Genomic DNA, 144,179 nt, shown 5'->3' on the forward strand with positions numbered 1-144,179 from the left:
TGAGTTAGATTCAAATTATATACCCTGTTTCTTCATTTGTTAAGTGGGATTACAGTACCTACCTTGTAGTACCACAGGTAATATAAGTAAAATGTCAAACACAGTGTCAAGATATGGTCAGTATTGAATAAATAGTAGTTTTCTTCAAAGTAAAAGTACTAGACAACTGATAATGAAGACTATTTTATCTTGTGAGTTCTAGAACTGTGGAATTTTTGATCTGGAAAGGCCCTGAATACGAACTTTTATTTTACAGATGAGGAAACTGAAGACCCGAGGAGGTGAAAAGACTTGTTTAAGGTGAAATATCTAGCTTTCTCATTAAGTAACTGCTGAATGAAGGAATAACATTACATCATCATCAGAAACCAATTTCCTGTGTGCCAAGTAATGATCTATCTCTTACAATCATGGCCTATGACCACGTGTGACAATGTGGAATGTAAAATATGAAAAAGATTGATAAGATTTGTATGTATCTTCTTCTTAAATATATTTTTCATTGAAATTATTGAAATCTATGTATTAATTGCACTTCACACTTAACTAATTTAACTTGTCTATTTAGGTTAAAAATGGCATTGATTTATTGTTCTAATCAATTACCTACTTTTATAATTATTATATATTACATATTTTAAAAAAAACTAAGTCACACGTGGCATATTATGACAAACAGTAGGCCATTTAATTGCTGGTTCATTGTCCAGTCACAAAAAAATAGAATTGTTGGAAATAAATTCATTAGTATAAAATACAGTTAATTTGGCATATTTCTGATGTTCAGAAGTTAGTAAATTTTATTTTCTACTCTATCAGTCTTATCAGATTTATATACAAAAAATACAAAATGGTAGATTTCCATATAAAAGAAGAAGGCATTATGATGTATGAATTTTAAAATAGTGGTTTCCTAGAAATTGCACTGAGGCAGTCCTGCCTTCCTGGGGTTATTCAGCAGCACTTCAGCTTATATAATTACCACACTAGCCTGTCTTACAGAGCCCACAAGGCACCCAGATTGGTCACCATGGCAACAGATTCTGAATCAGAGTAGCCCATCCTAATACAGTGCACAGAGCTTCTTCTCGGAAAAAGTTTTTGGTTTTTGTTTTTAATTTTAAACACATTCCCCCAAATTACAGGTATACAATTTCTGAATTTTTGTTCTAGTTTCATTATAAGTGTAATCTGACCATTAAATGTCTGGGCACACAGTTTCTTGAAAAGCGAAGAAAATATAATGCAGATATTTAAATACAGATCGCTTTTTCATTCTGGGCACCATTTTGAAAAGAAGAAGATAACATTTCAGAATAAAAAGCACCTGAAGAAATAGTTGTGGGAGGAAATTGACTCTCTTTGATCTTTATGTTGCAGTAAAAGCTCTTTTACGCTTATTTTTAAGACTCTTAAAATGCATAGATCTAAGCAAATAAAATACTGTTTTTCCATTAAAATTTAAAAAAATGAACAAACACATGTAGCAAGGGCCACATTTATAAACCTTGTGCAATAAAATTCTCTTTTTATCTATCAAGCAGAGAGTACACAGATTTGCTCAAGATTCCCTGTCTACCCCTGCACCGCCAGGAGGACAGTAAAGCCTTGCAGAGGCTGCATCAGCTGCTACTTTCTCATTTCTTGTTTGCTGTGTGGACAGACATTGCAGCTGTGGTGACTGACGGTAAGAAGAAAGGCTGATGATAATTTTCGCACTTCCCCATCCATTAATTCATTTGAAACTAAAGGTAGGGTTTTCTTCCCTCTCCACCGCCCCCCCCCCACCAATTAGGAAAGATATTTATGTTTTATTTAAAATTCCTTTCTAATCTATCACCAAACAAGAGAAAGAAATTCACACATAACTCATAGTATATGACCCTGTTTACAAAGTAAGCTCAACCTTTTGTTTGTTTTCTTCTAGAGCTTTAAATTCAACTCCTATTTTATGCCATATTTCCATTTTCAGCCATCATTGATACCAGAGTGACTTGGTTCTTGATGGCCTCTTTGAAATGTCTCCTTTTTTCCTTTCCCCTTTGGCTCCATTCTTACTGTGTTTTCTGAAGTATCTATCCTGCCCGAATGCCAGCAGCCCTGTGACTTAGGGAAGAAGGTACATTTAATCCATTCTACAGAGGAACAGATGCTCCCTTCAACGAACATGGCTGGCCTCACAGAAAACGGGGCTGGAGTCTGAGTCAGTTTTGATCCCCAGAGCTCCTGCTTCAGGGCCCATGTTATTTTCCCTTCTCTTTCCTGTGGGCTTCCTCCTTTGCAGAACAATGTGGATTCCAGTTCCTGCTTTTCTAACTACTGGAAAGAGGAGAAAGGTCAGGAGTGGCCGTGTCAAGGACCCTTGACACGCTGAGGAGGCCCCCTCTATTCCCACAGCCTCTGGTATACTTAAAAATGAAGACATGCCAAAGTAGGGTTGTACTGAACTTAAAATATTTACACTTAGCAATTACTTTTGTAGGAGGAACAGAGGCCCTCCAATGCTGTTAGTGTATCTCTGTAAACATATGTATCTAACCTCATTTGGAAATATAAACAAATGTCTGAATTTTTGGCCTGTAATGAATTTGAAGTCCTGGCCCAGTACCCTCTTGCCTCAGTGGAGGAATGCCCCAACCCCCAACATGAACTTCAGGGGTCCAGAGGACAGTGATGGTAGCAACAGAAGATTTCAATTGGGACAAAGGTGGCAGGTTAATAACAGCTAATACCGTAGAGCATTTACTGTGTACCCAGGACAATTCTAAGTATTTTATGTGTGCTAACATAGTTTGCTTTCTTAGACAGCTACTACTGTTATCCACATTTTTATACATGAAGAAACTGAGGCACAGAAAGATTAAATAACTTGCCCAAGGTTGCACAACTAGCCATGGTACAGAGTCTGTACTTTCAAGCATTGTGCTACTCGATCTCTTACTGAATGCAAAGCAGAAACCACAAGGACCAGAGGGGGAGTGTGAGTGTCCTCAGACTCACAGCAAAGGGTGGTGTGTGGTGTGTGGTGGTAGGAGCATGACACAATATCACTAGTAAAACTAGGCGGGGCTCAGCAATGCGGTCCGTTTTGATTCTACCCCCGTCAATCAAATGATGGGGTGGTTGTCCCCAGGGCTGCAGGAGGTGGGGAAACAAGGTTGACCCCTGCACTCATATTCTCTCCCCATAGGCCATATGATGTGTTTAAACCGTAAGTGCCACTTTTCAGTGACACCTGGAATCAGATCTAGCTTCATAGGCGTGTGACTTGGGCAGTTGCCCAGAGCCCTGTGCTCTGAAAGATCTAGCACTTGTGTTAATCCTCTGTTGTCACCATCTTGAAAGTCGTAGTAATTTCTAAACAGGAGATCCCATATTTTCACTTTGCACTGGGCCTTGCAAATTACGTAGCCATTCCTGCGTGGAGTCCTGAGCAATCTGGAGAAGTCTGTACCTCCGATTTGCCAGGAGAGACAAGGTTCTATTTCCTGTGATTCCTCTGGAACTGCAGTGCTGTAAATCTGCAGTTGCCTGTTAGTGGATTTGCATTTTACTGCAATGTAATGCTTGTCTTCACAGGGGAAAGCAGTCAGCTCTCACTAATAGGGGCTTTAAGGATGTTCTGCCTAGGTCCACGTGCATAGCCTTGAGCAAAAAGGCTCAGGACAGACTCCAGATTCAACAGCGGGGCTAACTACAAGAGAGCCTCTTTGCAGAATGATAAAACATTAACACCTCAGCTAGATTTGCAGCCGGCCCCAAGCAGTGCTCCTGCAGACTCACACGGGTCCAACTGTACAATTTCAGCTCACGTCCTCCTGGAAATTTCTATTTCCCTCCTCACAGTGTTTGTAGAATTTAGCCATGCTATAGTTAAGTCAAGATTTGCCAGAACTTGTAGAGAAAATTCAAACTGCCTCAGTACAAGGAAGCTAATCTGATAAATCCTCCATTTCCTCTCTCAACCCTCCAGCAGTCTGGCACTAGAATAAATGATGGCTCACCAGTGGCGAGTTTCCATGGAATCAGTCGCTCCTGAGGCCTTTTCTGAAGTGAAGGGCAGTGAGCTGATTCTCTGTACCAGGGCAGTAATGATACCAGTGAGCAGAAACTATGTGGGGGGGGCGGGGGAAGGCAACTTCTCACAGAAGACAAAAAGGGAATTTTGTGCCTGTATCTTTCAGAGGAGCCAGAACCCTCATATTCAAGGAGATATTGGGGAGGGGCTGAATTAATAGTGATGGCCAACATCTTCTAGCATTTACTATGCCCCAGATACCCTTGTAAGAGCTTTACATATGTCAACCCAGTTAATCCTCCCAACAAGCGAACGAGGTAGGTATTATGATGATGTCCATTTTAAAGGTGAAGGACCCGAGGCACAGAGAGGGTAAGCAGTTAAGTCAGGGGAGCAGCTGCGCGGCCTCGGCCGTAGGAGCTACAGGTTCATCCAGGACAATAACAGGCAGTGAGGAGTTCCTGGTGGGGCCGGCTGTGTGTGCAGCTGCTGAGTCTGCGTCCTGTTTGTCCTCACAATAAACCCCCATTAATGAGGGAAGCACGATTGGTCTCCATTGCTCTTGCAACCTGAAAGAGCCTATAGAATACAGATCCTATTGTGAATGCTTTTGTAATTTGGAGGTTTCTTCTTTTTTTTTTTGTAATAAATGGAATAATCAGCGCCTTTATGTATCCATAGGGAATTCAGGAGAGGGATGAAGAAGCGGCTCCTGTTTTTGAGGCATTTGCAATCATTGTTGGAGAGACAGAGCCAACAGATGGGGAACAATAGTGAGAGACTCAAGGGCTGGTGGAAGCGAAGGGTGTGGGAAATCAGAGAAGGGAAGGTGTTTACTCACTGACTATCAGGTTAGATGGGATGGGGGATGGAAAGAAGAAACTGGGTGGCTTTGGACACATTTCCTCTTTATACTTCACCTTCAGCAACTGTAAAATAAAGCCATAAATTATCTCAAAGACTCTTCTAGGATTTTTCAATGAATCCTGACCTTTTCTGTAAAGCTGGCTTTTTATGTGTGGTATTTGCTAAAAGCAGAGGCACGCCTATAACAGATAGGGCCCAGACTGTACATCACATGATCAGGTTGATACAGTTTCCTGACCTCACGTTAGCTCCCAAGAGCATACGTGTCCTGAACTGTAGCCCATTAGCTTTTCTTGGCTATTCAATTGAATGATTACCCCAGCCGTTTATATATATAAATGGCCATTTGTATTTTTCTCTGTTTTTTTGGCCAAAATATAAAAATAGGATATACATAGACTATAGCACTTAATAATATCTTATATGTTTTGATATTTTAAAGAAATAAAATTTATCACATGGGGTAGTCAGTCATCTCACTCATTATCATTTAAATTTCTTTTCTTGGGTCTTTGGTTTTGTATATTTCTTTCAACATTCTAAGTTACTGTAGCCCCCAATAGCTGGTTATGATCACTTAACATACAGTTTCAAATCAATGAGGTCTGTGATGGAAATAAAACAGATTCTAAAAACTCATTTTTATATTATATGCATACCATGTTTTCAACAGCAAATTTTTTTTTTTTAAATTCAGAACAGGCATGTGGTTAAGATAAAAATTATCTGATGTTCCCAATCATTGAAATATAGAAACCATAATCAGGGAAGGGCTTAGGAGGTATTTTTGTGGTGTGATCCTTAGGACGAGGTAGCTTTCTCTAACCTGACAAATATTCTGTAGAGCCCATAAACTAATTGTTCTTTAAGTGTGGTCCCCAGACCAGCAGCATTGGCACTGAACAAATTCTCAGGTCTCACCCAAACTTAATCAGAACTTTGAGAGTTGGGGCCCAGCAGTCTGCAATGTAACAAGCTTTCCAGATGATTCTGAAGTACCTTAAAGTTTGAGAACCCTTATCATAATTCAGGCTGCCAATAGAATAGAATAAGTCATCAGTTATATTTAATGACTATCTTTACTTACATAGTTCTCCCTGTGCCCAGCTGGATACAGAATTTGGACATAAAATTACAACCCAGAGTATTGGCATTCCTCAGTGATTCCCATCATTGGTGGGGTTTAACATGAACTGCTCTATTTGCATTCAAGGCCTCCTATAGTTATAGACCCAAATCAGGTGTCCAGTGTTATCTTCTATTTGTCCGGTTGAGATTCTTTTTTTATAAATTTATCTATTTATTTATTTATTTTTGGCTGTGTTGGGTCTTCGTTTCTGTGCAAGAGCTTTCTCTAGTTGCAGCAAGCGGGGGCTACTCTTCATCGTGGTGCGCGGGCCTCTCACCATCTTGGTCTCTCTTGTTGTGGAGCGCAGGCTCAGTAGTTGTGGCTCACGGGCCTAGTTGCTCTGCGGCATGTGGCATCTTCCCAGACCAGGGCTCAAACCCGTGTCCCTTGCATTGGCAGGCAGATTCTCAACCATTGCACCACCAGGGAAGCCCCGAGATTCTTTTTATTTTAGTAAAATTGGATTACCATTCTCTCCCTATGCCCTCACTCCCTGCCATGAGGGATAGTTGACATAGGTTAAGACTGGGAAGGGCCTTCAGTGAGTGGAGATATAGGGGAGAGCGCATTCCTAGGTGGTGACACAGTGTAACCAAACACCTAATGTTTTTCGGTTTCTATCAAAATCCTATGTCAAATATCATTTCCTCTATGAAATCTTTCTTGAGCCTTCAATCAGAAGGTGTGAGCTCTTCCTTCCATAATACTCTCACAGTATATTCTGTTCTGCCCTGTTGTGTAGTCTGTATTTCTCATTTCTTTGATTCTACTGTAAGTTCTTGAGATCAGGGGCTGCATCCTGCTACTCATCCTGCTGCCACTCCTACCACTGTCAGACACATAAATAATAACTCTGTCAATAGTTGTTGAATTGTGGTATGCGGTGGCAGGACTGCCAGGCAAGCCCAGAGAGTCCTCTGACAGCTTCCGGCCAAGTCTGTTCACTGTATGAGTTGGGTGTACGTTGCATGCCTGTCCCCAGATATTCCCTTGCAGGTAACTGACATTCATTCTTCTAAGATTTATAGAAAGTTCACAACCCGTGTTTCAAATACAAAATCCACCTAGGAAGGATCAAGAAATAAAGATCTAGAGGACAAGCCTAGCTCTTTTACCCCCTGGCGCTGTCAAGGGGCAGCCTAAGAGACACTAGAAAGGGCCGGGACTGGGAAACGGGAACAAATCTTTGATTTCACAGTCTTGCCTGCAGCCTTGACTGACAGTAGCTGCTGCTTTCACCTCCATCTGTGGCTTCACGCCTTTTTAGAAGAGACTCAGGAAATCTCCTTCTCGTCTTAGAGGGAATATTTTCAGCCTAAGAGGAAAATTCTGAGCATGAGAAGCAAGCTTGCCTTGCTTTCCCACACCCAAAGACAGAGACTCATAAGACAATAACGGTCTGGAAAGAATCTAAAGACACACGGTACAAAACATATTTAGTTTATTATTTTAAGTGCTCTTCTTAATACCATCGCAGTGAAAACAAACAGTAGACCGACAACCACCCTCCCCCTCCAAACAACGTTTAACTTATATTTATGTATTTGCTAACCACTCACATCTTGAAATTCATTCTATAACATCATAGACCCATGGCAAATTCTGAACAGAGAAATTCATTGTAGGAAAATATGATCATAAAAGATATGGTTTAAGTGGATAAAACCCAAAAAATTTTAACCCACATTTATGATTTAATCTGGATCAAGTTTTATCTGCATTGGTGTAGGTTTTTTTTTTCCAGGGGATACTGCAGTTGTTTTTCCAGGTTCATTTACCGAGGAACACTGCCATCATGTGGCCTGGTGTGTTAAAGACAGCACATAAATGACAACTAACAGCATGGCTTTAATTCTCTCCAGAAAGATGTTCACAGCTTTTAAATGTGCTTTGTTGTTAGAAGCTGTATTTGTGGATTTCTTTCTAAGAGAGCATTCTTAAATATCTGCCGAAGGATGAACTCTGTGTGAGCTTTTGAATCCCCTGAATACATAGTAACCACAACAGAATATCACATATATAAAATAATAATTGAACACTGCTTGTTTTACGAATTTGTAAAGTTTTCATAAATTTATCCACTTTAAAGAGAGTAGGATGACTTTCTCGTGTGCACTAAAGTGGCTGCCTATTTTTTCTTCACACTGCTAAGTCCACTGGGGAGAGGAGGTATAAAATGAGAACTGTAGGGAGGCAGCATCAAAAACTAAAGTATGAAGCTTGACCCTAAGTCTGAGCCCCCACTTTGCCACTGATTAACTGTGGAATCTTGAGTAAGTCACACAAGCTATCTGGTCTCAGTACTTTTTTTCCTTAAATAAGTAGGTTTGATACACTTAAGTCAAAACTGTTTTCTAGTTTAAAATTCTGTGATTCTACTTGACAAGTAAGTAAGTTCTTGAAAAAGCAAGAATGCTGTTTTTCTTTAGGTAGATTATTTTCCTATGGTTTTCCTGTAACTGAAGCTTTGTCTGCATGACTCATCATGCAAAATTTTCTCTGTAAGAACCCAGAGATTATGTGTTATGTTCAGCAGTGCTCCAGAACAAACAGCTTTCACGCATTTTGTGGGCATTCACAGCTTAGTATCTCCACAAACATAAAGTAAAGTTGAGGAATCTTTCTAATTGGTAAAAAGCTTACTGGCTTCTGAGAGCTGTAGGGTTTTTTTTTTAATTTTTTTTATTTTTTTGCAGTAGGCGGGCCTCTCACTATTGTGGCCTCTCCCGTTGCGGAGCACAGGCTCCGGACGCACAGGCTCAGCGGCCATGGCCCACGGGCCCAGCCGCTCCGCGCCATGTGGGATCTTCCCGGACCGGGGCATGAACCCGTGTCCCCTATATCGGCAGACGGACTCTCAACCACTGCGCCACCAGGGAAGCCCAGAGCTGTAGGTCTTAACAGACGTTCCAGAATGTTAGAAAAGACAACTCAGAACAGTCTGATATCTTTAACACCTGAAAGGGAAGGGCAGTTTTCTTCCCTCTTGCTTTGTAAATTTGTCAAAATTAAAAAGCGGATGCAAATGCTGTGTATGTTCTGATGAGACAAAATTGTGGTAAATGATTCCCTCGAGTTGATTTTGTGATGTGTGTAACGGGGTGAGAGATGGAAATACAAGCTCTGCTGGGCGTTTGAACCATGCTGGAAGGGCATGTAAATGCAGGCCAGTTGCTAGGAGACCTGGAGCACAGAGTCAGTGCCCCCCTGTGTGCGTAGGGATGTTTTATCTCAAGAAACCTTGTCTTTCACAGTCAACGATGACATTAAATGTAGTCTGTCAAAATTCAGGTGGACCAGAGCTTGGTTATTGCTTGTGTCAATCCAGCCATTCTGTCATCCACCACTCATTAAGGGAGCAAATGAAAGAGAACAATGTAACATGGTGCCAGCGACCAAGAAGCCCTAGAAAAGCTCCGAGTGATGCACTACAAATTCAGTCTAAATACTCTCACATGGAAGACAGCTGGTTTGTTCGCCGATATTAATTCCAAGTGTGTAGTAGTGGCTAAAGAATGGCTTCAGCATTCCAAAGAGAAGGATGCCAGGCCACAAATAGAGTTCTAAGTGAAGATGTGCTTGAGAAGGATTTTGAGCCCTATTGCTTACAAAGCAATCATTTCAGTCATTTGTGGGATTTTTAAAAACAGATTTTATGCTAAACACACGCTTCCAGTTTGTAATTCCACCAAGAACTTTAGAATTGAGACGGTATTAAGAGTTCTTCCAGCGCCCCCAACTGGTTGAAGACAGAAACTGACCCTCTCTGCGGGCAAGGGCAATGGGCAGCCCATTCAGAGAATGGGGCACGGACGTCTGCCCTTGTAAAACACTGTCAAGCTTTGCCAATATCCAGGAGACCCCGAATTCAATGAGAGAAAAAAAGAAAAACTAAAGGCTGAGGAGTGGGTCTAGTAGGTCTCATTTTGATTTAGAGGAAACTGAGTCATTGAGAGGTATTTTGAATTATTTGAAACACACACAGCTAATTATCACCAGAGCTGGCAACACAACCAGGTTTCCCAGTCCAGTGCTCTTTTACAGTAACACCAGGAGCTACTCAGGAGAGTTTTCTTTCTCAGGAGAGTTGTGATGTTCTGTTAGCTCTCACTGATATGAACGGCAGCAACAGTAATCCTGTAATGCTTCTGGAATGCTTTACAACGTACAAGTCACAATTATATACATTGTTTGGTTTGATTCTTTCAACCATGGAAATTGTTCTTATGAAATAGTGTGCTTAGCACACAGACTTGATCTGCATTGTTACAAAAGTATAGCTATGATGGTACTAGTTTGCGAGGTCTCTGTTATAAATCGTCTGCCATGCCCCGACAGGAAGGGTGATATAGGGACCTTGGAGAACAGGGAATTGAAACCCTAATATAGTTTGAGAAATTTTTGTGTTTGCTCCGCTTCAATACTGAATATCCACAAATAAAATGAAGTGTGTACTTTTCTGCTTATTTATGGAACATATAAAACTATCATCAATGCTAAGCCATTTTTGAGAACTTAACTACCAGGCCAGACACACAGCAAATACAAAAATGCTGTTCTAAGTTTAACTTAGAGAATTGGACTTGGGTTCAAGAAGTATAAGAAATGAAATAAATGACATACATCAGTTCCACTGTTAAGCTTTATTGAGCTTCAAAAGTACCTGAAAAGAGGTAGAGGTATCTGAATCAGGATGGCCTTTTAGGGTCACCTCCTTTTCCTTATCTCAGGGCACTAGCATCTCCTGCTTCCGTGACCTAGAAAGCTCTTCCCCTAGATATCAGCATGCCTTGCTCTCACACTTCTTTCAGGTTTTTGCTCAGGGAAAGTGAGGACTTCTCTGATTATATATTTGAAATTGCCGTGCTTTCCAAGGCCATAACACCTTCCCAGGGCTAGCCTGGAAGTGGAGGGTGCTTTTTTTCACTTATTGGCCCAAAGGAGCATACATTTTTCTGATCTATACATGGGTGACTTATGAGCTGGCTGGGATCCTAGACTTTCCCTAGTTTATTATTCTCTATGGCATGTATTACCACCTGACAAACTATGTTTTTTTACTGTTTTTTTAGTTGTCTGATTCCCCTATGATCCCTTCACTAGTACACAAGCTCCATAAAGGTAGGGATTTTCTTCATGTGTTTACAGTGCTTAAGAAGAGCCCCAGCAGTGGCTAAGATGAACCCCCAATGACTCTCATTTCCTGGTATTCATGCCTTTCTTTTTCTTTCTCTTTTCCTTTTTTTGGCCACACTGTGTGGCTTGTGGGATCTTCCCTGACCAGGGATATAACCCGGGCCCCTGAAGTGAAAGCCCGAATCCTAACCAGTAGGCCACCAGGGAAGTCCCCCATGCCTTTCTTTTATCTTCATCTCACATCAAATCAGGGCAGCTCAGTGTGGCCAAAAGAATATGGTGGAAGTGGTGGTGTATGACTTCCTAAGTCAGGTAAGAAAAGGCATTGCAGCTTCCAACTTTCTCTCACGGGTTCTTCATTCAGGGGGAAGCCAGCTGCCATGTCATGAGGACATTGAAGCAGCCCCGTGGAGTACATGGACAGGAACCAAACTGCGTGCACCAACTTGTTAGCTAAGTGACCAAACTGTTCTGAAAGGGGATCTTTTAACACCTAGCCTTTGAGTCTTCCAGCAGAGGACTCAAATATCATGTAGCAGAGACAAGCCTTTCCCTTTCCCATAGTGTCCTGTCTGAATTCTTGACCCACAGAAACCATGAGAGATAATAAGTGATTATTATTGCTTTAAGGTCATGCATTTTGGGGTTACTTATTATGTAGCAAAAGATGACTAATATAGTGCCTGGCCCATAGTAAGTTCCTAATCAATGTTTATTGAATGAAGAGGTAAATTAAGCAGATTTTTTCCTAGGTTACTTAGTGATCATAATACAATGCCTCACAAAACTCTGTAAGAAGCCTTTGCTCCAATAGCAACATTGGTTTGGAGTCTCAAGGAGTAGGCTTGAATCTTGGATCCGTCATTTATTTGTCGTTTAACCTTGTATAATTCACTTACAGTCTTTGCGTTCTTAGTTTTCCTAATCTGTAAACTAGAAATAATGATGACAATTGTAAATACACCACTGACAGTCCCAGCAACCTGAAAGTGCCCTGATGACTTTATAGATCCCTGGATTAGAGCTCTCCTGAAACCCATGCTTTAACTGGAATTGTCCATTCTGTAAACCGATAAATCTTTTTTATTATTTGTCAGTTTCAGTTGTTGGTGTTACCTATAACCAAAAGCAGTCTTTCTACAAAACATTAACACTCACATATATGACACAATAACAAACAAAACAAGATGGCATGTAATCAGTAAGATGCTGCATGGTAGACTTAAGTATAGCAGCTAAGAAGAAAAAGATATCAGACCACCTTATCAACAATTTCTGTGGGCTGATGGCAAGGACGTCCTAATTCATCTGCCTAGGAAAGTCAGGGAGGCCCAAGGGGTTCTGTTTTCACAGAAGTTTTGGTTTCTGTAGGTATATCTTAGAAGCCTTGGCTTCTGATTTCTTCTCTGTGGTTGCCTTTGATAGGTAGTTGCTGGCTTAGTAGCATCAAATTCATGTTTAAATGCCTTCAGGGACCAAGGAGCTATTTGTGCTTCAGAGAAGATACTCCAAGTGGTCAGATTATGTTGTACACAGACATCCAGAAAACAAGCAGCCGGGCTTCTGTGCCTGCTGCCTCCCCTATAGGTCCTCAGAGAGTACAAGAGGGTCTTCCAGGCCCCTTGCACAATATCATCACCTTATTAGAAGGTTCTTCACTTTGCTCCGAGAGGAGAGGACACTGTCCTGAGCATGTTGTGAAACACTAATAAAAACTCTTCTTACAGGATGGTGAGTTTTTATTTTTAAGATCAGAGGAGACAGGAATTTCTGACGGGCCTGAACAGACAGAGTGAAATATAGTCTCTGTGTAATTTTGCCTCTAGAGAGACGGTGGCTTGAAGCAGTGGTCTGGATAATGTGGAAAGCTCTCAAATGTGTTTTATTAGCATTGGTCACTTTACTTCCTATATATTAGAATGACCTTGAGGGGCATTTTAATTAAGCTGCTATTTGTTTTCTAAGTGCAAATAATAATCTCTTAGTTTTATCCTCTGCCGCTCAGATAAATTGGTCAATAATTGATTTTTTAGCACAATAATCCAGGTGACTTTCTCAATTTTCTGCATTTCTTCATGGAAATTTGCTTTGTTTTCTCAAAATATTCTGCAGGATTTGCATTTATTTATTTTTATAGTTATGAGATGGGACCAAAATAGCTTTGGTGGGAAAACTTAAAGTCCTTTCTTTAGGTCAAAATTATAAATTTGTTTCCAAACATTAAATCAATGCTTTTAATTTTCATTCTTAAATCGTGTACTTTGTAGCCCTCAGCCTTCAGCGTCAAGTCTTGATGTTTATCAACCCAAGGAAAGAAAGTATGAGAATACCCTAGGATATATTGGCCTTTGATAAGGTTTAAATCTCAATGCTGACTTTTAGAAATGCAATAGTTGTGAAAATCAGGCTTTAAGAAAATGAGGATTTTTTTCTAAATAATTGTATCTCCTTCTTTAGTATATCAAGAACCATGCTCAAAGGATTCAGGATCCAAAATTTCTTCCACAATGCAATGACAGCTCTCCCACCTATGGAGGGAGGTCAACAAGCTTGCCGACCTAGGGAGACAAAGAAAAAGTTAAAGAGGAAGTAAGAAGTCTAAAGCTGGACCCTTTTAGTCAGGAAGCCTGGAAGTCTTGAGGGATTATGAGAAGAGATGTAGGTTGATTGAGGGGTTAGATGCCACGTTCTCATCCCTAGTCACACACTTGTTTCAGAGTTGAACGTTGGTAGAGCCATGGAGAGGGGAGGGGACTTGGTAACAAGATATGCCTGAGGAGGTCTGAAGATGCTGAGAGCAGTGACTCAGCATCAGGGAGAATGTAGACCCCCTGGAGAACCCCAGCCCTCAGCTTAGGTCCATGTCCATTCTGGCCCCAAAAAGATGGCAAGAAGGTGGCTATAGAAAGCTGCTGGTTCTTCATGGTCTCTGTATGAAGTGTGAGAGAGTGACAGTGTGCCTGGAGAGAGGACACAGCGTTTCAGAGCATAGATTGGACTAACATAGCCAGGCTGTGGTATTTGAGGACATCAAGATTGGAGGCAAATGACTAGGATCACGTTCTCCAGTGGTGGATGCCAGAAACCTGAATACACCCAGACAAGACCAATTTAGAGGAGCCACTCTGCTATGAAGATCAGGGAGGGTCTAGAGGACAATGAGTTCATCTTAGGACTGCCTCTCCTCTCATGAGGTCATATAAGCTGCATTCCTACCCCTGACTGATCTTCACCTGGTGTACACTGGTCTAGTCATACTGGTTATTTATGGCTAAATTCTCTTCTAATTGATTCTGGATGCTAAGTATTAGTATTTTGAATTAGTATTGCTCCTATACATATCCCATATTTTCAGAGGGAAATCCATATTGGAAATGACCATATTAGAGGGAAATTCAAAATTCTCAAAGATAGAGACTTTTATCCAAAGAGACTGAGGATTCACCTAAAGAGACTGCTAAATATTTGGATCAGACTAAGCATATCCAGTTGGACTAAAATTAAGTTGTCCTTCCCTTTGCCACTAAGTTATGTAGAAAACCCATAAGGGGGACCAGATCAATTAATTGCATATAAACAAGCTATATTATTTCTGTATGAAATTCAGTGAATTACAACTTTGTGACAGTTTCTAGTGTACAGGAGATTGGAAAGATCTGGGGACTTCATTACTACTTAAATCCATTAGCTTAATTCCACATGGGCAGGGATTTTTGTTGTTGTTGTCCACTGCAGTGCTCTGAATAAGTGTCTGGCATATTGAAGGTCTGAGTAGGTATTTGTTGAAGGAATTACAACTGTAACACGAGGCAAGCTTGCAAAGTGCCCTCTAAGAATCCCAATACAATTTCAACAAAAGCAGAGTGTCCCTGGTGTCATCCATCAGAATCCTTTGTTTTCAGCTCCCTCTAGGAATATTATGTTCCATGTTAGGCACCAAAATTTAAGAGGGGCATTTATCAATCAACTAAAGAGGATCCGGAAGAGAACAGGCAGGACAAGAGAATTCTGAAACTCACCCCAAAAAGAAACAGTTGACACTACCTGAGGAAAAAAGTGATTAATGAGAGAGAATGCTATTTTCAAATGTTAGAAAGAGTATAATTGTAAATGTATAATTGCATGTTCATAATTAGACTTAATGGGAAGAAATTATGAATAGGCAGATTTTGACTCAATATAACAAAGAAGCTCTGACTTTAACTTTCCAATAATGGAATGAATTGCTTTGTGAACCACAATGTGAGATTTAATTATGTATTATCTGATATTTCCTTTTCAATATTCATTGGTATTTGCCTCCCTCCCTCTCAACTTATTGTTTATCCTTGAAAGCAGAAAATGTAAAATTTGGAATGGTAAGGTTAGATTAGAAACTTTATTACTGTTAAGAATTATGGAGCCTATTAACTGATCACCCATTATCTTAGTCCCTCGGGTCACAAGGTGGCAAACTCAAATATGAGAACATACCCTTGACTGTTGGGTCTATATCTCACTTGGGTTTTCTGATGTCCATCACAAAGTGAAATTGCAAATTTTGTAAATCAGCTAAGATTTCATGAGGTTGATGAAAACGTTGGAGAACTGCCCAAATCACATACAAAACCATTTACTAATGGCAATTTGTCAGTGTTATTTCTGTTAATAATTGCATAAGAAAAGTTTGAGAGCGTGAGGATTTGACTGGTGTTTTAGAGGGAACTCCAGCCATTGAGTTTGTATGTCATTGGAATATCAAAGGATGAAGAAAGGCCCTTGGCAAATCTGTTGAAGCTCTTGAGTACGTTTGTAAATATGATTCTTTTTATATATTAGTTTGACAAAAACCATTCAAAAGGTAAAGTATATTGCTTCATGTCATTATGAAATTGAATCAGAAGAATTAAATATCTTTCTCCGAAAATAGTAAACATTGTATTTTGTGGTTCTATGAATTATACAAGTAACTGTCAGCCTACAAGTTAAATATTAGATGAAAATATGTTCCCTATAATTTTTGCTTTTCTTTTTCAAGATGAATTAAGAGAACCCCACCCCCACCCCCCAACTGTGAAATTCAGTCTTAATTTTAGGTAGTGTGAATTTTTGTTATCTTTTCCAGGACTAATTATCCTCCAATAAAGTAAAACTCTATGTCTCTGTTTCCTCTACCGGGAATGCTTTTCTTTCTCTTAGGTTTGTCAAAAAGGGCCAAAACATATCCATCAATAATTGCTATACTTGAGTCACGCATGTGGACATAAAAGGAACAGTATCTTATTCTCAACCAAGCATAGTGCTAAGGACGTTGTAAATAATCAATGAATAATTCTTTATTCATTCATTATTCATTTATTCGTTCATACTGAACACTGAGGGCAGGAGAATGATTTAGTTCCTTACTTTATGGAATCTACAATTCTGTGCTTATGCTGCGTTGCCAAGTTATCGTTATTAATACGTTCAGTGCAGAAATACATTTTTATCACAAATGTAATTTGTGCTCATTGTAGATGACTTCAGAAAATAAGAAAGAGATAAAGAAGAAATCAGATGTAATCTTAGCATTAGGAGATAAAAGCTGATGATATTTGGGAATTGATGCATGCGTACAGAGTTTTCTTCCTACGTGTGCATTTAGTACACATATTTATACATTATATAGATAGAGACAAATTATGTAAATATATACATATATTTGTACATTATATAAGTATAGATTTTTGTTTGTTTGTTTAATTTATTTATTTATGGCTGTGTTGGGTCTTCGCTTCTGTGCGAGGGCTTTCTCTAGTTGCGGCGAGCGGGGGCCACTCTTCATCGCGTTGCGCGGGCCTCTCACTATCGCGGCCTCTCTTGTTGCGGAGCACAGGCTCCAGACGGGCAGGCTCAGTAGTTGTGGCACACGGGCCTAGTTGCTCCGCGGCATGTGGGATCTTCCCGGACCAGGGCTCGAACCCGTGTCCCCTGCATTGGCAGGCAGATTCTCAACCACTGCGCCACCAGGGAAGCCCAGTATAGATATTTTTAAAGAATATTTATACTACATATACTATTTTATACATTACTTATCTCATAGATATTTTAAAATCAGTATATATCTACCTAGTCATAATGACTGAAGGGTGTTTCATTACATGGATATGACATAATTTGTTTATCAAATTTTTTGCTGTCAGTCACTTAGATTGCTTCCATGTTTTTTACTATTGTTAACAATATAATCATCTATATATACATTTTATTCATTTATCCATCCATTATTTCAGGACAAATACTTTACACTATGTTAAGCTTGAAATTTTATCTTCTTGAAGATTTAAAATTAAGAATATTAACAAAAATCTTAAACATTAAAAAAAGTTAATCTACCATATTAGAAGTCAAGATAGTCGTTGTCATTGGGGGTCAGGTGAGTGTTTGGATTGAAAAGTGACATAAAGGGAGTTTCAAGTGTACCTGAACGACTCTGTGGTTCGACCTGGGGGTTGGTTACAGGGGTGTGTTCATTTTGTAAAAATTGGACAAGCCGTATACTTATGACTTGTCACTTTCTACTTTCTTGTATTTGTGTTACACATCAATGAAATAAGTTAAAATACTATGTTACAATTTGCATCAATGTCTATATGCTTATATAAATTCTAAGAATTGAATACTATTATCATTTTTAGTTTTTTTAAATTCATGTTGCTAATTATTCTGCAGAAAGTTTGCACCAGTTTTGACTCCCACAGAAAATATATAAAGTGTAATTTCTTTATGTTCAAATTAACATTTACTATCACAATTTTTCTAATTTGTAATGATTTGTACATTTAAAAATTGAGTATTTTTCTCTCTTGGAAAATTTCAAACTTACAGAAAAGCTGAAAAAATAATATCATGGTCATCCGTAAATCCCTCATTAGATTTGCCAATTTTATTTTTTTGCCACATTTGCTTTCTCTCTCTGTCTCTATTTACATACACACACACACTCACATATCTATACACGTATATATGTATACATATATATACACATTTATTTTTGTATTTCTGAATTATTTGAAAAGAAGCTTTAGGCATCATGACAGTTTACCCCTTAAGAATAAGAATATTATTCTATATAACCACAATACTTTTACCACACCTTAAAAAATTAACAATAACTCTATATTATCAAGTAATATCTAGTCCATATTCATATTTCCACAACTGTACCAATATAGTCTTTTCTAACTGATTTTTTAAAATACAAGATTAAATAAAGTTTACTCAGTCATTGCATTTAGCTGTTTTGTCTCTTTAGGCTCTTTTTACCTAAAATAATCCCCTACCACCATCACCCTACCCTGCTTTCTTTCATGATGTTGAAATTTTTCAAGTCTAAGTCACTTGATAACCTTCTGTTTGTTTTCAAATGTGCATGACCATGCTTGATTTTGCAGGCTCTTATTACAGAATTTTATAGATTTTCAGAAGCACATGTATCAGCCACTGTAACAAATTTTCATTTGTGGCTATTGGTTAATCAGAGCAAGACATTGGATCTCCAGTTGAGCACCAGATGTTTTTACTGAGGGGAAAAAAAAGAAAAGTTAAGAGCTTTTAAATCTTACATTATTACTTTGATTGTATAAGAAATAATAGTGACATTTCATTCTCTGAAATGTATTGTGAGGGTTTTCCTTCGTATTGATACACTATGTTATTCAATGAATTAGTTAGTATAGAACCAGTTTAAAAGACCTGAGAGTGCAGTGACAGCCAAGAAGGATATTTTGAAGTTTAAAATGGTCCCTATATAAATAGAACGGATCAGCATAACTTTGGGATAAAATTAGCTGCCAGTTTGTGGGCTCTCTAGCATGTGCCTGTTAGCTTGGTGCCGCTCTTCCGATAAATCACAATACAGCTTTCAGAGGGAGAGGAAGGATGGACAGCACGGCTGCCCCTATCACTAAATCTGCAGCTGCCAAGTTAGTTAAGAGAAATTTCCTTGAGGCTGTAAAGTCAAATGACTTCGGAAAATTGAAGGCCATTTTAATCCAAAGGCAAATAGATGTGGACACAGTTTTTGAAGTTGAAGATGAGAATATGGTTTTGGCATCTTATAAACAAGGTAAAAATTATAGGTGTAATTGTAAAATCGATAGAAAATGGATTTGTTTTTTTAATGCACAGCCTTAGTCACCCAATCTAAACCGGTAGCTCTTACTATTTCTTTAAATATATACTTAAAAAATATTTCTAATGTAATCATTTCTTTCTTTTTAAACTAGACAAAATCATGAGCTGGTATATATATAAATATATTTTTTCTTCTCTTTACTTTCCTTCTCTTTTCTTTCTGTATCCCTGTGCCTAGAATTTGAAATCCTGGATAATCATATTTAGTAATGCAATTTTCCTCTATTTCTAACTTTATTTCTTCTTATAAGTACATAGAATAAAGAAACCGTCTCTAGATTATGGCTAAACAGATTGCTGAGATCTAATCCAGACAGTATGACTGGCTTGGGAACAGGCTGCCAGCCCTCTGTTAACAGGGCTACTTAAAGATATATCATCTCTACATCCACCTGGAGGAAGAAGAGGATTTTTGCCCCTATTTGAAGGGTTAATAAATGGGAAAGGCTGTACCGTGATACACCTTTATGATCCTTGTCATTTTAATGAGTTTTCAGTTCAGGCAGAAAAGCTGAAACCAGAAAAGCCAAAAAGTTAACTTTTTTCAATGACTACAGTGATAGATCAAAATTGTAGATCTACCTAACATGGAGTATCTGCCTTATGAAGAACTAAGGATAGCAAAAATTAGAACTGAATTTTTTTTTTAGTCACGGGATTTTCTGGAACCCATGCTTAATAAGTCAGAAATAAATTAGAAGTGAGCAGATTCTGATTTCCCAAATCAGCTAGTTAATGGGAAATTTGAGTAGCGAGGCCATCTGGTAAGCGGACTGCAAACAAACACCATGTTCAACATCACTTCTGTTTAAACAAAATAGGTGATAAGGTCTTGTGTACAGCATTGAGAAAGAGAGATCTTTTTTTATGTTTAAAATACTTTCCATTTGTATATAAATCATCAGCACCATCAATCTTCAGAAATGAACACTTAATGGTATATATTTCTACATTAATTTACTATCAGTTCTGAAGGAAGGATGGAATAGTTGAGGCCAGTTACTGTGTTTATGATTTTTACTTGAGGGTTTTATTATAAATTGGCATTGCTATCTTGATTGGAAAATAAAGAAGAGGTCTGTTTTTTAAAAAGTGGTTGATGGAGATTCTGTTAAGGAAAAAGAATGTATACTATATGATCAGATTACTTTCATCTTATGGATTTGTTCAGTGAAAGACTGCCTGAATGCTTAATACATTTTTAAGGTATTTTTTAAAACTTATATTCGTGCCTAGCTTAAAATACTTATGTCCAAGTCAGCAGGTAATTTATTTGACCCTGAGCTGTGAAGACTGCCTTTTCTCATCTGAGCATGCCAAATTGCATAGATCATGCGAAGGTTCAGAGGTTGTGAGAAAGGAAGTCTTAGTGGCAGTTTCTGGAGAAGGATGCTGTTTCTCTTGCTTCCAGTGGTGTTATCATCCCTGAACGAGAAAAAAATGCATTTTAAAATCTTTCTGTCAATATGAGCCGACTCCCTATGGTCTTCATAGAGCTAAATTTTCATTCATGCAAATGGGTGTTTTCACAGGACTGTGGGATGGGACTTTCAATTAGGGAGAAAGCAAATTACACTCTCTGGATTTGGGGGGGAAAAAAGAGAACAGTAACATTCTTATGCATGCCAGGTGGATGAATGGAAGAAATGTTAGGATTTGTGGCCATATCTTCAGGGTTTATGCAGGAAATCGTGTGTGTGTGTGTGTGTGTGCGTGTGTGTGTGTGCACGTACACGTGTGCGTATAGAAAGAAATACACTTACTCTCTGTTTAATATGAATATGGGTATAATAATCTGTCTCTTCAATCTTAATCCCAGGTTGAAGCCTCATTTTCTTCAGTTTCTTCAGATATTTTCACATGGCTTCCAGCCTCATTATCAGACTTTTAATTTTAGTCAGGAATGGAAGTGATGCATAGAATCCTAGTTGCTAGCCAAGCAGAGTAGACCTAAGTGGTTACATCAGTTTCTAAGTCACAGAGGAATTCCCAGGGACTAGTGTAGAGCTGAGCAGGCTACACTGGTCATTTGTTAGTTAGAATTAGTTCCTTTCTGAATAATTCTAAGGAATGAGACGCTTTGTGGCCTCGAAGGGTATGTGACTAGATTAAACTTTGTGAGACTTTTTTAAATCACAGCAGACTTTTTGGATGTTGAACGCTGTTGAATTGCTATGCATTCGTTTTTGATTTTTTTAAGCACTTTTCAAAATCTCTACCACAGAAAAGTGCACAATTCATAAGTGTGAAGCTTGGTTAATTTTCACAAAATAAACAAACATATGCAACCAGCATCCAGAAGAAGAAATAGAACATTACCTATTTACTTTTTATTTTTAAAATTTTTATTTATTTATTTATTTATGGCTGTGATGGGTCTTCGTTTCTGTGCAAGGGCTTTCTCTAGTTGTGGCAAGCGGGGGCCACTCTTCATCACACATGCAGGCTCAGCAATTGTGGCTCACGGGCCCAGTTGCTCCGCGGCATGTGGGATCTTCCCAGACCAGGGCTCGAACCCATGTCCCCTGCATTGAGCAGGCAGATTCTCAACCACTGCGCCACCAGGGAAGCCCTACCTATTTACTTTTAAAGTGTGGGAATCTTCAGGTTTTAGTAATTTGGGGCCTACTAAGCAAGACAATGTGTAAAATCTAGAACATACTATGCTACCTTTAAATTTGCTTGTGTAATTAGTAATGTAATCTGTATTCATCATTTGATTGTCCTGTGGAAGATCAACAGTGGTACGTTTAATCCCAAATAATTTTTGTTTCTTTTAGGACATAGGATTTTTAAAAGTGACCACATTTTCTCCCCTAATTATGGTATGTTTAAGTCAGTATGAATGCAAGTTTATACTTTTTGTAAAGGCAACTCAGAAGTCTGTTGGTGAAGAAATCAGCTTGGAATCTAAACATTGCAGCCCCCAATCCACAATCTAAATGGTACACTAATAATCAAAAGTTGACCTCCTAAGCAAATATAAAATATGGACTTTGTGAGGAAGGTAGAACAAAGTGTCTGGAAATTCACTTCTGCTTCCCCGTCTCATTGAGTAACTTCTCTCACCTGTGAGACAGAGAACAGATTTAGAAGCCAGCATCCAGGTTCAGATGGCGAGCCCTGCCTAGCCCCAGCACCTAATAATGATTCTTAAAGTTTGAGACATCTCATTCTATTTTTTCAAGTTATTTTAAACTTCATAATCAAATCTTCAGATAAAATTATGTTTTATCAATTAAAAGTATTTCTCTCACACTTTGTAAAGCAAACGTTAAAAACATTCTGGTTGGGACTTCCCTGGTGGTCCAGTGGTTAAGAATCCACCTTCCAATGCAGGGGACGCAGGTATGGTCCCTGGTGGGGGAACTAAGATCCCCCATGCCGTGGGGAACGAAACCAGCGCACTATAGAGCCCTCGAGCCACAACTAGAGAGAAGCCCACGTGCTGCAACTAAGACCCGACGCAGCCAAATAATAATAAAATAAAATTTTTAAGAAAAGCCATTCTTTAAAAAAAAGAAGCATTCTGGTTGGCATTTGCATTATCTCCTAGAGAATGGCAGATACATGGGTCGGAAAAGTAAAAAGTAAGCAAAATTACATCTACCAGCTGACCACTTTAAAATGGGAATGAAGTGAAGAAAAGTTAAATACACGAACAACTTTTAACTGCCAAATGCAATTAGCAGTTGAATAGTCAAGGGATGTCAATGATATAAAGTTTGTTATGAGCCAAGCGCACAGTATTTATAGTGAAAGTGGGTCTCTAAGAAAACGCAAAGCTATTCATATTGGTTCTCACTAGGCCATCTCCATACGGGAAACGTGAATATCCATAAAGCTGTTTCCAAAGGTTTTTCAACCACACATTTGATTCTCCTTCAGATGCATGAGCCTTGGCTCATTAATGTTACAGGCAGAATATCATACTTGTCTCTTTGGTATGGAATTCCCTAGTCAGCAAGGTTAATCAGTGTAATGCACCTTAAGTACTTCGTTTATGGCCCAAAGCCTCAGGTTCTTTGGTTGATAGTCATATTTTTAATTAAAATAACCAATGAATGATTTCACTGGAAAACTTTCTGGCAGGTACTCTATCTACTTTACTAAGTAGCAACTGCCTTCCAAATATCTTGAAAGCTCTTATTTTCACTCTCTTAATGAGTCATCTTCTTATCACCTAATTTTCCTCTTTACCAGAAATTCACTCTCCTACTTTCCTATTGCCATCCCAGGGTTCTTTTCCTTTCCTAGATGTTCAGATTTTTTTCTTTTAAATTTTACATTTCAAGCTTATTTTTTTTTTCTCTCCTGGGGAAACTCTGAGATTTATCCTGAAAATATTAGCTATTAAAAAATAGGTAAGAATTGTGCTCCAGCCTGTAATCCTTCAGGACTGTGTAAATACGTGGACACAGCAGAGCAAATGTCTGCTTATCCAGCCACGAGCAGTGTGTGTAAACTTTGGCTGTAATAACAGAGGCTTCTTGTGTGTGGGGTTCTTTGGACTCAGATAACATTACAGCTGATAACTGTGGCAGAGCCGAGCTTAGCTGAAGATTTACCAGAGATGTGTATATCCCCCCAAACACTGGAGCAGAATCAACCCTTCTTCCAAAAGGTGGCCCAAACACTTCGCTCCTTACTGTATTTCCTGAGCCGGGGGTTTTCTACTCAGTGACTCAGGCATATCTCTGGATTCAGATTTAAATTAAACACACACACACACACACACAAAGGATTGGTGTGTGTATTTTTGTAGGGGCATAACTCCTAAATTCCTTTAGAACTTTGCCGAGAATTGATATTGGTTTGGAGGTGGACTGCGTGTAGCTTTCAGATTTGGGGGAGACTAGGTATACAAACATGGGCACTTCCTGCTACTTAATCTCTACAAGATATTTATCCTCATTTGTAAAGTGGAGGCTTTGTCAAGACCCCCTCTAGATCTCCTGCATGCTGATAATCTTCAATGTTTAGAAGGGGAAATTATATAAACAGATTAAGTGTCATGGTCTGGGGAAGGTAAAAAGTAATGGTAGATGCTATAAACCCACATGGGTGTGGCCTATATTTGAGAGTTCTCTCTGGGATGTTTTCCTAGGAGAAAGAATCTGTATTTTCTTCTCAGTTAAGCTCATTGCTCAAGCAGAGCTCAAGCAGAAGGCATCACTGCCCACGGACTGCAGACCCAGGGTGAGAACCAAGTAGTTTACATTAGGGGAAGCAGTGCCTTCCTCACCTCTGGCCCCATCAAGGGCTTTGTTCCTGGGTTTTACTCCCTCCTTACAGTCCTTTGGGCAATCTGAGCACACAGTCAAAGGGCATCCTGGACTCTGCAGAAGTGAGCAGAGGGGGGCCCTTTGAAAGACAAATGCGAAGAATAAATCACATTTTGAGTTCTGAAGCCCTGGGACAATATTGCTGTGGAAAGAAGGGAGAGTATACAAAATGAATCTGCCTGATTAGTTAACTGTATTTCTGTCATGCCGTGACCATTGGGGGTTACATTTTGTAGGACAAGTTTTGATCTCTTGACATACCAGCGTCGACACAAATGTGTTAATGGGTGCTGCATCACTGTGGTTTTTTGGCAATGGCATTACCTCAGGTTTGGTCCTCAGTGAGGGTAGGTGTGGTGGAAAGGACACTCCTGCTTGTTTCCACACTTGGTACACAGTGACCTGTGACCGTATCATCATTTAAAGGTTGTGACTGGGGCTTTCCTGGTGGCGCAGTGGTTGAGAGTCTGCCTGCCGATGCAGCGGACTCAGGTTCGTGCCCTGGTCCGGGAAGATCCCACGTGCCGCGGAGCGGCTAGGTCCGTGAGCCATGGCCGCTGAGCCTGCATGTCCGGAGCCTGTGCTCCGCAACAGGAGAGGCCACAATAGTGAGAGACCCGCGTACAGCAAAAAAAAAAAAAAGGTGGTGACTGTATGTGTGTGGCCTGTTTGCTGTGGACTGCTTCTGTCTCTTCAGTGGGCTTTCCTGCTTTGCAAGGGCTTGAATTATCCAGAAACTCCTCCCCACTACCCCCCACCAAAGTTCTGCAATGTAGCTTCAAGATACATTGCGACAGACCCTGATCTGTATCCGACTATCTATTCTCTTCCTATCTCTCCACTCAGCTCCCTAGGGGCACCAGCTAAGGGGTCTTGCTGCCACCCACCCATCTACGTTCCTACCACCCACATTCCTTTCTAGGAGAGGTGAGTTGTAGGCACAATTTCATTTATGAGGTTAGCTGAATTCCAACACCTGGCCATCTCTGAGCCCAGTTTACTGGTTAATGATTATGATTATAGGACACGGAGATGAAACTGATTGAGAGGTCAAGGATGACCGATTCATGTAATAAACAGGCAGGATAGATTCTCTAAGTGCTACTGGGAATTTAGGAGGAAGAAAAAAAAATCAACAAATGTATCTCCATGTCAGAGATGTGACATATAGATGAATTCGGAATCTTCTTTCTTTCCTTATGATTTGTGAAGCAGGCTTGGCGCTAAACCTATTCTACTTCCACAAAGACAAAGACAGATGGAAACCCTGTATTGCAGATATTCTGAGTCCATTAGCTTGGACTGAGGCAGACGACTTATGGCTCCAGCAGGCTGAAAAAATGGCAGTTTTCTCATCTGGAAAATGAAAGGCTTGGACTGGATAATCTTCCCTCCAGCGCTAACATTCTGTGTTTCTTTGATTTTACATCAAAATGGTGTTTTCTTAATCAGCTCTCTGCTGCTTCCTTTCTGAGATCATTTTTCTTACCACTACAGAAGCAGACTTGAGTTTCCAATCAGTTGCTGCATAGAGCTGCCTAATCTTTGCCGTTAATTGGCAAGCAAAACACACTCCAGTTTTCAGATCTGGAACCAGCTTCTTTGCAAGAGAGTTAGAAGAGGCTGCCTTTGCAAATTGCTTGTAGAGGAAACTTGAGTATTAAGATGACTAAGTATTGGTGTTAAGTGATTCCTTCCTTATCAAAAGCAGGTTGCATACCATATAGCTTAAAAACTATGCTTGGAACACAGATTCAATGTGCACAGCTAAATAGAAATGTATATATGGATATATACAAATGTATTGTGTGTGCATATCTATTTACACACACACACACACACAGGCACAGGGTTGATCCTCCCCAGTCCAGACTGTCTGTGAAACTATTTGTCTCTACCAGGGAAAATCCATATCACCAAATACCTTTCAGTGTCTGAAATCTGGAATTAGTATCTTAGAACTTAATTCTATTGTATGAATACAGATTCCTACATAAATTCAGATAATCCTAAGAGGGTCACACTTTAAACAATCCTCAGTCTATTAGACCTTAGTGTAAATTAACTTTGGATTTCTTTTTAAAGAACAACTTTGGATAAGGGGAGAGTTGGGAGGACGAGAAAGCAAAATAGCCCTAGAATTCTGAGTGAGATGAAAAGAGACTAAAGTGTGTGTGTGTGTGTGTGTGTGTGTGTGTCTGTCTGTCTGTCTGTCTTTCTGTCTGTCTAGGTTGGAGGGTGGGCCATAGAAAAACAAAATTCTGGTTGGGAGCATTCATTCCCTCAGGATTAATCAGCATTGTGCATAACCCTATAAATAACCTCTTTTAAAAAATATAAATTTATTTATTTTTCGCTGCGTTTGGTCTTCATTGCTGTGCATGGGCTTTCTCTAATTGTGGCAAGCAGGGGCTACTTTTCGTTGGCAGTGCACGGGTTTCTCATTGCGGTGGTTTCCCTTGTTGCGGAGCACAGGCTCTAGACACGTGGGCTTCAGTAGTTGCGGCTTATGGGCTCTAGAGTGCAGGTTCAGTAGTTGTGGCTCATGGGCTTAGTTGCTCCACAGCATGTGGCATCTTCCTGGACCAGGGCTTGAACCCGTGTCCCCTGCACTGGCAGACACATTCTCAACCACTGCACCACCAGGGTAGCCCTAAATGGCCTTTTTAAACTAAATTATTTTTCCTCCTGGCCAGAAGCACAACAGTTTATTTTATTTATTTTTATAAATAGTAATACACGCACAAGGTACTAAATTTAAAAGCTCAAGGGGAGCATTGAAGGATAAGTAAATCTATGTTCTTGTCCCCCAGTCCCCACCAGTGCAACCAGTTTCTTGTGTTAGGTGTTTATAAATATTTTCTTACCTGTTAGCCTTTATGCACACTCTTCGGCTCCCTGCTTCTCTCATTCAATAATATATCTTGAGATTTTTTCTATACCAGTATACACAGAACCGCCCCCTTCTTTGTAATGACTGTATAGTGTTCCACTGTACAGATGTACATACTTTATTTAAACAGTCTCCTATTGATGAAGATTGAGGTTGTTTCCAATCACTAACCATTAAGAACAATGCTGTAGTGTAGTGCATGTTGTTGTCCTGGGCCAGGTTGCCAGGATTTATAACTCCCAGGAACTTCATACTCTTCATAAAGAGTTCAATGCAAGTAGTGTTCCTGGGAGTTGTATAATACAGTGGCCCTTATATGGCATTTCACACATGAGTGAACGTACTTGTAGGATAAATACCCAGGAGTGGTGCGTAGGTAGTTCTTTTCACTTAAATGAGAGACTTTTAATACCTAATCACCAGGCCCACCTTTAACGTGGTCATCATCCTCTGAGTGCCCTCCAGGTGCTCATTTTTGTTGCCCAGAAGTATTTACAATATTTTAGATTTTTCTGACCTCATCTAATCAGTGAAGAATACAACTTGTACTTCTCTTGTTCTGGGTGCTATACCCTATTAATGTAGCTAAAGATTGTATCTGCATTTGGGCAACTTCATCTTACTGTTGGCTCATTTCTAGATTATTGTCAACTCAAATACTTAAGTTTTTCCTCAAATAAATTACCATTAAATCCTAATCTGCTGGGACTTCCCCGGTGGTTCAGTGGTTAAGACTCCGCACTTCCAATGCAGGGGACGTGTGTTCAATCCCTGGTTGGGGAATGAAGATCCCATATCCCACGTGGTGCAGCCAAAATATTAAATAAATAAGTAAAGACTATCTTTCCAAAAAAAATCTAAGAAAAATAAAGAAACTCATAATCTGCTTACTTTGTACTCGCATAGTGGAATTTTTACAACCTATTGTAAAAACAAACCTCTGATTTATCCATGTTAAAATTTATATTGTTGTTTCCACCCTAGAGTCTCTTCTAAGCTGTTGAACTGTATCTACATCTTCATCTTGCCATTAAATATTTCATCTTTCTGTACCTATTTTCCATTCTCCACTCATAGTGAGCTTAATGCCGTGGCTCTGGGTATTGACATTGAAAAAAGGATTTATAAAGTTATCTTTGTTATAGCTTGTCAAAATGGCAATCATTGGACACTTGGGAAAAAGGGACTAGTTCAGTGTTCAGAAGTCAGAGGTAAGAGGGAAAAAGGAAAGAGAGAGAGGGTAAGAGGGAGGGAGGGTGGGAGAAGAGAGAGAGAGAGAGATTTTCAACAGCTAATGGGAAAATTTTATTTAAGATCTCAGTTCTAGGAACAACTATGCTTCTCCTGACCAATTAATCTGTGTATAGCTTGTGGGCATAGTTAATTGTGCAACACATCATGTTTTCCTGTTTATTTTGGCTGCTGGGAAGTGTAAAGGCAAATTTACAGTGTGGTTCTAGCATATATACAACACAGTTTATATTTTGGGTACCTATCTGACCCTGGACCTCTTTTTATTTTCCTTCCTTATTTTGCCTTCCTTATTTTTTCCTTTGCCCTTATTTTCTAGATCATTAAAAAAAAATCTTGTGTAAAATTTGTAAGCTGCTATAAATTCTTCTTAATTCTTCTTCGGAAAGAGGTGTTGTATAAACTGATAGACAGGCAAATAAAATCTTGGTGTGACAAATTTTGTAAAGACAGCAAATACATTCATACCTTAGCTTGACAATAGCAACAACTAGAGGGAAAAAGAACTGTGATGGAATGAAAATTATAAGCTTGTAAGTAACAGCTTTGGAATCATTCAAGGCAATGATTGGGAGTTTAAAAAAAATCTTTAATAAGAATGTCCTGTAAATCATCACGTAAAATAAAATGCAGTCACATAAATGAAGGTCTCAAACACAAATGCCTTGGACAGCCAGGAAGGTAAAGTAAATGAAGGACCAAGATAATAGGGGATAGTAGAAAGCCCCTGTCCCATTTAAGTAATCCAAATACACTACTAAGCTAAACATTTGCAGATTCATCAGCCACTAGTTTACAACTTCCAAATCATCCCCCAATCTTATAAATGTGACGAAAGTAAAATACTTTGTAAAAATCCTCACTAATTCTCACAGGGAGAAATCCTAGGCCAAGAAGTTAAACTTTCTCTCCCTTTCTTTTTTCAGGTTATTGGTTGCCTAGTTACAAATTAAAGTCTTCCTGGGCCACGGGCCTGCATCTCTCTGTCTTGTTTGGTCACGTGGAATGTCTTCTGGTGCTACTGGACCACAATGCTACAATCAACTGTAGACCTAATGGGAAAACCCCTCTTCATGTGGCTTGTGAAATGGCCAACTTGGATTGTGTTAAGATTCTCTGTGACCGTGGAGCAAAGCTCAATTGCTACTCCTTAAGTGGACACACAGCTTTACACTTCTGTACAACTCCAAGCTCCATCCTGTGTGCCAAGCAACTGGTTTGGAGAGGTAAGCCTTTCTGGGTGGCTGACATTGTCATCTACTTGCCCAGTCATGGTTTTGAAAATTGGTGACCCTTACTTACCTCCGGCAATGTAGTACATATCTCTATTCATTAAGCCTAATTCAGGGGGCCCTAAAAATATGTAGAGAGATAGTTATGTTGCCCCCAGTCATTCAGTGATGATCACATTGAATTCTTATTACTGTTTTAATTGTAGGAGTCTCGTTAATTAACACATTTATTTAACAAATATTTATTAGCTTCTATGATGTCAGGTAATGTGCTAAGAAAGTAAAAAGAGAAAATAGTTTCTGACTTCTAGGAGCTTATATTCTAGTAGGGGAGATGAATATTGATGAAATAAATTATAAATACATAACTGTAAATTGGGAAAGGAGCAAAATAAGGTGCTATGAAAGAGAACGTCAGGAATAAACTATTATAAAATGTGTAAAACTTCTCTAAAGATACAATATTTAAGCTGAAACTTTATAATGAGAAGGAGCTGGCCATTAAAAACAAGAGCAAAGAAGAAAAGTCTAGGGATAGGGAATAGCATGTGCAAAGTTGCTACGGGAGCAAAAAACTTGGAATATCCAACACATGGAAGAAGGCCAGTATGGCCAGAGTATCATGGCGGGGTGGGTGGGAGGGATAAGAGGGTAGAGGGTAGTGCCGCCAGATGACATTGGATGTGTCAGATCATATATGGCCTGATGGGTGCCGAGTGTGGGGTTTAGAAATGGAGCCACTGAAAAGTTTAAAGCAAGGCAATGACACGGTTTAATTTTCACTTAAGATCATCAATATGGGGTCATTCATAAGCTGGGTTGGAGAAGGCCAAGAATGGAAGCAGGGAGACCAGCAGGGAAACTCTTGCAATAGTGTAGGTGGGGGGGATGATGATTTTCACTAAGGGGAAAGCTTGGATAGGAAAATTAGAAAATGGGTTTGCAATGTTTTAGAAGCAGAATTGGTGGGACTTGGAGATGGATTTGATATAGGTGGGGGTGGGGCTGGGTGACAGAAAAGGAAGTTTCAAGAATCATTGCCAGGTTTCTGGCTTTAGAAAATGGCTGGATAGTGATGCCATTTTTTAAGATGGGAAAACTTGGGGAAGAAGCATGTATGTGGGGAAGATCGTTATACCATTTTTTTTAAGTTGGGTTTACAGAGGTATAATTTATATACCGTAAGTTCACTGTTTTTGAGTAATAGAGAGTCGTGAAACCATTCACCAGAATTATCTCAAAAAATCCCCCGATGCCCTTGGTAGTTAATTCCCTCACTCTCCCCCGACCCCTGGCAACTGTTGATCTGTTTTCTGTCCCTTTAGTTTCATCTTTTCAGAATGTCATATTAATTAAATTATACAATATGTAACCTTTTGAGGCTGGTTTCTCCAGTGTAGCATAATGCATTTGAGATTCATCAATGTGACTGCACTCACCAGTAAATCAGACCTTTTTATTGCTGAATAGTATTCCGTGTATAGATGTAACACAGTTTATTGACTCCCTAGTAGAGGTGCGTTTGGATTGCTTCTAGTTTTTGACAATTTTGAAAAAAGCTGCTCTAAACATTTGCATACACGTTCTTGTATGGACATGTTTCATTTCTCTTGGGTAAACACCTAGGAATGGGAAGCTGGGTTGTATGGTAAGTTTATAAGAAACTGCCAAACTGTTTTCCAAAGTGCTTGTACCCTTTTGCATTTCCTCCAGCAGTGTGTAAGAGTTCCTGTTATCCTCCATCCTTGTCAGAACTTCGTAATGTCAGATTTTTAAAGATTGTTTTAGCCATTATAATAAGTATTAATAGCATCTCATTATGCTTTTAATTTGAATTCCTCTAATGACCAAAGACATTGAGTATGTTTTCATGTATTTGTCTGCCAGCTGTGTGTTCACTTTGGTGAAATATCTGTTCATTTCTTTTGCTGCTTTTTTTTTTTTTTTTTTTTTTTGCGGTATGCAGGCCTCTCACTGTTGTGGCCTCTCCCGTTGCGGAGCACAGGCTCCGGACGCGCAGGCTCAGCAGCCATGGCTCACGGGCCCAGCCGCTCTGCGGCATGTGGGATCTTCCCAGACCGGGGCACAAACCCGTGTCCCCTGCCTCAGCAGGCGGACTCTCAACCACTGCGCCACCAGGGAAGCCCGCTTTTTTTTTTTTTTTTTAATGGTTGTTTTCTTGTTATTGATCTGTGAGAGTTCTTAATATACTTTGGATACTAGCCCTTTGTCAAATATGTATTTTGCAAATATTTTAATTCATTCTTTGGATTTTCATTTTTCTAATGGTGTTTTTAAAAGAGCAGAAGTATTTAATTTTGATAAATTCAGTTTATCAATTTTTACCTCTTAATGATTTGTGCTTTCTGTGTTCTAGCTAAGAAATGTTTGATTAACCCAAGTAACAAAGGTTTTCTCCTACGTTTTTCTTCTAGAAGTTTTATAATTTCAGGTTTTACTTTTATGTCTTTGATTGATTTTGAGTTATTTTTTGCATATGGTGTGAGGTATGGGTTGAAGTTCATCTTTTTCATGTATGGATGGCCAATTGTTTCAGCATCATTTGTTGAAAAGATTATTCTTTCACCATTGAATTGTTTTGATATTTTTCTCAAAAGTCAATTGGCCAGGACTTCCCTGGTGGTCCAGTGGTTGAGACTTCACCTTCTAAGGGTGCAGGTTCGATCCCTGGTTGGGGAGCTAAGATCCCACATGCCTCACAGCCAAATATCCAAAACATAAAACAGAAGCAGTATTGTAACAAATTCAATAAATACTTTAAAAATGGTCCACATAAAAAAAATCTTAAAAAAAAGTCAATTGGCCAAATATGTATGGGTCCATTGATCTATATATCTATTTTTTGCTAATCCTCCACTGACTTGGTTGCTTTATATCAAGTCTCAAAAGCACATAGAGTGAGTCCTTCTAGGTTAGTTTTAAACATGAGAGGTTTCAGACCTCTTTGAGACATCAAAGTGAATAAGTCAAGGATGCACTTGATATAAAAGTGTATATTTCAGAAAAGAGCTCTGAACTAAAGCAGTAAGTTTAGGAGCCATTGGCCTATAGATTGTATTTGAAGCCAAGGAAATCAATGAACTCACCTGGATAAACAGTGTAGAGAGATAAAAGAGAACTTAGGACCAAGCTCTGACAAATTCTTATGTTTCGAGGTTAGCAGGATGGAGAGGAGGCAATAAAAGAGAGTGAAATTATTCTAGGGTTTTGATTTCTCTTCCTTGTGATAACCACTTTCCTCTATAATCCTTTATTTCTAAGAATGTGTTAAAATATTCCACACTAAAAAAAAAAAAAAAAAGAGTGAAATGGATTGATAAATGAAGTTGGAGAAAATCCAAGAGCATTTTTGGCATCAGAGAAACTAAGAAAAAGGCAGGTTCAAGAATGGGGGAGTGGTCAGCTGTATTGATAGCTACTGAGAGGTTTAATCAGATGTTCATTAGATTAAGTGACAGAGTTATCACTGACAAAAATAGTTTTGATGAAATGGTAGGTGCAGAAGCCAGATCAGAAGATGTGAATGGGAGGTTAGAAACTAGAGATGGCATATGCTGACAACTGGTAAAAGAAATTTGGCTGCAAATGTGAGCATAAGAGTAGCATGATTGCTGAAGGGGGTTTGGGGGGGGGCGTTTGTCACAGGAGACTATTATCTACAGTTGAAGATAAAAGGAAATGTTTGGGGACTTCCCTGGTGGCGCAGTGGTTAAGAATCCACCTGCCAATGCAGGGAACATGGGTTCGAGCCCTGGTCCAGGAAGATCCCACATGCTGCGAAGCAACTAAGCCCATGCGCCACAACTACTGAGCCTGCGCTCTAGAGCCCGTGAGCCACAACTACTGAGCCCGTGTGCCACAACTACTGAAGCCCGCGCACCTAGAGCCTGTGCTCTGCAACAAGAGAAGCCACCGCAATGAGAAGCCTGCGCACCGCGACGAAGAGTAGCCCCCACCTGCCGCAACTAGAGAAGTCCCCTGCGCAGCAACGAAGACCCAGTGCAACCAAAAAAAAAAAAAGGAAATGTTTGTACGCTGAAGGAAATGATTTATAGAAAGCAAACAGTTGAAGATGCATGAAACAGGATAACTGAAAGGTCCAAATCTTAGAGAAGTTGAGATGGGATGAAATCCAGAGACCTTGAGACACATCCTCCTTTTCAGCTGGTGAGCCAAAGTAAAAGATGGTTTTAATGCCAGAGCACTTCTAGATTTGGTTGTGGTAAGATGAGGGAGTCCCTATCTGGTACAAAGTCATCAGCCAAAATGAGAGCAGAAAGACTGGAAATTGGATGAGAGGGGAGGATATGGAAAGGTCATGGGGAAAGAATGGGAGGACATGCTTGAAGATGCTATGGTCTTCTCAACCTGTGAGAACTAAAGGGAAAAAAAAATCAACCCAGCTTATTCTCCTTCTTGCCTGCCCTGGGAGGAAGGGCCCAGTGCAGAGCTGCTTGGAGAAGGACAGGCATTGATTGGAGCTTATCCACTTTACCTTCCCACATGGGGCCATCACCACCTTTCACATTTACTTATACATTTATTTTTAGATTTAGTTTTTTAAATCTACATTTTAACTAATTAATTTAAACTTTTAAGCTGTTTATCTTCAAAATTTTTGGAAAGTTAAGAAATTATATATTTGTTTAGTTATTGATCTTTTATATCACTACCTTTTCATCAACCACGGAGTAACAGTGAGCTCCCGACCTCGTCTTTCCTCAGAGGTGTTACCACACAGCTTTCCCAGAGGACACAGTTATTCCCCATGTGCTTTATCCCTAACAACAGAGGGAGGCCTACCTAGAGAGGGAGGAGTAAAGAGGCAGGAGGAGACTGAGCAACACCCCCTGTAGGCTGACACAAGGAATTGGACTGATAACCCAAGAGGAAGAGTAGAAGGAAGTCTGTTAAAGATAACTGACCCTTTAGCACCACGTCATCAAAGGTTGAAGCCATAACAAGAAAGATAAATTAGAGAACACAAAAATGTTTGTTTCAACATCTGTGTGGCAAACAGATTATAAAATTAAAAAGCAGTCATAAAACTGGGAAAAATATTTGGGACTATATGACAAAGGGCTCATATCCTTACTATGTAAAGAAACTTTAAAAATTAAAGTTAGGAGGGTAACAACTAAGAGAAAAAAAAAAAAGCACAAAGGGACGAAGAACAGGAATAGGTATTTCAGAAAAAAAACAGGCAAGCATATAAACGACAAATAAAGGTAACATAATGATCACTTGTATTGTAATCAGTAAAATGTCAATTAAAAATAAGAATTAGATGTTTTGTTGTGTTTATTACATTAACGAAGATATCAAAGATGATAGTACATATGTTGACAAACACGTGGGACAGTGCTCTCACACAGGCTTAATGGAGTGAAAATGCATATGATTGAGGGGAATATCAAAAGCTTAAAACCTTTTTAAACTCAGAAATTCTGCCTCTAGGATTAGGGACTAATTCAGCACCTTTTGACTCAGGGTTCTCATTGATGTAGGGCCTCAAATTCAGACTTTGGATATATCTCTAAACAAGGTTATACACTGAGTCAGAGATAACTGATGAGAAAGAAAGACATTTATCGTGTAACAGAATTTTGCTTGGTCACGTGATCTGTAGTGCACTAGAAATTGAGACTTCTCCTAATTCTATGAGAATCTTCAAAAAAGTGGAGTTATAGTGTGTTTTGTTTTATATTTTTGCAATAAAAGCTTTGATTGGTTAAGAAATACATTTAAAATGTACCACAATTTTAAAAGATATATATTGGCATTTTTTAATTTTTAATGTACTTAGAGTCTCAAAAAAGTTGCTTGATTTCTTTTTGCACTCAGAGAGTCATTTGTATTACTGAAATACTTAAAAAATATTTTTATATATAATAGAAAAATTTAAGCTGTTACCTCCATACCATACAGACGTTAAAAATGATATTGTAAAAGAATGTTTATTGACATAGAAAGATTTAAAAATAAGTTCATAGGAGTGTATGAACTGCATAAACTTATTTTTCTAAAAATTATATATGATTGTGCATATCAGAAAATAATATATGAATTATGAGTCAAACTTGATAGCATAAGTAATATTTAGCTATAGCTAAGTAACTTCAAAAAAGCAAATTTCTTATGTCAGATCCTTACTCTTAGAATAAATTTTTTTTTAAGTGTGGTACCTGGAAAATTTTTCAAAACAAAATAAAACTGTAAATCAGGTAATTGGGTAAAATTTCACCCATTTTATGAATGGAGGAAAGGAGAAGAGAAGTGCTTGGAGGTAATCTTCTAGTCTGGAAATTCTAGAAGACTGTCAGCATCTTGCAGCCTTTCTTTTGCATTTTTATGTCTTCAGTTTCTTGGACAGTGCTTGGCACATAGGAAGTACTCAATAAATGATCTCTGACTGATCTGGGAATGGCTCCAGGAGCCCTGAGTGCATGGAAGGGAACTACTGCCATCTAGTAAATGGAAACTGTTATGTTCACAGTTAATTAAATGCTGCTGTTGGTCAGTTTTACTCCCTCAGTCTCTAGGGAGATAGCTGAGGGATGAATTTTCTCTCTCCAGGATTATGTGGTAGGCACTTTGAGAAGTCACATACATCACTTTGTAGCTGGACAGAGGGAATTGAGACAGCACACAGACAAGGAAAATAAGTCAGGCTAAACATTAAACTCAGGACCAGAGAAGTCCATTAGAGGAAAACCAATGCCATGGCAACTGAAAACCGATGTAATTTCATTTGCTATTTAATGGGCTTTTTGTGGAAAAGTGCTCTTTGTGGAAAAGGCTAATTGAGGCCAAAAAATTGCATGCAATTTTCTCTTAAAGGATTTTCCCCTATTTTTTCAATGTTGCATAGCCTGCTTTGTCCTCAGGCTGGATTTTGTCTGCTATTTTTTTGTTTGTCTTTCTACTTAATGCCCCCCATCTTCTGGCCTTTGTTTCCTTTGGTATTAGTATAATAGTGTTCATCAGTTGAGAAGGCTTATTTACCTCAGTGAAAATGTCCTTTCTGTGAATCCTGCATTTCCCTACAAATAAAGAGAGTCAGGTCAGGTTTAGCTGGCTGAAAAGCAGCATATTATTTCTACCTATTCCCTTTCGTAAGAGGAAAATGAAAGCTGCTTGCTTTTCTCTGCATGAAGCAAATCCTGACAGTTGGAGGAAAATTTGTTACTGCGGGAAAGCCATAAAAATTCAAATGTTTCCTAGCAGAATGTAGCATGAGAGCAATGTAAAGGAGACCATGCCTTTTAAAAGACTGTCCCCTGCTACTTAGTGTGACAGTGGCACGAGTTACCTGCACGTTAGGAAATTCCCTATTCAATGATGTGAACACAGTAAGGCAAGATGTCATTGGACTTCACTTTGGCCAAGAAATAGATATGCCTGCTTGACAGACACCTCTCTCACCAGTCCATCACCTTCTGTCTTTCCATCTCTTAGGTTATATATTGTAATAGCACAAATCTGACCCTCCTAGTCACTTGCAAATAACCTTGGGGATTTTTGTCCCATATGCTGTATGGGACATACACCTGTACAATAAGAATTTAATATTTTCTTTAAATTGACATTACTTATTTAATTTTAAAGGAACTTTTATATCACTATAAAAATTAATTTGTCACTATAAAAAATATGCCAAAATCCCTTGCTGTACATAGAAGGTAATAGTAACAGTAAATAATGGGCAATCAAATTCTTGACCTCTGTCAACCCAGAGACTTTCTTTTCTCAAATGGCAGAGAATGACTTTAAAAATCCTCGTCTTTTGGTTGCTATTTTTTCTAGAAGCATTATCTTCAATTCCTCTGCTCTGAATGAATGAACTTGAAATTTGTTTGCAGGTCATTTCTCACATCCAGGCAAGCAGCAGGTGTTCCAGCCCAGTAAAGAATGTACCATGTAAAATCATAGCACACTTGGGAAGGCATTGCCTTAAGCAGGGCTTTGTAAAGTTGATGGTCTATTTAGTAGTGAATTTTAGAAGCCTGCCCTTGAGAATCAGGAGTGGAATAAGTTTGCTGCTCTCACATCTCACACCTTTGTCCTGGAGGTCCTAGCTGACACAAAGAGAAAAGAAAAATAAATAAGATGTAAGAAGATTAGAAAGCAGGAAGCAAAACAGCCATTATTTCACACTATATGTTTGTCTAGATTAAAAAAAAAACAAGAAAATTTAAGGTCAAATGGTTAGAATTCATAACTGAATTCAGAAGAGGTACTGCATTTGAGATCAATATACAAAAATCAATTGTATTTTTATATACCAGAAAGAAGCAGTGAGAAATTATAATAAGAAAAGATGTATTTACCAAACCACAAGAAATTTAAGGGACTTAGAAAATGTATTCAGCAAAGGGTGGAAGAAATATAAAAATTGATTAAAAGACATTAAGAGGATACCACATTCAAGGTTTATTACAAAAAATGTGTTTCTTGATTACTTGCTCCTCAGAGGCAACCACTTTCATTTCTTTTAGCTGATTAGTTTGATATTTATCTCCATATTGCTAAATAAATACCATTTATTTATGCATAAAATTGAAAAGAATAAGTAGCAACATAAACAGTTTTCTGATAATCTATTGATTTATCATAATGGAAGATGAGGATCTGGCTCCTTTTCCTCCCTGCCCTCCCCATACTAGTATCTTTCCTATCCTCCATCCTCACAATATAAAGACATTATAACTGTGAGGCTTGTTCTAAACTAGGATAACCGTTCCTTCTTTGTACAACATTTTGTGTTCCCTGGAGCTAATTGTCTTATTTTATTCATTTACTTATTTTTTTTAATGAATCACCACTCTCTTAACCCCAGAACTTTTGCCAATAGTTTTAATCTTTTCTGAAAATATTTCAACAGGTATCTAATCAGTTTTATTTTCTTGAAAAAAGTCCCTTCTGGAGACTTCAGATCTATTCCAACCACTGTCATCCTGAAATCTCCATTCTCTCATCATCCTGGAGTCCCTTTGCCTCTCCCTATGTTAGATTTCCTGTTCCTGGATCCTGGGTCTTTCTAGATCTCGGTTTGTTGCCTGTTTGGGCCTCCGTTAGTTGATTTCTGAGAAAGGGTGCAAGAAACTGCTCATGCACTTATTTTACCCTGACTTGGCACAGAATTCTAGATTGATCATCATTTTCCTTTAGAATGATGAAGGCATTTCTCCATGGCCGTTTTATTTCCTCATGGTTTCTTTGTGACTTATTATCTTCCTCTCTGAGAGGTTTAGGATTTTCTTTTTGTTTTTTGACATTCTGAAATTCCATGATGATGTGCCTTGATGGGTTGATTTTCACCTGTAGTACTGGGTTCTTTCAACCCCCAAACGTGCATGTCTCTCAGTTTTGAGAAATCTTCCATAATTATTTCTTACCTGAATTCTTTTCTTTTGTTTCCTGTATGCTCTCTTCCTTGAGTTGCTATTATTTGGATATTGTACCATCTGGACTGTTCTTCTAATTGTCTTATATTATCTCTCCTGTTTTACATTGCTTTATCTTAATGCTCTACTTTCTAGGAGATTTACTCCCGATTATTTTTCTTAGTTTCTTGTTGTCTCTACCATCTTAAAGGTTTTCCTTAGATGTTTTATAATCTTTGGCTGTCTGCTGATATTTAAAATTGAGTGACTAAACACTGATTTGGAATCTACGTGTATGAGTGGGGTTAGTTGACTGTTGACTTCACTCTAGGGGATCTAATGGGACCTGTAATTTGAGGACTTGGTGACATATTATCTTTAGATATTTTTTCTTAGGCTGGTCAGATTCTCCAAAGAAATCTCTACCTGGCTTCTTTCTGGAGGGCCAAGGCCTGGTTGCCAGTATTCTAGGCTCCCAGGTGGGGAAGAGGACTTGGAATGCAAATGTGGTATACATGCATTCTAGAATGCTCTGCCTGGCTGAGCTAACTTCTACTCCTACTTAAGGCTTTAGTTCAGACATCAGTTCCAAAGATCATTCTTCCTGAATTCCCTTAAACTAAGTTAGGTCCCAATGTTATTCTGTATTCTCATAGCACATTGTAATTTTCCTTTGTGGCACCTATATTTTATTTGCTTAATCCTTTTAGTAGTGCTACACCCCTCACTAAACTCTGTTTCATAAGAACAGAGTTTTGCTCAGCATAGCCCATGCATAATACAGATTGGTTGTTGATTGTTTATTGAATGTTCAATAAAGAACAAGTACTAGAACTAGGGAGGACAAGTGTGTTTGAACCAGGGCAATTCCATGAGTGTTACTGTCAAAATAACTCTGCGTTATTCTTTGCCCATATGAAGAGAGCAAGCTGGGATGGAGGGAGAAGTCAGAAGTGTCAAATAGTACTGAGAAATCTAGTACATTGAGAGTTAAAAATTTTCCATTGGATTCAGTGACGTGGAAGGAGACTGTAGCAATCAATTGAGTGAAGATGCAGAAATCAGAACAGAGGGGACTGATAATGAAAAAGAGATAGTCTGAGTGTGAACAAGACTTTTAAAGAGTTTGTGAAGAGGAGGCAAGAAGGCAGATGAAGAGGGAAAGGTGCTGAGAAATGTTTTCTTCTTGATAACAGAAACCTGAGCATTTAAGAAACTGATGACAGAATTCACTAGTGAGGCAGATATTGAGGACAGAGTGTAGAGCAGAGATAGTTTATGGTATGAGGATTCTGAGAAGTTTGGGAAATGAGATCTAGAACGAGGCAGAGGGATTGACTCTAGAGAGAAGAACACCTGTTCTATTGTAGCTGAAGGCAAAAAATGAGAGAGGATGGGAGTTGACACTGGGTAGTCAGACTTTAAGGAAGTTTCCCTCTGAAAGGTATTTTCTATGTAAAGTAGAGGTGAGGAGATCTGAGAGTGAAAAGAGAGGGAAAAGGGTTAAAAGATTGAGGAAGTTAAAAAGGTTTTAAGTTATTATGGTGGAGAGTGGGGAAAAAAGTTGAGTAGAGAAACATTGGCTTGCTGAGCAGTCTCAAGGACCCAGTGGAGTTTTTATGTTTGACTTTATGGTGGTACCGATCTTGTACAGGTGGCACTGCATCTGTAGTGATTTTTGCCATATAGCTCGCAGCTGCTTGGGTGCAGGTGCTGAGACAGTAGAGAATTGGGTTCACTCAGGATTAAGTTCATTCATAGCACTAGGCAGGTGCTATGAAGAGTTGGAGGTAGTTTAAAGTTTTGGCAAAAGAGTGATTGAAATGATGGAGAATGGAACTCAGCTGGATAGGAAGGGGAGGGAAGGAGTATAAGGACCGTCTAATGGACAAAGAGATCACAGAGAGGGGTTCTAATGAAACCAAGGTACAAAGATAGGCAGTTTTGGTCAGAGAATTGGATTTGGGAATTCGTGATTTCTGGAGACTGATCAGTTTCAGGGTAATGACTCAGTCCAGGTATGTCTATAGGTGGGAGCGACCAGATCAGAAAGGAGGAGAAAGTCACAGGAGAGAATGAGATCGAGAAACTGAGAGACAGGGCAGTAAGTGGTCATCCGAGTGATTGTTAAAGCCACCCAGAATTTGTGTGGAGAGGGATCATGTGAGTCAGGTGCCAAAGTCTTCAGAAACTGATGGGGAGATAAATGTATTCAGGAAGGAAGGTAGGTGGTATCGATGAAAAAACAGAGCCCCAAAGAAGCAGTGATATTCTTTTTCTTTTTTTCAAGAGAATTAGGGAAAAATTGGAAGCATCAATGGGGAGTCAGAGATATAAAAAAGGACACCCAGCTATATACTGCAGGCCAGAGTTAAGCATCCCGCATCACTTCTTTCGGCTAGGAATAGGGCAAAGCTAGTTTGGTTGCCATGGTGACCAGCGCCCTGTCTCTGGGCTCATTAATCCTGTGTTTCAAACTAAGCACTTAGCAATAGCTTCTGAATAAACGCAACAAAGCTCTGCATACTGAAAAGGGCACATTCATGTTAAGCAGGGGAGAAAGGTTTTAAATTTCATTCATTAAACTTGAGTAAATAATTTAATATCTTTGTGCATCAGTCCTCCTAGCTAATGAATAAGGATAAATGCTTAATGGAAAATCTAGCCTAATAAAGTTAACAGCATTGGCTTTACATATAAAGGAAATTGATGTTGCTGGTATATATGCATATGAAGGGGAAAATGGAAAGGAAAGAAACATATAAGTGTCTGTGATGTGGAATGTCAGGTACTTCAAAATAAAATGTCTCATTTAATCCTCACAACCACCATGTGAGATTGTTCTTATTATTCATATTATTCTCTTCATTTTATAGATGAGGAATTGGAAGCTCAGAGTAGTTAAATAAGGCCCCAGCTAACACAATTGGTAGAATTTAACCAGGCTCCATTCTAACCAATTGGGCTCCAGGGTGGTCCTACAATGTCTTGCTGAAAATTGCATACTGCTTATTCTTCTGGGACTTTTGGCTAATTGAAAAATTAGGAGAAAAACTTGTGCTAAGGTGATACTACCTATATAAAAGAGCAGTTTAAATGCTGTATTAGAATTCCATTAGCTTAAAAAAATTTCACCATCATAAGATGATTTTAAAGGTTCTTCTTGGAAAAAAAAAAAACCCGAGAAGATAGCTGGGCATATTAAACGTGTGTTTAATTGAAAGACGTGAAGAGGGCTTCCCTGGTGGCGCAGTGGTTGAGAGTCCACCTGCCGATGCAGGGGACACAGGTTCGTGCCCCGGTCCGGGAAGATCCCACATGCCGTGGAACGGCTGGGCCTGTGAGCCATGGCCGCTGAGCCTGCGCGTGCGGAGCCTGTGCTCCACAACGGGAGAGGCCACAACAGTGAGAGGCCTGCGTACCAAAAAAAAAAAAAAAAAAAAAAAAGACGTGAAGAAGAAAACTCGCTATTTGCAAGTATAGGTACATGTACATATACATGTTTCCATATATGCTAAAAAATAAATAAAGGTCTAGAGTTGCAAAGCAGATCCTTAACACAGAAGCTGATGTTTTTCTTCTAAGTATAATGCCTTTATTTGGGTTTTCTGGCTTTGCTCCAACAAAGGTGTAGATAAGTGATAGAAAAAGATATATTAAAAATCCATTAATTCATTTTCCTTAAAATTAAATTCTTTCATTAAAAAGATAAATTTCTAATTCCTGCTTCTAATACAGCAATTTGATCAATTTCTAATTTGATCAATTTCTAATTCCTGCTTCTAATATAGCAAGGTTTAAAATATATGGAAACAACTGGGTACAAGTTAAATATCCCTGTCACGAAACTTAGCTGTTAGCCATTTCTTTTAATTCAAATACTAATTGTTTTGGTCTCAACTATATGAATATCCTAAGTCTATTTTCTTAAATTTGGGCTGCTTACTGCTGCCCCAGACAATTCCCAAGTGTTTCTTCAGCAGGAAAGTGTTAATTCCAGCCCTCTCTCCCATTAGTATTATAGGTTTCCTTCTCCGACTGGCTCTCTCTACTTTAAATTCTCCTATCAAAGGCCATATGTGACCTGAGTTGTAAGTTTTCCGTCTGGATATTTTATCTTTGTTTTATAACTAGCAGCATCTGAAACCAGAAATTGAAGGATGAAATTTCCTTGGGCTTGCACTGCTTTATTTTTTTTCTATCATCACTTCTCTAATTTGTTCTTACTTAGAGGAGGCTGGATCTTATTATCTTCTGAACAGTTTAAACACCATTTAGCAAAAGATATCAGCTTTATAAACAGAAACGTAAGTGTTTTCTTTGTAATCTCCATAAGTAATAATTTATGGAAGATAATCTAAACAATTTTAATAGGAGACTCCCAAGGCCGATTTGGAGGTAAAATGGTTAAATCAAACAAGAGCCTGGGGCTTCCATCTCAGTTTTCTATTAAATTAACGAAGAAAACACCCAAATACAGGAAGTGGCAAAAGCATCAGAACTGGAGGCTAAGATTCTAGCATACGCCAGCTTCCTGAAAAAGTTTCTACTAATTAGAAAGCTAATGGGAAGAGAATAAAGTGGATCCCCTCTTTTCTGAGATAAAACATCTCCCTGGCAGTCAGAAGAGGTATTAGCCAACCCCCACTGAGAGCCACTGAGGGCTGAATACTTGTGGGGAGGCCCCTAGAGCATCCTTTGCCTTGGTTCCTTGTGCCTTAGAAGTACCGGCAGCCCTCTGAAACTCTCTTCAGTTAAGAGGGCCATGCCAAGCAAAGAACCAAGTGGTAAAGGCAGGAAGTAAATCCACTTCTTGCAAGCAGAGTTGAATTAACCTGGGTTGGGGCGGGAGGAAAAGACTGAATAAGAGCCCTGGGGAAAGGTCCGCTTGAGCTTAATAATAATAGTAACAACAACTGGATATGGCATTTCTGTTGCATGCCTGGCATTTTATCATATTCTCATTTAATCCTCACAACTGTCCTATGAGAGCAATACTGTTATTTCCATTTTCAGGTTAAAGCACTGAGCTTTAGGCGAGTTGCTTAACAGTAAGACCAGGTTTTGAATGCAGGTTGACCTCAATGCAGAGCACCTGCTTTTTCCACTAGGTGGGGCTGCCTCTCCTTTGCTACTCAGAATCCTGCCAGTATGTAACTTAATCTTGAGACTGCCCAGTTGCCCTGTTCTGTGAATCTGTCTCCGCTGTAGGCTGGACATGTCAGTCAATGAACCAGCTGCTTCCTCAGCTCCTTCTAGAACTGCCTTGTTCACAGCCCCTGATGAAGGGAAGGCTTAAGCTGTTAAGTTCTGTAGCACTGGATCCTTCCCCACCACAGCCCATTAGACCAGAGGTGGTATTCAAGCCAAGGAGCTCAAATATGACTTGATATGAAAATATGAACTCAAGTATAGTCTTCAGAGTGTAGGTTCTTGCGTAAGATCACCTGGGTTCAAATTCTGACCCCCTTCCCCATTCACTACCTACGCGAGGGAGGGCAAGATTTAACCTCTTTGAATCTCAGCCCTCATTTACCAAATGGGGATATTGATAATAATCCAAGCTGATTCTAGGTCAAATAAGTTTGGGAAAATGCATGTTAAATTAGACAGATTTCCTCACCATAGGACTTTTCAGAATCCTTCATATGCTAATGTGAATTGTGACTACACCAAGGGACACAAATTTTACAAATTTATTTAACTACAGTGCTTTTATTTTTAATGAATATTACAGTACTAATATGCCACAGCACAGGCTTTGGCAAATAATGGCTTAGAAGAATGAGATTGGGGTCTGTAGCTAGAAGGGGAACTCACATTTGGTGCATCAGGCATTGCACTTAACCTTGTGTACATCAGTCTTCCCTCTAGTTTCCCATCTGAGGGCAAATCCTATTTCACTACAGTAGGCAGAATAATGACCCTCCAAAGAGGTCCACATGCTAATCCCTGGAATCTATAAATATGTTACCTTATATGGCAAAAGGGATTTTGAAGATGTGATTAAATTAAAAACCTTGAGGTGGGGAGATGGTATTGGACTGTCTGAGTCAGCCCATCTCCTTAAAACTGGAGAATCTTCTTTGGCTGTGGTCTGAGGAAATGTGACTATGGTAGGAAGGTCAGAAAGATTTCATGTGAAAAAGATTATACCCACCATTGCTGGAATGTGGGTGGGCTCTAGAAGCTGGAAAACCCAAGAAAACAGATTCTCCTACAGAGTACCACAATGACTCCTGATCTTTGCACACTTTTATTGGTTTTCCAAAAAACTGAACCAACAGAGAGAGAGAGGGGGAGGAGAGATTTGTTTTAAGGAATTGGCTCATGAGATTGCAGAGGTACAGGAAAGTTGCAGTTTGGGACAAAGACAGTCTGGAGCAGAATTCCTTCTTCCTTAGGGATTGCAGTCCTTTCTCTTAAGCCTTCTGCTGATTGGATGAGGCCCACCTACATTGTGGAGAGTAACCTGCTTTACTCAAAGTCTACTGATCTACATGTTAATCTCACCCAAAAAACACCTTCACAGAAACATCCAGAATAATGTTTGATCAAATATCTGAGCACTGTGGCCCAACCAAGTTGTCACATAAAATTAACCATCATACCCACTAAGACCTACGTTAGATTTCTGACATACAGAGCCATAGATAATAAATTTGTGTTGTTTTAGGCCACTAAATTTGTGATAATTTGTTACTGTAGCAATCAGGAACTAATACATTCACCTTCTACCCATTATAAGGATTGCCATCAACTGTAATGCTAGTCATTTCCTATTGAGGACTTGGTCATCTGTCCCGCAGTTTTGGTGCATTTCCCTAGTTCCATCATCAGGGGTGGATTCCAATTCTGACATAGATTACCAACCCAAACTCAGCCACAGCTCCTGGACCTCCTCAACGCTAACAACCTTCATCCCATTCCGATTCAGCCATCCACTCACATTATCGCATCCTGGCTCTTGACATTGCTCCATTATTTTCACTTCCTATCTTTTCAGCCGTCACCCCCTCACTTACACCTTACCAGATCTTCATTGACATAGTGACTCCAGGTCCTTACACCTCTCTCAATCCAGATGTCCCAACCCCATCTCACTTCATTTTTTCCCCTCCTCACCCTGGGCATCCTGGTTGATGACTGGTACTACTGTATCACCAATGTTATTACTTGTTTGACACAGCAGGGTTCTTATGAGCTAACACACACCTGAGCTAATACACCTAATCCCTGCTTACTGGTGACTATCTACAAAAATATAAAGTTAAAAAAAAAAACAGAGAGTGGCATGGACATATATACACTACCAAATGTAAAATAGATAGCTAGTGGGAAGCAGCTGCATAGCACAGGGAAATCAGCTCGGTGCTTTGTGACCACCTAGAGGGGTGGGATAGAGAGGGTGGGAGGGAGACACAAGAGGGAGGAGATATGGGGATATATGTATATGTATAGCTGATTCACTTTGTTATAAAGAAGAAACTAACACCATTTTAAAGCAATTATACTCCAATAAAGATGTTAAAAAAAAAAGTTCACCAATTACATCATTTTTTTTAAAGATTTCTTTTTGATGTGGACCGTTTTTAAAGTCTCTACTGAATTTGTTACAATATTGCTTCCGTGTTTTTTTTTTTTTTTTTTTTTTGCGGTATGCGGGCCTCTGACTGCTGTGGCCTCTCCCGTTGCGGAGCACAGGCTCCGGACGCGCAGGCTCAGCAGCCATGGCTCACGGGCCCAGCTGCTCCGCAGCATGTGGGATCTTCCCGGACCGGGGCACGAACCCGTGTCCCCTGCATCGGCAGGCGGACTCCCAACCACTGCGCCACCAGGGAAGCCCTGTTTTTTTTTTTTTTAAATGTCTTGATTTTTTGGCAGTGAGCCATGTGGGAATCTTAGCTCCCCGACCAGGGATTGAACCCATACCTCCTGCATTGGAAGGTGAAGTCTTAACCACTGGACCACCAGAGAAGTCCCCACCAGTTACATCTTGATTTTTAACTACAATAGTTTATTGTTATATTATCCTTAATTTTGAGACAATGCTGCTTGCTTTACTTGTTTGCTTTGAGAAATTTTATTTCCTCATTGTTTGTTACAGGAAGTTCAATTTGAATTAACTCATCAAACTATAACTGATCTTATTGTAATTAATTCAACAAGTATAAAGGACTCTTCAGATTCTCTTGGAGTTAGGAAAAATACATCTATTGTCTTCCTTTCATGGGCTATGATTGTAAAATAAATCGAGATTTTTATCAGAAAAACAAACAACAAAAAACCATTTAGCCACAGCTATGTAAATTAAATATATCAGCAAACTATAAACCAAAGAATGAATGAAATTTCTACTAATTACATCATCAGAGGGACTGGATTGGGATATACATTTTTGTGGAGATGCTACATAGTATACCTTCTTAAACAAAATAGGATAGGTGGCCCCCCAAGAGTTAGGGAAAGAAGTTGACTCTAAAGTTCACTATCTGGCTTCACAAATTCCTCCTCCCCTTAACTTCTTCATCAGTCTATATCCATTGAGAATACAACTCACAGCATGTAACATGTCAGGAATTAGAGAAGAGCTTGTATTCTCAGATGATTAGTCACTACCTGTCTTACAGAGCTCTCAAGTGTGAAGATGGTAACAAGAAGTCCAACTGGGGGTCTTTGAAAAATACACTGCCCCACAGGGAAGGAACGTTACCCTGACAACTCAGGAAGAGATAATTCTGCAACTGCTTTCCTGCAAGAAACAGAAAGATTGAAGCCCTCTGCTTAATTCCATCCAAAGTTTGAAGGGGACATGGCCTCTAAGAAACCTAAGCAGAGATAAAGGCAGAAATGCAAAGCGAGCTCGGGGCAATAATTTCCCCCATCCATCAACCCCAGGGGCTGTTCCAAACCTTTATGTAGTCATACCTCTAGTTTCACCAGCTTGGATACAGACAATATCACACATATGTACTCCAGGGTAAAACAACTCTAATCCATTACAGACTGTATTAGCAGGAAGTCTCTCCCTTGAATACCCTCTCCTGGTACGACTCCCCAGCAGTGACTTACCTCTGTTCAAGCAATTGTTCTTTCTGTAAGCCACTGGATGTGGAAAGGTGTTCCCTCTGGACTAAGGGAATCCTCACTCATGGTCCAGTATGCTGGCTGCTCCAGAGAGGGCTTCATCACCAGTGCTTTGTTGCCCTGCAGCCACCGCAAAGGGAAGGCCCATTGTTCTTGACTAATTCTTTCTCATGCAGTTGGTTTCTGCTAACCTAACCCACCACTTGCTGCCCCCGCCCCCCCACCTTATTCTGCCTCGGGAGTGGGAGTACCACTCCCATCAATACATCACCATCTCCCTTTCTCATTCCAGTCCTGCCTCCATGTAGCCAGGGCCATTCACTTCCACCCCTGAGGCTGATCCAGGCCTCCCCTTGTTCTGAGGCCAGAGCAAACAGAATTTTGTCCTTGGACAGAGGAAGAAGTCATCGTTCACTTTCTCCTTTTAAAAAAAAAAAAGAAACCCGCAAAAGCTCAACAGTCTTCCCCAAGATTAACCTCTTTGTCAGTTGAATGACAATAGCAGCATTCATTTCCTTCGGTGAAAACACTATCCCAGTCACAAGATATGGTCTGATTTCATGAGCACAACAAGATGAGAGCAAAATAATATGATAATAGTATGTTTTCCAAATTCTGAGTTATTCAGTCTTATCTATGGTTACTTTGCTAAATTTTAATCAATGTTTTTCTTGGAATCAACAAGGTAAAAAACAAAATAAAAATAAGGTGACTGAGCTCAGTGCCTGCATGTGGATTGTTCACGTCTAGAAAGGTGTCTTTTCCTTAAGGCTGAGTAAATTAAAAATAAACAGAAGAATAAATAAACATGGGCTCTATGAAAAGAAGTCTGCATCCCAAGGGATGAGAAGCAATAATCGGAGGAGTTGGCTGATAAGCTTTGATATGAAAAAGATTCGCTTCAGGAGATAGAGGGAAATAGTTTGTGATATTTGCTTCCTGTTTTCAGTATGTTTTAAAAAATATACAGGTAGCTGTTAAAGAAGAAGAAACTGGTTATGAGAACAGACTCTGTGATAAATAGCTTGGTTTAATGGCCATTTATAAAGTCAGGCTGTTTTTCTACTCCTTCATTGCCCTTTCTTCAGTCTTGTTTCCTGGATTTGTTTCTCCTTTCCACGTTTAAAAAGCTGGGGGGGGCCCAGGGCTCAGTCAGACACGCTTTTCCCATCAAAACTCGCCCTGGTGATCTTATCTAGTCTCACAACTTCAAATATCCTCAAACGGTGCTCACTCCCAAGTTTGTATCTCCTAGCCTGACCCGCTCCTCTGAACGTCAGCTCACCTATCTGACTATATATAATCCATCTCCACTGGATATTGAATAAGCATCTCAAGCTGACCATGTCCAGACTGTAACTGTGTTTCCAGTCCACCTTAATGCTCTCTGTCTTAATAAATGGCAACTCTGTTCTGCCAGTTACTCAAGCCAAAAGCCTAGAAGGGATCTGTGTTGCCTCACTTTCCCTCACACCTCACATCCCGGAAGACCTGTTGATGCTATCAAAATGTATCTCTGGTCTGACCACTGGAAGTGGTATCTCCACTTCAAACCACCCACGATGGGACCACCTTAACCCAAGGCACCTTATTTCTTCTTGGCTACAATAACAGACTTCCAGTAATTTTCCTGCTTTTACATTTTCCTTTTTTATAGTCTACCCTCTGCACAGCCTGCTTGAGTAAGTAATCTTTACAAAAGGTGAATCAGATCATTTCACCCCCCCCAGTGCTTCCTCCCACATTTAGAATGTAAGTTAAAGTCTTTCCTGTGACCTTCTGTGCCTGCTTGCCTCACCAATGCTAGTTCCTACCACTCCCTCTGTTACTCACCTCTTTTGATGCTGGTCTTTGCATTTTCTGAACAAATCAAGGTTGTTCTTACCTACCTCAGAGCCTTTTCCCTTGCTGTTTTCCCTTTGCCAGGAAAGCTTTTCTTCATGATCTTCAGGTGGCTTACTTCTTTGCTGCACGAAAGTCAGAGCCTTTCCGTGAAAAGCTTCACCTTCTTCCCTCATCATTCTCCATCACTTTACCCAGCTTTATTTTTCTTCACAACATATCACTACCTATGATTTTATCATATATATATATATACACATAAATATATAAGTTAATTTTTTGTCTATCTTCTTCGCTAGCATGTAAAGTACATGAAGTCAGGGACACTGTCTTATTTACTATGGTCTTCCCAGAGCCTCTAACAGAAGCTGGTACATAGTAGTGTCTCAACAAATATTTGCTGAATGAATGAACGTACCAAGCTCTAGGAACACAAAGACAAATAAAAATTGCATCAGTTCTCAAGGATCTTAAATCGAGGAACAAGACACCCAAACCTGTTCTTCCTTAGCACTCTAGATAAAATTTTTTACAGAGGAGGGACAAGTAGCACGGCCGGGGGGTAAGGGAAGGTTTTCTAGAAGACATGGCACAGGACCTTGAAGGAGGAGTAAAGTTAATTAGTCAAAGAAGAAATTCAAGTCATTTCAGGTCAAGGAAACAACATAAGCAAAGGCACGTAGGCGTTTGCACAGAACTACAGGATGCTCAGTAATTAAAGCAAAGTGTGAGACAAAGGACAGCAGGATAGAAGGCTGGAGAGGTAGGAGCTGGATTTTGAATGGCTTTATCTCTCATGGCAAAAAGCTTAGACTGTATCATATAGAAAATGGAAAGCCATTACAGGATTTTAAGAGATAGAGCAATATGGTCAGGTATGCATTTTAAATACATTACTGTCAAAATAAATAAATAAATAAATTACTTTCAGAATTATGGAAGATGAATCTGAGCACATGGTAGCCTATGGGGGAAATGCAAATGTACAAACTAGGCAGTAGTAATAGGATAGGAATTTATAGTGTCAACACTTGGTGACTGATGAAAAGGGGCAGGGGAGTGAGAAAGGAGGAGGACTGGAAGGTGAATTTCTGACTTTCAGTTTGATTTGCTGGAGCCATAGCATTGCTATTTATTGAAATATAGCTTACACGAGTAACAGGAATAAGAAGGGAAAGAGTTTAGTTTAAGACATGGTAAGTTTTAGCGCTCAATGGACTTCCAACTGAATTTGTTCAGAATGCAGTTGTAGATATAGATCTGAAACTCTGGGGTCAGCCCAAGACTGGTCATATATTTCTTAGCAGCTTTATTGTGGTATAATTCGCTTACGTAAAATTTATCCATTTTAAAGTGTGCAATTCAGTGGCTTTTAGTATTTTCACAGAATTATGCAACCACCACCACAGTTTTAGAACATTTCATCACCCAACAAGAAAACTGTACCTTAGCAATCACCCTCCATTTTCCTTCAACTCGCATTCCCCGCCACCTCGGTCCTAGGCAACCACTAATTTACTTTCTGTTTCTATGAACTTGCCTATTCTAGACTTTTCATATAAATGGAATCATGCAATATGTGGTCTTCTATATCTGGCTTCTTTCACTTAGCATAGTGTTTTCAATGATTTTTGAAGTGATGAAATGAAACAATGCATTAGTACTTTGTTCCTTTTTATTGCTGAATGATATTACATTGTATTTATATACCACATTTTGTTCATCCATTTACCAGTTGCTGGACATGTGGATTGTTTCCATGTTTTGGTTATTATGAATAATGCTGCTATGAACAGTTACATACAAATGTTTGTGTGGACATTTGTTTTCATTTCCTTTGAGTAAATACCCAGGAATGCAATTGCAGTGTCATGTGGTAACTCTGTGTTTAACTTTTTGAGGAACTGCCATACTGTTTTCCAAAGTGGCTGTACCATTTTACATTCCTACCATCAGTGTATGAGAATTCCCATTTCTCCACATCCTGGCGAACACTTGGTACTATCTTTTTTGCTTGTTTCATTGACGTATAGTTGATATATAATATTATATGTTACAGGTGTATAATACAGTGATTCACAGTTTATTAAAGTTATACTTCTTTTATAGTTATTATAAAATATTGGCTATATTCCCTATACTGTACAATATATCCTTGTAGCTTATTTTATACCTAATAGTTTGTACCTCTTACTCTCCTACTCTTATATTGCCCCTCCCCCTTATACTATCTGTTTTTTTGATCATAGCCATCCTGGTGGGCATAAGGTGGTATCAAACTATGTTTTTTTGTTTGTTTGTTTAAACAGAGAACAGGAGTATTTATTTATTTATTTATTTTTAAATTTATTTATTTATTTTGGGCTGTGTTGGGTCTTCGTTTCTGTGCGAGGGCTTTCTCTAGTTGTGGCAAGCGGGGGCCACTCTTCATCGCGGTGCGCGGGCCTCTCACTATCGCGGCCTCTCTTATTGAGGAGCACAGGCTCCAGACGTGCAGGCTCAGTAGTTGTGGCTCATGGGCCTAGTTGCTCCGCGGCATGTGGGATCCTCCCAGACCAGAGCTCGAACCCGTGTCCCCTGCATTAGCAGGTAGATTCTCAACCACTGCGCCACCAGGGAAGCCCCCAAGCTATGGTTATGATTTGCATTTCCCTGATGGCTAATGACACTGAGCATGTTTTCATGTGGTTATTGACCATTTATATATCTTCTGTGTACAGATGACTGTGTATATACTTTGCCCATTTTTAAATTGGGTTACTTCTCTTTTTACTATTGAGATGTAAGTTATATATTCCAGATACAAGTCCGTTATATATATGATTGTTCGTATAATTTTGAGAGCCATCTGTTCATAAATAAAGTGAAAAGAGTAGTTATGACTGCTCAAGGAAGTTACATACAGTAAGAAGTGCAGAAACTGAATGATACCCAAGTGAAACAACACAATTTAGGAATTGAGGAGAAGAGAAATCATAGAAATATAGTGAAGGAATAGCCAGAGAGGGAGGAGAAAGCATCCCAGGGAAGTTGAAAAAATAGAATTTAAGAAGTGAGTTGTCAACACCATTGGATGCAGCAAAGGAGTGTAGTAAGATGAAGATTGAAAACTGTAGATAGGAATAATCAATTGGAAGCCACTGGTGACCTTTGTCAGAGCAGTGTAGTGGTGAGGACAGAAGGCAGGTTGTGTTGGACCAAGGGGATCATAGGTAGTAAGGAAGTGGGTGCAGGAAGCAGAGACCACACTTTCAAGAAGTCTGGCTAAAAAGAGATCAAAAGAAATTGGAAGGTAGTTAAACAGGAGAAAAGGATTGGGAGAAACTTAAGTATGCTTATAAGAGGAGGACAAAAAGTTGATGGAGAGAGAGCTGTTTGATATGGAGTAAAGAGATATTATTTGTGGAGCAACATTTGACTGTTGGGAAGATGGTCAGTCGCAAAGATGGAGTTATTTGTCTTGAACTGGAGGAGAGACCCCTCTTCCCTAACGTGAAAGGGAGAAGGTAAACGTCGCTGTTGACTCAGTCAGAACTGTTGTTTGTTTGTCTTACTGTTACTCACGGAAACTCAAGTCAGCTGCGGTAGAAATAAGTAGTGCTCATCAATATCTAGTTTTCTTCCCCTCCAGGCTCATGGAAGACTTTCTAGTCTAGTCCCCTTGCAGTTCAGCAGGATCATATATCCTTTCTGCCTAATGTAGTGTGAACAGAAGAAATGAGCCACTTCCAGGTTTAGGCAATGTAAAGCCCCCATAGGATATTTAAAACCTGTTTCTCCCCATGATGTTGTGATACTGGAGGAAACCTCAGGTAGAGATGGTGAAGCCAGAAGATCAAGGTAGCTTGGATTCTGAGAGGTCAAATAGAGGACATTGGTTCTGGAACGACAGTAGACAGTGTGAGAGTGAGAGATAAACTTTTATTGCATTCAGCCACTGAGATCTGAGTGTTGTTACAACACCATAATTTAGTCTATCCTGATTAAATCCTAGCCTAAGGAAAATTTAGAATATATTGGCAATCAAGAAAGAGTTGAAAAACTTCACTAAGGGAAGGATAGAGATGAAACTGGGCAACAAGAACCCATATTTCAAACTGAGTTCAACAGGGTAGAGGTGTATGAACCTTCAACAGGGAAGCCACTGCAAGAAGGACCAATGAGATATTTGGTAACGGTAATGCAATCTGCCCCAGAAGATTTAGGAATTGTGAGTGCAAATGTGTTGAAGGCATCATCTGCAACGGTATTGCAGGGTGATGTCAGGACAGAGATAAAATAAAGACTGAGGCAGATACCTATGTCTTTGTTGAAAATGGAAGAGTGACTGGGAATTTGTGAGATCGCAGATGAAAAGGGATAAAGAGTAACTTCATTGGATGACATAAACCTTAACTGATGAGGAGTTGTACACAAGGCTGAGAGAGTAATGGTTCAGAAGCACCGCTGTTGATCTAGAAGAAGGTAGTCCTCAACTCCAGACCTTGGAGAATGTGATTATATAGGGATGGGGCCTTAGGGGAAATGGTGTTTCCTTTAAGATTTCATTTAAGATAAGACTGTGAAAGATACAGGAAAATATATTTGCCAAAGATTGTAGATTGAAAGGGCAAAATTGAAACTAGGACAAAGCAGGCTACTTTGGTGACAGTTAATAACAAACTTGACACTGCACAAAATTGCATCCTTGACAAAGAAGCAGAAGAGAAACAATCGCAGAACTTGCAGGAAAAAAAGTCCTGAATATGAAAAAAGAAGTATAATCTTTGAATAACAGATGTTTCTAAAGAATGCTTACTGTTAATCATAAGTGAGACGTATGTAAAACTCCTAGTGAGTGCTTGAAAAATAGCAGGCATTATTAATATTTTCATAAAAGAACGCTGAACAACTGTGATTTTACTGCACAAAAGCCTGTGCAAACATGATTTTGAACTGAGGCAGGTGAAGTTCAAGCTGATGGAGATGACGGAATTTCAGACAAAACAAGTAGCTACTGAGGATTCTAAATTTCTACCTGAAGTTAATAAACTGAAGAAAATTCCTTCTCAAATCCTTACTATTATAACCCATGATAATGTTTTCTCCAAGTTTCCTTCTGTTCTCATGCATATTGCAGGCCACTATAATCAGTGAGACTAACTACTGTTCGCCCTGTTTTAGCACGTTTTCTAAGAAAAGTGTAATTTTTTTTTTTTTTTTTTTTTTGCGGTACGCGGGCCTCTCACTGTTGTGGCCTCTCCCGTTGCGGAGCACAGGCTCCGGATGCGCAGGTTCAGCGGCCATGGCTCACGGGCCAAGCCGCTCCGCGGCATGTGGGATCTTCCCGGACCAGGGCACGAACCCGTGTCCCCCTGCGTCGGCAGGCGGACTCCCAACCACAGCGCCACCAGGGAAGCCTGAGAAGTGTAATTTTTAAAGGCAATGTTAAAAAGAATGCCATGAGTAATTTACCACTTTTTCACTCATGCATTTGAGGATTGGGGTTTAAAAAATTGTGAGGGGGGGACTTTCTTATCAATGACTGTAACTTGATAGTTAGTGGGTGATGAAAATTTTAAGCAAAAAAATATTTTATAGCTTTCAATACATAAAGAAATGTTTCCTTTTTGAATATGACCAAAACTTAAAAACAGGATAAAGAAAAAAATTCCTGTATGAAAACAGATAATTATGTGGAGATGAAATGGGTAGGTGTGGTTCCTGGTAAAATCAATAAAAAAAAACTGAGCCTAGATATATCTTTGATAAGACATCAACTTTCAACAATAAAAATAGTAAAAGTATACAAATAGGTGAATAAATATAAAGTAGATTGCTTGTTTTACTAAGCATAATACCTTCCAGGTCCATTCATGTTTTCACAAATGGCAAGATTTCATTATTTTTTATGGCAGACTAGTATTCTATTGTGTGTGTGTTTGTGTGTGTGTGTGTGTATGTGAGAGAGAGAGAGAGAGAGAGAGAGATGCTTAGTGAAATAAGTCAGACAGAGAAGGACAAATACTGTATGCTTTCACTTACATGTGGAATCTAAAAAACAAAACAAACAAATATAACAAAATAGAAACAGACTCACAGATACAGAGAACCTCCCCTGGTTACCACAGGGGAGGGAGGGGAGAAGGGGTGAAATAGGTGAAGGGAATTAAGAGGTGCAAGCTAGCGGTTATAAAATAAATAAGTCACAGAGATGTAATGTTTACCAAAGGGAATATAGTCAATATTTTATAATAACTTTGTATGGTGTGTAATGTATGGAAATATCAAATCACTGTTGTATACCTGAAACTAATATAGTAAATCAATTATACCTCAATAAATAAAGGAAGGAAGGAAACTTAACACTATCACTTAACACTATCACTTAACACTATAACAAAAACAAACAAAAAGTAGATTGCTTATAAAGGAACAAAAAACTTGGTGGGCTCCCATTTCTCCATGATGTTCAGTATTAGAAAAAGAGTAGAATGGACTTATGGAATATTTTGGAGAAAATTACCCAAGAATATTATTTTTAATGTGTGATGACAATTAAAAATAGTATCCAATATTTGAGTTCTTAGAAAATACGCTAAAAGGTGCCCTGTCTAAAAAATTTACTAGACACATGACTATTAACTGGATCATGGGATGTATTCATAAAACAATGTTATTTTTGTTTTCCAGTGTCTTTTTAAATTATTCAGAGGGTCTAGTTTCTCCCCTACTGTGGGAGGAAAACTCAGGTGGGTCTGTGTCTTCTCTGGTAACTCTTAGGTACAAAAAAGTTACATAGTCACTTTAAGTCTCACAAGTCAGTCTCAATTCAAAAGTTGAACATTCAGGGATAATAATTCAAACTTTTTTTTTATTGGAGTATAATTGCTTTAAAATGTTGTGTTAGTTTCTGCTGTACAGTGAAGTCAATCAGCTGTCTGTATACCTGTATCCCCTCCCTCTTGGACCTCCCTCCCCCACCCCATCCCACCCATCTAGGTCGTCACAGAGCACCAACCTAAGCTTCCTGTGCTTTATAGCAGGTTCCCACTAGCTATCTATTTTACACATGGTAGTGTATATATGTCAATCCTAATCTCCCAATTCATCCCACCCTCCCTTTCCCCCTCCCTGTGTCCACATGTCCATTCTCTACGTCTACGTCTCTATTCCTGCCCTGCAAATAGGTTCATCTGTACCATTTTTCTAGATTCCACATATATGCATTAATATACGATATTTGTTTTTCTCTTTCTGGCTTACTTCACTCTGTATGACAGATGCTGGGTCTATCCACATCTCTACAAATGACCCAATTTTGTTCCTTTTTTTGGCTGAGTAATATTCCATTGTATATATGTACCATGTCGTCTTTATCCATTCATCTGTTGTTGGACATTTAGGTTGTTTCCATGTCTTGGCTATTGTAAATAGTGCTGCTATGAATATTGGAGCACATTATCTTTTCAAATTAGTGTTTTCATTTTCATTAGTTTCTTCATTTTCATATATACCCAGGAGTGGAATTACTGGATCATATGGTAGTTCTATTTTTACTTTTTTGAGGAAACTCCATACTGTTTTCCATAAAGTCTGAACCAATTTACATTCCCGCCAATGGTGTTAATTATAGTTTGCTTGGATATCGGGTAAGATAAGTACACCTTCTTCATCATTCTTCTTTCCTTCTCATTCTTTTACTTTTTTTTTTACAAAATTGATTTGTTCTTTACTCTTTGAAAATTATGTAAAAAATGTTTGAATTACATTGAATTTATAGGTTAATTCAGGAAGAATTTCCATCCTTATACTATTGAATCTTTCTATCCACAAACATAGCAGAACTTTCCATTTAAGTTCTTTGCCTTCAGTAAAGGCATTTTCTCCACAAAGATCTTGTTTATATCCTAAAAAATAAATATGGAAAACACAAACAATTCAATGAAAAATGGGCAGAGGCTATGAATAGGCAATTCATACAAGTGGAAATCTTGTTGACCCCATAGACATATGAGAAAACACTACTGATAACCAGGGGAATGCAGATTAAATCAAAATATCACTTCGTACCATCTAATTGGCAAACATTAAACATTGTGACAATACAAAGTGTTGGAAATGATGCTGAACCTTTAAACTGTACCGATTGACATTTGAATTGACACAACCACTGATGAGTATAATTTAATGTAATTGGAAATGTTTGTATACTACTACCCACTAATTCGGTTTCTCTCTCTAAAGAAACTCCTGCATGATTTGAAAGGTATTTGTTATTATGAAAAAGCTAAAACAACTTAACTGTCTTTAGTAGATGAATGGCTAAACTGTAGTTTAATTATGCAATGTAATACTGTTCAGCAGTTGAAATGAAAAAATCATCTCTCTGTTCAAAAACATAATGTGGCTGGTAAAAACAGGTGAGTGAGTACCTGTGAGTACAACTTACATGGTTTTTAAGAACACAAAATAATGGTATATAAGTTACTTATGGATGCATATGTGAGTAATAAAAGAACAAAAATTTAAAGGGAATGACAAAGTCAACTTTAGAATAATAATTATCTCTGAGGAGAAAGAAAGGGGGGGAATAAAAGAGAAATGGGCTGGTTTTTTCCTGTAAAATTTTATCTTGGAAAACCAAAGAGAATATGTCAAAGATTAATATCTGTCAAATATGGGTATATAGATGTCTGTTATATTTTCTGTATTTTTTTAATTCTTTCATAATTTGTAAAAAATCTTAGATTTAGTGCTGATGTAATAACAGATATTTAGATTTAGTAACACAGTAGATTTCTAACCTAACTGCATTTTACATATAAACGCAAAATACTTTTGAATTGTAAATAAATACGGAAATTTCCAGAAATGCAACTATGCTGCAAATCAAGGCAAAACCAGACCAAAATTTATTTCCTCATTTTGGAATACCATTCATTACCGCAATGACATCTGTGGTATTTGAATTACAATACAAAACACCTGTGTCAGTTCAGTGACGTAGCTGCTAGGAGTCTACATATGGATTCAAGCAAATAAGCATTTCATTGTGTCATCTAGTGTAGTCAATAACACATTAAAATTTACACTATATCATTGCAATTTATATTATTTGTGGCAATCATAACTATGTAGCTAAAATTATTAGAAACTACTTTCATTCTGCCTTTACATGTTAGCTAGGCATTGGGTTTATTTTTAAAAGATTATGTATGAAGGTAGATGATATTATTTCTCGATTTCATCGCAGAATAGGAAAGGCATGCCTGAAAGGGTTGAGAGCACTGGTCTGGGCTCATCCTCCATCTCCCACTGACCTCCCCACTTATACACAGGCTCTGTGAGAAATCAAGTTCATTAGGACAAGGAGGGAGACAGGGCGGGCTTAGGGATGAAGTAAAGATGTGGATTCTCTGAGTCTGGGAAGATGGAGAGGTGACAGTTTCTACAGAGACCTGCCTCCACTCTCACGTAGCTTTTGACGTGACAGAACTGTGAGGGAATGTGGATACTTTGAAGAGGATGCCTCTGAGGGCCAACTCTTAGGATGTAGGGAGTAGCAAAGCCCAGCAGAGTGAGCCACATGATGACTGATCTCGGAAGATCAGCCAAGCCAACAAATGGGCACTTGGAAGCAGTTTCATTTTATTGGGGAAGAGAAGTAAGGAAATGTGAGGTCTCATAACTAGGATTCATGAAATTGATTCTCTCTGTTGGAGGGTAATGAATGGATACTATCATACAGTACAGAAGAACAGAAAAAATTGAATGTTGACTGGCACTGTGTCCCTATATTCCTGGCTTCAGGAGTATCACAGTACCATTTCTGTGGCCAGCATCCACTCTTTCTGTGCAATTCTTATCCTATGTCCCCTTTTCATCATATTCTCAGTGCAACCAAATCTCTGTCTCCTTTGCCCACAGATTAAATCTGAAAAGTTCTTGTTCTTTATCAGGCAATGAAAATGAAAATTTTTCTCCATCTAATTTGCAACCATTTCAGACTAGTTCTGGAGTCCATCTTGCATAAATTAGAAGGTTCATGAAGGGCCTTCTCTCACTAAAATTTACTTTACCCCAGAAATAATTTACCTATCTTCCCTAAAATGAAAATTGCTACAAATTTTGTGGGGGCATAATTTACAGAAATGTAAAGAATACTTTTTAGAGAAACAGACCATGTTCCTACATGAAAAGACTCTATGCTATAGGAATATCAATTCTTCCTAAATTGGTAAGTACACCACAATAAGTTCCACATGAATTAAATGTTAAACATTTTTAAAAATCTATTAAAAATCCAATTATAATTAATCTGGATAAGTTATGAAACCTCTGAGAGGAGTAGGACATTCTAATACCAAAAACAAAAGCAAAAACAAAAAAACAAAGGGAGAATTTGACCATATAAAGTTTACATTATTGTATTAAAGAAAAATCAAAATAAACTGGATAAAAAATGTATACCAATTATGAGAGCATAGGCTTAAATATTATTTTAATGAATGACACATATAAATGTAAACAAAGCAGAAAGGCTTCAGAGTATAAAAGGACAAAAATTTGGACAATAACTAAAGAAGAAATGCTACTAGTTAATAATTACAAAGTGTTCAAACTCTAATAAACAAATCAATTCAAATGAAAAGAAAAAGAGAGACCTTTTTTTACTTCCAAATAGCAAACATATTTTTTAAATTGTGTAACTACATACTGGTGAGTAAAATAGCACTCATGCATCAATGAGAGATGTATATAAATATAGAGAGATATAGATAAACATAACTTTCCTCAATTATTCATAAAGACCCTTAAAATAACTCAGATATTTCAGCTTAATGACTCTATTTTGGGGGAATTTATGCTAAGGAAATAATCCAAAGATTTACACAAAAACGTATCAATTGTAGCATTAGTCATAAGATCAAAACTTTGGAAAAAAGTCTTCACATTCATCAGGAGGGTAAACTCACTATGGAATATTATGTCATTATTTTAAAATGATATTTTAAATGATAATATAAAAATATGGAAATGCTTTATAATAGTAAATAAAAAGCAATATTTGTTTAATAAAAATATTAAAATATGTCTAACCTAATTGTTAATTAGGGAAATAAATATTCAAACAATGAGATATCACTATGCACCCATCTGACTGACTAAAATTAAATAGAATGAAAATACCAAATGTTGATAAGAACCCTCACACATGGCTTATGGGAGTGTAGAGTGGTACAACACCTATTTGATACCATCTAATGACGCTGAAGATAAGCACACCCGATGACCCAGCAATTCCACTCATAGGTATAGCACCCCGTGAACCCTGCCCATGAGCACCAGGGTACAAGAATGTACAAAAATACTCATGGCAGCAGTGTTTGGAATAGTCTGAAACTGTAAATGTCTGTCAGTAGTAGTATTACTTGTACTGTGAGATAGAACACAATAAAATGAACAAACAAGAGCTAGACATCGCAACATAGATCATTTTCACATAGTGTTGAGTGAAAGAAGCAAGTCATGAAAGAATATGTGTTGATTATTACATTTATATAAAGTTGGAAAATAAGTGAAACTAAACTATCTTGTTTAGAGGTATATACAAGGGTGGTTAAACTATAAAGAAATTCAAGGACATGATTATCATAAAAGTCAGAATAATATTACCTCCAGCAGGATGGTGGAGTTGTGAGGTGGAAGGATAGAGGGCTTTTCCGGGTCAGGGAGTGTTTGATTTCTGGACCTGGGATGTGATTACATCAGTGATAGCTTTACAATATTTTTTAAACTGCACATATATATTTTTATATATTATGTAATGCATGTTATATATTATGGGTTGAATTGTATCACCTCCCTTCCCCCCAAAAGAAGATATGTTGAAGGCCTAATCCCCTGCAACTCAGCATGTGACCTTGTTTGGTTATAGGGTTGTTGCAGCTGTAATTAGTTAAGATGAGTAGAGCAGGATGGGTCCCTAATGCAGTATGATTGGTGTCATAAGAAGGCAGCCATGTGAAGACACAGAGACACAGAGAGAACCATGTGAAGACAGAGGCAGTCCTTGGACTGATGCATCTACAAGCCAAGGAACACCAAGGATTGATGGACATCACCAGAAGCTAGGAGGCAGGCATGAGCCAGATTCTCCTTTAAAACGCTCGGAAGTAGCCACTCTCATCAACACTGTAATTTCACTACCAATCTCTAGAACCGTGAACAAATTTCTGTTGTTTGCGGTACTACTTTGCGGTACTTTGTTACGGCAGCTCTAGGAAACTAATACATTGCATTTTCACATTAAAAAAAATATTTTTTTAAGTTCCCAAGCATTTATGTTTATGGTCTCTAATTTCTTGAATGAATCACAAAATCTAAAATAGAAAAGTAGTCAAATCATCCTACTTTATGTAGTCCCTGGAAAAGTTACACTCAAAGCCACAATTCAAATATAAAAATAAGGCTCTCCTATTCAGAAAAGGAAACTACGCAGTATATCTAGTTGTAGCAAGAGGTCAGGGATCCATTGTAAATGTCCAAGTACATTAAAAAATAAAGGACATGGTTACTTCCAAGTTGGCCTATAAAATTTTCATCCTGACCCTTTGATTCCCTTTCTTACTGGAAATTCTCCAGCATCTGAAGTGACCCTGCATTAGCTTCTGGGAAGACATTCTTATTCACCGCATTTCACTCCAGAGCAAAGAAGTGCTGACCTGAAGGGAGATGTGACCCAGAACTTCTCCAGGGCGGAATACTGATGAACACAGAGGGCAGATTGTTGTGAGGGATGAGTTTTACTTATAATTCTGCTTCCTGAAAGTTAGGAGCAGAGATAAGCTCTGAGTTTACAGAGCAATGTGCTTTCAGAAACCTCACTGAGGGGTGGCTTTTTTCTGACACCGAGTAAGCTTGTAGGAGCATTGCCTTTCTTAAATGTGTTCCATATGATCACAGGGTGCCATAAAAAAGGGCATAAAGGAGCAACACACAGAGAACAGATTTTTTAAATTAACAAAATGCAACATTATTTCTCTGTTACTTTCAAGTTTTCAAATATCCAAAGAGAGCAAAGTACAGAAAAAAATTTTTTAGGAAAATAATGACGTAGAATAGCACAGTGGTGAGAGATTTTGAAGCCAGGCTGTCTGCTTTCAAACCTCTGTTCTATTGCTTCTTAGCTTGGTATGGTTATTAGTCTAAAAACAAATTTCTTCATCTGTAAAATCAGGGAAAAAATGCACCTCCTGCAAAGGGTTGCTAGGAAGATTCCATGAGGCAATATGTGAAAAGCATGTAGCTCAGAATGTTGTACATGGCAAGTGCTTAATAAATATTAGTTGCTGGCATAATAATAATAATGATACTAATAAAAGTATTTCCAGATTTATACTTGAAGTAACTATAAAAATTTCCAGTAGATTTGATCACAAAATAGGCCCCCTGGGGTCATTTACCTCACCCCAATTAAACTAGGCTGAGAAGGAAAATTTCAGCTTCTCAAGTTGACCATTCTAGTACTTCCTATCAAACTTCCCTAACTTCCCTATCAAAAAATAAAATTCACTAAGTTTCCTGGTCTGTTAGATAAGTGGGTTGGATTAAATAATTTCTAAGGAGATTTCCAAGCACTAATAATCTGTATTTCTAAACAGCATTTGTCAACCATAAATTGGACGTGTTACATACAGTCTTTAATTGTCTTTCTTTTAATGAGTATTTTATTTTACTAGCTTCTATCCCTTTCCTTTCAAAATATGACCCTTAGTCTAGTTTGGTGTTCAAAGTGTTTTGTGTTTTGTGTTTTTGCCCCAGTTGTATTCCAAAGGAGCCTCACAGACTTCGGCAGCTTAATATTGTCAGTTTTCAGTCAGAGGGCTGAGCAATTTCCATACCACTGAAGTTCCCTTGGGCCAAACATTTAGGTTTAGTTCCCTTGAAAGAAAAGAAAAAGATGATTTTGAAGAAATCTCATCAAGAGACTGAAGACTTTTAAAGCTGCATGTATGAACCTCCAAGATTGTGATATAACCTTCATTTTTAATGATATTTGCTTGGTTATCGGAATCACTTTGTATTTCCAAATCCACCTAGGGGTAGGAACTATAACTCTAGACAGTGCTCCAGCCTCCCAGCCGAAATCGTTTGCTCTCAGGTCCACTCTCCCATCATCTCAGTACATTTGCTGGTTGTCCAGGAGGTGGCGCTGTTGTTTCAAAGCAGTGGCTTCCATGGGGTCTAGAAATGGAACTTGGAAAAATGGGTGGTATACCGCGGGAGGTTCAAAGAGAAGCAGCGAGAAAAGGCCTGTTTAATGAACCTTGTGGAAAATGACAAAATATGTTTAAATAATTGTCTTCCTCATTCTCCCTTTCTAGGGGCGAACGTGAACATGAAGACCAACAACCAGGATGAGGAGACGCCTTTGCACACGGCTGCCCACTTCGGCCTCCCGGAGCTGGTGGCCTTCTACGTGGAGCACGGGGCCATAGTGGACAGTGTGAACGCCCACATGGAGACCCCACTGGCTATCGCAACCTACTGGGCCCTCCGCTTTAAAGAGCAGGAGTTCAGCAGGGAGCATCACCTCATCTGCCGCATGCTGTTGGACTACAAGGCCGAGGTCAACGCCCGGGATGACGACTTTAAAACTCCGCTCCACAAGGCAGCCTGGAACTGTGACCACGTGCTCATGCACATGATGCTGGAAGCTGGCGCAGAAGCCAATCTCATGGATATCAATGGCTGTGCTGCCATCCAGTATGTGCTGAAGGTCACCTCCGTGCGACCTGCCGCCCAGCCTGAGATCTGCTACCAGCTGCTGTTGAACCATGGGGCGGCTCGAATATACCCTCCACAATTCCACAAGGTGAGGCTGTGTCCTAGGGCACCAAGTGAAGAACTGGGTCGTCAGCAGGGTAATGGGGACGCAAAGGGTGGCTTGGTCTGAAATCTCCAAGTAACTCAAGCTTGTCTGAGGCTTGAGTCTTTGGGCTGCCTCTGATCCACAATCTGACATTCCATTTACACATATAACCCTAGCTATCTCGTCCTAGTCCAAGTTTGTTTGAAATCTGGGGCTAAGAGCAAAGAAGGAGAGCAAGGTAGTAGATAATTTTCCATGTCTTGTGTGAACACCAGTGAACTGGTAGTGGCTTCCTGGGGGACTGAGTGAAAAAGATCAGAAGGCCACTTTAGATCTGCAGGAGAGGTGAATGGTGTGGACACAGGCACCCTCTTGCTGTCTCTTAAGCAGAATGTCTGCTCTAAAGATGATTGAGCCTGCTCTGGAATTAGTTTGTAGACATGAAAGGGCCACTCGGTTTTCTAGTTTAATGAAAGCTAACATTTATTAAGAACTAATAGTCATATTTATTATAATGAAATCTATTTTTTAAGCACACTGTTATAAGCATTTTACACTTCTTAATTTAATTTATTTAATTCTGTAACAATCTGATAAGGTAAATAATATCATCACCCCTATTCTATAGAGGAGGAAACTGAGGCACAGAGTAGTTAAGTAATTTGTCTGACCTCAAACAGAGGCAGTGCCAGTATTCAACCTTCGTTCATTTGGTGCTAGTGTTTAGCTTTATACTATAACACTGCACAGCCTTTATTTTAAACAGTATTTAATGATAATCTCTAATGGGCTAGCAGGGACCAGGTATTACCAATACTGGCGTGACTAAGACATGGTAACTATCCTCAATTAGCTTAGGAGCTAGTGAGAGAGACAAACATACAAAGAGATAACTTTAATATTCCGTGGTGAATGACAAGGTAGAGGAATAAAGGGTTCTCTAGGCACATGGAAGAGAGAGAGTCTTGCCTTAGGTTGATGACGGTCATTAATTTGGAAACCAAAATGCATTTCACCTTAAAGAAATCAAATGATAATTTACCTAGGATCTCACTCATTTAAAAAAAATTAATTAACACGCAGTAGAGGAGTTTTATGTATAAACCAGCTAACTAATGTAGGGTCACAGAAAGCTAGTTGATAGAAGTTTTACTAAATTCACAGCCAAGTTCTACCTCCTACCTTGGTAAAATGTCAGAGACTTGTCTGAAGTCCTGCAGTGTGAAGTTTAGTTGAAAGAAAAGTTCCACTAAAGAATTTAAGGGGAGAACACTCAGAAAATTCCAGATAGACAACCCACAGAAAGTTCCAATGTAGACATGATGAGTTCAATGATTTATGTGATCTCAGTAAGGAATTTTCTCTTGGTTGTCAGTGTTTTAATGAAAGATTAAGTAATTTTTTTCCTTAAAATTGTATGTAATACTCATAATATCCTGGAACTTCAATTTTATAGAAAATTTCAAAAGATTATATTGATTAGGAATAGGATAACAAATAATAGTGTTACAATAATGTCCTTTGTTGAGCTCTAAATAGGCTGATACATATTATTTAATTTTATTTTATAATAATCTCTGAGGCAGGGGCTGGCATTATCCTCATTTAAAAGGTGATAGAATTCAGATATTTTCCTAAAGTCACACAGAGTAAGTGGTCAAGTTCATTTATTCATTTATTTAACAAGTATTCACTGAGCACTACTTTGTGCCAGGAACTGTTCTAGGAGTTGGAGATAGAGCAATGAACCAAACAAAGGCCTTCATGGAAGACACTTTCTAGTGGGAGACAGTGGGAAAAACAAAACAACAAACTAATAAATATACTCTGATATGTTAAGTGCTCTGGAGACAAGTAAAGCAAGGTAAAGATAATAATAGAATGTGGGCTTTCTTTGGTGTTTATATATGTGCTGTTTTACAAAGGCTAATTAGAGAAAACGAGCATATGAAGGAGCAAGTCATGTGAATAGCTGGGGGTGGGCAGGGGTGGTGGTGGGGGGAGCATTCTAGATATAAGGAAAACCAGGTGCAGAGGTCCTGAGGTAGGAGAGGACTAAACATGTCTGAGGAAGCCAGAGTGCCTGAAGTGGGGTGAGAAAGGAGGAGGAGAAGTCAGAGAAGCATGAGGGTGATTTGCAGACCATATATATGACCCTGTAGACTGTGCTGATATCCTTGGTTTTTTATTCTGAATGAGAGAGTAAGTCACTGAAGGATTTTGAGTGAGGGAAAAAAAAGTCTGATTTATGTTCCAAAAAGTTCCTTTTGACTGCCTTTTGGAGAATAACTCTACGAGGGAGAGGGGCAAAGGCAGTACAGTTATCTAGATAAGAGATAAGGGTGGCTTAGACCCACAGTGGAAGTGGGGTAGAGAGAGAGGAGAAGTGACCAGAGGACTGGGCTATGGGGCACTCCAACTAGAGTTTGGGTAGATGAAAAGGAATCAGTGAAGGAAACTGTAGAAAGTCCTTGAGCTAGGAGGAGAATCAAGATGGAATGTTTTCCTGGAATCCAAGATAGAACATGAGGAAGGAAGATATGGAATCAGCTGGGTTGAATATAGGTGGCATTTCAAATAAGATGAGGGCTAAGAAGTTGCCATTGGACTAGACAACATGGATTTTATTGGGAACCTCAGCAAGAGTGATTTTGGTGGATCACTGGTGAGAAAAGGTTAATTAAAGTGGATTCAAAGGAAAAAGGGATAAAAGGAAGTGAAAACAGTGAGCGGTTTGAGGCATTTTCTTGTAATGCAAGAGTAGCTAGAAGGGAATGATGGCTGATATGTTTGTTGGCTGATGGGAGTGTTCTAGGAAGGGGAGAAAATTTGCTGCAGGTAATTATTGGAGCGCCATCTTGAAGATGGGATCTAGTGCACAAATGGAGGTGTTGGTCTTAGTAACAGACAGTTCATGCATCATAGCAGGAGGGAAGGCAGCGCCTGTGTGCCCAGATGCAGGGCTGTTGGTAGATATGTTAATGAGAGTTTATACAAGTACTCTTATGATTGCTTCTATTTTCTCAGTAAAGAATGAGAAGTGGTTGGAGAAGAAGTTTGAAGACTTAAGGGCAAAGGTGAAGGTGTGAGATGTTTACCTTGGGGAGCAAATGGACTTGGGAAGTGTAATAGGATTGCTGGGTGGCTCAAGCCCATTAAAAGTTAATAGTCATATGTTTGATTCAGAATGTGGTCTGTCTGACTCCTGAACCTAAGCCCTTAGATTTAGCAGCTTTTGCTGTGTTTTATGACATTGCCCAGGAAATGTATTTAAACCTAAAGGATCACAACACAAGAAGAGACCTAAAGAGGTCATTTTGTTTAATTCTCAAGGCTCTAGGCAGAAATAGTGCTCTTGTTGTATTTGCAAATCTCCATGAAGGCAGATTCTACAGCACTCCCTTCCTTGGGTGTCTCTTTGATTTTGGAACACCGCCCCCTCCCACCCCTGAGTCCCTCCTGAGTCCCTCCCACTTTTTTTTCTTTTTGGTAAATATTCGAAACTAATCCTCTGCTGCTTATTCCTGACCTGGAATAACTCATATGCATCCTATTAAATCCTTAAATCTCCGTATCAGTTTGTACCTAAGGCTTCTCTTTTTTCCCAAACCAAATTTTATATTTCTCCCAAGTTTTTAGCTGTTACTTGTTTTTGCCTCTGGATCTTGGTCAAGGTATGTCTGAAAAGGTCGAGAATTAGGACAACGCTTAACCCTTATATTTTCTCTATAAATTTTGAGGAAAGACTGCTACCTAAATGGCTTGAAAATATATTCATGAAATCTACTGTTGAAGGTAGTTGTTTGACCTCAGTTGTTAATTCTCACCTTCCTTGCAATTTTCTCATTGATCAGTAGGCTTTGGAATTTTAAAATACTTTTTCATGCTAAGGTTGGATCGAAGGAATATTTTCTTACTTGAACTGTTATACATATTTCAGCCTTAGAAATAAAATCAAATGGTTATATTCTATGAAAAATTCAGCAACTTTTATTTAAAGTACAGTGATCCATAGCTTTTAGCTATGAATATCTACTGCTTAGTTTGCATCCATTTTCTGGATCATACACACTGGTATCTAGATTTGGCTGAAACAATAGATATTAACAATCTCTAGAGTGAGTATACAACCCAGCATTTTAAATTACACGTGAAGGGCTTCCCTGGTGGCGCAGTGGTTGGCAGTCCGCCTGCCGATGCTAGGGGACGCGGGTTCGTGCCCCAGTCTGGGGGGATCCCACATGCCGCGGAGCGGCTGGGCCCATGAGCCATGGCCACTGGGCCTGCGCATCCGGAGCCTGTGCTCCGCAACGGGAGAGGCCACGGCAGTGAGAGGCCTGCGTACCGCGAAAAAAATAAAATAATAAAAAATAAAAATAAATTACATATGAAATGGTTCCTATTTAAAAATTTTACCTCTGCTTTATCACTCATAACTCATTCATTCTAGACTTGCCATGCTATGCATGTCAAGAATAAAGAAGCATGGAATTTGGAGGGGGATGTCAAACAAATTTGGGTCCTGCCACTCACCTAAGAGTGTGATTTTGAATAAATTACTTGCTTCTTGAGCCTAAATTTCCTTCCCTGTGAAATGGATATACTCTTATGCCTTGGCAATAGTATGCAGACCAGGTCCTTCACTAGAAAGAAATTAATGTTACTCATAGCACACCACAGATATACTCAGAGCCCAGAGGATGGTGCCAAACATTTTCTTACTCTTTCTGGAGTCACTGTCAGTCCTCACAAAGTCTCCCCCCCAATTCCTCACCTCAGCCTTCATCCTGCATCTATAAATATCTCTTCTTTGGACTACCTCCCCTTTTTTCTCTACCCACATCTCTCTAGAGTGGTCATTCTTCATAGTGGGACTTCTAGAAGACAAACAATCGATCTCTTTCTAATACAGCTCACTTCATAATGCATAATTTTGTGTATATTTATGCTGTAAGGCTACCTTCCTTCCAGGGAAGAGGGTAGAGAAGGACAGAGGGCATGGATAATAATATCCTTCTCCTAAGGTTGTTCTGAGAATGAAACAAGATAATATTTAAGAAGTGTTTACCATGACTTCCCTGGCTGTCCAGTTGTTAAGACTTCACCTTTCAATACAGGGGGTGCAGATTCAATCCCTGGTTGGGGAGCTAAGATCCCACATGCCTCACGGCCAAAAAAGCAAAACATAAAACAGAAGCAATATTGTAACAAATTCAATGAAGACTTTAAAAATGGTCCACATCAAAAAAATCTTTCTTAAAAAAAAGGAAGTGTTTATCATTTCTGGTCATGGCAACCTTTAAACAAAAGATGACTATAACTGTTATCATTACATATCTGTTGAGCAGTAGAATCCGTGCTCCTGGGCCTGGTTTACCCACAGGGCCCTTTCCAATCAGGAGAGACAATGTGTGAGAATGCCCAGAGATTAAATGTTGAGTTTTACTCTGAAGCCCCCTGGTGGTTGACTATGGATGAAACAGGTCTCTGCAAAAGTAAGTAAAATACCCTCTCCCCATTCCCCTGTAAGAGCCACTTAAGGGTTTGGGCTGCTGCTGTCCTCCCCAGGAGCGTGGTGCTGGTGGGGTGGAGCCACAGGTGACTCTGGACTGTGGAGGGTGAGGCTGGTCCTGGAGGCTTGCTTCCTCCTGGCTCACAGGTGAAGGGAAGCGGCTCCTGCAAGGCTCCGCATGGGGCTGCTGATCTGGAGAGCAGCAGTGGTCAAGCTAGGAGCGCACCTGCCTCCCCTTCCGAAGACGTTCCCAAGGGTGTTCATCGTTTCTCCCTCATCAGTTTTAGAGTCAACATGGTCTTCACCAATCAGGAAGGATCTTTAAAGTTCCCAACCTCAAACAATTGCTTCTTCAAAGACATGCCCTCTGCCTGATTCCTAAAGATTTCTTTCACTTCCTTGCCAAACTTACTTGGCTAGACCTCTGGTATAATAGAATGAAAGCACTTCCTTCTGGGATTGGAGAGCACAAGCATTTGGAAACTTTACTTTTAGAAAGAAATCCTATCACAATGTTATCTGTGGAGCTGGGGAGTGTAACTATATTAAAAGCACTGAACTAGAGACATTGCCTTCGTGAACCCCTGCAGCTTATTGTGCACAAAGGATTGGTAGCTATTCTGGCCTCCCTGTGGCTCTGGGCAGCAGAACACCCCTCCCCTGGAGATGCAAGTTCTTGAGGTTTGTGGGACAATTATGATGAAAAACTGCATTGAAAGTGAAGTTAGTGCTTTTTAAAGACGTGCCAGACTAGGGGCAATAGGCCTTTAAATGGATTTTCTGTTCCTGCAAGAAGTCTTGCAAATGTGAGGAAGGCCCCGGGTCCTGTTCACAAAGGCAGTTCTCTGAGAGATAACGGCGAGGAGGGGTAGGAACAGGGGCTTAGTAACCATGGATATGAATTCTAGCTTGGCCATTTACTTGCTGTGTGATTTTGAAGTCCCTTAATCTCTCAGATCCAAGAGAAAATGAAGAGAAAAATATCAACTTTTCAGGATTGTCTGAGGAGTGAGTAAGACATGTAAATCACTGAGACTAGTAGGTGCTCAACAAAATCATTTCCTTTCCTCCTCCTCCCAAAATGTACTCTTGGTCCATTGTAGGAGTCTTTCCTACCAGCCTTACTTTGGTGGCTCTACTCTCCTGTAGAATAGTATACAATTATGTGTTCCAGGGAACACTCTATCCACAGTTACCATCTTCTCATTCAGTTCTGTTTTGCTCCTCTGAGCTCCTCTAGGTTGGCTGTATGCTAAAGAGATTTAAGATTCAGTTGGCTACTGGTGGATGGTTGGTACTTTAAACATTTTTGTTGCTACCCAATAGACTATATAACAGAACTGGCCCCCTTCCAAAGGAAAACTAAAGAAAAACTATTCAATTTACTATGCAGATGCTATAAAGTGATTTAGAACAACTACTTCACAACCCAACTTTCCAATGAGAAAGTCATCTTTACGCAAGTAAATGACTGACTCATTTATCCAGAAGATAAAGTGATTTGTTCTCTTGTGGATGGGGAATTCAGTTTCCTTATTTACAAGGAACAAGGTCAGAGCTGAAGATGATGTCTTCCACATACAAAGCAAATTTGTAGAGGGTGTATTTCACTGAAAGCTGATGTATAAATTACATAAGGGAAAAAAAAGAATTATAGGGTCTGCAATTGCTTTTCAAGGTACAAAAGGACATTTGATTTTTTTTTCTCTCAGCATAATTCAGAAGGAAGTGACACCCCAGGAACCAAGATTGGGTTTTCTTGTAGAGCAAGAAAGACGTTTTTCTAGGGGAGGGAAAGGTATGTGAAAATTTCGGGGAGGTAAAGATGATTTCTGCCGTTGAACAGTTCTGTATATGAAGCCCAGGGTATAAGCAGTCTCTTTGATCATAAAGTACCTTTCTGCACACAAATATATCAATATAAAAGGGCAGAGGTAGCTTTAGATTTTCTCTGGTGAAGTGGCTTACAGGTGGCACTTGCACTGGAAGGGTGGCAGGGAGATTTATCTTGAATCTGTTTTCTAATTTATGCTTTTAGGGGTCAGATGATGAGGGGAAGGGTCTTAAGGTCTCTCCAGTTGCCACCACTACCTTTTGTCCAATTGTTCTTCTAGGAGGGGAGAATAGAGACCCCAGAGATGCACAGAAGGCGAAGGTCATTGAGCCTTTTCTGTTTCCCAGGTTTACAAAGAAGCAGCAGAAGCTTCTGCCTTCTGAGTCCACCAGTCCTTCCTCATTTGATAGTCAATGTTCCTGGGAGTCATCATAGAGTGATTATTTAGAGTTTGCTGTCTCTTAAGGGTCTCTTTTTGTTGTTGCCTGGTGAAATAATTGCTGAGGCCTGAAGAAGGCATGATCAGCTGTCTTCGTTCTGGAAGCTAGGCATGTCGGTTAAGAGAGCTGGGAGTGTCAGGCTAAAAGGAGCCTTTCCTGCTGTGAGAACCGTCTTCTGTCAGCAGAAAATTTGCTAGTCAGTGTCAGCAAAACCTAATGTGGCAGTGGGAGCTTTGGACTTTGTGCATCTGAAGACTGAAGGTTAAGAACTACTCAATTTTTTTTATCCTAATGAAAGGTTATCTCCAGGTGATATATGGGAGTGTGCCAGGTGCAAATTGAAGCACCATATGTGTGAAGTTGGGCTCCTGAACTATGAATGAATTATATTCCTGTGTACATAACTTGGTTTGAACTGTTTCTGAATAGGGGCTGGGAATAGGGTTGCCAAACAAAATACAGGATGCTCTATTAAATTTGAAATTCATCACTAATAAGTAATTTTTAGTATAAATATGTCCCATGCAATATTGGGGCCATATTTATACTAAAAATTATTTGTTGTCTGTCTGAAATTCGAATTTACCTGGTAACCTACATTATTATTTGCTAAACCTGGAAACCCTAGTTGGGAAGTAAATAATGTGTTACAGGAGGAGAGTAACTTTTAGCCACACCTCCTCTGTGTACAAGGTTTTGGCAGGAAGGGGGAGGTAAGGAATACCTAGGGACAGATTACCTGTATTGGGTAGGTGGGCAATGTGTCTTTAAACATAACCAGTGTGGTTTCCATGAAGAGTGAGTGTAGCCCGGGAATTAATGCAGAGCACAGGTCAGTTTTCTGAGTGGACACTTAAACCATGTGCAGAGCCTCATTACAAGCTTCTGACTTTCCCATGCTCTCTGTTTTCAAAATTCCAGTACAAGTATATTCTTGATTCAGGCCTTGGATTAATTTCAGCTGTCATCTCTGTCCTGGTAACTCTTAAATTTAAATCTTCATTTTGGATTACTCATCTGATTTCCAGCATACTTTTCAACATGGCTCATCCTTCTAGAAAGAATATATCTGGAGGTCTTTAGAGAAGGATGTGTATAGAGGTCTGATGGATGCTATTTTCATATAATTAGCAACATCTTTGCATTAGAAAGGGAATTATTTCGAACTTTCAACAAAATCCAGCCTATAATTACTATAATGATAATAGTAAAGAGTGGGATTTTTTTAACATCTTTATTGGAGTATAATTGCTTTACAATGGTGTGTTAGTTTCTGCTTTATAACAAAGTGAATCAGTTATACATATACATATGTTCCCATATCTCTTCCCTCTTGTGTCTCCCTCCCTACCACCCTCCCTATCCCACCCCTCTAGGTGGTCACAAACCACTTAGCTGATCTCCTTGTGCTATGCGGCTACTTCCCACTAGCTATCTATTTTACGTTTGGTAGTGTATATATGTCCATGCTACTCTCTCACTTTGTCACAGCTTACCCTTCCCCCTCCCCATATCCTCAAGTCCATGCTCTAGTAGATCTGAGTCTTTATTCCTGTCTTACCCCTAGGTTCTTCATGACCTTTTTTTTTTTCTTCTTAGATTCCATATATATGTGTTAGCATACGGTATTTGTCTTTCTCTTTCTGACTTACTTCACTCTGTATGACAGACTCTAGGTCCATCCATCTCACTACAAATAACTCAATTTCGTTTCTTTTTATGGCTGAGTAATATTCCATTGTATATATGTACCACATCTTCTTTATCCATTCATCTGTTGATGGACAGTTAGGTTGCTTCCATGTCCTGGCTATTGTAAATAGAGCTGCAATGAACATTTTGGTACATGACTCTTTTTGAATTATGGTTTTCTCAGGGTATATGCCCAGTAGTGGGATTGCTGGGTCATATGGTAGTTCTATTTGTAGTTTTTTAAGGAACCTCCATACTGTTCTCCACAGTGGCTGTATCAATTTATATTCCCACCAACAGTGCAAGAGTGTTCCCTTTTCTCCACACCCTCTCCAGCATTTATTGTTTCTAGATTTTTTTTTTTTTTTTTTTTTTTTTTTTTTTTGGTACAAGGGCCTCTCACTGTTGTGGCCTCTCCCGTTGCGGAGCACAGGCTCCGGACGCGCAGGCTCAGCAGCCATGGCTCACGGGCCCAGCTGCTCTGCGGCACGTGGGATCTTCCCGGACCGGGGCACGAACCCGCGTCCCCTGCATCAGCAGGTGGACTCTCAACCACTGTGCCACCAGGGAAGCCCCTGTTTCTAGATTTTTTGATGATGGCCATTCTGACCAGTGTGAGATGATATCTCATTGTAGTTTTGATTTGCATTTCTCTAATGATTAATGATGTTGAACATTCTTTCATGTGTTTGTTGGCAATCTGTATATCTTTGTAAAGAGTGTTTCTTGTTCTAAATACCTGTACAATAGGATCTGTGTCTTTAAACCATTCATTTCACTGGTCCTTACTTAAGGATTAAAATAAGATCATCAGAATATATTTGAAAGAGCACTAAACTCAGATGAAGACCTAAAACCATGCTTTCTCTTACTGTGTGCCTCTCTGGGTTTCAATTTCCTCATCTCCAAGTTAGGGGGATTAGATAATTCCTAGGCTCCTTTGCAACTCTAACAGTCTATGATGCTCTTATGGTAGTTTATAAACTAGTGTTCAGAGCAATTAGTCAGCCTCAGGTTTTGTCTGTCTCTTTTGCATAGAGCTACATATCTGCCATCCTCATCCCAACTGCAGAGAAAAGAGCAGCCCCATTTGCCTCAATTTCCCAAGACCAAGGTTCTGGAAAAATTACCTGCCCACCTTGACCATCTTGTACCCATGGAGAAATCCTTCTAGTTATACTTTCCATATACTCAGAAATGCTGACTCTAACTCTTCAGAGGTCCCACAGCAATGGATGTCTAACTCCAGCCCACCTGCTTATCCCCTTAGGGATTACTCTTTATTTAAGTAGACCTGGCTGAAAAAGCCATTGTCAGCAGGTCAGCTTTGCGCACTGTACCCAGACCATGTATGTGAATGGATCGTCTCATTAAACAAGTATTTATGTTGTGCCCATTTGGACCTAGCCACTGGGCAGGATGGTTCTGATGCCTTCACTGGTTTGGAGCTTCAATATACACATTTAGTCTGCAATGGCTTATGACTGCACTTTTTAAATTCGGGGACAATTAAAAGGAGTTGTGTGCTAGAGTTTGGCTCACAGTAGCTCACGAGAGCTGATTGTTAAATTATCAGGAATTTTGTAAGCTGATTGTTAAATGCAACGATTTTTAAAAATTAAGTCATATAAACCTACAACATGAGGCTTCCCTGATGGCGCAGTGGTTGAGAGTCCGCCTGCCGATGCAGGGGACACGGGTTGGTGCCCCGGTCTGGGAAGATCCCACATGCCGCGGAGCCGCTGGGCCCGTGAGCCATGGCCGCTGAGCCTGCGCGTCCGGAACCTGTGCTCCGCAACGGGAGAGGCCACAACAGTGAGAGGCCCGAGTACCACAAAAAAAAAAAAAAAGACCTGCAACAAAGTATACTAAAAACAAAGGTAATAAATATTCAAAACACACTACCTGCCAATTATTTTACTCTACATATCTATGCTCCTGATATTATTTGCATATATTGGATCTATATGGTGGAAACACTATATAATGATGTTACTATACATATCTTCCCCACCATACATTCAGGGACCTCAAATAGGCCATGATGCAACTGTTTACACCACGGAAATCAGCAAATGCTACCAATCAGACCTTAACTTATTGCTTTGTTGATGTCTAGACTTCAGAAATTGATGGAGAGAATGTTACTAATGTAGATTAAACTTCAAAATTTGTAGTGTGTGGTGTCTGTAGCTATTACATTGTGAATAGTACAAAAAATTGAGAAATATCCTTCCAATATTCAAAAAACTATTAAGCGCTTCCACATAGAAGTTACTTATGTCATTGATGAGTGAGTGAGTTTCCAATATATGTCTTCATTGTTTCACATTTGTGAAACAGTTACTCCTTAATGTAATAAAAATGTCAACCAATGTAAACATAGGAACTACATGCACGCTTCAGTTGTAGACACAGGTTGGCTATGAATACAACTCATATCGATACAAAATTGATAAAAAAATCAGTGATAGCATTCTTAGAGTACCAACTGGCTATATGGAATAGGAAATAAATTATATTGGGTATTTTATTATTTGTAAATTGAGGGCTTCACATTCTTTATATTAGCAAAACTTATACTTATAAACATATATACATACAGTCTTTTTTTTTTTTTTTTTTTTTTTAACAAAATGCCTGTTGTTGAACATTTTCTAGTACACCATTGACTCAAACCTCTATTCGGTAGAGCCCCTTCTGGTTGCTCTATTAGTTGGGGCTGACACAGTCCTCAGGTGAGGCCATGCCTCCTGAGGCCAGGCCATATGATCATCTCAATAGATGCAGGAAAAGCCTTTGATAAAATTCAACATCCATTTATGGTAAAAACTCTCCAGAAAGAGGGCATAGCGGGAACATACCACAACATAATAAAGGCCATATACAGCAAACCCACAGCTAATATCATACTCAACAATGAAAAGCTGAAAGCATTTCCTATAAGATCAGGAACAAGAGAAGGATGCCCACTCTCACCATTTTATTTTATTTTATTTTATTTTATTTATTTATTTTTGGCTGTGTTGGGTCTTCATTGCTGTGAGCGGGCTTTCTCTAGCTGTGGCGAGCGGGGGCTACTCTTTGTTGCGGTGCGTGGGCTTCTCATTGTGGTGGCTTCTCTTGTTGCGGAGCATGGGCGCTAGGCACACGGGCTTCAGTAGTTGTGGCTGGTGGGCTCTAGAGCACAGGCTCAGTAGTTGTAGCGCATGGGCTTAGTTGCTCCACAGCATGTGGGATCTTCCCGGACCAGGGCTCGAACCCATGTCCCCTGCATTGGCAGGTGGCTTCTTAACCACTGCGCCACCAGGAAAGCCCTTCACCATTTTTATTCAACATGTTTTTGACTTTTGGAGTCACACAGACCTGAGTTTGAATCCTATCTCTGTCATTTACTAGCTAAATACCCTTGTTTAAATTCTCTCACCCTTTGATTTTAAATCTGTAAAGTGGAGATAATTATACGACTAACCTCATAGGTTGTCTGAAGATTTAGCAAGCTAAACATGCAAAGATTTAACGCAGGCCCTGGCACATGATAAGTCCTCAAAAAATGGTAGCTGTAATTTTTTTCCTTCATCCTCTCTCCTGCCTATTAGGATGCATCAAGCTTCAGACCATGGTTCTCTACCTTTTCCGTTTATATCCATTTAGCGTATGATTGACCTAACCAGCACATTCCTTGATGATGCACAGATCTCCCTCTCCATCTTGACCTTCTCATTAGAGCATCCATCAGGCACATTTTTAACTGGCATTAGGACATAACATAGGAAATATCCTCCTGCTCATTATCTGACCGTCCTCAAATTAGTATGCCCTTCCTATTTCCTCATTTCCATCGGTGGTACCCCTATTTGTACTTGATCTTAGGCTTCAGAGTTGCAGTCTTTACTCCCTATATCTGATTAGTCATTAAACCCTACTTATTCTTTCTCACAGCTTCGGTTCTCGTGACTAATGGTGAAGCTAGCTGAGAAGCCGTTTGGTGCACTCCCATTCAGCCTCCTCAGGGCTCCCTGCCCTTGATATCCTTGTTTTTCCCTTTGTGCTTTTGCTCATGGTACTCAATGGACACTGATGATCTTTAAGTTAGCCTCTTATTATTTACTGAATTATATTGCTCTGAACTCTGAAATACCTATGTCTTTTATCTTCAACTGGGTTGTAAATTCCTTGAAGACAGAAGCAGGGCATAAACTCAGAATTACTGTCACAGTGCTAAACACAGTGCTCAATAAAGGTTTCCCAATGGAATGAATTGATTGAATATAACCCTTTCTTATTAAGAATACATAATAGCTTCCTATTGCCTATTAAGTCAATCCCAAGCTCTTCAGACTGGCCTTCCAGGTGTACTGTCAGCTGACTCCATCTTACCTGCTCTTAACTTTAGTTCTTTCCTGACATGGGCCCTTCATTCAGGTGACCTTGGTACACACACACACATACACACAACTGGGTATTAAAATACTCATCCTTCTGTCTCAGTTTTGCCTGAAGTCCCAAGACATTGGGTACTTACCACCTCACATTGAAAAATGCAATGCTAGACCACCCTGGATGTTGGAGTTTGAGTTCAGTCAAACTCTTTCCCTGGAGGTAGGAGACAAGGTGTGTAAACGTTCCAATCCTCTAATGAAGGATTTGTCTTTCCAGTAACCAGTCCACCTAATGAAGCTCTCTAGGAGCCCCATTAAGACTCACTTCATTAGCATAATTGAAATGGTGGAAAGGAGCTCTTTGTCAAGAACCAGAGGCAAAGACCAAACATGTATTTCTTATTATACCACACCCACAAATACCTCCTTTCCAACTGCAGCTTGAAACAAGCCTAGGCTATGGGAGAGGAGAAACTTTTAAATAAAATTTGGAGTTTCAATTATTCAACTAAAATGGACATTTTTATTACTGAAATGACATTTTTCTCCTATCTAGAGTGACTGGAGTACTTTTTATTATTAAAAATTAAGTAGAGGGCTTCCTTGGTGGCGCAGTGGTTGAGAGTCCGCCTGCCGATGCAGGGGACGCGGGTTCGTGCCCCGGTCCGGGAAGATCCCACATGCCGCAGAGCGGCTGGGCCCATGAGCCATGGCGGGAGCCTGGGCTCCACAACGGGAGAGGCCACAACAGTGAGAGGCCCGCGTACAGCAAAAAAGAAAAGAAAAAGAAAGAAGAAAAATTAAGTAGAAACAGGTGTGAGTCCTGCCTGAGGTATCATGCCAGGAGTGGAGAAGGGTTCCAGGCAGTGGGTTTGTGTGAGCAGGAGAAAGCGATAATGAAGCTGTGTTTTTGTTTTACCCTTTGAAGTACCTCTCTTTTAACACAACTGTTACATTTGCTGATGCTGCACATGTAGACAGGCCTGTAAGTGTATGCAGGCAGGCACATAACACACACACACACGCACGCACCTTTCTACCATTTAGGATCTACAGCTGAACTCATCTCCTCCAAGAAATCATTCCTGGTTAGCGCAATTCACTCAGCTCTCTCTCTTGGAGTTTCTATAATTCCTCTTTTTCAAACCCTATAATCTAACACTTATGTATGTGAACCAACCATACATCTCCATTGATCTTCTCTTCTTTCATTTACGTGTTTTTGCTTCTCATTCTTACAGTAAGCCTCTCACCAGAAACCAGTGTGTTTTACTTTGGGGTATGTCTCATATATTCCTCCATTGTCACTTAATAAAGGCTGCATGATTGATTAATCAGATATGTCCGGATTTCATGGTAACATCAAAGGTTGGCTAAATATCCAGTTTAGTCTAAAACCTAAAGCTAAATCTTCCTGCCTCCTGATGGAAATGCTGGCCACCTCGACTCGGCTTTCCAGTTTTATTTGGTTAGTCAATGAACTGTTGAACAGAGTGTGCTAATGAAATAACTAATCTTCATGTGATCTTTTATTGCTGATGAAGGTTAAAATACCAGTGAGGGTGATTTGGTACGTGACATTAGTCCTCTTCAAGCACTGCACTGGGAAGACAGCTTTGGTTAACTTTCATGTTACTCTATAGTTTGTTTTACCTCATAGTCACCAGTAGGCTTGAGTTCTTGGATTACTAACATTCAGCTTTTTGCTAATAAAATTTTCTGTAGAACTAGGAGAATTTCCCAGACAGCTGGAAGTGTATTTTGAGACGGGCCTCTCTCAAAATTGCTTTTACGAGCAGGGGATGCATTTCGTCAGGCCCCCACCCTCTTTGTTAGCACCTCTTTTTCACTTGCTCCTGGATGATGAAGGAAATTAGTCTTATGTTATTAATCCTCCCATCCACCATGGGGGCTGACAGTGTGTTTGAATACTCAAAGGCATGAGACTTCTCAAAAGCATTTCAGGGCTCCAAAGAGGCTTATCGGTCCATGAAGTCTTGATGTCTCTGTGCGTGGAAAAAATGAATCATATATGTGCATTGAACAGATGAAACTCTATGGTGTCTCTGCAGGTGATACAGGCTTGCCATTCTTGTCCCAAAGCAATCGAAGTTGTCGTCAATGCCTATGAACATATCAGGTGGAACGTAAAGTGGAAAAGAGCTATCCCTGATGATGACTTGGAGGTAAAGCATCAATTCACTTCCTGTGGGTTTTGCTCTAAAGTACTTCCATAGTGCAATGGAAGTGCAGGAAATTCTAATTCAAAAAATGGGTTTTGAGAATGCTTTTAAGAATTTGAGGATGCTACACAAATACAACAAGACAAAGGGTTATAAAATGCAGGTGTGAGAATAAATAAATAAATAAGTAGGTAGTGCTTAGGAGCATCTTGGGAGTTTCTCCATCTAAGGGCAAGTTGAACAGTTATATAAAGGTAACAGTTTTACTTTCTTCCCGTCAATTTAGATGAATTTAATAATAATAAGAAGAAGAATATTTGGGATTGTTCATATAGCATTTTTATCAGAAGTTTAAATTGTGTAGATTATGTCACTCACTTTAAAAAATTGCTCTATTATTTATATAGATTAATTAATATTAATAATTATATAGATTAATTAATTATATAGATTATTTCATTCACTTTTAAATAACCTGAAGTCTGTAATAGGCAGGTAACAGAGTATCAACAACTTTGTGATGAGTCATGCAGAAAGCCGTTGGCAAAGCTGAGTCCTCATGCTGGGTGTGGACTTTGCTGCCTTTGTGAACCAGCCCTTCCACCTAGCCTCATGTTCTTGGTTTTAGCTGTCACAGGCTGTCCCCAGCACGGGAGAGACGTTGGGCACAGAGTACAAAGCTCACTGGGCCTAGAGGCTAATTGCTTAGGTGCAGTCTTATTCTGCTACTTATTAGCTATCTTAGCTTTAAAAAGTTACTTAACCTGCCTTAGCTTCATTATTCATGTTTAATTTTGCCTCCCCATCAGAGACCGTGGAAAGTAGGGACTAAACACATCACTATTGATTTCTATTGACGTAAACTCTGAGGCTTTTCTGACTTTAACATGTGTTGCCTTCCTTTTCAGAGATACTGGGATTTTTACCACTCTCTCTTCACTGTGTGCAGTAACTCTCCAAGGACTCTCATGCATTTATCAAGATGTGCCATTCGAAGAACGTTGCACAGCAGATGTCACAGAGTAATTCCTTTGCTTTCCCTCCCATTGTCATTGAAAAAGTACTTGCTTTTAGAGCCAGAGGGAATCATTTATTAAGCCTTATGAGACAGGAGATCCCAATTCTAGATGTTTAAGTGGACTCGCTGAGTAGACACAGTTTGCATAAATAAAATGGTACTTGGGTTGATTATAACACTTCAGGGATTTAAAAACACTTTACAAACACTATGTCATTAATCCTAGAATATCACGGTGAGGGGAAATAAACGAGGTAAAGTTAAGGTAGTCTCAAAAACAAGAGCGTATCCAGAAGGTCCTGACATAACAATAATAATTAATATGTATAGTGCTCTTACTTGGTGCCTGCTATAATTTTATAAGATTTTTCATATGTTATCTCATTTGAAATGGGACCCAGGTTTTCTTACAACCAATTTCATCCTCTCCCTTATCAGTAATAAGTTTACATTACCGTTCAGTTGGCAAAATGCTAGGCATTAGGATGGGCCTCTTAATCTTGGTGTCCTCCACCCACTCCCACTTAGCAGAAATTACTATGGCTAGTTTTGCAAACTCCTTTCCATATACTAAGCTCCTCAACTTACTTTTAGTGGAGAAAGCACGAGCATACTCAAAACAAAGAAATCTTTGAGTCAAATTAGAAATGAAAAACAAAGATCAGTCCACTTGAAAGTCAAAATGGACATTTGAACACTCTCATTGAACCAAAGACTGGAGATGCAAAGATGAGTCCGAAGCGAGGACTCCTGCCCTCCAGGATCTCACCATTTCGCAGAGGATCCGGACATATAAGCAGGGAACTGCAGTGTCAGATGTCAGAGGCAAGAGTAGAGGTGCAGATTCATTCTTAATGCTTGCCTTTCAAAGTCGTGTTTCTGACATGAAGTGCGGTTTTCTTTGAAGCATGATGATAAAGAGTGAAGGGATTGTGTGTAGTAGAGAGATCTCCGGCTGCTATGAGTGTAAATGTAAATGTATTCACTTTAAGTTTCCAGGCACATGTACTTATTTTTATTTTAGAATGATTTCGTGCGTAGTGCTTTCCCAGACTCCCTGGGGAAAAATTGCACACTCAGTGGCTCCCATGTGTGTGTGACAAGGAAGTTTAGGAAAATGTGTGCAAGGAAACGTGCGAAGGGAAAGACTTAGGTTGATTACTTTGGTCTTTTTATGTAACAGACTGACATTTCAGAGCATTTTGGCTAGAAGATAAGGGGCACTTTGCTGGTGATGGCCAGCTGCAGAAAGCACATGGAAAGACTTTTTGAAAATGGTAAAAGTTTGAGAAACTTGGAAAGACTAGTGTGTTAATCAGGTTTGTTAGCAGTTTGCAGAAAGAGAAACGTAGATGATTAACCTCTGGACCTCATGGTTTATGAGGCCAACTTCGCTTCACTTTTTGTTCTTGCTAATCACTTTTAGATAAGCTCATTGACTCTTAGCATTGCCTTTTAGAGGTTACAGCAGAAGTAATTAAGCACAAACAAATCTATTTGCCAGTTATGAGCAGGGGGTTTTTTTTGGTGGTTGTTGTTGTTGTTTTTGTGGTGTGTGTGTGGTTCTCCATCTTGTTTAACCTTAGATGCTTGAGTTTGCAGTAGAGATGATGTCAAATATTCCACTAGCCTGACACGTAGACTCTGCTTCACATACTGGGATTTGCATATTCCTGGTGCCATGTAGGAAAAATCATAAGTGGATACAATAATCTTTCTGAAGTATCAGTTCTACTCAGATATTTTGGGAGAAATATTTTATACTAAAATAAGATCTGTATTATGGAATAGAATACTGTATTTGTATGAACCATTCATATAAAATATGATCCTTCAAAAAACAGTTTGCTTACAGCAAGTGGTGTTAGAACACGTTCTAGAATGCCAGTCAGAGGTGCTGGGAGAGGATGTTCCTTGCATGGGGAAGTAACATATCTCAGTTGGCCTGCTGTGCTTAAACATTCTGTGCTAATCTAGCATGTGGTACAGGACTACTTGCTTTGAATGGTTTATTTGTGGATTTAAAGTTATTTCTCCTCATCTTTGAACTTTCATTTAGGGGACTTAAATAAAGCTCTTCTCTTTCCTTTCATCTTTGTGAGTTATTTGCCGATAAGACTTTTTCCTAGCTGACTTTTCAGCAGTTAGACTGAAGAACTCTACATGATCCATTGCTTTATTCAACATTGGGAAAGAAAAAGAGAATGAGGAAATGTGCCTGTAAATAAATAATACTTTCAAAGGAAAGTAAAGGGTAAACACAAATAAAACACAGGCTATTGCTATAGGAACAAGAGTATTTTAATAATAATAAATTGTACTGAATCATACTCTTCCATCTGTCACTATCTCTGTCCTCCTGGGTTTCTAATTTCTTTTCATTCTCACCATTCAAGCAACCATGGGCAGGAGAAACAGAGGAAATTATATCCTGATGATACCGTTGTTACTTTTTGTAAATAGTCACTTAATGACTGTAGATTACATGGGAAGAAGAATCTTTGATATGAGGGAAAGATCACCCATCCAGTTTTCTCCCTTTTCAGGAGGTAGACACACTTGAGTTCTATTTTTTAATCACCTAGTGTTACATTGTCACTTTTTCCTTCCATCGTGAACCCAGCGGCTTCTAATAAAAAACACAGCAGTAAAAAGCTGATTGTAAGGATGAGAAAAGTAACAAACCATTTGCAGTGGATCATCAATGTTGGAAAAATCAGCTGAGCCTTATGTTTTTGTTACACATCTGATTGTTTATGAAGAACTCTTGAAGTTTTGAACGGCACACTTTCAAAACTTTTTTGAAAAATCCAGTTATTCACTTATTTTCTTTGAAACACAGACACCATAGCTAATCTATGGAAGGAATTCATTGTCACTTCCTTTGGAGTATAAACAGATTCATTACAGTTAGATGTTAAGAATTTTGGCTCCGGTGCCTGTCTATCCGGGTTTATATCCTGACTCTCATCCTTATTTGACCCATTATCTAGAGAAAATGACATGCTTGCTGCATGCCTCAATTACCTCATTTTGGGAATGATAATGGTACCTACTTCATAAAACTTCTATATGATTGTTTTGAGGTGCAGGGGAGGAAAAAGTTTTACCTGACTCTTTTAGGGTCCTTGGCTGGGTCAAAGACAGATTAACAGGAGGGAAGCATACAAATTTACTTAATATAAGTTTCACATGACATGGGAGCCTTCATAAGGAAATGAAGACCCTGGAGAAACAGACTTGAGTATTTTTATGCGAGGTTTGATGATGAGTGGACAGTTGTGTAGCAATATGATAGGTTAAGGAGCATGAGGTCAGTGTGGTAAACTGGGGGAAACCGGGACCTGTTCGTTAGGATTCCTCTTGGTGTCCCTTTGTCTTAGAAGATAAGGATGCTCCTTTCCTCCAGATTTAGGGAGGGTGCCTCCCACAGGAGGGTTTTATGATTTGTTTCAGGGAAGAAGGGGAGGGGATTGTCAGAGTGATCTTCCTGCTTCTGCTGTTTTCTTAAACTCCTTCAGCTTAAATGAGACACTACGCCAAGGTGCTGTCTATGGGAACAGTGTGTCTGGAGCCCCATCAGAGGGTTAAATTGTTAGTACATTAAAGCACACAGAACAGAGCATGACATTCACTTAGCGTTTTAATATTATTATTGTCTTTGTTATTGTCATAATCGTTATTATTTAGGGAGAGCTTTCTACCAGTGAGTAATATTTTCTTAGAGTGAAGCTACAGCTAAAGGTGATGTGTGGTAGATTTCTGTTCACTTTGGGAAATACTTTTTGAGCTTCTTCTATGTGCCAGGCGCTTTGTTGGCTGCTGGGAATCAAAGGGGGAACAAGGCAAACCAGGTCCCTGACCTTCCTGGGCTTTTTTGAGGTGGAGGATGGAGATGGAAATAACATTGATGTGGAGGATTAGCAAAGAGGCAAATTGATTAATTTGTGAAACTTTGCCCTTTTGTAAGTGGGTTTATCAAGGATGCAATCACTCCTTTTACTATTTAATGAAGGCTGTGGAGTCACTTGAAAATGTATCCTGTGGATAAAGAGGGTTGATCAGCTGTTTCCATCTTCATGGAGGGAAGAGTAGGTGAAGGTTAACTTTGTAGCAGGAGGAGTATAGATTGGCAATGAGATTCCCAGCAGTGAGGGTTACTGCATATCAGAATGAATGAACAGGGAGGATTGGCGGATTTCATTTAATTATTCTTTCACTTTCAAGAATTTATTCAGTACTAATATGTGTGTGGTTCTGTGCAAAATGTGGAAGGAAGAGGGGAGTGTTGGTACCAATTCACTGCAAGATTCACTTGCAGTAGCTCAAAGTTTTTGTTCGCCTGTTTGTTTTTTACTATGTAGTAAGAATAAAAGGTATACAGTGGAAAACACAGGAAGAACACTCTTTGACATAAGTTACAGCAAGATCCTTTTTGACCCACCTCCTAGAGAAATGGAAATAAAAATAAAAATAAACAAATGGGACCTAATGAAACGTAAAAGCTTTTGCACAACAAAGGAAACCATAAACAAGACGAAAAGACAACCTTCAGAATGGGAGAAAATATTTGCAAACGAAGCAACTGACAAAAGATTAATCTCCAAAATTTACAAGCAGCTCATGCAGCTCAATATCAAAAACACAAACAACCCAACCCAAAAATGGGCAGAAGAGCTAAATAGACATTTCTCCAAAGAAGATATATAGATTGCCAACAAACACATGAAAGGATGCTCAACATCACTAATCATTAGAGAAATGCAAATCAAAACTACAATGAGGTATCACCTCACACCTGTCAGAATGGCCATCATCAAAACAATCTAGAAACAATAAATGCTGGAGAGGGTGTGGAGAGAAGGGAACCCTCTTGCACTGTTGGTGGGAATGTAAATTGATACAGCTACTATGGAGAACAGTATGGAGGTTCCTTAGAAAACTACAAATAGAACTACCATATGACCCAGCAATCCCACTACTGGGCATATACCCTGAGAAAACCATAATTCAAAAAGAGTCATGTACCAAAATGTTCATTGCAGCTCTATTTACAATAGCCAGGACATGGAAGCAACCTAAGTGTCCATCGACAGAGGAATGGATAAAGAAGATGTGGCACATATATACAATGGAATATTACTCAGCCATAAACAGAAACAAAATTGAGTTATTTGTAGTGAGGTGGATGGACCTGGAGTCTGTCATACAGAGTGAAGTAAGTCAGAAAGAGAAAAACAAATACCGTATGCTAACACATATATATGGAATCTAAAAAAAAAAAAATGGTTCTGAAGAACCTAGGGGCAAGACAGGAATAAAGACGTAGAGAATGGACTTGAGGACACAGGGAGAAGGAAGGGTAAGCTGGGACGAAGTGAGAGAGTGGCGTGGACATATATACACTATGAAATGTAAAATAGATAGCTAGTGGGAAGCAGCTGCATACCACAGGGAGATCAATTTGGTGCTTTGTGACCACCTAGAGGGGTGGGTTAGGGAGGGTGGGAGGGAGACACAAGAGGGAGGGGATATGGGGATATATGTATACGTATAGCTGATTCACTTTGTTATACAGCAGAAACTAACACAACATTGTAAAGCAGTCATACTCCAATAAAGATGTTAAAAAAAAGGTATACAGTGGGTTTTTAAAATTAGATGCTATCTAACTGAGCTATTTTTCTGTCAGCCTGCCATCAAATGGTTGATTGGAAATGATTTTCAAAATTTATATTTCATTGATAAATTGCCTTCTTCCTATGTTTGGTCACACTTGTCACTGATGAGAATCAATGCATGAAATATGCAAAAACATCCTTCAAGAGGCAGTTGATTATTTTTTCTTTTCTTATTTTTTCCTTTTTCTTTCTTTCTTTTAAATTTTAGTGACACTAAGTAGATTAGGTGTGCTGAAATTTCTTCTTTAGTAATTGGTTTTCTCAGATAGAGGTATGCCTCAATGATATTGTATAACAACTATGCAAATATATGCTAATCCAGCCAAGGAAATGTAATAATGATGCTACCTTGTACTTTTTAAATTAAAGACACCAGGGGATTCGTTCTTAGTGCTTAATCAAGCACAGAAGAATTGACAAAACAGAACTATCATCGTGGGGCGTTTAAGGTGATTTTGAAGTAGAAGTTAGGTACCAGGGGTCTTCCTAAGGTCCAGGAGCCCAGACATTGCCCAGAGTCACAAGGGAAGACGTTTATTCACTGCCCCATATCAGATTTCAGGCAACCTGAACCTGTTTAATTGAGAAGAGGTGGGAACCAATGGAGATTATAATCAATTTAATTCAGGAAGAAAGACAAAAACACATAGCTGCCTTTCAAAATACAAACTCTCTCTCTCCCCTGTTCAGGGTCCTGGCAGGATGACTTTCAGGGGCTGCATGAGCCGAACTCCTTACCCCTGGCTTCTTGGTGGGTTCAGTGGGAAAACCAGCCGGAGACTGAAGAGCAGGAGGAGACAGAGATGGGGACACTTCCAGGCTCCTTCCCTGCTGAGCCTTCTCTTGATGGTGGCTGAATTCCTTCCTCAAGGCCACAGCTCCTGTTATGAGCCCTTCTCCTAAGCTACCGTTCTCTACTTTTTTCCTTCAGACCTAGGGTAGTCAAGGCTTCCTCTTGTTGCCTCTGTCCCAGGTGCTTCATCATTCCTTGCTGTCTACATTTCTATAAATATTCCTTGGTGAAATTCTCTTCAATCACCCCTATTGAGTACGCAGTTTATTTCCTATAGGGATCTTGACAAATGCACAAACACATATAAGACTGTGATAAGTCAGTGAGAGCTCAGTTGGTGGTCATAGTAAGTGCTGTCAGTGTTGAGGGAAGAGAGGGGTCACTGTGGACCAGTGGTCAGGCAGATGGACTTGAGCTGTGAACTGAAGAAGGGTGGGGTTGGGCAATAATTTGAGTAAAAGTAGCACAGCAGAAGGGGTGGAGTTTAAGGTGAGTAGCCTCAGTGAAGGGTTAACGCTGTAACATACAATGAGCATTCACTGTCACCGAGTAGACAAGTTGGACACAAGTAGAAGATGAACATTTGTTGTAGAGAGTAGAGAATAAGGTTGGCAGGACTGGGTGGGATCAAATTATGAAACATCTTGAGCCATGGGGAAGCAGCATGGAAAACCAATGGAATATTATTATTACCATAATTGTTCTTTTGCAACCCTATGACTTTTATAGTAATAATAATTATGATACAACTACATAACATTTATGATATGATTTTCAGAGCATCTTATGAGGCTTAATGCAGATAACTGCCTTTACCATTAACCTCCACTCTCCTTCCATGGCAAAATATATATATACAATTCTGAAGATTTAGGTGTGAAAAAAATCTAAACAAAAGATGAATAATCCCTTTTCTTACCATGTAAAACACTCCAATCAAATGGAATAATTTACTTGAGCAAAAAGGAATGATAGCCTTGCATTTTTTAATATCAAAAAGCTAAAGAATTTTTTTAATTGCATGAAAGAAAAAAGAGGAAACCTTTCTTCCAGGGCAAAAGAGGATGAAGGGACAGAGGCAACATTTGGAGTTCGAGCGCCATTTATAATTCTCGCCACAGCAATGTTCAAGTGATAAATTGTTTACAGAAGCATTGACATAATTACAGTCCTTCAGGAGCCCCAGAGCTCCCAGGATTGCTGAAGTCAGAGGGACAATGAAAGGCCTCTTCTTAGGATGATCCATCAGAGAAAAGCTTAGGCAGCAGCGTTGTTTCTAAGTAACTTTGGCTGGTTCTGTGATAAAGATACATACAAAGAAACTGCAAAGTTTTGCTCCTGTGCATTAGCAATACAGTGTGACACAGGGGGGGGATAATATGAATTTTGGAATTCAGTAGTTGGGTTTTAATCTTGATTGTGCCACTTAATAACTGTGTGAACTTGGGCCAGTTTCTTAACCCACGTGTCAATTTCTTTATTTGGATAGTAGTGATTAACTACCTGATTTGGGAACTAAATGAAATGATGCATGTAGAGCATCTAAAGTGTCTTGTGTATAGTTGAACCTTAATAAATGCTCAGATGGTACATGCATCTTCTGGGTGGGACACATTGTGTGGAATACATCTGAGGACATATAGAGTTTCTAAGACATGCATGGCACGGACCACGGGCTTTTTATTGCATTTTAACTGCAATGATTTTTTCCTGTGGTACCAACTCTCTGAGGCAAACTGTTCCAGGCTGACTTCGTTAATGGTCCTCTGCTCTTGGCAGTTTGGCCTGAAGGAGGCAGTGTAGGAGAGTTTTCTCCCTGCCATGAATCAGAGCAGTGGAACTACCAGCAGCTCTCAATTCTAAAAATAAATTCAAAATGACTTGAAGACTTAAATACAAGACATGACACCATAAAACTTCTAGGGGAGAACATAGGCAAAATATTCTCTGACGTAAATTGTAGCAATGTGTTCTTAGGTCAGTCTCACAAAATGAAAGAAATAAAAGCAAAAATAAACAAATGGGACCTAATCAAACTTATAAACTTTTGTACAGCAAAGGAAACCATAAACAAAACAAAAAGACAACGTACAGACTGGGAGAAAATATTTATAAATGATGCAACCAACAAGGGATTAGTTTCCAAAATATACAAACAGCTCGATATCAAAAAAAAAATCAAAAAATGGACAGAAGACCTAAATAGACATTTCTCCAAAGAAGACATACAGATGGCCAGCAGGCACATGAAAAGATGCTCAGGGTCACTAATTATTAGAGAAATGCAAATCAAAACTATGATGAGGTATCACTTCACACCAGTCAGAATGGCCATCATCAAAAAGACTACAAATAATAAATGCTGGAGCGGATGTGGAGAAAAGGGAACCTTCCTACACTGTTGGTGGGAATGTAAATTGGTGCAGCCACTATGGAGAACAGTGTGGAGTTTCCTTAAAAAACTAAAAATGGACTTAACATACTATCCAACAATCCTACTCCTGGGCATATATCCAGAGAAAACTCTATTTTGAAAAGATACATGCACAACAATGTTCAGAGCAGCACTATTTACAGTAGCCAAGATATGGAAGCAACCTAGGTGTCCGTCAACAGACAAATGGATAAAGAAGATGTGGTATACACACACACACACACACACACATACACACACACACACACACACACACACACACACACACACACACACTGGAATACTACTCAGCCATGAAAAAGAATGAAATAATGCCATTTGCAGCAACATGGATGGACCTAGAGATTACCATACTAAGTGAAGTAAATCAGACAGAAAAAGACAAATACCACATGATATCACTTATATGTGGAATCTTGAAAAATGCTACAAATGAACATATTTACAAAACAGAAATGGACTCACAGACATAGAAAACGAACTTATGGTTACTAAAGTGGAAAGGTAAGGAGGGATAAATTAGGAGTTTGGAATTAGCAGATACACACTACTATATATAAAATATATAAACAACAAGGTCCTACTGTATAGCACAGGGAACTATATTCAATATCTTGCAATAAACTATAATGTAAAAGAATCTGAAAAAGAATATATTTATATGAATAACTGAATCACTTTCCTCTATACCAGAAACTAACACAACATTATAAATCAACTGTACTTCAATTTTAAAAAAGTAAAATTTTAAAAAAATGCAGCTCTGAAGAAAACTAAACCAGAAAGCTTAAGGAAGACAAAAAGGTCTGTGGCAACTTTCATTAATCTCCTGGTTACAGTTTCAAACAAACCTACTCTGCCCTTCATAGGAGAGAGATCTGGGAATCAGGAAAAGGTCTTAGAACCACAGTTTCTATCCTGTGTTTACATAATCTGGAAGAAAAATAAAATTGCATTTAGTTTCTCTCTGTGTAGCAAGGAAACGGACAGTTTCATTAGTAATTCCATTCATTTGATTTCATTTCTTTCTGTCCTACTTCCCTTTCTCTCTTTCTCCCTTCCCTTCTTATCTCTCTTCCTCATATTTTTTATTTTCTTTTTTGTGGTACACGGGCCTCTCACTGTTGTGGCCTCTCCCGTTGCGGAGCACAGGCTCCGGACGTGCAGGCTCAGCGGCCATGGCTCACGGGCCCAGCCACTCCGCGGCATGTGGGATCTTCCCGGACCGGGGCACGAACCCGTGTCCCCTGCATCAACAGGCGGACTCTCAACCACTGCGCCACCAGGGAAGCCCTCTTCCTCATTTTTGAGTGTATTTTTTGCCTCTGCTTGGCCAGGATCTCAGTGTGAGCCATGCAGAGGCCATGCTAGTGTATTCCTAGGGACTGTCAACCACTGATGAGACCAGTGTCTTCTGTAACTTTGTTTTGGATGCATGAAAGTGACACATAAGTCATCCAGAAACGGACAATTTGTACTTCTTTCTCACTCTCTAATTCTTTGATTTTTTGTGCCCAGTCTGAAAGCCACAATTATGGAAGAATTTGTTTTCTTTTTAACAATAGATTACAGGTTAGAGATCAGGGTCAAGCTAGAAGCAAAAACTACCAGAGAGGTAATGAGAAAATTTCTAAAACAAGACCTGCGTAATTCTGGTCCGTCTGCCCTGGCAATGCCAGGGAGGGGACTGATCACCCAATCTGGGTTCCTAGCATCCCACGTATTGCTGCACTATCAGACAACTCTACCAGTGAGGTCTCAAGATACTCTCTTTTGGAAAAGCACAAGAGTTGCTTCTGGAGATCATGTAGCCGAGTTGCTGGCCACACAGACTAACAAACCAAGTCATCCACACTGGATTAGAATTCCTCTCTGCCACCCACTCCCTCTGAGACAATTTCTCTCTTTGCAACTAGGGGCAGTAATTACCTCATTGTAGAGTTGATGGGAAAGTAAATAAAATGAGCATGTTTAGTACAACGCCAGGCACATGGTTAACTTTTTTTTTTTTTTTTTTTTTTTGGCTGTGTTGGGTCTTCATTGCTGCGCGCAGGCTTTCTCTAGTTGCAGTGAGCGGGGGCTACTCTTTGTTGCAGTGCGCAGGCTTCTCATTGCAGTGGCTTCTCTTGTTTCGGAGCATGGGCTCTAGGCACGTGGGCTTCAGTAGTTCCAGCATGCAGGCTCAGTAGTTGTGGCTCACGGGCTCTAGAGTGCAGGCTCAGTAGTTGTTGCTCCGTGGAATGTGGGACCTTCCCGCACCAGAGCTTGAACCTGAGTCCCCAGCATTGGCAGGCGGATTCTTAACCACTGTGCCACCAGGGAAGCCCACATGGTTAACTTTTAAGAAATGGTGATTATTATAATCATACCCTACTTGCCTTTTCCAGCTGAATTCTATATGTTTATAAGTAACTCGCAGACCCCACACATGCTGGAAAAGTTTAGACACACACACACACACACACACACACACACACACACACACACACATCTAGCAAACAGAAATGAATAGAAGGTATGAATATATCTATTCAAGAATATGCCATCAGTATGGGTTGCAGCCCACAGGAGGAAATCTGCCCATTTCTAAACACAGGACACAACTTAATAAATCAAGATAGGCCCTCCTGCAATGTGTTGATATTTGAGTTGGTTTTCAATAGTCCTTACATTTTTTTTCTGCCTTGGGACAGGGCTGACTAACTCACTGAACATGTTCTTCCTCTATATGTATAGTTTACCTTTCTTATTTAGATATTACATGGTGCTTAAGTCTGAGCTCTCTTGAGATGGCAAAAGTGTGGCATATCACTTTTCACATCTGTGGCAGGCAATTCTAACCAATCAAGTTATTCTCTCCTGTTTAACCCAGACTCAGCCTCTGAATCCTCCTCAACATGGTGTGTAGACTGCCACTGCCAAGTGCTTAGAGTTGATAGACAAGGGGAAACTTTTTGTCATCTCTGGGTTCTATTCTCAAGGTTCTCACAGATTCATGGTCATACATTATGTAAATAAAACCTGGAAGAAGTAGAAAGCAGGTGATAATTACTGCCACAGGTTTTTTTTTTTTTATTTGTGTGTGTGTGTTTGTGTGTGTGTGTAAGTATAGAATTTATTCAACAGGTATTTGTTGAGCTGGATCCTGTACCAGGTGCTGGGGATTCAAAGGTGAATAATGGTAGTCCAAGTCCCAGACCTCATGGGGCACTTTATTTTTTTATTATTATTATTTTTTTTAACTTATTTATTTATTTATTTTTGGCTGCGTTGGGTCTTTGTCGCTGCTCGCAGGCTTTCTCTAGTTGTGGCGAGTGGGGGCTACTCTTCATTGCTGTGCACGGGCTTCTCATTATGGTAGCTTCTCTTGTTGCGGAGCATGGGGCTCTAGGCGCGCGGGCTTCAGTAGTTGTGGCGTGCAGGTTCTAGAGTGCAGGCTGAGTAGTTGTGGTGTGTGGGCTTCAGTAGTTGTGGCTCGTGGGCTCTAGAGCGCAGGCTCACTAGTTGTGGCGCACGGACTTAGTTGCTCCGCGGCATGTGGGGTCTTCCCGGACCAGGGCTCGAACCCGTGTCCCCTGCATTGGCAGGTGGTTTCTTAACCACTGTGCCGCCAGGGAAGCACTCATGGGGCACTTTAAGAAATACTTGTGCTCACTCCCCACTGACTCTTTTGAAAACCTTAGTAAGCTAATTAGGTTAAGTGCCTCATTCATCATGCCATGTTGTATCATCAGTCTGCCTACTGTCTCCCCAACTAGGCTATAACCTTCTTAAAGGAAAGAACTGTAATCTCTTCAGTTTTTCAAAAGATTAAGGTAAAATTTACATATAGCAAAATGCACAATCTTTAAATATATAATTGGATGAAATTTTATAAACATATCTACCTGTGTAATCAATACTCTAATCAAGATAAAGAGCACATGTATTACCCCAGAATGTTCCTTTCTGCTTCTTTTCAGTAAATCCTCACCTCCCAAAAGCAACACTATGCTGTTTCTAACACCAGAGGTTAGATTTATGTGCTCTTGAACTTCATAGAAATAGAATTATATAGTATATGCTCTTTGTGGTCTGGCTTGTTTCTCTCAACATAATATTTTGGAGATTCATCCATGTTTTTCCATGTATCAATAGTTTGTACCTCTTTATTAGTACAGAAGTACTTTATTGCTTAGTAATAATTCCATTGTATGAACGTACCACAATGTTTATCCATTCTCCGGTTGACAGACATTTGGGTTATTTCCAGTTTGGGGTAATGATGGATGATGGTTAATTATATGCGTCAACTTGGTTAGACTATGGTACCCAGATATTTAGTCAAACACCAATCTAGATGGTGCTATGAAGGTGTTTTTTAGAAGTGATTAACATTTAAATCAGACTTTGAGTGTACTCAAACTCATTTTACTCCATATTATGGAGGCAGATTACCCTCCATAATATGTGTGGACCTCATCCAGTCAGTTGAAGGCCTACAAGAAAAAGACCGAGGTCCTCAGAGGAAGAAGGGATCCTGCTTCCAGACTGCCTTCAGATTCAGGACTGAAACATTAACTCTTCTCTGGGTCTCCAGCCTGCCCTGCAGATTTCAGACTCGAGAGTCCCTATAGTCACATGAGCCAATTCCTTAAAATAAATCTTTCTCTCTCTGTATATATACACACAGCCTAGTGGTTCTGTGTCTCTGGGGAACCTTGACTAACTCAATAGACAAACTTACTATAAACATTCTTGCTCAAGTCTTTTTGTGGACATGTTTCCATTTCCCTTGGGTAAATATCTAGGAGTGGAATCGAAAGGTCAGTCAGTGGGCATATATTTAACTTTATAAGAAAGTGCCAAACCGTTTTCCAAAGTGATGGACATTTTTTCACTCCCATCAGCAATATGTGAGAGTTCTAGCTGCTGCACATTCTTGTCAACATTTAGTGGTGTCAGCCTTTTTAATTTTAGCTATTTCAATGGGTGTGCAGTGATATGTATTTGCAGTTTTAATTTGCATTTCTCTGAGAGCTAATCATGTTAAACAGCTTCTCACATGCTTACTGGCTGTTTATCTTCTTTGGTGGACTGCCTGTTCAAATATTTTGCAATTTGTTCCTTTTGAATCTCAACTCCTAGCGTTTAGTAGGAGTTAACATAACTATTGAATGAATGAAGAGAAGAATGTTACATTCTCTATCATCAGTGATTATTCTGAAATGATTATTAAATCTTTGTCTAGTTATTTATAATGCTTCTAAAGTGCTTCAGTAATGCCTGACACATAGTCAGCAGCCAGCATTTGTCAGCTGCTAGTACCATCCCTATTTTATATGTGTGGAATTGGAGATCAGAAAAGTTATGTGACTTAACCAAGGTTACCTGGTTACTAACTGTCAAAATCGCTGCTCCACTCTGGGCTTCTCAAATTCTGTAATTTCACTTTTTGACTTTTTTTGTTATTAATAGCTTGAGCATTTAAATATTGGATTCACCATTGAATGTGTTACTTCATTGATTCTTTTAACTATTACTTACGGCAAATCTAATATGGCAAAGTTAATGGTGCTAATCATTTTACTTGTTTTAACTTATTTAATTCTCACTACAACCCTGTGACGAAAGTACTGCTGTGTTTATTTTAGACAGTTAAACTGCAGTACAGAGAGGTTATGCAGTTACCTAAGATCACATAGTTAATTAAGAGGTATAGGCAGGATTTGAGCTCAGTTGGTCCCATGCCAATACCTATATGATTTGTTTTGCTTCCTAACCACTATACTATACTGTTTCTTATGACAAGAATAATTTTGGACAAGTTGAATTTGAGGGGCTAATGAAACAGCAGGATGGAGAAGTCCAATAGAGTCATGACACTTAGGAGAGAGTTCCTGGTGGAGGTGGGGGTCAGGGGAAGGGGGAGAGGGGAGTGTGGTAAGACTGGATGTTCAGTAAACTGCAGTGCAAGACCATACTAGGAAAGATGTGTTAGGAGTAGTTAAAGAAAGTGCTGGCTATATTCAAAGATGAAGAAATTCCAGCAGTTGATTTCAGAAAGTTCTATGGTGGCCCCCATTTTTTTATAGACCTACCTTGTTTACAAGAATAGGTCTATAGGGCTTCCCTGGTGGCGCAGTGGTTGAGAGTGCGCCTGCCGATGCAGGGGACACGGGTTCGTGCCCCAGTCCGGGAGGATCCCACATGCCGCAGAACGGCTAGGCCCGTGAACCATGGCCGCTGAGCCTGCACGTCCGGAGCCTGTGTTCCGCAGTGGGAGAGGCCACAGCAGTGAGAGGCCTGCGTACCCCAAAAAGAAAAAAAAAAAAGAATAGGTCTATAATGATGATGTCTTTTGATCTGCAATAGTTTGTCCCTAAGATATTCCACAATATTTTGGCTGCTGTTTGCTGTTAAGAGTCCAAGACAAGTGGACCTGTGTTGCCTGCCCACAGGGCCCAGGAGCCCAATGCCATTCTGATAACCCCTTTTCTGTTTACTGGAAACCCCAAACACCCCCTCAGGGGTCCCTTAGGTCAGGCTGACTAATCCTTTCTTCTGCTCAGATTTCACTCACCTGAAAAGGCCATGTGAGGAGCAGGGAATGAGTCAGTCCCTTCAGGCTGGCAGTACCCAGGGATGGAGGTAATCTGCATTATTTTAGCCTCCACAGGGTGAGTAATCATGCCGAGCGGGAAGATCTAACCCTGGAAAACAGGTGCAAGTATCCAAAGGAGGCCTTTGTGACCATAATAGGACGTTAGCTGAAACTCAGTCTATATTTACTCCTTGCAACAAGAATATTTATTAGACCATGGTCTACAGGAACTTTCAGGTTCCCTAAAAATTGATCTCTGCACCGATTATTTGGGCATCTCAGAAACACCAGGACTTGCACAGCAGGTCTGAGCCCAAGTCTTCCTCCTGACAGTCCAGAGAGGCAGTAGTTGGCAAGGAGTGACTAAGCGAGGCCCTGCCTACTGGGCTGCACACACAAACATGTTTTTGAAGTGCTGTACACGCTCAGCAGGGAACACGCTGTTCTCTCTGGGAGGTTGCCAGAAACTTACGAGAGAGTCAGATCAATGCCAAGAACAGACACCAAGGCTTCTCTCCCCTCTCAGAAGGGGATCCTGTGTGGTGCTGGGTGGCCACCACCCCTCCCTGATCCTCTAGCCTTCCAAACCAAGCCTACAAACTGTTTCCCTGCACTTCTCAACACCTTGGTTAGGTTTTTAAATCTTTTTTAACGTCTTTTTTGGAGTATAATTTCTTTACAATGTTGTGTTAGTTTCTGCTGTTTTTTAAATGATTGTTAGAGACCACTACATATCTTTGGGCCACGGTAATCATGCTATTCAAAGCCAAATGCAAATACATTCCTTGTACTTTCGTTCATTTTGCATCTCATAGCCTTGGGCCCTGGACCTTAGAAGCAGTGCCCCGAGGAGAATAACCACCAACCTGTCCCATTTCATACAGGTACAGGCAGGGTTTGAGTTGCTGCCCTCCCAAGCTAGCCCTCTGCTGTAGCTTTGGCAAGGAACACAAAGGTTACTTGAAATTCAACCAGTGCTGGTAAAGTGATAAGAAAACGTTTATCTTCTCTCAGAGGTACTCTTCCCAAATCCTCAGTGTCTCCATTTGGCTCAGCTCTCTAAACAAATATTTTAAACTATGTTTTCCTCTATAACTGGCAAGTGTCAATTTTTAAGTAAGTATTTTAAAGTGAGTTTTTCATATATTTCCTATATTTGTATAGGGTATAGCTTCTTGTTGGAGCACTGTTTGCATAGTTCTCTAAGTTTCTAAGATTCAGCTGCTTTTTGGTTTACAGAATGCCGATTAATCCAGATACATTTACGTGGTGTCAACTACCTGAAATGTAGGCATTCACCCAATTCATCCATCCATCCATCCATTCACTCATTCACCCACCCAATACTTTTTCAGTTTAAAGTCCCTATAAGTAACTCACCAGCCTTATAAAGATACTGAAGTTGAGAACCTACAGTAATTAAGAGATGATAAATATCACACAGATCCTTATTGCTTTTTTTTTTAACATCTTTATTGGGGTATAATTGCTTTACAATGGTGTGTTCTTATTGCGTATTAAGCAACTGAAACAGAAAAGCTCAGGGGAGAATGATCTGTGTGAAAGTTAAAGATTCTGCCATGGAGTGATTTCACCAACCATATGCAACTGCAAAATGTAGAAAGCCAAGCTCAGGCTGGGTAAGCTCATTCTGTTCTTAGGACCGGCTAATTGGTTTCACATGTATGTAGATGGAACCCTCCTGGGGCTAGATTCCAATATGGGGAGAGAAATGAGATAATTTCTCTGAAAGATACATCTGAGTCAGACAGAGGAGATGTTATAACACTGGGCTGTGGTTATGATCAGTGTTGGTGTGAGGATGACACTTTATTTAGGGAGATGTTGATAGTCAAAAAGAACTGAGTTTGAATGTCATTTCTCCACTTCCTAAGCATGACCTTGGCTATTCAGTCACATTATTTATTTATTCAATAAGTATTTATTGAGCCCTAGTGCCAAGCATGGTATGAGATGATGGAAATTCTCTTCCCCTCACAGCATAACACTGATTATTTTTTGAGTTTCACTCTAAGTCATAATAATACCTATCATTCAGAATTGTGTGGAGTTCGTATACATTGCATTTGTGATAAGGTACTGAGTGGGACTTTTCTTATTGTCTCAGAACTGGCATCTTGGCTCCAAACTTGGGGAAAAATAGATGATAATTAGTGGACAAAGAGATGATTGAGATTTATTAAGAGGCAAATTCATTCTGCTGCCTCAGTTATCACTCTCTACTCACTAATCTAATCTTGAGGGAACTACTGAATTGTAATCTCCAGCTTCAGAAAGAGTTCCATGTCTTTTCCTTCCACCCTTGGAGGGTGCTCCTTCTAAAATAAACCAACGGGTTTCCCCAGGAGAATGATTTGTAGAGATTGGGGACAGGGGTGCTGGCAAGAAGTTGAGCCTGGAATCTCATTTTTCAGTTGGATACCTACTTATGCAATGAATGGATTTGCTAAACTGCACTTTGTGCCTACGTAAGCAACGGGAAAGAGAATTAGGGAAAAAACTCAGGGTAGAGAAAATGAGCAGTAGGGGAATAGGGCATATTTCCATTATCTGGCAGGAAAAAGATGCATGAGACTTCTCTAGGTCAAGTGGATACCATGGAAATCTTGAATTACTGGTACCCCACCGTAACGTGCGACTAAGAAGAGACCCCAGCAGCAAAAGCTTGTAGAATGGATTATATAGGGATGGGAGCTGGGGGAGATTGTAAAAGGTCCACTGGAGCTAATTTCCCATGAGAGGTGGCAACTCAGTGAAGAGGCTGCAGAAGAGCCTTCCAGAGAATCATCAGGTGTCTCCCAAGAGGTACAGATTTGGATGGTTGCCCTGGGAGAGAGCAGAGATCACAGCAGCAACCGGTAAGTAAAAACATTTCCGCTCCCTTTGAGAATTCTGTCTCCCTGTCTTCAACACAGCAAAGGGCTCAGAAGATGTGTGGGGTGGGGAAGTGGGGAGATCATCAAGAGATGCCCCCTCTCCTTGGAAGTGGATGGCACTGGAGTATATCTTTTACAACCTGAAAAGTTCAGAAAACTGGCATCTGCCGGAGACGCCATAAAGTCTTGGGAAGGGGAGATTCGATGGAGCATGTTTTAAAGCAGTGATTGAAGAAAAATAAAACCCTATGGAGTTTGAATCCTGCTGAGTTCACAATGTTCAGTAAACTGCTGACAAATTTGAAGTGGTTAGCAAACAGTCAGTGCTTCACAAATGGAAGATGTCATTAATCCTAATCACCTAAAGAAAATAAATATTCAGAAAACCTCTACATGTTTCAATATCGAAGAGCAAGTAAGATGCTCAATTTGTATTTTTGCTTTAGGAGAAAGCATAATATGTTCATTGTGTCTTCAAGTTTCTGTTTTCCTCATGAAGGCCTTCTCAGGATGTTTTCTGGATTGTTTCACCACATTCCTTTTGCTATTTTAGGCATTTGCCTTCTTTGTCATTTCATAGACCCCCTCAGGGAATGAGAAGACCACAAAGGCCATCTATTCCCACCTCCAACGTAGTTGAAGATAAAATACTTTTAATTATTGAAAAAGTACTTCAAGTTTTTAAAAACAAAGTGTCTTGTGTAGGTGTGCAATAAAGCAATTTCTGCAGACTTAGTACACAAAGCGGAGACCGAGAGTCCTGATGTAGTGAAGCAAAAGGAAGAGGACACTGGGCTCAGCACAGAGGAGCCAGACAACTTCTCAGAAATGTGACAGCTCATGTGCTATTCAACACCACTTAGCGTCCATTTCCTCAGCTATAAAATGGAGATTTTGACAAGGACCACACTGAGTTAATTGTGATGATTAAATGAGATGATTATGGAAAGCATGGAACACAGTGCTAGGCACAGAGTTGATGGTCAAGAAATAGCTGTTTTCCCCTTTCCGAGTTTGCAGGGTCAGAAGACACCCCTGGGAAGAAGAAATAATGAGTTGTTCAGAGGAGAGAGAGAGAGGCATTGGGGAGAGGGGTATCAGAAAAAATACACTGAACATTCACTTGCACATTCAGCCGACTAGAACTGGTGGTCATTTAAGTGGCATTATTAAGAAGAGCCACAGAAAATCATGATGACACTACTGGAGCAGAATGACATACTGATATTTCATATTTATTTCATAATGTATTTTTTTAAGATTTTTTTTGATGTGGACAATTTTTAAAGCTTTTGTTGAATTTGTTACAATATTGCTTCTGTTTTATGTTTTGGGTTTTTTTTTTGCCCGCAAGGCATGTGGGATCTTAGCTCCCTGACCAGGGATCAAACCTGCAGCCCCTGCATTGGCAGGCAAAGTCTTCACCACTGTACCACCAGGGAAGTCTCTTTCATAATGTATTGATAACCTGGTATTAATACCTGTTGTTTATTTAAAAACTGTTCAGAATTCAGAAAATTTTTTAAAAATCATTGAAACTAAATATTTGGCAGATGTCACCTATAAAATGTATAAACATATAACATTAAATGAAACTTAAATTTCAAAAATATAAACATTAAACATACATTACCATTCTAATTTGAATTAATAGCAGGGGAAATGCAATAAAAAAGTACTTATACCAAATAAACTAACATTACAAAAAGTGAAAAAATAAATCCTGAAAATTGAAAATGAATTAAATTATTTGATTTTTTTTGCAGGTCTGATCTTAAGAACCATGTGTATCTATGGTGACATCTTTGATGGTGAGCCTATTTTGGGGCAAATTATTCTAGCCCCTAGGAATTATTTTTCATATTTTATACTAGCTGGAGGAATAGTTAAGAGACTAAATATAAACTAAATCCAAATTTCTTTCTCTCATCTTTTACCTACAACTAATCTTATCTTTATGTGCTAATATAGTTTAGAAATTTTTATTTTTTATTAAAGACTTTAATATTTTTATTGACAGCTGTAGTTTTTGTTACTAAGGCCCAGCGGTCGATTTGCAAGTTGCCTGGTTCTTAATTTCTGCTATGAAACAGCCTTTGTTCAAGCAAACAAAACAAATCAATCTAACAGATAAGGAGTTTCCACCACTGAACACTGATTGTTTTTGCTATCAACCTGACCCCATTCGAAGTGCAGATATTTTGAGGGTAAGACTGAGTCTTTGTTCTTTATAATTCTCTTTTAGGGAGACTCTCCTTTATATACTCAGGTTAATGCTAAAAAATAATTTTTAAAAATACTTCTTTCAAGAAGTAGAACTAGAAAGAATTTGATCTGGGAAAATCTGTGTTAAGACTTCCAATCTTTTTCACTCACTAGCCCAGACACCTTGAGAAATCGTAAAGCCTCCCTTTCAATGCTGGGTTTAACTCTCTAGGTACTTCTCAAGACGTAAATAATTCAGATTTCAGATTTTTTAAATACTAAAATAATGGCATCACCAACTAAAAGAGTGGTTCTTAATCAATAGCATGATATACTGGAGTTTTAGAATATTGCAATTCAACACTGTAGTCACTTAATTTAAATCATCTTGCTCAGAAAATTTTCCTTCATTAAGCTACTTTAGTGTCTAAATTTCATTTTTAGAGTAAGTCTACATCGATTTAAAGCAGCTGTTTACAGTATATCCGTAAAGACATGAATTCACCTCAGGTGTCCTCCCTTTAGTCATTAGTGACTTGGCATAAATTGTGTATCAGCCGAGTAGTCAAGAATGGGACCCAGACCAAGTCTGTTGTTTTTCAAGGCTGAGCAGTGGACAGAGAACTACATGCAGGAGGAAGATAATTCCTATTGGAGGGTCGGACCCGCGGGGAGGTGCAGCAGATTGGCCCTGGAAAGCCTGGGGCTGCCTTAGGAAGACAAAGTGGGCTTAGAAGAAATGCTGATGCAGGCAGGGAAGCACCCGAGGGTGGACGGACACCTCCACTCTAAACCTCAAACCACGTTTACACTGGGCACACTTAGTGGCAGAGCCCTTGTATTAAGCATTACTGAGAAAATGTATCTTAAGAAAGTGACAGTCTATGCTCTTAGCTTGAGGAAAAGAGAAAATCAGACCTAATACTATTATTGACCCTCCCAAGTCTGCCTCCAACAGGCGTCCTCCTGCTCTGTGTCATTGGGGCCAACAGAACGAGACCCGATTTGGATCAGGAGCAAAGAAAAGCTTTTTACTCTTTGATCAAAGAAAGAAGAGGTGCAAGCTTGCCCCTAGAACACATGCCCACCGGGACAGGCCACGGTGGGTGGGTCTGCTTTACAGGGATCTTGTCAGCGGGGGAGGGGGCGGAGTTCTCAGAGGCGGGCGCAGCTGTGCTCGCTGCGCGAGATCACAAGTGCTGGGCGCAGCTTCTCTGCACGCGGCCTGCCGCCGCCATCTTAAATTGCAGTGAGCTGCACAGCGCTTCCGCACAGGACCCAGGAGCTGAGGTGTCCGCTGGCCGTTTCTCGTGAGAAACTCTGGTATGAAGCGCCGAGTTTGAGGCCTCTGTACGTGAAACTAGACGAAGCGTGAAAGAGGAGGTTAGACCTTACCACCGAGATTCTGTCTTATTTTTTTCTGGGACCCCAGTGGGCTTTGCCGGTGACCGTATGTACAAATGAAGTGAAGAAATGCACAAATTAATATAATCATAGGAAACATTCAGGAAAAAATTAAGAGTAAATGAGGTTGGATAAGAAGTAATGAATTGGGGCTTCCCTGGTGGCGCAGTGCCCGAGAGTCCGCCTGCCGATGCAGGGGACACGCGTTCGTGCCCCGGTCCGGGAAGATCCCACATGCCGCGGAGCGGCTGGGCCCGTGAGCCATGGCCGCTGAGCCTGCACGTGCGGAGCCTGTGCTCCGCAATGGGAGAGGCCACAACAGTGAGAGGCCCGCGTACGGCAAAAAAAAAAAAAAAAAAAAAAAAGGATGTGATGAAATGATTAGTGAAGTATGGGTTTCTCTAGAGGGGAATATTTTGAGCCAGATTTTAAGAAGTTGGATGTGGTTAGCAAAAAGAAAATGTCTTTCTATACTGAGAGACTGCTATATGCAAAGGTGTTATCTTAGCCTGGGTTCCTGAGAAAAGAGTCTGAGGTTAATCTCATGAGCACATGTTTTCTTGTGGAGTGCAGTCCTAGGGGAGCAAGAATGAGGCAAAAAGGCAGGCTAGAAATAAATTTTAAAAATCATGTTAGGGAGATCTAGGACATTCAAATGGTTGCTAAGTTATGCAGAACACCTCCAGAGAGAACTCATGAATTCCCAGCATCTCAGAACAGGCCTCCATGGAAAGAAGGGTGAACAGGCTATCTACAGACTTCTTTCTGTATCCTGTTTCTCACCTCTGGTTTGCCAGTGTTAACTTTCCCATCTTCCCTCCGGACAGCTGGTGGGACTGGACCACCAGCTACTGGAGCATCTGTGGTTTCTGCCATGATAAAAGTGATGGAGGCCATATCAGAGCCTGGCCTTTTCTCCCCAGAATTTGCAGTGGAGGCTGAGTTAACCAGTGTTAAATGGTGAATCTTCACGGTTTTATAACTACTGGAATGGGGTGAGCCAGTCAGCCATTGCTGGCCTGCTCTTAATCAGGAATCAGGGCAAGCAGCACTCAGGTGGGGAACAGATGAGGCCACGAGGATGTGAGGAGACTTAGGAGGTAGGTCTGGTACAGGGATGAAAACGGATGGTGAAAAACCAAGCCTGTTTAGAGGGAATGGGTCCTAGGCAAATGGGTAATTTAGTGTGTCATTAGGGTGACATTCCCTGAAGGGCCAAAAGCTAGAATTTCATAAGTTGATTTAAGTGAGTTTGAGACTTTTGCCCATTTTGTTTTGTTTATTATGGCTGATACTATGGTTTTAACTATTTAATAATCTTTTCAACCTCCTTCCTAAACTGCAGAGGCTGGAAAGCTAAAAGTAACACTTTTCAGACTCCAAAGCAGCTAGAGTTCTGTCTATGATTCAGGTTGTGCCAAAAAGACGCACTCGTGAAAAACTTGAATTCAGGACTGGAGGAAATGGGGCGGGAGGCATAAGACGCAGTTGTAGCAGGTGCTGGGTGTGTAGTCAGCAGCCATAATCGGACTTCCTATCGTGGCCCTGCTCCCAGGTGGCCCAGTTGTGTGGTGTGGCTTTGGAAATTTCTCAACCTCAAGACTGTTTCTCAATCTGTAAGCCTTTTACTGCTCTATTAAAACAAAACAAAGCAAAAACCTCTTTTGCTTAAACCAGCTAGAGGGCATACTATTCTGAGGAAACAACCATTGCCACACTTATAATATTTTTTTAAAGCTTTGCCAGAGAAGTCTTGCCTCTCCTTATAAGGCCACTAGTCCCATCATGAAGACTCTACCCTCATGACCTCAATTAACTCTAATTACCTCTCAAAGGCCCCATCTCCAAATACCACCACATTGATGGTTAGAGCTTCACCATATGTATTTGGGAGCGGGGACACAAATATTCCATCCATTACACACAGACAGAAAACGAGGGAGATCAATTCTGGCTCTTAGATACAGTGCCATTCAGGGCCCACAGTCATTAAATCTGATAGTCACTTTTAGCACATATTCTTATAGCTAATACCCATGAAGAAACACAGAACCCTGAATGTACCTAAATGAATTTGACTTCTTGGGCATCGTCAAACATTAAGAGAACCTTAAAATGCGTACCATGTTAAGGAATTTATTGTTCAAAGATAAGGAAAGATGCAGTGTCTGTAGTGTTGTAATGCAAGGAGGAATTCCTGTCTTCCCTGCACACTCGGGAGGGGTAAACATTACGTCACTGCCTCAGCCTGTGTGCTCTGCATAACCTCTGATGTCCTTCTAGTAGACCTCGATCCCTTACTTTGTTTTATTGTGACCTCCTCTCCCCAACCCTGGTCCTGCCTAGCCGGGGACTGAAAGGTCATTTTCAAGCAACTGCACACAAATGAGTAAAAACCTTGACCCTAATTTCATACTTTATCTAGAAGGTGTGCTGACGGTAATAAACCCAGAAGCATTAAATAATTGGTCTGCATTTAAAGGGCTTCTGGCTAAAACCTCAAAGCCAAACCTATCAAAATGCTCACAGAACAAAGGGGGTTTCTGAGTCCATTTCTAAGGATTCTCTATCCTTAGAAGGCATTTGGGTTTATAATAAAAATGGGGACTTCCTTGGCGGTCCAGTGGTTAAAACTCTGCGCTTTTACTGCAGGGGACCCAGGTTCGATCCCTGGTTGGGGAACTAAGATCCCACATGCCACGTGGCATGACGGAAAAAAAAATGGTTTTTTTCCCAATAATATTAAGAGGAAAAATCACTTGTGACTAGTACTTGATTGAGAGTGAAGCTATGTGAAAGAAGCAAAAGTGACGTCTGTAGTAACTAATTATTCAAAATGTTTTTGTTAACATTCCAGGGAATGTTTTCCTCACAAAAACATTCTCACCCAAAGCAAGAATGATTTTTTGCAAAAATCTCAACCAAAGATAAACTTCATATCATGCTGAAATTATTTATTTTAGACCTCTTTGATTTCTTTTTTTTAATTAATTTATTTATTTATGGCTGTGTTGGGTCTTCATTGCTGAGTGCAGGCTTTCTCTAGTTGTGGCGAGTGGAGGCGTCTCATTGTCGTGGCTTCTCTTGTTGCGGAGCACAGGCTCTAGGCATGCAGGCTTCACTAGTTGTGGCATGTGGACTCAGTAGTTGTGGCTTGCGGGCTCTAGAGCTCAGGCTCAGTAGTTGCTCTGTGGCATGTGGGATCTTCCCGGGCCAGGGATCGAACCGGTGTCCCTTGCATTGGTGGGACCAGGGAAGCCCCTTTGCTGAAATAATTTAAAAGATACGAATTGTTTTCTAGATCCTTACTAATCAAAGTATCGCCTATGGACCAGAACCATTAGCACCATCTGGGAAATTGTTAGAAATTCAGTCTCTGGCCCTACCCAGACCTACTGAATTAGAATCTACATTTTAACAATATTCCCATGTGATTTGTAAGCACATTAGAGTTTTCAAAGCCCCATTCTTGATATTGTAAAATTTTTCATAAGGCCACTTGTTGAAATGATTCCATTTAGCATTTAAATATGTTATGGCAAATGTCCATTAAGGATCAGCAAATACTTATTTGTGTCCCTATCAATGCTGTTGCTATGTGGATTATTAATTTAGTCAATTTTTGTTGTTATCATAAGGAACTCTGCTTTTATCCAGTGGTATTTCTTGAGCTTCCCAAAGTAAGAAATAGTCCCTATTTTTTCTTATTTGTTCTTGTAGCTAATTGTTTTAATCATCTTTTTTGTTGTTCCTTCAGACTCCAGTGATGGGTTATTGTTTAAGGATTCTCAAAAGCCTTCTGAAATACCCCCAAAGTTGTTTTGGCATACCCAGAGGCATTTTCTCTGTTCTTCCTTGCTTACAGAACCATGATTTGGTTCAGTGTCATGATGTTTTTAGCCTTAGTCTAAGCAAATCATGATGATCTTATGTCCCTCTACCATGTACTGAATTTCCCATCCTCATTTTAACTAAGGGTGACTGAGATCTGACCAAAAAGGGGTAAGTTGGAGGTTTATGGGAAAGCCTTTATTCCCTAAAAAAACAACAGAAATGAAAATGTAGCTCACTGGTCCCTGGTGTTGCTTCTTTTAACCTAAAAGACAGGATGCCTGGTGCTGTGAGAGTCATTTGAAACCATGAAGTGATAAAAATAAGGACAAAAAGTCAATTTGCTGAGAATGGTGGAAAGGAAGCGTAGAAAGAGCCCAATTCCTAAGGACAAGATTGGATCAACACTCATGTCCTGGACTCTACTTCAGAGTGTGGGTTATGGAAAAACAAAACAAAGCAAAAAGCAAAACAAAAACCACTCCTGCCTCCAAACCCTATCTACTTAAGATTTTGTTAGTCTACTGTGTTGCTATTTGCTACTGAAAGTATTCCTAACTGGTACAAATAAGGAGGGCTTACTATAGTCAGGGAATTGCTCTGTAAGTGCAAAAGGTTTTGGAATATATGGCTCATGGCACTATGTAGTGAGGCAACACAGAGGATTACAAGAGCTGGATTCTGATATTGGCCTCTACACCTCTTAGCTGTGAGAAACTGCAGCCTTGCTTTACAGAAACTTTGGCTTTGCTGTTTACAAGGTCAGTGTCAACTCCCAGTGCTTTCCTTTTCTGGCAAAAAAAAAAAAAGAAAAGAAAAGGAAAGAAAAAGAAAATGGGTTAGGTTCTGTAGATTTTTCTTTATGTAAGTATATGAGTTTTCATAAAACTTTCCAGAGAGTCAGATATTTTCCTTGTTGTTCGTTGTTTCCTATAAGTTAGGCTTAATTACAGGATCTTCCCAGTCATATTTTTGATGAATATAGTGATTTTCTTTCTCTTTGGGGGATGAAAGAGAAAAGTAAAGCTTTAAAAAGATTTTCTTTTAAAGTAACAGCCTTCTTTTCCAAGGTAAACAAAATTTTATGGTGAATCGTGACCAATCTCCTCATATATTTTAAATAAAGGATTTTAAAAAGTCACATCTAGGTCTTGCAAGGAAAACAGGAACATTAAAAGAAAAGTATCAAATTAGCATTCCAAGTATTTTATGTCTGGTAGATTTTAGGTAAAATTTGCTGCTGACTTTTCAAACTGATAGGCTTGGAGAGTCCCTAGATAGCCACCAAATGGTTTTAATCCACCTAATGTTTTAAAAAATTTGTATTTGTTGCGAGCAATTCCTCTGTTTCTGTTCTACCTTACACTTCTCCCACACTTGCATTTGTTCCTCCTCAGAAGTACTAGCACTCTCTTGGTGCCAAAGCTGCATTAGGGTGAGTGGTGAGGTCAGTGATGGTGGGTGTTATGGATTGAATTGTGTCCCCACAAAAGACATTGATGTCCTAACCCCCATGATCTGTGAGTGCCCCCTTATTTGGAAATAAGGTCTTTGTCAATGATCAATTTAATATAAGGTAATTAGGGTGGGTCTTGATCCAATATGACTGTGTCCTTATACAAAGGGGAAATGTGGACATAGAGACAGAGGGAAGATAATGTGAAGATACAGAGATCATGCCATCTACAAGCCAAGAAACTCCCAAGGCTGCCAGAAGCTAGGATTGAGGCATGGAACAAATTTCCCCTCGCATCCCTCAGAAAGAACCAACTTTTCTGACACCTTGATTTTTGACTTCAAGCTTTCAGGTCTGTGAGACGATCACTTTGTATTGCTTAAGCCACCCAGATTGTTGTACTTTCTTATAGCCGTCCCTGGAAACTCATACAGTGGGGGAGGACCTTCACCATTGTGATAGAGGAGTTCCAGAGCAGTGCAGCGTGGAACCCAATGCTTAAAAAAGTTAAAGTCAAGGCATTTGTAGTATTTTTTAACATTTATCTTTTAAAAATATATTTGGTGGGAACTGAGCTAGAAAACAAATATGAGTGACAGAAAACATCCTATACTCAAAATTTCAAAATCGTATCTTTCTTTTACTGAGTTTCCTTACTCCTTAACTGGTTTATTGCCATATCACCCTGCAGAATATGTTTTTATGATATCCACCTCATTAGACCACCAGTCATTCCCTGAAATTGGAGTCTCTTTTAAAGGTAAAAGTCAAAGGGTATTTATTTTAATATTTCTTTAACCCTAATTTCCCTAGACCTCTTCCACTTCTGCCTTTAACACTTTCGAGTCTTGCCTAAACTCAAATTGGACCTCCACAACCTTAGCAAAACTCTTCTAGGAAAATCTATAACATTCCTTACTACCTGCTCCAGTGTATAACTTACTGTAAGAAAATTCTTTCTGGGCTCTCCTTGAAAACATATTTCAAAACAAATGTGTTTGTTCTTGCATTATCTTTAGTAAGAGATTAAAAACTATGTAATAAGATAAATCTATGTCCACTGGGGGGAAAAGTTTTAAGTTTTCCCTAGTCTTCACTAAATAACCATAGTTCCTCTAACCCTAAAGGTTTTCGCTTTCAACCTTTAGTCATTTGAATTTTTAGACAGGGAGCCCTCATCAATTTCTCCATGTTAACATAAAAATCACCAAACTGGAAATGAATTATTAAGGCATCAAGTAAAAATAAGTACTGTGCATGTTGAGAGGAAATCTTCCCACAGGAAAACTTCTAGATAGACGTTAAAGTCCCTGTATATGGAGCTCCTCAGATTAAAAGAGTATAGCAATTCTTTAATATTCCTTTTAGAAAGAAAGTACAAAGACACGATGAAACTATTTAGCATGCTACGTCAGCATTCCTTTGAGAAGAAAGAAAGAAAATATTATGTTTTGGGGAGTTCTTCAATTTAACTCTACAAAGATTTTTAAATGGTTTGACTTTAAAAGACACCTTTTCAGAACTATAAAACTGCCTGTCTCCTCCCCAGACTATCCTGTACACAAATGCAGTGCTAATTTTTATAAAGTGTTACTTTGATCATACAGCTCCTTGGTCAGATTGATTATGGCTTCCTACAGTTTTTCAGATCATGTGTACACTTTTCAAGATCCTTGATAATCTGTACCCAACTTATCTATCCCAAATTTTATTTGACATTACCCCATCATAAAATTTATTTCCCTTGTTTTATTGGCTTTCTCTCCCTCTGTCAACTCTAACACATATGGGTTTATGCACAAAATGTTCACACACACTCTCTGTATATATTCTGGCCTGGGACTTTTACTTACACTTTTCCTCTTTTCTGCTGTCTGCTTATATCTTTTCCTCCTAGCTAGATCCTAAACTTCTTGAAAAGCTTCATTTCCTTCTAGGAAGCTCCTCTGATGAACTTTACCTACATTGTCCATCCATTTTCTTATTCCTGCTGCTTATTTAAATTTATGCTCTCTGGTGCTTGGTTAAATACCACTTCATAGTGCTTTCTAATTTTTGTTATGAACATACAGGCTGCTATAATTTTTTAAGCTTCCTTTGCATCTTTCACAGTCCTGGACACATGATGGAGCATAATAAACATCAATTTCAACAGCTCCCTTTCCATCTCTCTGTAGAGAGCTGTAATGACTCAATGCAAGTCACCCATATATGAGGAATCTTACCTGGCAAAATGCCCACCAACTCCCTTCTCCTGGGTAGATGAAGGCAATCCGGCCCACTGGCAGCCACTGTAGCCATCACCATCCCTGTGGATCAAGAAGAAAAGAATCCCTATTGTTCTTTGTCATTCTTTGAGGCAAGACCCTCAATTTATCATCTTCTGTGTTCTGACCTTTATAGTATTCACCTCCTTTGACAATATCATTTCTTTTCCAAACTCTTTTGTTGTGTCTTCTGGAACTCAGCCCTACACACTGGCTAACTGAACATTTCTTTACTTTGTTACGTTCATACAAACTTGACCTCTTCCAAATCACTTCTCCTGAAGGTCTCCTGACACAGGTACAAGGGGGATAGAATGCAGGGGTACATGGTTCATGCCTTTCTTATGTCCCCTTGGCACAGCTCCCCCAAGCTTTCATGAAAAAGCCCTAAAACTTTGCAGCTTATATACCGCTGTCCCCCTATCTTACTCTCTCCCATCAGTCTCTGGGAAACCTCCCTCTGTCCCTGTCATACTGGAACGTGCTCCTTGTATTCCTCTCCACCATAAATCTAACATCATGCTATACACAAGACTCATAATCTTCATTCCCATTCCTAGAACTTCCAGTGGTGCTATTCTGTTCCTTCTTATCTCAGAAATAGTGCCATCATTCAGTTGGGTGTATAAGCCAGAAGCCTGGGAATCAGTCTCGATACTTTCTCTTCTCCAAGCATATTCAGTCTATTGGCCTGGCCAAAAAGTGCATTCGGGTTTTTCCGTTAATATTATCGTCTTAAAAAATTTTTGGAGGAGAACATACACTTTAAAAAAATTGAGATGTAATAAGTTGTACATATTTAGAGTGTACAATTTGATCTGTAAAATATACATATATACTGTCATTACAATCAAGATGTTGAATATTACCATCATCCTCAACTATCCCTCATACTCTTCTGTCATCTCCTCCCTTCTGCCCCTTCTCCCACATCATCCCATCAACCACTGATCTGCTTTCTCTCACTAAAGATTAGTTTGCATTTTCTAGAGTTTTATATTAGTGGCATCATAAAGTATATACTTTCTCTTTTTTGGGGGGGGGGGAACTATCTTCTTCACTCAGAATAATTATTTTGCGATTTATTCTCGTTGTGCGTATCATTTCTTCATTTCTCTTTGTTGTTGAGTAGCATTCCATTGTATGGATGTACTAAAATTTTTTCCATCCACTAGTTGACTGGCATTTCTGTTTGGATAGGACTGCTGTTTGGGGAGATTATGGGAGAAAAACTTGCTGTAAATATTCACATACAATCTTTACATAAATTCATTGCTTTTTTTCTCTTGGATAGATAGGAGTGGGAAGGCTGGAACATGGGGTGGTTGTATGTTTAACATTTTCCTAAATGCTTATGCATTTCCACCAGAGTCCCAGTTGTTTTCCATTCTTGCCAACAAGTAGTATAGTTAGACTCTGCAATTTTAGTCATTCTGATATGTATATAGCTGTGTCTTACGTTGTTAATTTGCACTTCCTAATGACTAATGATGTTGAGCATCTTTTCCTGAGAATATTTGCTACCACAAATGTTCTTTGATGAAGTGTCTGATCAAAATCGCCACCCTTTTTACTGGATTATATATTTTGTTATTATTGAGCTTTGAAAGCTTTTAATACATTTTGAATATAAGTCCTTCATCAGATATATAATATACAAATATTTTCTTCCAGTTTGTGGCTTATCTCTTTATTCTTTCAATAGTGTCTTTCAAAGAGCAGAAGTTTGTCACTTTGATCATGTCCAATCTTTCATTTTTAAAACGAGTCATGCTTCTGTGGCATCTCTAAGAAATCTGTTCTAACCTAAAGACACAAGGATTTTTCTCCTAGATATTTTGTAGTTTTAGGTTTACATTTAAGTCAGTATCGATTTGGAGTTAATTTGGGATATGTTGTGGTTGAAATTTAACTTTTTGCATATGGATATTCAGTCGCACCAGCTCATTTGTTAAAAGACTACCCTCCCTCCATTAAATTGCCTTTGCACTTTTGTCAAAAATCAGTTGTCTAGATATGTGTGGGTTTATTTCTAAACTCCCTGTCTCATCAGCTTTGTCTATTTTTATGCCAAAACCGCACGGTCTTGATTACTATAGCTTTATAATAAGTTTTAAAGTCAGATACTGGTTAGTCCTTCAACTGTGTTCTCCTTTTTCAAATTTGTTTTGGCTATGCTAGGACCCTTGCATTTCTGTATGAATTATACTTGTCAATTTTCATTGAAAAGCCTACTGGGATTTTGGTTATGATTGCATTGAATCTACATGTATATATCAATTTGGGGAGAATTAAATTTTTAAAATACTGAATCTTTTGATCTATAAACATGATATATATTTCCATTTATTTGGGTAATCTTTATTTTATCTCAGCAATGTTTTGTAGTTTTTCAGTGTGCAGATCCTGTACATCTTTTATCAAATTTATTCTGAAGTAGTTTGTGTTTTTTTGATGCTGTTGAAATGGTATTTTTTAAAATCTTAATTTCTGAGTGTTCATTTCTAGAATATAGAAATACTACTGATTTTTATATGTTGATTTTATACCCTGCAACATTGTTAAATTCACTTATTCTAGTAGAATTTTTTTTTTTGCAGATTCCATAGGGTTTTCTATATTGATGATCGTATCATCTGTGAATAAAGACAGTTTGATTTCCTCCTTTCCAATTTGTATGTCCTTTATATCTTTTTGTGATTCATTGCACTGGCTAGGAACATACAGCACAATATTAAATAGTAGTGGTAAGAGTAGAAATCCTAGCCTTCCTCCTGACCTAAGTCCTTTCAATTTTAACTCCTCAATAGCCATTAAATCTTTCATTTTCCTCCATATTTATTACTACTACCCTATTTCAAGTCACTATATCCCATCATCAGGAACAGTATAAGCTAATCTCTTAACGCTTATTCTGCCTCAGCTCTGGCCCAGCTCCGATTCCTTCTTTGTGGTGCAGCCAGAGAGCTACCTTCAAAGCTTAAATTTGATCATGTCCTTCTCCCTCCTAAAAACTCATCGGTAGAGTCCTGCTGCATCTCTGATAAAGACCGTTGCTGTTAATTTGGTCAACAGGGCCACATGTGATGGGCCTATGCTTACAATTTCTCAGGCTTCCATCTTGTCCCACTCTGCATTTTGGCCACACTGGTCATCACTGACGGACCATGAGTCGTCTTAATTCTACCTCAGGTGTATGTTGTTCCTTTAATCAGGAACGCTTCCCCCAGTCTCTACTTTACTTATAACTTCTGTTCATCCTTTCTTAGGGAAGGCTTTCCTAGCTGACAATGACCAGATTAGGTACTCTTTTATGTAAGATTAAAGTGTACTTTTTGTTTTATAGCCTTTTTTGCAGAAAAAAATACTGAAAAAATAATTTTTGTGTGCTCTTATGTCTATAGGGAATTCTCACCCTGTCCCAACGAAACATATGGTCAAGGTTTAGGATTTTTTTTGCTCAAGGACTTTTATGTTGCTGAATTAAAAGAAGTGCTACTAGGCTAGAGAACTTAAGCTTCTTCTTGTCTTATTTTATTTTTTAAAATAGGCTTTATTTTTGTTTTTTTAATTTTTTAGGTTCCACATATAAGCTATATCATCTGATATTTCACTTTCTCTGACTTACTTCGCTCAGTATGAGGAATCTAAAAAAGAAGGATGATATAAAAATGATACAAATGAACTTATTTACAAAACAGAAATGGACTCACAGACTTAGAGAAGGAATTTATGGTTACTGGGGGGAAAGGGTGGTGGGAAGGGATAGTTAGGGAGTTTGGGATTACATGTACACACTCTATACTTAAAATGGATAACCAGCAAGGACCTACTGTGCTACTGGACCTACTGCATAGCACAGGGAACTCTGCTCAGTATTATGTAACAACCTAAATAGGAAAAGAATTTTAAAAAGAATAGATACATGTATATATATATAACTGACTCTCTTTGCTGTACACCTGAAACTAACACAACATTGTTAATCAACTATACTCCAATATAAAATAAATAGTTAAAAAAATAGGCTTTATTTTTTTTAGAGCAGTTTTATGTTTACAGCAAAATCAAGAGGAAAGTACAGAGATTTCCCATATTTTATTTTTTAAATAACCATTTTATTTTAGAATGTTTTAAGTCTGGAGAAAAGTTTTGAAGGTAGTACATAGTCTCCATATACCCCACACTCAGTTTCCCAGTTATTAATATGCTACATTTTTGTGGCACATTTGTCACCACTGAACCAATATTGATACATTATTGTTATGTTTGTACATTATTATTAACTGAAGGCCAATTAGAAACTAAGATCTGGGTGCTAGGTGTGCTCATTGCTATTGGGGTGTCATTACTTCTAGGCTCTCATAGCAGACAGAGAAAAGAAATATATGTGTGTATACTCACATGTATATATATATGAATATTTCCAATATGTATCCCTCTGTATCACACTAATCAGGAGTTTATGTTTATATCTCTAACTCTAATCCTAATTTTCTTCCCTTGCTTATCTGTAACTTCTCACTCCAACAGTGAGAAATCTGCCTCCCACCATCATCTGTCATCCCTGTACTCAGTTGTTGATACATGTACAGTGGTTTCAGAATTTAAACCTTTATCAACTAGAGTACAGTTCTTATGTACTATTCCTTTTGCCTTTAGTCTTACAGACTCTATTTCCAAAGTCACTTAGAGCAGACCTTAGCCTCTACCCTCTTCAGTGAGGTTGTTTCATTACTAACATTAGTAATACAGTTAGATTTCTGCATCATATTCTGCACTCCATCCTGGAATTCCTCTGACCTTCTAAATGTTTTTTAAAAATTTGCATACATTAAGATTCACTCTGTGTGCTGTAAAGTTCTGTGGTCTTTGACAGAGGCATTCTGTCATGTAGGCACCATTACATACAAAGTAGTTTCATACAAAGAAGTTTCACTGCTCTAAAAAATCCTGTGCTTTACTTTTTCAACTCTCCCAGCCCCAACCTCCAAATCCCTGGCAATCATTGATCTGTTTACTGTTTCTAAGGTTTTGCCTTTTCCAGATGTCATATAAATAGAATCAGATAGTACGCTGACTTTTCAAACTGACTTCTTTCACTTAGTGATATGTATTTGAGTCATCCATGTCTTTTCGTTCATGTCTTAAGAGCTCATTCCATTTTATTGCTGAATAGTATTTCATCTTATGAATGCACCAGAGTTTGTTTATCTATTCACCTGTTGAAGGACATTTTGTCTGCTTCCAGTTTTTGGCAGTCATCAGTAAAGCTGCTATAAACATTTGCAAGCAGGTTTGTGTGTAAACATAGCTTTCAAATCAGTTGGTTTATTACCTAGGAGCACGACTGCTGGACACATGGTAAGTCTATGTTTATCATTGTAAGAAATTGCCATCTGTCTTCCAAATTCCATAAGTGTTCCTATTACTCTACATCTTTGCCAGCATACAGTATTGTCAGTATTCTGGATTTTAGCCATTTTAATAGGTTTACAGTGGTATCTTGTTTAAAATTGCATTCTCCTAAAGACAAATAATGTTGTGTCTTTTCATATGCTTGTTTGCCATTTGTCTTTGATGAAGTGTCTATTCAGATTTTTTCCCCATTTTAAAATGTGTTTATTTTCTAATTATTGAGTTTTAAGGGTTTCTTGTATATTTTGAATAAAAGTCCTTTATCAAATATGTGTTTTGCAAACATATTCTCCCAGTCTGTGGCTTGTCTTTTTATTCTTTTAACAATATCTTGTACGGAGCTGAGGTTTTAATTTTAACGAAGTTCCATTTTTCAATTTTTTTTCTTTCATGGATTATGCTTTGGTATATTTTAAAACTCTACGAAACCCAAGGCCACCTAGATTTTCTTTTATGTTTTCTTTTAGAAGGTTTACAGTTTTGTGTTTTACATTTAGTTCTGTGATCCACTTTGAATTAATTTTTGTACAAGATGTAAGATATATCTTAATTTTTTTCTTTTTTTTTTTTCATTAGAATGAATTCTAATCGTTCCAGCATTAATTGTTGAAAAGACTATCCTTTCTCCATGGAATTGCTTTTGCACATTTGCAAAAATCAGTTAACTGTATTTGTTTGGGACTATTTTGGGGGCTCTCTCGTCTGATCCATTGATACATGTGTCTGTGCTTTTGCCAATACCACACTATATTGTTTATATTGTAGGTTTAGAGTCCTTAAAGTCTTGAAATCCAGTAATATAAGTCCTTCAACTTTGTTCTTCTTTAATCAATTAATGTGATGATACGATTTTTCTTCTTTAGCCTATTGGTAGGGTGGATTATATTGATTGATTTTTCAAATGTTATACCAGCTTTGCATACCTGGAGTGTGTCTCACTTGGCTGTGGTATATAATTCTTTTTATTTATGATAGAATTCATGTGGTAATATTTTATTGATAATTTTTACACTTATGTTCATGAGAGATATTGATCTGTTTTCTTTTCTTACACTGTCTTTATCTGGTTTTGGTTATAGGGCAATATTGCTCTCATAGAATGAATTAGATAGTATTCCCTCTGCTTCTATCTGCTGGAAGAGGTTGTTTGACAGTTGATGTTATTTCCTCCTTAAACATTTGGTGGAATGCACTAGTAAAATCATATACACTGGTGCATTCTTTTTTTGGTATGTTATTAATTAGCAATTCAATTTCTTTAATGAATGTAGGGATGGATATCTATTCCTCCTTGTCTGAGTTTTGGTAATTTCTGTCTTTCAAGGAATTGGTCAGTTTCATCTAAGTTAATAAAATTTGTGGGCATGTGTTGTCCCACCTTTTTTTTTTATTTAAGAAATATTTGACTAGTCATTGGACTTACGTGGCACTGTACCAGAGTTGGGGAGGCTGGAAACAAGACACTGAATTTTGTGAGGTAGAAATAGCTGACTCCTTGGACAGATACAGTCCAGGTGGCAATTGAGTGACCTAGGCGTTTGTACACAGGAAATTGCCGGGAGATCGCTCGTAAAGATTTCCAGGTTCAAGCTTTGCACTGCAGGCACAGATCTCCTCCATCTCCTCTCTTTCCTTTACAGTCATCAGTCAGGTTTGGAAAGCAGATAAAACAGCAGTTATCTGCATAATCCCAAGGCCAAAGGACCATAGTTGACTGTTTTGGACTGACTCCTGAATCATTATACAACCCTGAAGGGAGAGAAACTCATATAATGATTTGGGATGGGGGTATGACATAGTATAGGGACTCAAAGCAAGTCAAATTTGACTTGGAAGAATAGAAGAATGTTATATTTCTTGAATTTTTTATGCTGCAAAATTTGTATATACTATACACTGATCCAGGTATAATTATACATTTTTATTTGTTATTTTAAAATGAATCTGTCTTTGCCCACTAGGCTCTAAACCCCATGAAGGTAGAGATCATGCCTGTGTTGCTTACCATTGTATCCCTAGAACATAGCTTTGTGGCTGGCACATGACAGACACCTAAGCAATGTTAATTGAATTTATCTATAAATAATGAGTGATTGGTGACTTCAGTGTCTAGTGGACTCGGTTTCATTCACTCGTTCACAAATACTCTAAACTTTATTGTCTCTTTATTTTCGTTTTACTTGTTGGACGAATTCACAACCATAGATGTACGTAACCCTCCATGTTTTCCCTGCCTGCATGGAAACCAGAAAACTACAGCCCAGTCAAGGAGTTAAGAAAAGTTTTTTCATTTCTGAAGATTTGTTAAAAGGCCAAGAAAAATATGTGAAAGAGAACATATGTGGTGCACAAAGCCTAAAATATTTGCTATCTGACCCTTGACAGGAAAAACAAACAAACAGTTTCCTGACCCCTAATCCAGACTCTTGAGTAGGTTACGGGAGAAATCACACAACTGACCAGGTTAGTCAACAACCTCTCTCCTCTCCCCACTGTACCTAACTATATGTTCTCTCATAGCTTATCCTCCTACTCTCTGCAATTATTTTAAAGCTATTTTCTGTCCTCAAACCTCTGATCACTTCATCTTTCCCTTCTCTACAGATAAGCTTTAACAACCAAAACGTGATCTAACTCACATGATTTCCTCTTATTATAATGGAGGACACGTTTTTCCCCCTACCTAGTGAAAATCTCCCCACCTGTGCTCTGACTCATACTTTCCTGCTGTAGTGGACATATGCTTTTGCTTTGCTACCATCCTTCCCTTCGGGGAAACATCTCTACTCATTTTGTGTTATCCTTCTCAGTCTATATGGTTTAAATTGGACCAATTATCACCACAACCCTGTTCCTCTAGCCCTGTGGGTAGGCACATGATTAAGCCTTGGACACTTAGAACATTTCACCCCCATGTTTACATAGGTTGATTCTGAAAACGGCACCTGACCAAAGCTGAGCCTGGAGACATTCCAAGTGTTGTCTTGGAATAAGACCCTTACGCAGGGTTCTTTCCAGAGAAACTTCCCCAGTGATGGTCCTGCTGCCTGGTGTCATCCGAACTAATAGAACAAGACTGAATTCTGTTCGTAAGCAGAGGAAAGCTTTATTGTTTGATCAAAGAAAAGAGAGGTGCAAGCTCTCGCTCTAGAGCACACACTTTCCCGGACAGGTTGTAGGAGGAGCTGCATTATAGGGTTCTTCACAGCAGGGGGAGGGGTGGAGTTCTGGCAGGTTGGGCGTGGCTCCACATTGCAGTGCCGGGTGCAGTGTCTTTGCACACAGCCCTTGGCTGCCATCTTGAACTGAAGTGTTGTGTGCAACCTCAGGTGCAAGGCCTCTGCATGCGGCCCCATGTGAACAAGTGAAACTGGATAAAGCACAAAGGAAAAGAAAAAAAGGTCAGACTTTATTTTATTATCCAGATTCTATTTTTATTTCCCAGGAATTGTTAGTGGGCTTTGCCAGGACAAAACTTGTCATATGGCCCCCTGGAAATATTTATTTACATTCCAAAGGGTATTCTCCTTCTTTCCTGAAGGAGGATTTGTGTACATTAGGGAGCAAAGTTTTTTCTCACTGTCTCACAAAGGGAGGGAGTGGGAGACAGCTGTTCCCCTTCCAGATAAACGCTCATATTTTGGGGGGGTTCTTCACCTATAGTACAGATCCCAGTAAGTGTAATGTGACGTCTGGCTCTCACTGAATCACCTTAGAAGGGGGAAAGATTGGGGCCAGGGGAACTGATGTCGTTTTTACTGTAAGTAAGAATAAATAGTTTGTCCCTGTCCCAGAAATCTTGTATCTAACTCTCAGGATAATATGAATAAATAAAGATATTAAAACATATCAATATTTAGAAACCTAATTTCTGTGTTCACAAATAGACGATAATGTCCTTGGGCACAGGAATCGTTGTGATTCATTATGGTATTCCTAGTGCGTGGCAGCATGTGGTGCTTGAGAAATCTTTGCTGATTACTTGTTGAATAAGTAAGTGAATTGCCTCAATGCCTGAAGAATGGTTAAGTGTCATTCAGTTGAAAGCGTGAGCTGGTCTAACAACCCAAGCTTCTGATGGCTCTGCAAGTAGGTAGGGACTTCTGAAAATACTGTCTGAAGAAATACAGGGACCTGCAGCTGGTTGGTTAGGCTGCTTGCGATGAGGTCAGTGACCTTGGCCCTCTGCCTTGTAGACTAGCTATGGGTTACACATTTGCATGACCTCAGGCATCACTCTGACTTGTTGCTATCCTCCCTGAATTTCTCAAAGAAGGACTGTTTCTTCAGAGCAAAGGCTCTGAAGTATAGAGTGCCTTGAATCAAATCCCAGCTTTGTCCCTTGATAGGGACAACTTACTGGACTGCTTTGTGGCTCAGTTTTCTATCTGTAAAATGGGTAGGATAATACAGATGTTGTGAGGATAAAAGTCCATTTATGCAAAAGAGTTAATATAAGGGTTGTTGGGAGGGAAAAATGAATTAATTAATGTAAAATCCTTAGAAAAATATCTCACATAATTCTGTAGAATTTTCTTTTTTGCCTACTTAATGTTCAATTTAAAAGGGGTCAGAGAGAGAAGAAAGAAGTATAGTGAAACCAATTTGTATTCTAATACATGAAATAAATATTTTCTGCCAATGGAAATAATAGCTTAAAAAGATCAAGTCAATATTATAACCAATAGATTATCTGTGGTTAAAAAATTGTTTCTTCAAGTTAGTGGCAAGTTTTATCCCTAAAATAATTTCCCCCAAATTAGTGCATGGTAAGTAAAATCCTGTGTGGAACTACCTGGACTAGGTGAAGATAAGAATCACATCTGACTCTAAACAGAATGCAGGATATATTTTCAGTTACAAAGAACTGTAACTGTAACTGTAACATATTCTACTTTCCAATATGCCAGGGAACTGTTTTCAAAGGCTTTTTAAAAATCGTGTTTTGTGCTTGCTTTTGTTATCATTTGGAGCTCTGCTTTCACAAGATGAAATATGATATTTAGAAGGGGCAAGAGGCTGCCTGGGGAACAACTGAAGCCTAATTGTTATTTTTATGGTTTAAGTCTCTTTTCATCCATTCGACAAACAATTATTGAGAGTGTACTTTGGGCAAAGTGCTATATGTTTGTTTATAATGTGCAGTGAGCTAGCTTCTTCTCCGTGTTCTGGGAGGTGCAGCCTTGTGCAGTGCTCTCAAAGGGACCTAAAAGAGTTAATGGATCTCATTAGCTAACACATGACATCACCATCCACCCAGTTTCTGGTTAGACAGCATTACCAAAGAGGTCAAGGTCTGCATTTGATCCCTTCCTGAACAGGTTTTAGCCTTACTCAGCACTTTCAGGTCAATAGACCATACTTTGACCTAAAAATCTAATCCCAGCGTCATAATCGGGCAGTAGGGCATATTGGAGCAAATTTGTTACTATCATTGATATTTCATGCTCACGCTGTATGACTTCATGTCTGAAGAACAGTACTTTATTTTTATTGCTATCCACTTATTTGTATAGGAACTTAATAGAAGTTCCTTAATAGAAGGATCCAGTATCTAATACTTAAATAACATTATTGATAAAATAGCAAATATCTATATAAATTTTATTATGTGCCAAAGAATGTTATAAATGCTTTACATATATTAACTCATTTGAATTTTCACAGCATTCCTATAAGGAAGGTGCTATAGTATTATCCCCATTTCACAGATCAGAAAACTTAAGCAGAGAAAAGTTATGTAACTTCCCATGGCTATTAAGTGGCAGAGCTGGCATGGAAATATAGGCAGCCTGGCTCCAGAGTCCTACATGTCTGACCAGTATGACACTTGTGTGAAAACCCACTGTTTTCACTCATCAGCCAACATACCACAGATTCTCTCTTTAATTATTCAAATATTAAATTAATCTCTCATTTAAGAAGATTGTGCTGATTGCTGCACTGTATTTTGTAAATAAACTGACAGTGAGACATACGATCTTAAGATTTTAGTCCACAGAAATGTTTTGATCCTTTTACTATCCTAGTAAATGGCTCTTTGATGCCCCAGATACCACATCTAGACATTAGACTATATTTATTTGAGCTCCAATATACCTTTCCCACCTTCTCCCTGGATAGTTTCTTCATGGTCTTTTCCCTACCTCCCCTAAATTGTCCTCTTTCTACCTAGTCACTTTAGCTTGAAATCACCTTTCCTTCTTTAAATTTCTATAGCAGTTAATGTTAGTGAATATGCCTGGCTATGTATATTAGGAATTATGGCATCTCCTCTACTGTTGACTTGAACTGTTAGTAAAATCTTTGGTCATGATTCAACTTCTCACACGTTTGTGGCTCTTTAACTCTTCAACAGGACTCTAAGGTCCTTGGGGACGCAGACCTAGTTTTAAGCCTGAAATAAAAGGTTTAAGTTAGTTTGTATGTATATATTATAGGCATGATCCATCTGGAAATAAACATGGATCCTTCCCAGACGGAGAAGAAGTGCTGAGGGCCCTTGATGTTATGATGGGTGACGTTGGTTTTAGATCAGTAGAATAATCTTCTCAATCAGGAATTATTTCATTGCTTTTCTCTGTTTTCCCAACTCATCAAAAATATATTAATCAAGAAATATTTTTGATGTCTACTATACATGAGACAGGCTTAACATCATGGTTTTCATATAGGTATGTGTAATTCATGGTCCTGGATTGCAGGGAAAACACAATCTAATTGGGTTTCTGGATTTTATACCTCTCTATAACATTTAACTAGCAACCTGAAGAATTACGTGCTAAATACTAAAATGGTCCTGACCACGTGAGAGCTTAGAGGAAGAAGTTGGGAGAGAAGGCACTTTGGACTGGGATACTCAGTCCATGGAGGGGGGAATTTGAGTTGGGTTTAGAAGGTTGAGCAGCTTTTAGGAAGAAGGCAGAGAAGAGAAGAAGGGCATTTCAGGCAGGCATATTTACAATGATCAAAAGGAAAATGTTGGTTGCATGTTTAGAAGACAATATACTAAACAGTTCAGTAACAGAAGGTATAGGTTGTAAGGTTGATTGTGTAGGTTGGATTGTAGAAAACTATAAATATCAGATTCTTAGGCACTGGGAAGGCAGCAAGAGATTCTGAGCTTGACAGTGATATTATGCAAAGCCTAGTTTGGACTGCAGAGAAATTGGAGGCAGGGTATTCAGTAAAGAATTATTAGAAAATATAGATTCAAAAACTTCATTCATTCATTCATTCATAGATGGACCTAGAGATTATCATACTAAGTGAAGTAAATCAAAGACAAATATCATATGGTATCACTTATATGTGGAATTTTAAAAATTATACAAATGAACTTATTTACAAAACAGAAACAGACTCACAGACTTAGGAAACAAACTTATTGTTACCAAAGGGGAAGGGGGTAGGGATAAATTAGGAGGTTGGAATTAACATATACATACTACTATATATAAAATAGATAATCAACAAGGACCTACTGTATAGCACAGGGAACTCTACTTAATACTCGGTAATAACCTATATGGGAAAAGAACCTGAAAAAGAATAGATGTATGTATATGTATAACTGAATCACTTTGCTGTACACCTGAAACTAACACAACATTGCAAATCAACTATACTCCAATATAAAATTAAAATTTAAAAAATAAAGTTCATCACTGTTAATGTATTTAAAAAACTTTTATTCATTCATTCGTTCATTCAGTTATGTGAGAGTTCATTTTTTCCCTTACAGTTTTATTGAGATATAATTGGCATACAGTACTGCATAAGTTTAAGGTGTACAACATAATGATTTGACCTATATACATCATGAAATAATTACCACAATAAGTTTAGTAAACATCCATCATTTCATATAAATGTAAAATTAAAGAAATAATGTTTTTGCTTGTTATGAGAATAGATTCAGAGAATTTAGAATTAAAAGTGTCTTCCTTAAGCACTAGAATTCATTTAGTTATTTCACATAGGTAGAAGAGAAAACTGGGACTCAAATAGGTAAAGAGAATTGCCTAAGAATATGGTATAAGTTTTTCATTTTTGTTTTCAAATTTTTATTTCATTTTCAGGTCACAGAGCTATAATTTCAAACATATTTTGTTATTCTTAAAAGTGAATTTAAAAGAAAAATACTGAGTTAAGGGCAATTCTGCCAAATACTGAAGTGTATTTTGGGGGCTAGAAACACATTAAAGGGCATAGTTTTAATGGAATTGATAAAATAAACTCAAGACTTTGCCATTTAATAGGCTATTTGTCTTATATGTTAAAGCATCCTTTTACATTTATGGAAAATAATATGCTCATAAATAATTCCTAGCAACCAGTTTGTGTTATTTTCATTACATTGAATAATAGCAGTAAACATGAGAATGATGTCTTTTAATCTGCTGATAAACTTTATTATTTCATTGCTGTATTTATCACTAAGACAGTTCACATCATTTTCACATCATTTAATAGATTCAACATGTTTTCAAGGCTACTGACATTTCTGTTGATTTTGAGTGGCTTTTTATGTTTATTTGCACTTTAGTAGGGACTGAAAAATCTCATTAAAAGACAGTTGCTCATTTCCATTAAGAGGCCATGAAATATGAATGGTGATATTTTTTTCATCTGAGTCCAAGGTGAACAAGAAAGAATAATACTAATAAAATCTGAAATAGCAACCCATTTGCTCAAGAAATTTCATTAGTTATAACTTTTATCCATTATTTAATTTCTTTTGAAATATGTGATAATTTTTAATGGCCAAAGGCCACCAATGTAGAGCTACTTTAAACAAGATCAGTTGCAATTTTTCTGGCTTGGAAAAATATTCCAGAGTTTCTGCAATGTTGTAAAACTTTTTGAATACCATTTAAAGCATAAAATCTTATAAAATTTGATGTATGTTTGTTTAACACAGAGTTCCCATCTGCTTTTAAACGCAGGGATGCTGTTCTAAAGGCAGAGGTTTATTTATGTGTTTATTCATGTATCCATCCAGGAGATGTTTATTGAGTGCCTAAGTAACTGTGATGCAAGGTAAAAAGTGAAAAAATCCCCTAAAAGATGTATGGATAGAATGTTAATGGAGATAGAAGCCTACTGCTCTAAGTGTTCATGGTGGAGGGTTGGGGACCTCTTACATAAGCTCCTGTGAAATTATGAAAATTCCTCAATACTTTGATCAAGACAGACCAAAGTGACCTGGAGATTTCATATACATTTGCAGTGTTATTACACATCTAAGTGTAAGTACTGTACCTAAAAGCATAGTAGTAGAATAAAGAAATTATAAGGCCAATGCTTAAACTACTAGGTCACAATAATCTCTCTTTGCACATGTTATTGTAGTTAAGATCAAATGCTCTTACCATTTCGAGCCAAATTTGAAATTTGGGAGAAATTGTGTAAAGACAGTTTTAATGAAAATTCAGCCAACTTTGTTGAACTTGAAAATTTGTATCCTTCGGGGGTATACACATTGAGTTGAAAAGATGTACATGTCCATAAATGGAGAATTGTGGGACTTGAAGTCTTGCAGTTTTTGTGGAAATGGGGATGAAGGTTCTGAGCCCGGGGCACATGCTAACCCCCTACCTCCCAAATTGCTTAATTCAAGGGAACTGTATAGCTAATCCCGTGTGTGTAGGTATGTGTGTGCTCTTGGGCTTCCTTTAGACAGTGCAGTACTTCCTTGACAGAAGAAGAAATGAAGGTAGTCAAGTGAACAAGCATCTCATTGCTGAAGGGCTGAAGGGCTTCAGTATAGGTTCTTTAGGGTCTAATGCCATAGTTGATGGCATTTTTTATTTACATATGATTATTCTGACAAGATTTTAGAATTTAGTTATGACAAACTTATTCCACTAATTTTATTTTATTCTAATTGCTTTTCTTTCTTCCCTCCCTCCCTCCTTCCCTTCCTTTCTTCCTTCCTCCCTCCATTCCTTTTATATTTGTTTTTTTGCAAAACTTTGCAATAAGGGCATTATGGAGGTAGGCAGAGAATGTTGTCTAATGATAAAGTAGGATTAAATTAGTAAAGAAAGACAGTGTGAAGATAGCAAAGATAAAACATGTCACCACTTAATTTAGTACTTCCTATCCTATTTCTACCCTATTATTATTCAGATATTTAATCTAGAAATTGTTTGGGAACCTAAATTATCTAGGTAATTATTTTGATACTCCACTGTATTTGCTATGTAAATACAGTCACTAAGTGAGACTCTTAAGTAAATTTACCAAAAAAAAATGCAGAGAGTGCATGCATTGGAAAAACAATTCTTGAATTTATTCATGTAGATAAACACACATTGTACTATGTGTTATTGGAGCATAACCAAGAGAGCAAAGGAGAACCAGAAATTTCTGGAATGCTATAAAGTATCTTTTGTTTAAAAATTAAGATTCTAAGGTTTTGTTTTTTAAAGGCTATACCCCATATGTAGCTAAATTAGACTTGGTGTAAAGTGAGGAAAAACTTTACCTCAAATTCTTCTTAGTACTTTCCATTAATTTGAGAAAAGAACTTTAAAAAAGATTACATCTACCATTATAATAAAAAATATTTATTATAAAAATTGTCACATTTCTCTGTACATAACCTAGACACAAAAACACAATTTATACATTAATAATTTAAGTGGGCCTGAACATTCAGTTTCCATCCACTAGGATCCTAAAGTTCTTCCACAGATTTCACAAATACCAATGTGGACTATTTCTATTTTATAGAACTCCATTTACACAGTTGATGTTATTGAGATACCAACATTTCTTTTTCTCTTGTGTTTTAAAGGTAGTTCACAGTGTTTGAGTTAACTATTAATCAACTGCTTTAATCTTTGGTAAATACAAGAATTTACGTGCAAAAATGTTTAAATTTTTGAAAAGTCAAATAACCTATTGCAAATAGTTCTGTGTAATCAATAAATGCATGAGCCAGAGTCTCACCATCAAGAAAAGTCACTTCCAGGACTTGTGATGATAACACCTGAAATCCACAGCAAATAGTTTGAGGCTTTTATGGCCACTACCAGAAGCACCACACCACTAGGCCATGAGAAAATTAAACACAAATGTTAAATTCAACATACAGACAGTGCTGATTATTTTACAAAACAGGAAGTGCTAGTTTTTTTGATATCCCGGTTTAAAACATCAGTTTGACACAGAAGAGTTTATTATCTCATAAAAGCCTATTATCTTGCAAGAGTGAGAGAACCATTTAAAGAAGCCATACTGTTTTGAAAGACACCAATTTATTCTCTCGCAAATAATTTATCCATGATAATATGGGTCATTTCTTGAAATAATTTGTGGGGAATATAGCAAGATGCTTGCCTTCTGCTTCCCTCTCTCCTTCCTTCCCATCTTTCTTCCCTCCCTTCCTTCCTTCCTACTTTCCTTTGTTTTTTTTCATTTCTTCTCTAAGAGGAATGTGCTAGACTGCCCCATCAACCTGCATATTATACTTGAACTCCCCCAAAGTTCCATATGCATTCCAGCTTTCATGCATTAGCTCTCATTCACAATGATTCACAAATGAAAGCATCAGCATCGATAGCATGAAAACCTCTTACTTGCAGGCTATTTGTTAAAAATACTCTAAGAAGTATTTAAATTCTAATGTTCTTGAGCTGTTTGTTAATTACAAATTTTTATCAGACATGTTAATGGTGAAGTGTACAGAATATAATTAAATATATAAAAAATACATCTTTTTAAGCCTAGAAAATAGATGCCTTTGGATTACCACCACTGCAGTGTGGAGAACAGCCCTTCCTACTGAGTTAGGTTCTGAATGCATGATTTCTTTCCCTAACACTGGTTTTTCCAATCTACTTCTGTTTCATTTATAAACAAAGCAAGGTGAGATTTTGCTATCACTTTGGTAATTCTTCTCTCCCTCCAACCGCCAACGTCCTGAAATCAGTGCGTATTTTAAAATTCAACCAAGACAAGGCACCTGGCAATAAGTGTTCACTTCTTATTTGAGGTGTGAACAGGAAAAGCAGCATAATAAAGGCACTGTATTTATCAGAAGGGGCTTTCTTCTGAGTTTTTACATAGGCCCATGCCTTGGCTGCAACTCAGAATAAAATGTGTTGGCTCATTCCTCCTCATTCAAAGTAAGTGTTATTTCAGTCACTGGCTTTTCATCTCTAGAGTGCATAGATATATATGAAATGTATGTTTGCATACATTTCTAATCATATAGTATAAAATAAGCCCTAGTCCTTTGAGTGATAGGAAAGTACTGGTACACTGACACTTGATAATCCATAAATACCAGTATCTTATAACATCAACCAGTGGCCTAAAATATCAGTCATTGAAACTGCTAGCCTACATCTTCACTTCTCACTCTTTCCCATTCTTGCTGATAAACAGATGGAAAACTGAGGCTTATTTCTTCTCCAGGATTTGATATAAACTCATACATTATTCTAAGTTAAGAGAATAAAGAGCTGGCCAGCCGTGAACTCCTGTAGTCCTGCACTGTGCTCGCCTGGGTCACAGAAAGGAGCTTTCTTCCTCTTCACATCAGTGTTCTGACCAAGGAGTTTTTGTTGCTGTTGTTTGTTTTTGAGAAAACAAGAGTTCACACGCAAACATTCAGGAAGCAGCACTGGCATAGACCCACTTTGATCCCTTAAAGCGTCCTGAGAGTCCCTCCTCACACAGCCACGTTTTCCTTTGCCAGGTTCTTTGGTTCCTTGCTTGGGATACACCAGTCACCAGCCTCGCTGCTCGTCTGATAATGTTTGAAGGCTGATTTGTTAAAGACTGGGAGTGTCTCTATAGACTCAGAAGATAAAGCCTGAAAGAAAGGGGAGAAAAAAATCAAGCCAAAGAAATTATTCATCACATAATTTGTACCTGAAGTGATTATTCAAAATAAATTCAGAGGTAAGTATTCAAACATTCAAATACATTCTTTTAATTGATTTACTAATAAGAGCACACCAGAGTCCATGGTATGCTAGGCACTGTATAAAAGAAAACTGAAAAATAAATATTATCTGCACCCCATAGGGGCTGAAATAATATATATACAGTTATAAATCAGGTAATAGTATTTGTGTTCAATAGTTACACATGTCCCTTGTTTGGATATTGCTGATGCCATAGAATTGAATAGCAACAGGCAAATAGGTTTTCCAGGCAAAACCTTTGTATGTGTGATAAAGTGAGAGTCCTAACCTGATACTATTGATCTATTAAAATCTGATACTATAAATCTATAATATGTTAACCTTTTCCAATACTTGGAAGACATTTTTACTATTTAAGAAATGAATAACTATTTCAGGTGTTCTAAGACCATGCGGCAAATGGTCCCATTTTCCCTTGCACAAAAATGGGAGCCTAGAAGCTTAATGTTTTAGTTGTTAATAACTGTGAATATATTTTCATTTGAAATAGTTGGCAAATGATTAACAGCATCAGGACAGTGACCTTAAATAAATTGAGGCTTTATCAGAAATGGAAAAAACATGTACCAAATTTTAAAGTTTAAACAGGAAATGCCAGGCACCCCACTGATAGCTTCTGAGCAGTCAGCTTTCCTCTCCCTGGATTTCTAACAAGGTCAGCTTAAGGTCTTGAGTATCTTGATATCAGTTGTTTTCTAGGCTGAAATATTAGCGTATATGTATTTCCCACAAGTCCAAGTAAAACAAAAGTATGGCTATTCTTAAAGATGCCAATAGGATTTGCCTTAAAAAATTCAAATGAGCATCTCCTCACTCAGAAACTAATGCACTTCTTGGGAAACAACTTTGGTTCACTGAGGCAAGTAGCCTGGCCCACTTCCTTTTTGATACGTTACCATATTAAATATTAAATAATATATCTACACATACCAAATAGAAAATATAATGACTTGTGGTCATTATTTGCACTAACTCAGTTTGGGTATTCACTGTGGACCGTAGCACTCAGGGCTGTAAAAGAAGCAGTCTTTTCAGAAATATGATTTTTTTTTTATTGGATTTAAAGGATACCTTTAAGTAGATGACAGCATCAGTTCCATATCCTGGCAAAGAGTAGAGATTTAGATCTCCTTGAAAGTACTTGGCATAGAGACGAGAAATCGGCAAGCCATAACCAAAACCAGCCTAGAAGGGAAAGATCAGTTATTGACAAAGTGGTGAACATGATCATAGGAATACAAAATGCTTTCTCACAACCCCCATGCCCAATTTAACTAAATTGATTAACTTGCCTAAATACTTCCTTGTAATCCTTGCTCTACATTTAGAAGTAGGTGGCTGGGATGAATTTAGCCATATAATTGGTCTTACCAAAGGAGCATTCCGGGAATTATCCATCACAGGCGTTGGTGCAGTGGAGTACGTGTAACTAAAGAGACGGTCAATGATCCTCAGGGGAACACCACCTCCTCTATCTGAAATCTTAAACAAACCAGTCATCAGAGCTACACATTAAAAACAATACGCATTTGTTTATATAAAAATATCTTTCCTTCATTTAAAAGTCACCTGGTGTACATGACTTTGATCTACTGTTCAAAGCAGAGAGCTTTATTATTATTGACTCTTTTAAAAATTCTCTTAAGAAAGACTCAAAAGAAAAACAGAGAATGGTTACCTTAATTGTAAGATCTTCTTTTCCCAAGACAACGATCACCTCAATTGGTGTCAGGGAAGGCCAATTTTCCTGGTGTTCAACTGTGGCCCTCATTGCATTCTAAAGAAAACAAAACCGTAAGGAATTCAATGGCAGGAGGATGAGGGACAGTAAATAACTGTTTTTTATGTTTAAAATGAAAGCAGCACAGAGGGTAATTCAAAGTTCTTATTTTATTTTTTTAAGTTAGTAGTAAAATAGCTCTGTAAATAGCCATTTATGATTGTGTCATGCAGGAGGTATAATGAAAAATATTCATTTACCATGTAATATAGCTACTGGGAGTAATGTCTAATGGAAAAACAATTCTGCTAGCTGTCAAGTTCTTATTTGTAAGCTTAATTTAAATGTAGAAATTGGTTTTTATAGTCCATTTCCTGGCTTTCTCTTTTCTGACTTTCCATTACATTTTACATCTAAGCACCAAAGACTATTACATAACAAATAACAGTGAATCATTGAACCAATTTATTGGCTTTTATAAAATTTGCTGGGAAAAGGTTGTTACTATTTAAAAGGATAGTAAATAATTCTAAATTAAATTTCAATTTGCGTTTGATTATCATCTTAACTTTTACCAATGATGGCAAAATAACTATGAGTTGGACCATTCAATTTAAAAGTAAATCAACAAAAAAGCATCTTTTGTCCTTTAACAGAGAAGAAGCTCAAACAAGTTTTCAGATAATAGATGAATCTCATACAGATAAAGTTTTGGTTTATTTTACCCATTTTCCTCTCTACCCTTCTTCTGATAGGTTATCTGCTTTCTGGTTTCTATATAATAATGTTAAGCTCTAAGCATTAGCTGAAGAGAAATAAAATAGATCAGATGTTTGTAGTACAATCACTACCTCGTTGCATTAACGTTAGAATAAGTTAGGAAACAGTAGGTTCTGGGAAGAGTTACATCAGAATTAGAAGAGGATTTCACTTTTTTTTTTTTTTTTGCGGTACGCGGGCCTCTCACTGTTGTGGCCTCTCCCGTTGCGGAGCACAGGCTCCGGATGCGCAGGCCCAGCGGCCATGGCTCACGGGCCCAGCCAATCCGCGGTACGTGGGATCCTCCCAGACCGGGGCACGAACCCGCGTCCCCTGCATCGGCAGGCGGACTCTCAACCACTGCGCCACCAGGGAAGCCCGATTTCACTTTTTCTGACGACTTCCTCCTCTCCAGTCCAGGGGACTCTTAGGAACCATCACAAAGCTTCAAGTGTTTTTCTGCCTTTTGGTTCAAGTACAGCATTTCAGTTTGGGCTTAGAACCTGGGACAGGATTTGATTCTTAGTACCTGGCTGTCCCAGACCAGTAACATCCACATCCTCTAGGAGCTTGTTAGAAATGCACATTCTCAGGTCAAGAGTATCAAAATCTCTGGGACAGCCTTAAGAATCTGTGTTGTAAAAGCTCTCTAGGTGATCCTAATGCACACTAGCGTCTGAGAAGCCCTACCCTACTGTTTTGCTATGGAAGGTGTGGACCATGGATCAGCAGCATCGCCTGTTAGCTTATGAGAAGTTACTAATCTCAGGCCCAATTCCAGACCTACTGAATCAGAATGTGAATTTTAACAAAACCCCCAGGTGATTCATATGCACATTAAAGTAGATCACTGAAGAAACTGACTGTCCTTTGAGTATATTCTAGTCATAGGTTGGGACCCTGCCACCTCCAGTAATTCTGGACCTGAACCTCTGGATTTAGAGTTGGACCGGCCTATGGGGATGGAGATAACAAGGCCTCAGTCACTGAAGCATTCACCCCACGACCTCCCTTAATGAATGCATGAATGACTAGTGCTTTGTTGGACACCTGAAAAAATAATGGGAACAGGGAGCATTGAGATATAGTGACTCATATTGTGCATTCTCAAATACACATTGATGCTACAGGAACTGCATGTACCCTTTCAAACATTAACTGTAGCTTCTTTTTGTTAGGACACAGAAGCATGCCTGGGAGAAGATAGTGAGGCTCCTGTTTAGTAGGGAATGATAAAGGGAATAAAAATGTAACCAGTTAACATTTAAAAAAAACAAAATTGCAATTATTGTGAAGTGTGTTACCTTGAATAGTTCAAAGAGCATATGATGAAGGTGAGACGAAACATACACAATATGAATTGGTTGGCCTGGAAATTTTCCTAGAAAAAATTAAGCTAATTTAGAACTGCTGAACAAATATTTCATTAAAATAAACTTTCATATCTATTTAATTAATATTTTAGATTTAAACAGAATTGGAATACTCCCCATCCTCCTCACTCTAAAGTCCTACCTTAGAAGCTTCCCTTTAAACAGTAAACACAACTGATTATTCTTGATTATTAATGACTATTCTTGATTTTTATCCGCTAAACATAAAATCCCATAGGCTCAATATGCTTAAATTTCACCAAGAGGCTAAAGAAAATAGAAACAAAAACCTCATAATACTCTGAAAAGAAAAATAAAAGTATTATTCTTTGGTGTTCCAGGCCTTGGCAAAGTTTGAATCAGAAAACAAGGTCTGGCACAGTTCCCTCTTTATTTCATCAAACAGTTCAAGCCGTTTATCTACAAGTATTATGCAACAATGCTGTTAATGCTTAAAAATATTTTTCAGTCTTTATTTGTACTCCTACTTCTGGTTTAGCAATCCATTACATTTCCCTATCCCCAATCCATGAGTTAAGTTACTCTTAATTTGAGCAACTTGATTTTAATTCTCACCACCAACAAACATTGTTCCTGTATAACTATTACTTGAAAAAGATGTTTACTCTGAGTTGAAAGGAAGCTATTCCAATTTCAGTGTACTGTCTTGCTTTGAGAAGCAGCTATGGGATAAGATAAAAATAGTGCCTTGCATTCATCCTGTAATTACTTCATTCAGTGTGGGAAGACCTTATCCTTTTAGGTACCCTAGAGTTGAAGCTATTGAAGTATGCTCTGCTTCCAAAACAGTGATATATACTTATAGTGAAAATTTAAAAAAACAAATTGGTAAGAACATATAACATGACATCTACCTTCTTAAATATTTAAGTGTACAATATAGTATTGTTAACTGTAGGAATGGTGTTATACAGCAGATCTCTAGAACTTAACTCATCTTGCATAACTGAAATTTTATACCCACTGAACAGCAACTCCCCATCTCCCTGCTTCCTTCAGCCTCTGGCAACCACCATTCTACTCTCCGCTTCTATGAGCTTGACTATTTTTGATACCTCATATAAGTGCAATCACAAGTATTTGTCCTATGACTGGCTTCTTTCTTATAGTGCAATTTAAAGTGTTTTTGTTTTCAGATATGATAAGTAACCTCTTTAGGAGCATACCTCCACTACCAAGTGGTTCCTCCAAATCTGACCTCCTTATTCCTGTATTCTGTAGTAAGCAGTTGTTCTTTGATCAAAGATATTGAAACTTAGCTGCTACTCTAAATCCTAAATTATCTGTTCAAACCATTCTTCTTTATGAATTTTCATTAGCAACTGAATATACTCAATTGGAACTTTCCAGTTGAGATAAAGAGAACCTTGGCTTCAAAAAACAAATGTGTACAAATTCTAGGCAAGTTCAGAAGGCAGAAAAGGAACACAGACATTGCTTTGTATTTACAAGAAGTAATCATTCTGGGAGAACACTGAATTTTCCATAGATAAAAATATATTTAATTTATAGCTTACCATTCACTTGTGTGAGCTTTAATTCTGGAGATGTTAAATAATACTGATTACAAAGCATCTTGGAACACTCAAAGGCATCTGGAATGGAAGGGTTTTTTTCCATAATGATTAAGTGAATTTATGCCAAGTAAAATTTTCAAGTGATCTTCAGTGTATACACTACCCTTAATTCAAAATATTCATTAGAGTACAAGTTTATGTGTATGGAAAAATTAATTTTTAATATTTTATTGAAGAAAAAATGAACACAGTGCTTAAGTTATAGCTGTTGCTATAGGAATATGTGCACTTCAGATGTCAACTATAATCTATGAGAATATGGCACATTAGCTATTGACGTTTAGATTTTTTATAATAAGTGAATATTTAAGCACTTGACTCTCAAAAACAAAGGACCTTCATTACAGTATTTATAAAGACATAAACGGAGCACTCTGAATAGTAATTCATTCAGAGTTACCTCAACAGTAGATGTGTCAATCAGATAATGTACATTTTCAATAAGGGAAATGCAGAAACCTAGAAATTACCTTGGACCACTGCTGCCACATCACAGTTTGGATCAATGCTTCCAATGTGGCTTGGGTTTCCTGTCTGTAAGTCACTAAATATAAGGACTGTTGAAAAATAAAAACAAAGAATATTGTTATAAAAATCAGGATAATAATGATTAGAACTACCTCTGAGAAAGAATGTGATCCACCAAGTAGTGAAATATCTGCTTAGAGTATGGCTTGTATTCTACACCCGTCTCTATATATCATGACCATGATGAACTAACTTACTGTGCTGGTTCATCAGCATCCGGGTAGAAATACGGTTCATGTAAAATCGATCCAAGAAATACTGAAGATTTTGATTGGTGGCTGGGTCAACTGTACAGGCATCTTTATACTCTAGGATTCCCTGTGCCATTGTAGGAACTACATTATGGTGTCTATTTCGAACTTCGATGAGAGTATCTACAAAACTAAGCCAAAACACATTCATGGTTACTAGAAGTTCAAATAAGTTTCATTAATTTATATTTCTTAGATTACTTCAAAGAAGGTAAAGCCTTTCTCAAGTACCCATCCAAACAAATCAAATCATACAACGTTTGGATGAAGCTTTATTAAGACTCTCACTACAGATTTTTTGACTACAGTAGAGGAGATAGCTTCACAAACAGATTTATTTTGCTTCTAGCTTACATGTAAAATATCAGCTCTGTGAGTGATAGGTTCACTCCAGTTGTTCACTAAGCTTTCTCTTTCAAAAAATAAGTACTATTTAAGATGGCTCTAGAATGCCACTGTGAAAAAAACTTCAAATTTCTTGTAAGATTTAGAAAAGAGTCTTATTTCTCATTCTTATAGCTAGAGACTGTCAATTACTCTGAAAGAAAATGTGTACTCTACAATGACACCAACGTGTATTGATATTATGTAACAGTAAACCCTTCTACAAATCTAATCATCATACTAAATTTAGAGTAAAAATAGATTTCCTTCTTTTAAAAAGTCCTCTACACTTTTCATCCTCAGCATCATTTCCAATGCCATAATTCTCTATTGCTTTTAAAAAAACCCAACAAGCCAAAACTTGTCATTTGTAAGGGGGTAGTTATTTATTATTCAGGATACTATTATAAATTATCCTTTAAGTGAGGTCTGAAAAAAATCTGATGTTTAGAAATAGTCAAAGTTTTAGACACTTATTCTAATGCATAAAACTTACTCTGATAATGTTTTCTGGTCCTTTGGGCTTTTCTCGTGGAATTCCACCAACTCCATCAGGCTCTGGATATACCTGTAAAGCGACAGGTGGGCTTTAAGTTTTAAAATTGAATAGTCACTTACAAGTGGCTGAAAACAGATTGCTTTTTTCCAAATGATTTGAAGAGAGAACGTATTATGTTTAAAATTAAAACTTTCCTCCAAGACATTTGGAAAACATATGTCTTAGAAAAAAGAAAGCTACAAATTCAACCCTCAATTTGCTAACTTAAAATTTGTTTAACTATCCTAGATCACTATTCAGTTTTCTGTTTTGTTTGTCAAATGTCTTTATTTTTATAGCAAAAGCATTTAGAAATTACTTTTACAGAAAGGCTTCATATTTTTTTCCTCCTGTATTCATTCATAGGTGAATAGAAGTCTTGAAAGCAGCAGTAAATACTATGGATTGAATATGTTTCAGATTGCAATTGTTTAATGGGCGCATAATACATATATTTCTTAAATCAACAAACAAAAAGTTGTACAGTCAGTGGGTTAGGGTGAAGGTCTGGTGCATATCTGCCTCAGTGCATAACCTGGCTCTGTTCTCTGAAAATCTGCTCCTTTGGTTTACCTACCCTAAGTCAGTATCCTTATTTGCAAAAGGAGATAATTACTGACACTGAGTGCTGGCTGTGTGCCTGGTACTGTTCTAAGTGCTTTTAAAATGGATTACCTCATTTAATTACACTCAGATATCCCTTTGAGACATATACTTTATTCTCCTCAATAATAGATGGGGGAATTGAGGCCTAGAGATAAGACACTAAGCAAGGATTCCACAACTAGGAAAAGAGGAAGGCATGATTTGATCCTGGGCCTGCTTTCTTAATTGGTTTGTAAGTAACAAAGATTAGGCCCTCTATAAGTAATAGTCATTTGTATCTATTTCTAGGACAGAATTCTTTTTGCAATATCAAACTGTCTTTTATTATTTTAAACACAAACTAATATTGTAACTGTCAATTATTTTTCATATTGCCTTCTAAAATTATATTGTGAAAGTATCTACTCTTTCAGGGTAAAAATGTCTGTTATAGCTTTATAACTGCCCTTATGATAACTTACCCTAAATTAATAGAAAATACATCTTTCAAAGTATTTAAGCTTCAGACCACCTGTTTCCCAATTACGATGTTAATATATTGTAAGAATTCATACTCAGATAACTATCTTAAAACTAGAGATTGTTTCAGAATGGTTCACCACTTACCAGCTTTTAACTAGTTGCACTGAAGAGGTATTTACTAATCCTTCAGGGAGGATATAAATTTCCTTCAGGATATTGGCTAGCCTCACAGGCAACTCTTGTCTCAAAAACACAAAAGAGGTTCTTTCACATGCGTTTTCTGAACCTGTAATAAACAGCATCTATTTAGTTTTTGGAAAAAAGTATATCTAAATTATATATTTGAGTAGCATTAACTCTCCAATATTGAACACACATATATATATTACAAAATGATATTTAACTCTCAGTTGGGTAACTGCTTGTAGATAATTCAGGAGTAAGCATCTTCTTCTTTATTGTCTTTTTCTTTCTTTCTTTTTTAAAAAGTGACCAAATATGAGAATTATTGTTTTCTCTTTTTGATGAGGATTCACTTCCAAGAAGTCATAATATCCCAAGGCTCTTAGTATTCATAAAAGAATGCAGGATTTAGTCAAATCACAATGTCAGGGAGACAACATCCTTTGCAGAGTTCTAGATATGAAACTGTAGTGAAGGGAAAAGGGGAGGAGTGGGAGTCCTAATGTTTCCAGACTAGTGATAAATAATACCACATTTAAATCCTTGAAATTTTCTTTATAAGATTTGTGCAGAAAGTTTGTAAATATTTTCAGCAGTAATGCAAATATATAGATAACGTTAAAGCTAAAGAGACAAATCTTTGTTAGGAAATGTTAGGAATGCAGAGAGATGAACCCTGTGGAGGGGTGGAGGGTGGCTAAAGGATAAAATCTCGGTTAATTCAAAGCTACTTTATAATATTAGGAATCTTCTCCAAGAAGTACTATGCAGTGAAGGAGAGGATGAAGTTTCCAGTTCATTGTTAAATGGTGACTGAAAGCAAAAACTATTTTGACTGAAAACTTTGGAATAGAAAGGAAATAGAAATAGAAACAGAAACAGAATAGGAAAGATGAGCTCAAACCAACCAGCATCAGCGGGGCGGCAAGTGGCCTTGACCTGCAGGCACAAACTGTCAGAGAGAAGGCAAATCTAAGAAAGGCAAGGTGTGCTGGCTTCGAGGTTCCACGGTTCAGCAGGAAAGCGCACCCCAGGTGTTTTAAGTAATGAGTCCAGCCCTCCCTACACCGGGTCTGAAAGTTAAGGCAGCTCCCCAGTCCCCGCCCGGGCCCTACGTCCCCGCTCACCGAAGTCCAGCAGCTGCTTCATGGACAGGGGGGACGGGCTGTAGCGCGAGAAATGCTCGACCTCGCGGGGTACCAGGGAGCCGGCGCTGCGCATCACGAAGCGTGCCGCCTTCATCTTGATGACCACCGTCCTGGCACGAGCTGGGGCTGGTGTGTGGGGTGAAGGCTGCGGGGAACAGGACCTGGGGCCTTAGAAGGGGCGGGGCGCGTTCGGACGGGGAGAGCAGGTGGCTGGCAGGCTCGTGCTCCCCGGCCTGGGCTGAGGTTCGGGGGTGCTTCGCGGTGGAGGAATCGGGCAGTGAGTCGATGGAGCAGTAGGTAGCTTGAGACTCAAGTTCGTATCCTGTCACCACCCGCCGCCTCCCGAGGTTTTATTTGTTTCCCTGCACCCCCCCCCGCCCCCCGCCGCATCCCCCGCCCTCGAAGCTCCAACCGGGAGGAGCCACTGGAACTTGGAGAGCTTCCTGAGCTTGGAGCCGCGCCCGTCAGCTCAGATAAAGAACTTTGGGCCCCGCCTCCAGGACGCGGAGGCCTGGCACCCGAAGCTGTGAGGGGTAAGGGGACACCAGGAAGCCAAAGCGGCCGTCAGGAGGTACGTGGGCTCAAGATTAGCCATTTGTGACAGGACCCCGGACAGCGTGGGCTGGGGCCAGCCCAGACTCGACCTTGTTTACAAGCAAGAGGCTGTCTCAATGTCACGCATTCCAAGCCAGAAGCTGTTTCCAAGAATCTTGGCTCGGAGATGTCATTGGTTCGTGCTCGGAGCGGGGCTTTTACAGTAGCTAATCAGCTGCGTGCAGAAGTATGGGCTTCTCTGCCATTGGACAGCGAAAAGAATAAACAGCCTAGAGTCCTTACAGCGTTTTCTCCATCGATGAATAGCGCAAGTCGAACTTCTGCGGGGACTTGAGCAGCCCAAAGTACGTTTACTTTTTCTTGTGGCGATAAAAAGCCATCAGTTTGTTTCCTTCCGGTAATACATTCCCTCCATTAGGCTTAACTCTTTTAATTAAAAACAAGATTTAAAAGGGACTAATTTGTCAGTTTGACTTTTTTTCTCCAGAGAATTTGCTCACTCTGTCCTCCTGTATGAAACGTGCTTTATCCAAATCTTTGCTTAAGACATTATTTTATACCAGTAAATGTCCACCAGAAACTATGTGCTGCAAGATATCTTTCCTGATTGCCTCTCCCTGTGCCTTCTTACAAATATGGATTTTGTCATTTATGACATTATATTGTAGCTATTTATGTTCTTGTTTTGTCCCTTTCTGAACCTCTCCCCTGAAAGAGATCAGGTTTGGGACCATGTCTGATGCATCTTTCTGATTCCTACCCTGCTTTGTTGCTACTCAAGCTTAGTTGTGGAAACATGGGGAAAGTTCCAAATTGCATCTCCACTTGGAGATAGGTTTTGATACCACTATGATTTATATCTTTGTATTCTGAATCCTTTTTTACATATGTGCATAGCTCCATGAAACCACAACAAAAATGTTCAAGAAGTCAAAAGACTAAATAAAACTCTCTGATGAAGCAATTTAAGGTAAAAAATCCCTTCCTTTTTCTTTAATATATCCTAAGAACAGAAGTAAAAGAAAAGCATTCATTTGCTTTTCTTACCCTGCGTGTGGGATCTGGAATAGGCAAAAATATATATTACAAAGAATTCTACTCTTTAATCTGCAGAGGAAAGGCAATGGAAATGATGCATTATAAGCAGGTTTAATTTAGGAAAGCCCCATTGATCACTTGACCTGACTTCCCCCCCGCAGTGCTCCCGTATGTGTGGTGGGGTGATTAAAGATCAGGTGAAGCCATATGACGTTCATAGAGATGGCTAAGGGCTAAATGTGAACCGAGGTCACCAAACTTGTATGCATGTCATCCCATCCAACAATATTTACCAGGTTATTCTCACAGTACGTTACATTCTTCTCTGTCATATGTCTATGACAGGAACTGGCAACAGTTACGGTAACTGGGCTGGGATAGACAGATCAGGTTGTGTACCCAGTTGGCTAAGGTGCTGTGTATTACCGTGATTAGAATGTGACCTGGAAAGAGAGTTTCATTTCTATTCTCAGGCTGACCTCAGAACTTGGAGGTGATCCAGTTGCTATAAAAGTAAAGGAAAGGGAATTACTTAGGAGCAATGGATATGGACAAATCTGCACCTTCATTTGAGTAAAGGGTAGAGCTTCAAGAGTGCAAGTCACACTTTTGCCAAAGGACTGGGCATATGTCCAATGGAACAAAATGCATCAAGACCTAAGGAGAAGCCCATTCAACTTTTCCACCTCTAGGAGCATATTCCAAGGAAGCAACTAAAAATATACATAACGGGGGGCTTCCCTGGTGGCGCAGTGGTTGAGAGTCCGCCTGCTGATGCGGGGTACATGGGTTCGTGCCCCGGTCCCGGAGGACCCCACATGCCGTGGAGCGGCTGGGCCCGTGAGCCATGGCCGCTGAGCCTGCGTATCCGGAGCCTGTGCTCCGCAATGGGAGAGGCCACAGCAGTGAGAGGCCCACGTACTGCAAAAGAAAAAAAAAATATATATATATATGTATGTATGTGTATATATATATATATATATATACACACACACACACACACACACACAACAGGAACTTCAGAAGCCATGATGGAAAGATGAACAGATTTGACTACAGAATATTTAAAGTTAAAAAAATGAACAGCATACTTGGAGAAAATACTTTCAAAGTATATAACAGACAAATGATTTTTTAAGAAATGGCTATTTCAACACAGAACAAAATAGACATGATCTGTTCCCTCATGGAAGTTTTAGACTTGTGGGGGAAACAGGCATTACAAAAGCAAATGGACAATGAGGGTTATGAAGAAAATTCATATGAAGAATATAATTGGATATCACTACCTTAGATTTGTGGGCAAGGAATGTCTCTCTGAGAAAGTAACAATTATAAGAGGTGGAGCAGCCTTCCATTGGGGCATGAGAAGGGAATATTGGTGAAAGCATGTTGGTGAAGAGATTGAGGAAAGCAAGGCCTCAATCAGTATTTGGTCTCTGATGTTTCTTATAACTGGTGCTTTTAGAGGATACTAGGTATCAGGAGTTGGACTGGATGCCTTGGTGGGTGCAAAACCATTTTCTCTCAAGTATCGCATACTAATAGTGGGTCATAGAAAACAATGGTCAATTTTTTTTTAATTTATGGGACTTCTGTTTAATCCCCAAAGCAAAAAAATTACAATCAATGCACTAGAAAACAGTTCATAAAAGAGATTTGATCAATGTGTCAAGCTGGTGGTGATGCTAACAGGGCTCAGGCGTGTTTGGAGGAAGAGCTATGTTGGAGGTCAGGGAATGCTTTCTCTGAGGGTTGGCTTTTGAGACAACCTTAGAAAGATGAGGAAGTTTTTGGCAAATTACTGGTAGACAATGTGGAAGGATGTCTAAGCCAGAGAAAAAGCACAGATGTACAAGCTAAGGATATAGTAGAGAAATAATGACTAGTTTACCAAAGTGGGGAGGAAATGCAACATTGGGTTATATCATGAAAGCCTTAAATGCTGGTATGAGGACTTTGCTATTCCTGGAGTAGGCAACATGGAACTGTTGAAGTCTTTTAGGCAACAAGCAATGAGCTCCCTGCACAAATTTGTTAGCAGCTAAACAATTCAATGCAACTAAACTTCACTGACCACCTATTATGTACCAGGCACTATGATAAGTGCTGGGGACATAAAAATGAAAATGGCGTAGTTCCTTTCTTCAAGGATTAGAGAAAGACATGTAAATACAGTAAGTCCCCTACATACGAACGAGTACCGTTCTAAGAGCATGTTCGTAAGTCCAGTTTGTTGGTAAGTCCAAAAAAGTTACCTAGGTACCCAACTAACACAGTCATCTATATAGTACTGTACTGTAATAGGTTTATAATACTTTTCACACAAATAACATAAACCCAAAAAATAAAACAGTTTCAATCTTACAGTACAGTACCTTGAAAAGTACAGTAGTACAGTACAGCAGCTGGCATACAGGGGCTGGCATCGAGTGAACAGGGAAGAAGAGTTACTGACTGGAAGAGGGAAAGGACGTGGGAGATGGTAGAGCTGAAGGATTGTCAGCAACAGGAGACAGAGGGCAAGCTGCAGTTTCACTCACACCTGACGTGATTGGACATGCGAACGCACATTTGCATCTTTGAAAGTTTGCAACTTGAAGATTCATATGTAGGGGACTTACTGAATCTAAAGAAAAAAATAGCCTGATGCATATAAAGTGTGTGTTGGAGTTGGGGGAAGAGCAAGCAGTCAGCAAAGACTTTCCTAGAAGAGGTGACACATCTGAGTTATAAAGGTAAAATAGAAGTCCACAGGTAAAGAGGAAAGATATTGGGGCAATGGAGAAAGGAAATGAAAAGGGCCATTTGTTGGTAAAATCTCTAGGCTCTGTCAAATCTGAGAAGGAAGAATGAAAACACCGTTCTCTGATGTTCTAAGCCTGTGCTACTGGGAGGGGGTGA

The 144,179-nt window shown here is 38.9% G+C and overlaps 2 protein-coding genes across 2 annotated transcripts; one reads left to right on the top strand and one right to left on the bottom strand.

Annotated features, from left to right (window-relative positions):
* Positions 1–19,028: 19,028 nt before the first annotated feature.
* On the top strand, positions 19,029–82,379 carry ASB4 (ankyrin repeat and SOCS box containing 4). The gene is made up of 5 exons (XM_082662106.1): positions 19,029–19,236; positions 29,660–29,959; positions 64,671–65,161; positions 81,091–81,204; positions 82,110–82,379. The coding sequence occupies exons 1-5, from the start codon at positions 19,050–19,052 to the stop codon at positions 82,296–82,298; spliced, it is 1,281 nt and encodes a 426-aa protein (XP_082518232.1). The 5' UTR covers positions 19,029–19,049; the 3' UTR covers positions 82,299–82,379.
* Positions 82,380–127,746: 45,367 nt separating this feature from the next.
* PDK4 (pyruvate dehydrogenase kinase 4) lies at positions 127,747–140,014 on the bottom strand. Its single transcript, XM_082662347.1, has 11 exons — positions 139,662–140,014; positions 138,496–138,637; positions 137,242–137,313; positions 136,308–136,492; positions 136,053–136,139; positions 135,523–135,600; positions 133,916–133,992; positions 131,811–131,909; positions 131,504–131,614; positions 131,204–131,317; positions 127,747–130,017 (listed from the first exon to the last, which is right to left on the bottom strand). Exons 1-11 carry the CDS (start codon positions 139,774–139,776, stop codon positions 129,874–129,876), a joined length of 1,224 nt encoding a protein of 407 aa, XP_082518473.1. The 5' UTR covers positions 139,777–140,014; the 3' UTR covers positions 127,747–129,873.
* Positions 140,015–144,179: the final 4,165 nt, after the last annotated feature.

This window comes from Grampus griseus (assembly GCF_964374135.1).
Source record: "Grampus griseus genome assembly, chromosome: 9".
In the NCBI taxonomy this organism is placed as follows: Eukaryota; Metazoa; Chordata; class Mammalia; order Artiodactyla; family Delphinidae; genus Grampus; species Grampus griseus.

What these genes read in the sequence shown, in the direction of transcription:
- ASB4 (XM_082662106.1), top strand. Translation starts at nt 19,050, where the DNA reads ATGGACAGCACGGCTGCCCCTATCACTAAATCTGCAGCTGCCAAGTTA. An exon ending in TTTGGCATCTTATAAACAAG is followed by an intron (nt 19,237 to 29,659) that starts GTAAAAATTATA and finishes TTCTTTTTTCAG; the next exon opens with GTTATTGGTTGCCTAGTTAC. An exon ending in CAAGCAACTGGTTTGGAGAG is followed by an intron (nt 29,960 to 64,670) that starts GTAAGCCTTTCT and finishes CTCCCTTTCTAG; the next exon opens with GGGCGAACGTGAACATGAAG.
- PDK4 (XM_082662347.1), bottom strand. Translation starts at nt 139,776, where the DNA reads ATGAAGGCGGCACGCTTCGTGATGCGCAGCGCCGGCTCCCTGGTACCC. An exon ending in TGTGGCAGCAGTGGTCCAAG is followed by an intron (nt 135,601 to 136,052) that starts GTAATTTCTAGG and finishes CTTCCATTCCAG; the next exon opens with ATGCCTTTGAGTGTTCCAAG. An exon ending in ATTCCCGGAATGCTCCTTTG is followed by an intron (nt 131,318 to 131,503) that starts GTAAGACCAATT and finishes TTTCCCTTCTAG; the next exon opens with GCTGGTTTTGGTTATGGCTT.